The 113671-nt window shown below is 37.9% G+C and overlaps 2 protein-coding genes across 6 annotated transcripts; both read left to right on the top strand.

Moving 5' to 3' along the window:
* Positions 1 to 9080: 9080 nt before the first annotated feature.
* On the top strand, positions 9081 to 42269 carry LOC127640467 (transportin-1-like). 3 transcript variants are annotated; one of them, XM_052123062.1, is made up of 24 exons: positions 9081 to 9642; positions 11457 to 11532; positions 12759 to 12908; positions 14462 to 14568; positions 22549 to 22682; positions 23617 to 23698; positions 23840 to 23962; positions 24293 to 24411; positions 24596 to 24656; positions 24830 to 25001; positions 27153 to 27305; positions 27518 to 27743; positions 27876 to 28047; positions 28204 to 28290; positions 28452 to 28559; positions 28768 to 28926; positions 31379 to 31466; positions 31582 to 31680; positions 32129 to 32224; positions 34293 to 34368; positions 35452 to 35551; positions 35648 to 35722; positions 35832 to 35958; positions 39457 to 42269. In XM_052123062.1, exons 1-23 carry the CDS (start codon positions 9538 to 9540, stop codon positions 35937 to 35939), a joined length of 2676 nt encoding a protein of 891 aa, XP_051979022.1. In that variant the 5' UTR covers positions 9081 to 9537; the 3' UTR covers positions 35940 to 35958; positions 39457 to 42269. The 3 variants fall into 3 exon arrangements, 2 of the variants coding, with proteins under 2 accessions (XP_051979022.1, XP_051979034.1); XR_007970090.1 differs by lacking the exons at positions 34293 to 34368; positions 35832 to 35958; positions 39457 to 42269; XM_052123074.1 differs by lacking the exons at positions 31379 to 31466; positions 31582 to 31680; positions 32129 to 32224; ... (3 more) ...; positions 35832 to 35958; positions 39457 to 42269 and adding an exon at positions 29673 to 30261.
* Positions 42270 to 46045: 3776 nt separating this feature from the next.
* On the top strand, positions 46046 to 106089 carry LOC127640483 (F-BAR domain only protein 2). Of its 3 annotated transcripts, XM_052123086.1 has the most exons (28): positions 46046 to 46246; positions 59971 to 60062; positions 62898 to 62972; positions 64465 to 64606; positions 65860 to 66012; positions 68170 to 68274; positions 68974 to 69072; positions 71637 to 71733; positions 77185 to 77229; positions 77563 to 77632; positions 77924 to 77948; positions 78241 to 78297; positions 78520 to 78579; positions 79403 to 79573; positions 85272 to 85296; positions 86184 to 86228; positions 87241 to 87286; positions 87481 to 87557; positions 92301 to 92416; positions 92535 to 92664; positions 93079 to 93138; positions 93649 to 93760; positions 94273 to 94428; positions 94805 to 94937; positions 98426 to 98625; positions 102662 to 102726; positions 102968 to 103132; positions 103419 to 106089. In XM_052123086.1, exons 1-28 carry the CDS (start codon positions 46214 to 46216, stop codon positions 103439 to 103441), a joined length of 2577 nt encoding a protein of 858 aa, XP_051979046.1. In that variant the 5' UTR covers positions 46046 to 46213; the 3' UTR covers positions 103442 to 106089. The 3 variants fall into 3 exon arrangements, with proteins under 3 accessions (XP_051979046.1, XP_051979056.1, XP_051979051.1); XM_052123096.1 differs by lacking the exon at positions 93079 to 93138; XM_052123091.1 differs by lacking the exon at positions 86184 to 86228 and having other exon boundaries at positions 103419 to 106088.
* Positions 106090 to 113671: the final 7582 nt, after the last annotated feature.

Raw genomic sequence — 113671 nt, 5'->3', positions numbered from 1 at the left:
GGCTACTAGCCATGTGTAATTGCACGTTGACACGAACAACAATGCAGAAAAGATGTGTAGCCTAAGGCGAAGAGCAGGGGTGGGCAAATATTTTGTTAAAGGCGCAACATCGGGCTTTAAGTAGTGCATGGGGGGCCACATTGTATTCCTTTTGAAATACAATGTTCTGCATTGATTTGTTTTTTGTAACTTTTAAGCCCAGAAATAGTTGTGTACTACATTTTCTGAAGTGTATCTGTGACTATTCTTCAATTGCCTAAAGTATTATATTGCTCTACAAAGATCAGGCATTAAAAAACTGAATAAAGGCTGAGCTTATAAATTTATTTTACCATCTCTTCTTCCCTGTTAATGTATTATTACGTTTAACAATTTCTACATCAGGGGTCTGTTTTAATAAAAAAAAAAAGAATGACATTTCTAGAACTTTTAATGTTTGTCGCAAAGCGTCGGAGTTTACTTATTTTTTCAAAAACATTCCCCTTTTCCATGCTAAAAGTGTCATGATGCGGGTCTCCTCGATGGTTTGACTTTCAGCACACAACTGAATAACAGGCTGCATGACTATGATAAATAATTACTGCAAGAGTTAGATTAACATACAAGTGCGAAGGGACTTCGACATTTCTAAATTGCACAAATAAAAAATACATATACATATTCGTCTCTGGCTTGCTTTTACTCGCATATCAATGATGCCGAGATCTACTTTTATATTTAATTTATTCACTGAGAAGGTTTACCTTCTCTTGGCTCTCAACGAAGGCGGTCGCATTTTCTCACCCTCTCCCTACCCTTATCTTCCCTGCTTTGCTCCTCTCGTCATATCTAGTCTACTGTCTTGTACTTGAGAGACTCTCTCAGCACTGCTCTTCGAACTAAGACATCATGGATTTGATCAACTGGTCTCTCAACGCAATTGACACCATCTTCTCGACGAGAAGCTTGGGTTCGGGGGAACCTGTCTGCCCTGACGGAACGTTCGCAGCTGGCTACACGATGGACGCGTGGGAGAGGTGGCGGGTCGTGTGTCTGGCGGCTCTTTCCGTGGAGGATGTTGAAGATATCTACCTATTCGGTACCATGATAACAGGTCTTCTGCTGATTGGATTAGGCATTTCCCTGGTTTATCGAGGAGTTAAGAAGACGGTGACAGCTGTCCAAAGCCCCACAAGGCTGCCCGTCATGATTGAAACAGTGGGCAGAGCTGTCTGCACTCAGACTGGGTCTATGAACCAAAATACGGATAACATCATGGAGAAGCTCACAGCTTTGCAAAGGCAAATGGATCGTTTCAGAGACCAAAATGGACCAGGAGAATAGCCGTGTAAATTAGAATGCGGCTACTCTCCTTAAGACCAAACAATCCCAATCTTATCTGTTTCGGCCGCCCTCAACCAGCACTGGCATTGGCCAAGGCCGCTGTTGGAACAACAACTCCCCCGGAAGAGCACTGCAGTGAGCCACTCTCGCGTTCCTTCCCTGACTCCCCAGACACCTGGTGATTGTTGACTATGTCTGGGACCTGATCAAGGTTGTCTCCATGGCAACTTGCTGTGTATCGCTATGACAACCCTGCGGACTGAGGCACCTAGATTAGATGCTGGCATAGCGACTCTCCAGGCCTACACACACATGAACTCTTACACATATATACAGATATGCAATCATCCGCCCGATACCCTATCCCTCGCCTTCGCCGCTTTGTACCCCCAGTCTGACAGGCGGGTCTGTGACCAGCGCCAAACATGGCTGCAGGTCCGGATGGCTGCTTGCCTGTGCTGGGCCACCTCCACCACCCAATCCCCTCCCCTGTTGCAAGTCTTGTTCATGTTGTAGAGTGTACTGATTATGTGCTAATGTTGCTGAGGTGTTTTTTTCCCTGTTCCCACACTGTACTTCTTAAGGAGCATAGTCTGGGGGCTGCCTTTTTTCTAATCTCCTCTCCTCTCCTCATGTCATGCTGTATTTCTTTCTAAATTCCCTGTCTTCCTGTCCTGTATACCCCCTTGTCATATGGATGTTTGTATGGACAGGTCGATGGCCAATTTCACTGGTTTACTATGTGACAATAAAGGACTACTACTACTACTACTACCTGCAAAGTAGCACCAAATATCCCAAGCAGCCTCAAGAATGGACACACAGTAACTGTGTAACTCTTTTCCTTGAGCAGAATATTGCACTACAGATCACTAAATTTGTTCAAAGGAGAAACCGAGAGATACAAAAAACGCACTCGCGTACATGGTTGCCAGATTGCACAAAATAAGTATAACATTAGGCAGAACATTTACAATTTGGGAAAGTAGAATCTCAAACTTGGGGTGTTGCATCTCTTATCTGGCAACCCTGATCATGTTAAATGCTTGTGGAGATGCGTAGGTACCAATGCAAGTTAACTGAAATATCCAATGAAAAAGGGCAAGCAGGCAGTCCACGGGGGCACAAGGGGCAGCCAGGCAGTCCACGGGGGCCACAAGACGGGGACTGGGTCAGGAGGCCTGGGAGGTGGCCACAGGACAGGGACTGGATCAGGAGGCCTGAGTGTCGGCCACATGGCAGGGACAGGTTCGGGGGGCCTAGGAGTCAGCCACAGGACAAGCTCAGGAGGCCTGGGAGTCAGCAACACAGGGCCACAGCCATTGAGAACTCCAAGGGCGGAGACGTGGTAGGCGGAGCCATTGAAGTTTCAGGTGGTGGAGCCATGGAGGGCGGAGCCGTGGAAGGCTCAGGAGGCAGAGCTGTAGAAGGTTCTGGAGACAGGGCCGTGGTAGGCGGAGTCATGGAGAATTCTGGGGGCCGGGCCATGAAAGGTGGAGTCATGGAAGGCTTGGGAGGCGGCGCCGTGGAAGGCTCGAGAGGCGAGCTGTAGAAGGCGGAGCAGGGGTAGGCTCAGGAGGCTGAGCCGTGAAAGGTGGAGTCATGGAAGGCTCGGGAGGCGGCGCCGCAGAAGGCTCAGGATGCGGAGCCGTGGAAGGCTCGAGAGGCGAGCCATAGAAGGCGGAGCAGGGGTAGGCTCGGGAGGCTGAGCCCTGGAAGGCTCGAGAGGCGGAGCCCTGGGAGCCTCAGGAGGCGGAGCCCTGGGATGGTCGAGGCTACAGGCGCTGGCTCTGGGACGGTCGCCGGTGGCAACAGCTCCTTTAGCGAACTGTGGAGATTTGCCCTGAAGAACACCACCAGGGAGTATTCTGGGAAGTCCACTACATTCGCCAGCTCCAGAAAGTCTCGAATGTGATCCTCCACAGGACAGTCCTCTTGCTTGAGGCAGAGAAGTCTATAGTTCGCCTGTTGAACCGCTAGATCCATCGTGGTCGGTCGTTCTGTTACGAAGGCAGACGAGGAGTGGGGATCTAGATGCAGTTTTATTGAAAAAATAACTAGACAAACAAGACTGGAACAAATAAAACATCCACGATGGGGAAAACAAAACAAAAACACGAAAGACATCCAAGGAGTACACAGGCAGGATTAACATCTACGGAGAGCAAGGATAACATTCACAGGAACATTCAACGACCGACAAAGAATGGAGAAACAACAGGGTTTAAATACACAGGGATAATGAGGACTAAACGACATACAGGTGAGAACAATGACTGAGTGCTGGCAGTGATGAGGGCCGGGAATTATGGGAAGTGTAGTTTTATGACAGTTGACAAGTGAAACACGGGGCAGACAACAGGGGATCGTGACATAACCCCCCCTCTAAGGAGCGGATTCCAGATGCTCCTAAAAAAAAGAAAAAATACCCACAAAAAACAAAATCGGCAGACCAAGGAGTGCACAAAGGGAAAACAGACAGTCCAAGGGGGGCACAAAGGGCAAGCAGGCAGTCCACGGGGGCACAAAGGGGCAGCCAGGCAGTCCAAGAGGGCCACAAGACGGGGACTGGGTCAGGAGGCCTGGGAGGTGGCCACAGGACAGGGACTGGATCAGGAGGCCTGTGTGGTGGCCACAGGACAGGGACTGGATCAGGAGGCCTGGGAGGTGGCCACAGGACAGGGACTGGATCAGGAGGCCTGAGTGTTGGCCACAGGGCAGGGACAGGTTCGGGAGGCCTGGGAGTCGGCCACAGGACATGTTCAGGAGGCCTGGGAGTCGGCCACAGGGCCACAGCCATTGAGAACTCCAAGGGCGGAGCCGTGGTAGGCGGAGCCATGGAGGGCGGAGCCGTGGAAGGCTCAGGAGGCAGAGCCGTAGAAGGTTCCGGAGACAGGGCCGTGGTAGGCGGCGTAATGGAGAATTCTGGGGGCCGAGCCGTGAAAGGTGGAGTCATGGAAGGCTCAGGAGGTGGAACCGTAGAAGGCTCTGGAGATGGAGCCGTGGAAGGCGGACCATGGGAGGTGGAGCCGTGGGAGGCTCAGGAGGCTGAGCCGAGGGAGGCGGCGCCGTAGAAGGCTCTGGAGGCGGAGCCGTGGGAGGCTCGGGAGACGGAGCCCTGGGAGGCTCGGGAGACGGAGCCCTGGGAGGCTTGGGAGGCGGGGGCCTGGGAGGCTCGGGAGGCGGGGGCCTGGGAGGCTCGGGAGGCGGGGGCCTGGGAGGCTCGGGAGGCGGGGGCCTGGGACAGCCGAGGCTAGAGGTGCTGGCTCTGGGATAGTCGCCGTTGGCAACAGCTCCTTTAGCGAACTGTGGAGATTTGCCCTGAAGAACACCACCAGGGAGTATTCTGGGAAGTCCGCTACATTCACCAGCTCCAGAAAGTCGCGAATGTGATCCTCCACAGGACGGTCCTCTTGCTTGAGGCAGAGAAGTCTATAGTTCGCCTGTTGAACCACTAGATCCATCGTGGTCGGTCGTTCTGTTACGAAGGCAGACGAGGAGTGGGGATCTAGATGCAGTTTTATTGAAAAAATAACTAGACAAACAAGACTGGAACAAATAAAACATCCACGATGGGGAAAACAAAACAAAAACACAAAAGACATCCAAGGAGTACACATGCAGGATTAACATCTACGGAGAGCAAGGATAACATTCACAGGAACATTCAACGACCGACAAAGAATGGAGAAACAACAGGGTTTAAATACACAGGGATAATGAGGACTAAACGACATACAGGTGAGAACAATGACTGAGTGCTGGCAGCGATGAGGGCCGGGAATTATGGGAAGTGTAGTTTTATGACAGTTGACAAGTGAAACACGGGGCAGACAACAGGGGATCGTGACAGCTGTGAACGACTGTAGTCAGATTTACAGTAATTTTACAGTGGAATAAAATACAAAAGCTTACTGGCTGTTTGCTGCCAGTAAGTTACTGTTGATTTTACGTTAAATGTTTTACAGTGTACAGAGTGAAATTAATTCAGTTTAACAAAAATTGCTAAAGATATTTCTACCAAGTTTCAACTTTCAGGCAGGCATTATGGGTTGAAATTAGGCGGCTTTTCATGGGAAGTAGACAATAGATCATTTGAGTAGATGAAAATGCATGCCCAATATCAGGGTCAGAAACTAAGGGTGGCTTAGACCACTGAAAGCAGGGCCGGCATTTAGATTTGTGGGGCTCTAGGCAAAATCATGAAAATGGGCCCCCCGGTGTGTAAATATCCATAGAACCACTGCAAACGTGATGAGATGTGACAAATGATAAATGATAGCATAGTAAATATGGCATTAAGTGGAAACACTATTGTTATCATGGTGATTTTAAGGGATATACTTTAAAGTGGACTTTTAAGGGGGAAGGAAAGCCCTATTCGGGCAGGATACATATACTTTAACTTTACATGAACTTCAGTGAACATTTTAGGAAATAACAGCCTAACATGAGTTACAGATAATTGGAAAATCTAATATACAAAATCAGTATTAAAATTTTTCTAAAACTTAATTTTCCGAATGCATAATGCATTTATTAAAAATGGGGAAAAATGTTTCAATGAATAATTTACCAAAGAAAATAATTGCTAAATAAAAAGAAAAGTTGTTTTTTAATTTTCCATTTATTTTTTTATTTTATTTCAAAATGGACATGAAATGAATGGAAGATACGTGGATTTGAACATGTATCTGAAACCCTTGCTTCTGATATTAGGAACAATGATCATGTTTTACAGACTAAAATAACCAAGCTCATTTGGTGGCTGAAACAAATGCTTAAGTTTATAGTTTTGCCTACAATAATAAAAAAAAATTCTGAACATGCACATTTGAATCATTGCAGGATAAACAGCATTCATTACTTTAAAATTTGTGTTGGTGCTGTCGCCAGGAACCACATGTTGAATGAACGAGGGTGACCATTGTTGGTCAAATTACCCATTTCTGAAATAAAGAAAGAATGCTCCCAATGTGGGGATCGAACCCACAACAATGAAAACCTGTACACACATGCAGTGACTTTCAGCGACAAAGCGACCTCGTCTCATTCATTGTCAATGAGCGCTGGCGACTTCCTGCGACACAAGCGAGCCCAGACTGTGTCTCTTGTCATTACAGAAGGAGCTTCATGTTGACAATGAGGATGAAAGGTTTGATCTCAACTCTTCTTTGTTTAGTGCTCAGTTCAACAATGCAGAGATATTGTCAAATCTTGAGTATATTTATTATATCCATGTATAGTGTTGCCACTTTTTAATTTTTAAAGTAAGGGACACTTATACCACATCCTCTCCACAGTTTTAGCAATAAATGCGTTGAGTTAATATGCATAATTTTTTTGAATGTATTTATTTATCTCCTTTTCTCCCAATTTGGAATGCCCAATTCTTACTACTTAGTAGGTCCTCGTGGTAGCATGGTTACTTACCTCAATCTGGGTGGCGGAGGACAAGTCTCAGTTGCCTCCGCTTCTGAGACAGTCAATCTGCACATCTTATTACGTGTATCGTTGTGCATGACACTGCGGAGACTCCCAGAATGTGGAGGCTCATGCTACCCTCTGTGATCCATGCACAACTTACCACACGCCCCATTGAGAGCAAGAACCACTAATCGTGAGGTTACCCCATGTGACTACCCTCCCTAGCAACCGGGACAATTTGGTTGCTTAGGAGACCTGGCTGGAGTCACTCAGCACACCCTGGATTCGAACTCGTGACTCCAAGGGTGGTAGTCAGTATCAATACTTGCTGAGTCTCATATTTTACGGGATGGGTGGCAACCCTCTCCATGTAACCACATACATGGATATAATTAAAAAAATTATGCGTGGAAAAGAAACTGTCGGGAATCTGAGCACGTTTGATTTGTATACTGATAGTTTGTTCATCTTATTATTGATATGATGCAATATGCACTGCTGCAGTTCATTTAAAAACACTCTCCCCTGCAGAATGTTCATTTTTAGGGACAAAAAAAAAAAAATGATTCCATATCAAATTAGAATGAAATCATAGTTTTATTTGCAAAATGCCTCATCTGTGTTCATATTGCAAAAGACCTGGTAAGACGTGCAGTCCACAAATAACGTTAGAGTGACAGTAGAACATCCACTAGCGACTTTATCGCTTGATGTCTAGAGGTCCTCGCTGCACCCTGTAGCACGATGACGTAGCTGGATGGTCCAATACGTACTGTACGCTGTTACGCTTTGTTAAATTAAAACTGTTTCTATATGTGAGTCCTGTTGTGTGTACGTGCGGGGTTCGAGATTAAAGCTGTATTCGCACTGCCAGCTACTTTGTCGCAAGAGGCTGGCGGTTAGGTCGCTTGTGGTGTGTATGGAGAGTCTAAACAGCAGTTTCTTTTAGGGATGTCCCGATACCACTTTTTACACTTCCGATCCGATTCCGATATCGGAAATCTCAGTATTGGCCGATACCGATCCGATACAGTGTTATTTTTTTACATAATCAGTTTATAATATCTTTACAGTATTGTGTGGAAATAATTGGGTGTACTCTTTAATAGGCTATGTAAAGAAAAACAAACTGTTAACTACACATTATTTCAATATAAATGTATAGCTTAAGAAACACTTTATTATTAACTAGCATACTGGCACTCCCTGAGTTCTGATTACACGCACCTGCATATCATTAGTGGCTAATCAATGACTGCATAAATAAATACCCCGCTTTCGCACGCGCTCGCGCACACGCTCTCTCTCTCTCTCACACACACACACACACTCTCTCACTTTCTCACTCTGTGCCTGTTCTCATCGATAGTATTTCTGAGACTCCAGAACTTTCTACTATGTCAATCATTATTGCCTGTATGTATCATAAAATTGTTTTGAGTTATCTCTTTCATCATATCTATACACTGTCTGGATATTACTTACCTGCTGTTTGCCACTCTGCTTAACTGAATTTACTCACAATTTACATCACTGTTTCAATCCTCTGCTCAATAAACCCTGCTACTGAGTTCATATCTCTGCCTCTCCGTGAGTCTCCCGTGACAGCTTTAACTTTTAAACCCTCACCCTTTTTATTCATAGTTTAATTCGCTTCTTAATTAAATTCTGGTTAAATGCACCTCCAGTGCCTTTCTAAGTCCATATTATAAGTGAACCCGAACTGCTGAGCATCTACATCTGAGATGTTCGTTTGTAGCGCACAAAGATTGTGCACGGGTGAAGGCTATAAATAGCCGTGCGCGTGTGTAAAAGCACCATTCACTACCGCGCTGAAGCTGCGCGTGCAAGAACATATATGTTTACTTATTAAACACAGCCTATTGCAATTCACAGAGCTATCACGTGGCTTCAAGCGGCTTTGAATAAAATGCACTAGTCATATGAACCGCTTTAATGGTGTTTTAACAGTTCTTTTATGTCATTTTTTAAGCTTGACAGTAACGAACATGACTAACAGAGTATCGGATTTGGGTCGGGCTCGTCGGACCGATACCCGATCCGTCTAAAAACGTCAGTATCGATGCGATACCGATCTAGGTATCGGATCGGGACATCCCTAGTTTCTTTACAATTAATATTATTATTAAAATATTAGGATCCTGTAAGCTCTACCATCTTCTCTCGTATTGGCTGTCGCTCCCGAAAGTCGCTCTTCATTTGCATAAAGTTAAACATTTATCACATTTGTTGCGTCGCTGACCACGCCCACATCCGGTCACCGTCGCTCGTGTTGCCGGAAGTCGCCAGCTCTCATTGAAAATAAATGAGATGAGGTCGTTTTGTCGCTGGCAGTTTGAACGCAGTGTGAGTCTCACGCTCTACTACCGACTGAGCTAGCCGGACACCGGCGCACTGGACAAATATTAATCGTACCCTTTTCTTGTAACTACTTTCCACCATTGCTTTTACATTTCTGGGCAGGCGCTAGGACCGGGGCGGTGCCACAAAGAGGCTTATCGCTGTGTCGATGTGCGGTGATCTGGACCACTCATAGTCCATGTATGTGAGCTAGCCTAGCGTTACCAGCAGCCCAACGCTCGAGAAACACGCTCATTTTCAGGCGAGTCCATCCAACGGTACATTTCGTCGGGGCAGCTTTCTCTTCTTCCGCTCGATTGCAGTCGGTCTTTAAGTTGAAGGTCAAGGTGGAGGCCGTTATTTGATGTGAAAGGGTGTAGATCTGTGTCTGTGGCGACCGAAGGAGAGAGACTCTTACTATACAAGATGGAGTGTCAATGGAAACCCGACGAGCAGGGACTTCACCAGATCTTACAGCTGCTCAAGGAATCACAGTCCCCTGACACATCCACGCAACGATCCGTCCAACAAGTATCCTTTAGTAGTTCACTACATACACCGTGTTAAAGGATGGAGGCAATTCAGTAGGAATTGGCCTGTGATTAGCGCATACGCTAGTTGTTCTTGAGATTTGTAATGCACACGCTTTAATCAGGGACTGTTTCATTATGGGTTTGTCTGTATTTTACGTGTAGAAAAGTGTGCTGACTGTGTAGTGTACGTACGTGTATCGCTGTCATTTAAGAGAGAGGTTTTTGACTTGTAAGATTTAGATCATATAGCGGGTCAAGATGCTGTCTTGTCAACAGATGAAAGGAGCTTTAACATCTTCCCTGAGATTATTTATAAACCATCAGGTGATCTAATGAGATATGTCACAAAACTAGTGAGCTCCCTACCTAGACAGTGTTTTTGGGGGCAATCATAGGCGTGTTTGAAACATAAAAACGAGCCTTGCCCCTGAATGCTGTCTAGGTAGACAGCTCACTAGGTTTTGAGACACAGCCTGTGATAAGATAAACCTTCGGCTGCAGTGGTGCGAGTGTTGTCACGATGTTTCTCTCGTGTAATCGGAGGCAGCTCAGACAAAGGCATTTGAAATGAGCGATACAACTATGATACCGCTAGGATATTTTATCCAATATCTGTTATCTGTTGTTTTTTGTCATAAATGTAGGTTAAAGGAATGTTCCGGGTTCAATACAAGTTCAGCTCAATCGACAGGACTTGTGGCATAATGCTGTTTACCACAATAAAATTAATAAATACATTGGACTCGTCTCTTTTCTATAAAAACAAAAACAAATATTGAATCGTTGTTACAGTAAATGGAAGTGAATGGGGCAAGTCAAAAAACGTTTTAAAAAAACGCTGCTTAAAAAGTTCAGCCACAAGACGTAAATACATTTGATAATTTATTTTAGTGTAATAAAATCAGAGGTAATTTTATATATTACTATGATTACCAACATTGCGTCTTCAATTGTAAAATTTTATATAACAACATAGATACGGTTAGTAAGAAATGTTATCACTTGTAAAATGTTTATGTCTTGTGACTATTTGAAACAGTGTGGTGCACTCAGTATTTTTTCCTCAAAGTTCTACTCCTAAAGAAATTAATATTCATTTTGAAACGTATGTTTAAAATCATGACTACTCACAGGGGAGGAAGATTTCAGTCATATCAGCCGTTTTATTCTACATGGAGTGGGTCCCCTCATGGGGCTGCCATGTTATGATCACATGACCAGCTGAAAACTACTAATCTCGGTAACCGCCCTGTTATTGGAAACTATCACTCATGGATTAAATTATTCATGGCTGACTGTGAAGAGTGAATTTATACAATGGCACCTGTAACTCAAAACTATTTATATTGAATGATGCTGCATCCACGCCGCTTGTTGTCAAGTCCAAGACGATATATTAAACAAATTACTGAGTGCACATTTAACATTTATGCACTGGCCTCATTCTCTTACAGTGTAAGTGCCTTACTGAAACTGAATTTTTATTTTTGGAAATAAATGATAGAAGAGTCAAAATCATTTTTATATTATGTGACATAATTCCATTTGACAGTTTTTGTTCAAAATAATTGTTGCAATAATTATCTTTTGTTCACATTGTAATTTATCTTTAATCCCATATGAACAGTCAGCTTTCATAATTTATAGATGTGAAATTATGCACATCATTTGCATGATCCCATCAAGTTCTGTTAGGATAAATCGGCTAAGTGACAGTCCATACAATAACATTCATAAATACACATTACCCTTTCTGTTCACATCATACTCCATCTCTTTAGTTTGCATGACTTTCCTTAGTGAGCACCACAGAAACTTGAGCAGCTCAATCAGTACCCAGACTTCAACAACTACTTGATATTTGTGCTCACAAAGCTAAAGACAGAAGGTAAGATGTAACCGTTATGTTATCATACAGTACATTTAATTTTTAGTTTACAGGTCTGATTTGTAGGGATGGATATTTAGAGTAATTTTGTAGTCGGGTACTCTTAACACATAAAAAAATCCCAGAGTAATCGATTACTTGAAATTTAGAATTTAAGTTCAACATTTGAACCTGTGTTTTTTATGAAATAAGTTTGCATTATGCATCGAGGTTCAAATGTTACTCCAAGAAAAACACAGAAATGAAAAATCCAAGTCTTCTTAAGTGGTACAGTCACTTTAAATCATTTAGATGTTCTTTTAGGGCAAACTGTTACTTTAATAACATCATGCATCTGCAGCACCAAAGAATGCGTTGAGTTTGTTACAGCAATATTCAGGTGAAAGAAGCCGTTTCATTGTTGCCCATGGCAAGTGAAGTACAAAAGATAATTGAATTGCAATATTCAAGTATTGTTTTTACTAGTATATTTAAAGCTGAACGTGTACTTGATTAATCGTTTATTCATGCATATCCCTACTGATTTAGCAGGTGATGTATTCTCAATTTTTTGCACAAAAGGGACCCCTGAGCTGATACAAGCATCTTGGTAAATATGGGTCACTAGTTTTAAAGCCTTGATACCACGCCTGTACAGCTGGTACCCTCACACATGAGAGAGCGTGTGTACAAAACCTCCGGGAATATAACCCTGTTGTTTTGACACATTTTGGAAACATCTTGCAATGGGAGGCTACAGGAAATTGCCTGCTGTTGGTCTGCAGTGTGGTTAATTGTTGCTGTTTATGATGTCTGCCATGGCAGTTTGAGAGATAATCTTATAGTACATTTACTGGAAAGGATGGATCTGATATAAGAAAAGGGAGTTGAAACAAACAGACCAAAGTGAAAGCCCTTAGCTCAGTTTTAAGCAGTGTTTAGTCTCACTAGTGACTTCTGAAGCCAGTCCCTTCATTGCTAGGATGACTTCAGGTTAATGGCAACATGTTTAGAAATGGCACTGGTTCATCTACTGAGACTTCTTCCTCTCTTTAAATTAACCTGAGATCCATGTATAATAAAACAGAAGGCCCTTTATGAAGCTTCCACCAAACCAGTTGTTGTTTGTTTGCTTTAATCCTGTTGTGATCTGTTCCCAGGACCCTATTTTCCACACTGTCTGAAATCAATTTCCACACTGTCTGAAATCAATAATGCTTGTCACCCTGTCCCTCCCTTTTTCATAGATGAGCCCACTCGCTCTCTCAGTGGGCTCATTCTGAAGAACAACGTGAAGGCCCATTATCAGAACTTCCCAAATGGTGTCTCTGACTTCATCAAAAATGAATGTCTGCAGAACATTGGAGACTCCTCACCACTCATTAGAGCCACAGTGGGTGAGTATGGACTGGTAATGCATTTAGATTGTGGCTCTTAGCCACAGTTCTGTGGCATCTTAAAAACCCACCATGACGTAAGCTATATTAAGCCTTTTGGGTCTGTGTATGGTTTTGTGTTGTTTTTTAATCAAGATCAATAATTGATTGTATGCCTCTGTAGTATATACACTCACCTAAAGGATTATTAGGAACACCATACTAATACTGTGTTTAACCCCCTTTCGCCTTCAGAACTGCCTTAATTCTACGTGGCATTGATTCAACAAGGTGCTGAAAGCATTCTTTAGAAATGTTGGCCCATATTGATAGGATAGCATCTTGCAGTTGATGGAGATTTGTGGGATGCACATCCAGGGCACGAAGCTCCCGTTCCACCACATCCCAAAGATGCTCTATTGGGTTGAGATCCGGTGACTGTGGGGGCCCTTTAGTACAGTGAACACATTGTCATGTTCAAGAAACCAATTTGAAATGATTCGAGCTTTGTGACATGGTGCATTATCCTGCTGGAAGTAGCCATCAAAGGATGGGTACATGGTGGCCATAAAGGGATGGACATGGTCAGAAACAATGCTCAGGTAGGCCGTGGCATTTAAACGATGCCCAATTGGCACTAAGGGGCCTAAAGTGTGCCAAGAAAACATCCCCCACACCATTACACCACCACCACCAGCCTGCACAGTGGTAACAAGGCATGATGGATCCATGTTCTCATTCTGTTTACGCCAAATTCTGACTCTACCATCTGAATGTCTCAACAGAAATCGAGACTCATCAGACCAGGCAACATTTTTCCAGTCTTCAACTGTCCAATTTTGGTGAGCTCTTGCAAATTGTAGCCCCTTTTTCCTATTTGTAGTGGAGATGAGTGGTACCCGGTGGGGTCTTCTGCTGTTGTAGCCCATCCGCCTCAAGGTTGTGCGTGTTGTGGCTTCACAAATGCTTTGCTGCATACCTCGGTTGTAACGAGTGGTTATTTCAGGCAAAGTTGCTCTTCTATCAGCTTGAATCAGTCGGCCTATTCTCCTTTGACCTCTAGCATCAACAAGGCATTTTCAGCCCTCAGGACTGCCGCGATACTGGATGTTTTTCCCTTTTCACACCATTCTTTGTAAACCCTAGATATGGTTGTGCGTGAAAATCCCAGTAACTGAGCAGATTGTGAAATACTCAGACCGGCCCGTCTGGCACCAACAACCATGCCACGCTCAAAATTGCTTAAATCACCTTTCTTTCCCATTCTGACATTCAGTTTGGAGTTCAGGAGATTGTCTTGACCAGGACCACACCCCTAAATGCATTGAAGCAACTGCCATGTGATTGCATTAATGAGAAATTGAACAGGTGTTCCTAATAATCCTTTAGGTGAGTGTATGTAGTTGCAGTCGTGTCAGTATTCGTGGTGTCTGGATTAGCTGCCGTTTGTGATTGACATTAGACTATGAGTGTGATGAGGTATGCGGTGCTGTTTCTATGGTTACTCAGCCAACATCTTGCAGAAAATGGCATATATTGTATCATTCATACTAATTTTTATATTTTTTCCTCAGGTATTCTGATCACAACTATAGCCTCTAAAGGGGAGTTACAGAACTGGCCAGAGCTTCTGCCTAAACTCTGTTTACTGTTGGACTCGGAGGACTATAACACTTGTGAAGTAAGACACATACACACACTTTCTGAAGCAGCCTTTCTCTCCCTCCTTTGCGAAAGTCTTCTCATAAATCACATATTATCTGACATTTTTCTCATTCCTTGTGTCGCTCGTTTGTAAGCGTGCTGAACTATAAGATGATGAATATTGCTGACTCTTTGTCTAAACCTGTAATGTAATTCGAAGGTTCATCATTTAAGCTCTTAGTAGTTCAGTTGATGTTGAATGATACACACATGCACTGCAGCATACCTCCTCAGCAGTTATCTCTGTTTGGCTTCTACATAATAGAAGAAATGTATGTCATCATTTTGTTGGCTGTTCATATTAGATTATTTACGCTAAAAACGGTCCTGTTTTTTTTTTTTTACACCATTCATTGATATAATTGGTTTATTATTGTTCTGGCTGTTTGGTTGTAATGTTTAGTTCTATATTTCTTTAATGCCTTCTCTACATTAGATTGTGAAAAATCATACCTTTTGTAATTATTAACACAAAGGCCATACATAAAAGGCAAAATTATTCTCTTATATACACCGATCAGCCACAACATTAAAACAACCTGCCTAATATTGTGTAGGTCCCTCTCGTGCCACCAAAACAGTGCCAATCAGCATCTCAAAATAGCATTCAGAACTATTCATTATGAGATGCTAAGCTATTCACAATTGTACTGAGCGGTTATCTGAGTTACCGTAGACTTTGTAAGTTCAAACCAGTCTGGCCATTCTCTGTAGACCTCTCTCATCAACAAAGCATTTCCATCCACAGAACTGCTTCTCTTTGGATGTTTTTTGTTTTTGGCACCATTCTGAGTAAATTCTAGAAACTTTTGTGTGAGAATCCCAGGAGATCAGCAGTTACAGAAATACTCAAACAAGCCCGTCTGGCACCAACAATCATCCATGCGTTTATCTAATCAGCCAATCAGATATGGGTCAGGAGCGTCAGTTAATGTTCACATCAACCATCAGAATGGTTAAAAAATGTGATCTCAGTGATTTGGACCATGGCATGATTGTTCAATCTGACAGAGCAGGAAAACTGTGTGTACATGAGATTTGAATTGATTGGGTAATTCTCTGCTATTGACATCAAAACGTAATTATGTAAACACTTGCGTACATTGGATAACCCAGTAAGAATGCCGGTCAAGTTGTTTACCTACTTGTGTCAATTGGTTTATGCTTAAACTGTTTATGATCTTACCCCGATAAAGGAAAGCTGTTTAAGGCAGTTACGTGACCACACGCTTTTGTTTTAAGCATTATCATGTAAGATTGTGCATGTAATCATGATCATTATGTGTCTGTGCTAATGCTATTTGTAATGTCTTAAAACTGAATATGCACTGCTAATAAGTATTAAGATATACTGACCATTTTAAATACAACCATTGGGACACCAGTGCCATAACATGAACAACCGTTTTGAAAAATGTATTTTGCTGATTCTTGCATGTGAGTGAATCTGCTAGAGCAGGGGTCGGTAACCTATGGCACGTGTGCTAGCACTGGCAAGCGGAGGGGTAATCACTGGCACGCCAGCAGCAGCGAGAGAGTAGACTATTTTATTTTGATGAAATTCCACATCTTCATTCCAATCTACATGATGTAATCCTTCCTCATGATCACACAAAATGTTTTCGTGAGCTGAATGGGAGACTAAACAAAAAGTTAAAATGTGATGAGACTGCAGTATACCCAACAGACTCGTGCCGCATGTGCAAGCCATTCGCACATTATGAGCCGGCAGCGCTTCGGGTTCGGTTAATCATGCGAGTAAACACGCCTGCTTTGCTCCAGTCACGCTGCGTGGATGACAGCCTGCATTCCGTGTATCATTTGTTTCTTTCTGCTTTCAGAACAACACGCGATGTAATAAGGGAAACACTACTATTAATCCTTGAGATTTCCAACCCAGCATCAGGTACATCCTCCTTTAACCAGTCACACTCAAAATTACAATAAAACATTAAAAGAGAGATAAAAATATAAATGAAACCTGGAAATACAATTTTAGGATTTTGTAGGTGCGATTCACAGAAAATGGCTAAATAGTTGATCGGCTTGTGATGTGTGAATGTCTTGTCACACTTTAATAGTGTTTAGTCTCTGATTCAGCTGATGAAAACATGCTGCGTGATCATGAGGAAGGATTACATCAAGATGTAGATTGAAATGCAGGTGTGACAAAACTTCACACAAGTAAAATAGCCATCTCCACTCTCGCTATTAATTGTTTGCTAGTAATTACCCCTCTGTGTGATTTGTAAAATGTAGTATGACATAATATAAGAAATATTTAACATTGCACAAAATATTGTGATCAGTAATCAAATAAGCAAATTTGTGACATTAACTGTAACTCATTTAGTACAAAAGGACAGGGTTTCTTTCATTAAAGATTTTATAAATATTTAAGATGCTCTGTGAAAATTCACATGCATGATCATGATAATATCATAATCATCAGGTTTTCACTCAAACATTTATGCTGATAATATAATTTGTAAAAAAACTAAATAAAAGATTAAATTAGAAAAGTACAAAATAGAAACATTTTCACAAGTGGACTCAAACTTTGGAAAATCATTATAGCATTACAGTATTATATTATATATTAGGGCCGGGACTCGATTAAAAAAATTAATTTAATTAAATAGAGGCTTTGTAATTAATTAATCGAAATTAATCGCATTTTAATTGCATAAAAATTTGACCTGAGAACAGTGAGAAGTAATTTTTTTCACATGGATTTTTAGTATACCATTGAATAATGACTGAATACATAAGCTTAAGCAACAAAATATTGTTTATTTTTGTTCAACCAATTCCAGCAGACCAGTGCAATTTTTGCCATTAAGTGTAGCAATAGCATATTTAGAAATATAGTCCAACTCTCAATAACCTTGGCCAAAACAATAAAGAGTTCAACATGCACCAACAACATAATATTTAAAATAAAATAAAAAAAGTGCCAGTGATTGACCTCAGTCCCTATTCTTCCAATATCCTGATGAAAAATAAATCTCTCCGTTCATTTTTTATAACAAAATTTCCCATCCACGGGGCCAACCAAAGCGGTCTCGTCAGCTTCTTCGTTCATGTTCACTGTGGTTTGTTGTTGTCTGAAGTCATGAACGCTAGTTGGTGCTCCAGTATAATCGGTCCGCTGAAACTCATCCAGTGAGAAACGTTCCGCGGTGCAAAAATAAGTGTGATTAAAATGCGTAAAAAAAATATTGCGTGTTATTTTTTGTGCAATTAATTAATCTTAATTAACGCGTTAAAGTCTGTAATTAATTAATCTTAATTAGAGGAATAGGGAGAACCGGAACTTTTCCCAGTGTGCCGGCCGAGAAAGGGGGCGAACGGGCCGCGATAAGCTGAACGGGTCATGGCAGGTTGAATAGGGCCACAAAACGGCGCAGCGATATTCCATTCCAGTGAATTCCTGCTTGAAACTTTGTGCCAGGAGTGGCATAAAGTCAGCAATGTGAAAGTCTTTTGGAAAGCGTGCAAAGACACATGAAAGCTGGGATTGAAAATCCACCAAATATTGATTTCTGAACTCTTCCTAAGTTAAAACATTAGTATTGTGTTGTTTAAAAATGAATATGAACTTGTGTTCTTTACATCATTCGAAGTCACTGCATCTGACCAGTCATTTTCTGCAAATACATTTTTTTATTTGGAATTTTTTAGAAATCTGTCAGTAGTTTATAGAATAAAACAAAAATGTTAATTTTAATCAAACATATACCAACAGTAAATACAGAGAAACTGAACATTTGGAGTGGTCTCTTAATTTTTTCCAGAGCTGTATATATATATATGTATATATATATAGGTGTTTTCCTAACTGAATTTTTGCCACTTCAGGAAGATTTGTTACAAACAAAAGTAAGAAAGTTAATTTTTTTTCTCAAAAGGCCCTTTTACAAGAATTTTTTGTGATGGCTACAATCAAATTTTAATGCATTGCTTTCTTTAGAGAGCCCACATCAAGACCTTTGTCCTTTGTAGTGAGTAGGGCATAGGGACGATCACTTAAGATTTGAATTCGCCCATATGTTTTTGGCGGGGTTTGGGATGGGCGTCGACACAGCCATTAACTAGGAAAATAAAAAATGGCACTCCATGTCAAAAAGGTTGCCGACCCCTGTGCTAGAGCTTTAAGCATCTGGGCTCAAGGCTAAGAAGGTAAAGGCTTGGCATTAGATCAGCACACACTCTTGGACACAAACTATCTATGCTTTGAAGCCCTCCATAATGCTTTTCGTCTCTAATGTTACATATTTGAGATTTGACTTGTAGTTAGAGCAGTTCTTTGTAAACTCAGGTGCTGCTGGGCTTGCTTGCATGCTGTAGTGGTAGTAGATTCACACACACACACATGAACAAAGAACCAATGAACTACAGCACACAAAGTACAGTGCCGTGCTCTGTGTGACTATGAGACTCTTGCTGAGCAGGCTTGTTAGCAGAGATTGAGGTCAGTTATTTTTTAGTGTGGAAATCAGATGTGGTCACAGCTGATCGCAGACATGATAAAGGCAGTGCACTTTTTCAGACTTTTCTTTCCTTCTATGAGTATTTGTGTCCACCTGTGCTGGCTGTACCTTATATTTTAAGCAAATGTGTATATACTTAGCTAAATATAGTACTTCTGCACCACAAGTGGTAGCAAAAAAGAATAGCAGAAATAATGAATATTTTCAAATCCCCCCCATCTTCCATTGGTTTGCTAACAGTTGGTCTTGCCCCAAACTCATGCTTTTGGTTGAGCCATTATTGCAGTATAAGGTTGGGATGCTCAAACAGAGAGTAATGTTCTGATGGTGTAACAGAATTTACACTTTGTTTCAGAAAGTATTTTAATATCTGAAAATTTACACACTTCAACTTTCTTTGTTTTTATTTTTTTATTGACTTCTTGAAAAAAAAAAAATAAATTCAAATTTTTACATTTCCTTTCTGCTTTGCAAAGGAACCTTGTGTGTGGAATGTCACACCCTCTGCCCTTAATGATTGGCAAATCATCACGCAGCATTCAGTCTGAATATTTTGAATATGCATCTATAAATAGCTATGTGTATACTGCAGTTACATCAAAGTGAGGTGCCATACTGTAGCCAGCTACTTGGGGAAACTCTTACAAACACGCATCAACTTACACTGACTTGCTTAGTAAAAGAATCACAAGCCTGCTCATGTGTCATGAATATCAAAAATAGCAGGCAACCTACAGCCTGGCGTGTTTGTGTGTAAGAGGGAGAATGATTCCAACCACTACTATGCTCGTCTGGTTTGGTTGTAACATATGGCTCCTCAAGTTGCATCATGAAGTCTAAAGCAGTCGTGTAACTCCAGACATTTCCAGAATGTTAGTGATGACTTTATTTGGCTTGGGCGTAGAATGCTTTTAGTCTCTGAAAGGGGTTTCACTTGTAGAGATGTTATCTAGGTGGCATGGTTTAAATATTCCTGACCCTTTATGAGTCATTGTTTATTGGCTAAAAGAAGCAAAGAACGTGATGGTAATTGCTGACATGCTAGTTGTACAGTTGTAGCATAAGCGTGAACTGGAGACTTACGGTTTTTTAGAATATACAATTTTTATTATGCAGTTATTCTTAATATTTAATTATATGCTTTGCTATCATTTATTTAAAAATGTTTTTTCTTGTATCTTAAATGCACCGTATTTAAGCTTTTGAATTAGACTTACGGCCTCCGATACATCAAAAAAAAAAAATCATCGCCTGCAGACATGGAGACTATGTATTTATTATATATTGTAATATACTTTGAATGCTTGTTTAGACCTTGAGAAAACTGGAGGCTTCCTCTTTGTTTCTTTCTCTCAGCTCTCCAGCTCAAAATGTGCCGTGTGCAAGCTGACAATGGAGACGGTTGCCATAGCGACAGTCAGGCCAGGCGGCTTGTTGCCACGGTGCTGCTTGTGCTCGTGACCTGATTAGACTTCTTATAGGTGGAATGTCTGTGAGATCAGGAGGAAGCTTGATGTATTGGGAGGGTGTCTCAGACAAAATTAGGTTTTTGTATGGTTCTCCATCAGATCGTTTTGAATCCGTTTTGAATCTTGAATGGTCACTGATATAAAATGGCTGTATTTAACATTAACTGATTAATTCATGACTTGTTTAAATGTTAGTAAGATGCTTAAGACAAACCTATGATTGCAATGGTACAGGGAATGACTTGGATTTCCAAACCTTAGGATTACCTATCTTCCAAACCATATTAACCATTTGTATTGTTAGTGGCACTGTTACTTTTCTTTGTTCAGTAAAATGGTGACCCTTTTATTCTCATTAACTATCTTTTCTAATTCCAGTTCAGGAGCCATGTTAACTAATTTATTTTGTCTGCAAGAGTCACAATTAAAAAAAAACAAAAAATCCTTGTATTGGGAATTTTGGGGGTTTAAGAGCCAAACAAAGCTTGCAAGTTATGGGTAGAGCACCAAGGTGTTCTGTTCTTATGGAAATTGTTACAGAGCAAGGGCTAGTAGAAATCTGGGGAAAAGCCTACTTTATTCATGCATTTTGAGAAATAAACAGATATAATATAAGCAAAACAAATAATGAACAGTATTTTACATGTTTACATGTACATGTTTTATTAGAAGCTGTGAGATTTCTCTCTGAAATGTTGTGGGAGCATCCGGTGACAGTAGTCAAATCGGCAGGTGTCAGTGTTTTGAACATTGTTCATGAGAACCAACACATTGTCCTCAGTAGACATTTTGAATGATTCTTGGTCCAGGTGGGTGGAAAAATTTTACAGAAACATCACAGTTTTCCACGCTGATGTCCTCAACCAATGGTGTGTCTTTAAGTCATTGAGTTTCTCAGCCAGAGAAACAGAGAATTCATCTCTAGGAAGAACTACAGTGATCATATCTGCTCTCTCAGTCATAACCCACTGCTTAAATTTTATCAGGAAGTGTGTCATCTTTGTCTGACTCTTCAAGCATCTGCAGTAAGGCCTATACCTGGACACTGGTCACACTTGTTGAGCATGCAGTCATAACTGTTTATGTCACAGACTAGAAGTTCGAGCAGGCCTTTGTAGTCCACTTTGTAGGCCACTTTTAGCTTTGCTGACTCTGACATTGTGAGTTCCAGATGCTCTTGGCAGCACACACCATTTTGGCCTTCGTTCACAAAATTTGTATCTCCCTGTCTTTAACTCTGGGTGCTGATTTTTAAACTCCAAATACAGTTCATTAAGGTTTTCTTAAAACTAAATGATTTTGTTTACGAACTTTTTGTATAACCCTGTGATACATTATGCTTCACTGTTGCCCAAATGTTCCGCTTGCACACTATACTTACCTAGGCACCCCCTAAAAAAATGAAGACTCAATCCCGTCACATTATAAATTGACCCTAAAAGTGGAACTTTTAGCAATCTTGAGCATTACATTGGGACTTAAGTTCTCAGTCTAAGGAATAAGAATGTGCAAAATGTTTATATATGTACATGTATCTTGAAATGTGCTCTAGAGATCAGTTTATGTTCCAGGGAGCTAGGACCATACTGAGACGAGATACTGAGGTTTACGTATAACCAAAATGTTTCGTGTGCCATGACACAAAGATGGCTGTCATGTTTAAACTAAGTAAAATAAAAAAACTTGTGGTTTTGCATCTCAAAAAAATTAGGAATATTATAAATGGTCAAGCAACCAACTTTACAATTATTGGACCACTTGAGATTCACTGACCCAGGTTTTCAGAAGATATCATGTTTGGCAGTAGCAAGCATTTCAACCAGGTTGAAGCTGTTCTGAGCATCATAACATCTTTCAGATTCACAACATTCAGCGTGCTTCACTTCTTTGAATGCCCTCTTTCATCTTCTTTTTTAAATAATGTAATGTGCCTTTTTGAATGACAATTGTTCAGTGAGAAGGGGGAATATTCATAGTCTATTTTTTCTATTTTAGGGGGCTTTTGGAGCTCTGCAAAAGATCTGTGAAGACTCTGCCGAGATCCTAGACAGCGACATGCTGGACCGTCCGCTCAATGTTATGATCCCAAAGTTCCTGCAGTACTTCAAGCACAGCAGCCCCAAGATCAGGTAAGACAAACCTACATGCACTGGCGGAGCACAGCTGTTGGAATCCCCTGCTGCTTACAGGAACATCACCGCCCTTAGTGAGACGATGTATCACTCAGATATGACCAGAAAAAGATATCATGTTACTTAAATACAGCAGAAAGTATAGCATATGTTGCACCATAGTTTGGCTGACTGGCTGAACATTTTTAAAGCAACATCGAGCCAGCATCACACGATGTGACGTTTCCCAATTCTAAAGTGCAATGTCGCATCATCAGTGTCTTATAATTTTTAATGAGACTGCGTTGCCTTATCTTATGAGAACGTGCTGTCTCATGATTATTCATTATACCAGGTGACCAGCGCTGCCTTCAAACACTTAAGCACCTCTGTTGAGAGAGTTGAGAGTACTGGGACACTCCCTGGCACGCTGCTGACAGAGGGCTAGGACAGGCTTTGCAATCAATGGCAAAACCTTTTAAATGTTGGCGCAACATGCATTTATTAATGTGAGTTTTTTGAGAAATGACTGGGACTCATTTGAGACACCCCAGAGACAAATGCCATCCATCCATTGGTGCTTACCAATCTAAGCTCCTATATTTGTGAATCAACATCTTAGAATAAGTCTCAGAAGTTATTAAAGTGTAATAAACATTCAAATATATTCAGTACAGAGTACCTGGCTTGGAATTTAATTGTGCATTAAATGACAGATATAAAATGGCCAGTGTGATTCTGTGTAATGTTTTGTGTACTTACAAAACAGTGTATACTTTGTGCATTCTGTTACGAGCAATTGTGAGAATCTTGGATGCTGTTAACTGCATTAGTGAAATAAAGCTGAGTGACTGGATTAGACAGTTGTTGTGTTCTAGTTAGAATACTATGTTTGCTGAGCAATTGTTTAGACTGGTTTTATATGTGCTGTTTTTGTTGTTATTTATTGTAGATCTCATGCAATTGCCTGTGTGAATCAGTTCATCATCAGCAGAACACAAGCCTTGATGCTACACATAGATCCCTTCATTGAGGTACACTGACCAACCTCCTTTTTGTCACTTTTTAACATTTTATTTTTTATTTTTTGCTAGTTTTTGATATTCATTCATTTTGTAGTTATCAGGAATGATGTCATGATTTAATGTATTTCTCTGTCTGTCTGTGTGCCACAGAACCTTTTTGCACTGGCTGCGGATGAGGAGCCAGAAGTGAGGAAGAACGTGTGCAGAGCTTTAGTCATGCTTTTAGAAGTCAGACTAGACCGTCTCCTTCCTCACATGCACAACATCATTGAGGTTAGACCACGCCCCCTGCAACCCCTCATTAAAACCTCATCTATCACACAACCATCAAATACATATTCATGGATTAATCTAATAGGATTCTCTATTAATATGCTCTATGAGAACCTTGACTTCCCTAGTAATGATCTGTTAGCATAAATGATTATCTCTATTAAACAATTGTAAATGTTTTCTAAATGTAACTATTGCACCTATCCTAAACTAGACAGGCAAGTTGAGGCAACAGCAGCCTCTAATGGACTTGCAAACTATACCCATTATCAAAAATGTCTTGAATGGATGTCTTCATGTTTTACTGATCTTAAATCCTTAATTTCTCAGTACATGTTGCAGAGGACGCAGGACCAGGATGAAAATGTTGCTCTGGAGGCCTGTGAGTTTTGGCTTACACTCGCTGAGCAACCTGTGTGTAAGGAGGTTCTGTGTGGACACTTATCCAAGTGAGCACTCTCACAAGCACACACAGTGTTTTTTGGATTTGAGAAACTTGAGCAACTGTAAATGACAAAGATGCATTCCCAAATGTAATAAACACAGTTTTGCAAAGGCAGGACATACCTGCTTATTTGATGCAAATTAAATAATCCGATTACCAGGATTAATCTGTTCCCACCTTTTTTTCAGGCTGACACCAGTTCTTGTCAATGGAATGAAATACTCTGAGATTGACATAATCCTATTGAAGGTCAGTTTCTTTCTCTCTCATTCTCTTCCCTGTCTATTAATTGTGTGCACATATGCTCTCATTCATTTCTATGTTGTCACTGCCATACCAGACAAGCTTTCAAAATAGTTCTGAACTTTAAATGTCAAGAACATTTTGAATGGTATATACAGTATGTTGTTATTGATTTGCAGGGTGATGTTGAGGAGGATGAAGCTATCCCGGACAACGAGCAGGACATTCGTCCAAGGTTCCATCGCTCACGCACAGTTGCTCAACAACACGAGGGTGGAGACTCCATCGCGGAGGATGAGGACGATGATGATGATTTGGATGATGATGAAACCATCTCAGATTGGAATTTAAGTATGAAAGAGTGTAGAACAGTTCCACAGACACAAATGACAAAAGAAAATCCTTGATTGTAGTTCTGCACTGTTAAAAATCCATCCAATACCAGAAGTGTATGAAATAAAATTCTAAATTGAGCTGTTCAGTAATGTCAATTTGTAAGCCATCATAAAAATAATTTTAATGGTGAAAAAAATGTCTAGATTTACACTGCTAACAGGGATTTTTCCTGGCTCAAAATGAGGCAGAGGTGGTAACATCCTGATCGTGTGCACACATACCCTTGTACCATGCCTTCCACTGGTTGAAACTTACAAGCAACATTTTTTAGGTGTTCTAATAATTAGATGATTGAAGAAAATGACAATTAGCAACTTAAAGCATATTTAATTAAAAAAGCTAGCCTGTTCAACATTAAATTAATTAAATACAACATAACAACTAATGTGTTCATTTATAGTTAACAAACAGCAAACTTGATTAACCTCTTTAACCGATAATAAGATCATCTCTGATCTCAGGTATGCGGGTGGGTGGGTATGGTGGGAAGGGTCTATGTGTAGAGACCAATCGGCCATTGTTTTACAGCTTGGATTGGACCGATCGCTTAGATTGACAGGTCTTGATTTACCATGCGCACAACTGAAACAGTGCTGGATATTATTACTAATTACTTATTCTGTGTAGTTATGTTTCTTTGTTATTGTGGTATCTACAAATGTAAGTAGTTCTTAGGTTCAGTAAAACCCTCAGATCATTTGTTTGGGGAGTTTTTTGCGCTTTTGATAAAAAGGCTTCCTTGGTTCCAAATGCCATAACTTGCTTTGAGATTTTGTATAACAATACAACATTTTGCCTAGATACAGTTGACATGATTGTAGTCATCATGTCAAGCATGAACAATTAACAAAATGAATAAATAAACTGTATCACTTTCTCAGCAGTATTGTAACATAAGAGCCTCCAAACATGAGATGTACATAGGGCCGGACAAGCCATCAGGAGAACCGAGACTTTTCCTAATGGGCCAGCCACGAAACGGGGAAAAATGGCTGAAATGGGCCACTGTTATGCAGAACGTGCCACAAAATGGTACTGCGATATGTCAGTATGGGGCAGCGATATGCAGAAATGGATATAGCTTTTCTGCATATAATTTCGGTTCAAGACCGATACGGCAGCAAGCTTATTGTGTATGATTTCTTTATTTACAAACCTACAACATTGTGCTGTTATTGTGAGTGTACGCAAATAAAAGTAAATCCTTTATAGTTTCAAATGATGTCTTACTCTTATCTGTATGACCAAAAATGATGGAGTATTTTTATCTGATGTTATCAGGGAAAAAGTCAGGTGATTGTGGTGGCGCCTTCGGTGACCACAGAGGATTGACTATGTTATGTTATCAATATAGTAAAAACAACTCAAACCAGAGGAATTCAAATATTGAATTTTACGACGCTATTTTGAGCCAACACGTGATTAGCTTGCTTGTTGTTAAGCTTAATGCAGGGCTATTGCCTAAGTTCTCCTGGCTCTATGGAGATTTTTTTTTATAGTGGTTTAATTTCACAGCAGTGGCAAACAATTTTGAAGCTTAGGGAAAACATTATCCTTACCTGGCTGTCACAAATGAAGGCTGGTCAGGTAGACTTCGACGTTCTCCATGCTTTAACTGTGTGGAGGCTGTGACAAAGAATGTCAAAGAGAGGGAGGGGCAGGGACTCGTGTGGTCTTGCAGAATTACAACTAAAATGCAGAAGTCGGGTACACATTTAATTGAGAATTGATGCCAAGGGCCAAATTTAAATGAAAACTAAATTGTAAATTAAAAAATAAGAAATTAATATAAAAAAGTGCTCTTATCTAGTGAAAGAGGGCAGGTGTTTGAGCACCACTTGGGGTCTATCTGTGCATGTGACTGTGCACAGATAGTCGTCAGTCGGAGGCAGCATGAAATTTGACGGAGGCGGCAGCCTCATAATTCTCTGTGCAGGAAAAACCCTGGCTAAATAAGATGGTATTTGTCATCAAGGTCTGTGAAAAGGGTCCATTAATGACTTCGTATTTAGTTTTAGCCGCAGTGGAAAAATTATTAATTGTGACTTCTTTGAAATAAGCAACAGATTTTCATGTATGTCATAATTATTTTTCTCTGGTGCATAGGGAAATGTTCTGCAGCTGCATTGGATATCCTAGCGAATGTTTTCAGAGATGATCTTCTATTGCATACTCTTCCACTACTGAAAGAACTTCTGTTCCATCCAGAGTGGCTTGTCAAAGAGTCTGGCATACTTGTACTGGGAGCCATTGCTGAAGGTGTTCTAAAACCAGACATAAACATAATTATACTGTATATATATATATACTGTGTGTGTGTGTGTGTATGTATGTACGCATACGTATATATATATATATATGTAAACGTACATATAGCTCATATTTTGCCTCATAGCATTAGCATTAAAAGAGTAAAAGCTTGGATGTAACCATGTGTCTTTTACCTTTGACATCTTTGATTTTTCTTTTAGGCTGTATGCAGGGAATGATCCCCTACTTGCCTGAGTTGATTCCTCATCTGGTACAGTGCCTGTCTGATAAGAAGGCGCTGGTTCGTTCCATTACCTGCTGGACTCTAAGCCGTTACGCACATTGGGTTGTGAGCCAGCCCCCCGACACCTACCTCAAACCCCTCATGACTGAACTGCTCAAACGTATACTGGACAGCAATAAGCGCGTCCAAGAGGCTGCCTGCAGGTGAGCATGTGTCAACATATTGTGCCAATAGGAAGCACCTATGGATTTATATTTGTTTCTTGTAATTTGGCACATCCTTTGTCAAATTCTTTGTACTTAATTAATCTCTTATTCTCTCCCTGCTTCACACAGCGCCTTTGCTACCCTTGAGGAAGAGGCATGCACTGAGCTGGTGCCGTATCTTGCATATATTTTGGACACATTGGTCTTTGCTTTCAGTAAATATCAGCACAAAAACCTGCTCATCCTCTATGATGCCATTGGCACTCTGGCTGACTCTGTGGGCCACCACCTCAACAAACCAGTAATTTCACAAACAAACAAATAAACAAACAAAAACATGTGTATATGGCACCTATTCTCCTCTTTCAAATGCATACATAACATCCTGTCCCTCACATGCATGACTTTAGAGTGCTGTTTGTGTATTGCTTTTCACATTGCTTTTCAATGTGTGCAGGAATATATTCAGATGCTGATGCCTCCATTGATTCAAAAATGGAATCAGCTAAAAGATGAAGATAAAGACCTCTTTCCGCTATTGGAGGTAAATAAACAAAATCTGCTGTGATTTTGGGGGGAAATCACAGCAGAAGAATTGTACAGAATTACATATATAAGTGTATGCATCTCATTGTGATTTAAAATTAGATCATCATAGGTAACCTGTAGATAGTGTATGTAATTCTATGTTTATTCCTCTTACAGTGTCTCTCATCTGTAGCCACTGCCCTGCAGAGCGGCTTCCTGCCATACTGTGAACCTGTCTACCAGCGCTGTGTTAACCTGGTCCAGAAAACACTCGCCCAGGCCATGGTGAGAGACCCAATATAATTAACAAAAAAAGCAAACAGTTATTGTTACATTCCAACTTAACACAATCATTTACATATTTTTGGAACCTATAAAAGAAAGCAAGCAAAGAGCAAGAGATATAAGCTGGGCCTTTACTAGAAGACATAATTGTGTCATTTGCAACACAGTCTGGCAGATGGGTTGACATCTCTTTCGCTCTGTCTCACAGCTCCACCAGACTCAGCCTGAGTTCTGTGAAGCTCCTGATAAAGATTTCATGATTGTTGCTCTGGATCTGCTCAGTGGATTAGCAGAGGGTCTTGGTGGGAACATTGAACAGCTGGTTGCCCGCAGCAACATTCTCACTCTCATGTACCAGTGCATGCAGGTAACCGTAAAAATCAACTTAAAGTTGATGGAATTTTTGGACATTAAAATGCTTTCTCCTATCCCAACTTAATATGCAGAGACAACCATAAGTGAGCCATTTGTAGGTTGATTCCTCTGAAAGTGTAAAAACTGTGGTCTTATGTATAGTAGCAAACAATTTTGTTCTGAGCACGCAGAGGACCAGTAGGAGGATAAAAAAATGAGAACCGCTAATCATTGCCCATGATTTTGCAATCCACAGATTTATAAACTGTTCCCTCATTTTAGCAAACCATGCCCATTGTTTTTATTAACCATGCCCTCAATGTACTAATCTGTATTCTCAGATTTGTAAACTGTTCCCACAAATTCATAAACTGTGCCCATGTTTATTCTTGAGTTCGCCAGTGGCAAGAGAAAATATATGAAAAATATATAGATATTATCAAAATTATCAAATAAATACCATTACACAATCACATTCTCTGCCACAAACAATATTTAGTCACAGTTTTTACTATGTAATGTAAAACTGTCTTGTGTAGTTGATTTTCAATCAAATGGCTATAAGAAATATATTACATCTATGTTTCCACATAATAGGCATGTATGGTAGATATGTTATTATTTAATAACTACATAGAATAATAATCAGCCAGAAACTGCTGAAAATAAAGACATAACCTGTGCCATTATTTGTATTGGTTTTACCTTCTTGTGAAAAGTTGACATGGTCACGTCATCTAATTCTCTATCATCTTTTAGAAATGTAAGAAAATTCTCCATTTGGGAGGAGGCACGTGGCGCCATGCGAGGATTGGACGTGTGAACGGCGAGCTCTGCGCAGTTTGTTAGTTTTGAATTATTTTTGTGTCATAAACCAGTGAGATTCGATACACCCTGTTCCATAACTGTTCTATGAAGACAATATGTCAATGAATTCTAAATACTCTGACTCTGGAGACATTAAAAGACACTTACGTGCTCAAGCTGACACCCCTGACAGGGCCACAGACCAGGGTCTCAATTTGGATGGTGCGGCGGGAGAATTTCAGCACCAACTGGCGAACATTTTGGCAATGCTGGCAAAGATCGTTGCTGACTTGAAGGATTTTGCTGTAACGCATCAATTGATCTCTGCCATGGAGACTAAATTCACTGGTTACAAGAGTGTCGGATGTTGAGAAGTGGATCGATTATCTGGAGTCATCAGTGAGGGTATTAGCTGCTAATCCAAGTCCAAGGTGAAATCGAGCAAGGTCAGAGATCCGTGGAAGGAGACCGGCCCAATCAATTCTGGACAAATTTCTGAGATCATCCGATAAAGATATCGTGTTAAGTGAGGCGAGATGTAAAGGAAGGATTTCTTGGAAGAGCTTCAAATTCTCTCAAGAGTTTATGGGAGAATGATTTAAAATTAGTATTTGAGGAGGGAGTGTGGGCTAGGATTCTAAAAAATGTCAAGTCTACATCTAGAGATGCAAGGGGTTCACCTTATGCAATTCAAGAAAAAATCTGTTGGACCACCTCTAGATTGTATAGGCTTGGTATTAAAGACACATCCACCTGCTGGAGATGCCAATCAGAAGATGGAGACACAACCCATGTCTTTTGGGGGTGTATTAAGGTCCAAGAATTTTGGTTGAATGTTCAGAGTTGTATATGTGATGTTTTGGGCACTCAAATTTGACTTTGCCCCAGACTCTGTATTTTGGGTGATATGGCAGTCATAAATTTGGGGTATAAACATATACAAAATTGGGTTCTGACCAGTATCATGATTGGTAGACAAATTATTTTAAGGTGTTGGATGTCGGACGGAGCACCATAATTTCCAGAGTGGTGTGCGGAGATTGGGAGGGTGGCAGCTTTCGAGGAGGTGGCAAGTAGAAAGGTGGGGTTTGTTAGGAAATGGGGTAATTATTTAGCATTTTTGGGGGACTCTCTGGGAGGGGATGGGGAGAGAGAAGTTTAGTTTAAGTATGCATGTTTATTTTCTTTCTTTTCTTTTTTCATGTGTGTGTGTAGTGTGTGTGTGAGTGTGTGTGTGTGTGTGTGTGTGTGTGTGTGTGTACAGTTATATGTGACCACAGCTGTGTTCCTTGGGTGTTTGTGTTTTTCTCTGTTGTGTATTTTTGAATCAATAAAAAATATTCATTGGAAAGAAAATTCTCCATTTTGGAAAATAAAATCTTAAGATTTATAAACGATCAAATATATCCCATCTGCAAATGCATTCAATGTAAACCACAGGTCAAACCTGAACAAACCGGTTGACAAAGATTTCTAGTGAGGGGCTACAAATCCATGGGTACAGTTTGCAAAACCGTGGGTTTATTAATCTGTGGGTACGGATTGCAAAATTGAGGGCACTGATTAGTGATTTTCCCCTGCGGGCTCTGATACCTTGCAGAAAATGCTGCAGCCTTGTATGGTTACAAAAATTTTTTATTCACTTTTAATTTTCTCAGGATAAAATGCCAGAGGTACGGCAGAGTTCATTTGCACTGTTGGGAGATTTGACCAAAGCCTGTTTCCAGCATGTCAAACCTTGCATTGGTATGCGGTACCACATTACTATCACTTCCTCAAATTAGAAAATCTGATCTATTTTTGTTGATTGCATACATTCTGGGACATTAACGTTTGTTTGTTTGTTCTAATTTCTCTCTAGCTAATTTCATGCCTATCTTAGGCACAAACCTGAACCCAGAATTGATATCGGTATGCAACAATGCAACGTGGGCCATTGGAGAAATATCCATTCAAATGGGTGAGCATTTTGTCCTTTCACGTTTTTGCCCATGTCCCATTACACAGGATAAACGTTTAAACGTTTAGAAGGGCAGTGGTGGCTCAGCGGTTAAGGCTCTGGGTTACTGACCAGAAGGTCAGGGGTTCAAGCCCCAACACCACCAAGACACCACTGTTGGGCCCTTGAGCAAGGCCCTTGAACCTATCTGCTCCAGGGGCGCTGTATCATGGCTGACCCTGCGCTCTGACCCCAGCTTAGCTGGGATATGTGAAAAATAAATAATTTCACCATGTATATGCAGAAATGTATGTATAATGTGTGACAATTGATCAATTTATTTTATTTATTTATTAACCTCGTGCTTGTTTTCTGTACCTTCATGCTCCATTCTATGACTTCAGTTATAGAATTGAGCAATTTCAAAATGCTCTCAAGGGTAACATGCTACTTACTCATCTCTGCTCAGGTTCAGAGATGCAGCCATACGTTCCAATAGTTTTACAACAGCTGGTGGAGATTATTAATAGACCCAACACACCCAAGACTCTGCTGGAGAACACAGGTACCATTTGAGGGGTTCTAGACCAGGCTGACCCCCTCACAAGAGGTTTCTGTCTCCTCCTTTTCCCAGACTTCCCCAGTCCCCATTCTGCAGTGCTTATTAATCTCCATACAAACTCCAGGAAGTGGACCTTACCAGGTCTGATAAAGGTTAAAGCAAAATTGATGTATATATTCTACCCTTGGACAATATTCAATTGGGTAAAGCATATGTAAACAAGATCATGAGCAATTCCATGCTCGTGATCTAATAGAAAACTAATTGTTTTCTATATAAAAAGTGTATTCCGTCTGAGCTGAGTTTTCTTGGAATTCCAGACTTCATATATGAATATAACAGACTTTGTAATGGTCCAGCCATGGTATTGACTGAAGTGGATTAATATACATTGAACCCTGTGTTAGCGATTGAAGTTAATAGAGATAAAATCATCACAATGAAGTTTTAAGTGTCAGTCAGTGAGGTACTACAAAAAATAAAAAAAATGTCGTCTGTAAGCTCTATGTCAGACATGAGAGGAGAATTTAGTCTTGCTGTCTTTGATTTGACAGTTTTTTCTTGAAGCTTTTAAGCTTAAATAATCTTTAATTAAAGAAAATTGATAAACTCAGTTTTTAATCTATTTTGTGGTGTTTAGATAAATGAATAGCACCTGTACCTTGCAAATTATTTCTCAGTTACTCTTTACTCTGATTGGACAGCTTTAATTGGAGCTCTAGCTTGAGCCGTAATAACTGCCCACAATGATTTCTATAGAAATCTGAAATGAGGGTACTTGTAGATGTGTTCCTGTTTGTCGATTTCTTTCTGTTGTTTTAGTTTCTTTTCTTTTTCAATGTGAATGCATACCTGCCAATAGATGTTGAATGTTGTTTAGTTAAGGACGGCTAACGTTTAATGCAGGATTGCTGATATCTTGATCATTCACGTTGCAAAGACGAAACCCTCCAAAAAAAAAAAAAAACGTTTGCAAATCCTTACTGACTTACATTTATGCAATTTTTTTGTGAGTCGTTTTCAAATGCGAGTCTACTAATATCTCTTCTTAATGGTGCAGAATTTGCGGGTTTTACTAACATCAACTTTTTTATTAACTTCATTAATGTTAAGATGTTAAAATAGGTGGAGTTTCTAGATAATGTTATTTTTTGTTTGGTCAGGGTGGGGGGTATTTTACCAACTATTTATCTACAACTACTTATAGTTATGTATACCACTTTATATAATAATGGTAGATGCCGTTTAATTCTATTTCTGATTCTATGAATTAGCATATCCTGCAATGAACTGCGTTCTCTAATGAACCAATCATCTGCTTTCTGCATGCTCATTGGACTGTAAATGCCTGTCTTTAATGAGAATGTTGCATAGTTTTGTGTCTCTTAAACTTAGGTCTCCCTCCTCTGTGCCTCTTAAGATCCTGGTGGAATCTAGTCCTCTCCATGTAGTTCGCTTGACGTAATATGCATTTCTCAAAGAAACAAAAGAGACCGAAAGAACGAAAAGACTTTTCTGTTCTACTGAAATACATTTTTGTGAGTTTAAGGGAGAAAATCTTAGGAAACACAAGTGTGTTTTATATGTTAAACATGAGTTTGATCATCCTTTTTTAATAATAAATTCAATATGGAACAAAATAATATTTAATCAGTGCTCATCATGTAATGCAATAACTTTTTTAGATGTGTTACATGAATTGGGTTGATATTTTGTACATGCTTACATTTACTGGACAGCAGAACATAAAAGTCAGAGACAAAAATCAATGAACGCCTACTCTTGACTGAGAATAAATCTCAAAATTTGACCTGGAGAGAAGCTGCTTTCTAAGACTCCTCCCTTAAACAAGATATATGTTTTTTAGTGTCATATTTTACATTCGTCCCTGTAGTCTGGGGCTGTGAAGAGCACTAGTGATATCTTGTGTTTATTCTCATACACAGATTCTGTTGAGTTCTGTTTCTGAGTTGTCTGTTTGTTTGTTTGTTTTTGTTTTCTCCTCCCCCCCTCATTCGCTCATGTCTTGGTTGGCGTTTGGTGCTGTATAACCGTGATTGCGTTACCTTAGCAATAACAATTGGTCGTCTTGGTTACGTTTGTCCTCAAGAGGTGGCACCCATGCTACAGCAGTTTATAAGACCCTGGTGTGTATTATTCAATCTTTTATTTCATTCATTTTCTCTTTCTGTCTATCTTCTCTCTTTTCTTCATATGGTTCTCTTCCTTCTACTCTATCACTTACTTGATCTCTTGAAACCTTGTCCCAGTGTTCTTGAACTGTTCAGGACATTTGAGAGAAGGCATCTCTCTCTACCTTTATCTTTCGCTCACTCTCTCTGTTCTGTATGATTCAGTCTAAATCATTGCCAACCATGTGACTAACCCTATCCCCCCTCTAGGTCTTGTCGTTTAATTTTCCTCAGTAGCACCTTCATGTATTCTCAATTTATTTATTTCAGTTTTCTCTTCTGTTTTCGTCTTTTATTGTCACTATCTAACAACTAAATGAGTGCATGGGATAATAGCAAATGCTTGCTGGTTTTAGGAAAGGAGAGCAATATTTAAATGAATAAGAGAAATGGAAAAGCTTGCATAAATAATTTTTCCTCCCTATTAGATGTAGAATCCTTTAGCTGCATGATGCCTGTCCAAAACTTTGCACTAGCTTAACTTGGCAAATGAAAAGCTGACAGAATATATGGTGCTATATAGACATTGGGTTTGTTATAATAACTTGTCCTATAAAGTAATAATAAAAAATAATAAAAAGTAATGAGGGTGGTTTAGCACAAAAGCAGCTAAAGGTCTTTATAAACATTCATTAAAGCTATGGTGTGAAGTGCTTGCCTGCTGCAATGTACTTGGCAAACACAGGTGACAATTGTCGCCCCTAAAAAAAGCAAGAACATAATAGTACTAACAACGCTAAAATTAGACCTTAAATTTCTGTCAAATTAATAAGCAATTTTGAGGAAATAAACTGAGGTCTTCAGGGAAACACAATTTTCTGAACATGCAGAATTTACTTTCAGCTTTAACAACGAATATTTTGGTATAAAGAAGATAGATTTTAATTCCTCAATTGACAAATCTTTGTGATAAAATACTTGATCACCCTAAGGTGCTCTGAGGAGGTAGTCATGATACTGTGTTGATTATGTTTTAAGTCCAATTGCAAAATAACCACACAGGCTTTTTATTTGAAAATGGGTTCTTCCCTTCACTAGGTGCACCTCTCTACGCAATATAAGAGACAATGAAGAAAAAGACTCTGCCTTTCGAGGAATTTGCACCATGATCACAGTCAACCCTGGTGGTGTGGTGCAGGTAAGGCACATTAATCTCAGTGATGTCTCTTGAGTTCTCTCTGAATTAAAAATTATCCTGTTTGCTTTCTTTACAAACCCCTCCACCACCTTTCAGGACTTCATATTTTTCTGTGATGCTGTAGCATCCTGGATGAACCCAAAAGATGATCTTCGAGAAATGTTCTATAAGGTAGAGCACTATGTTTTGACTTGCCTTTTATCGATGATTTGTGAACTAACTTGGGTAAAGTCTTCAAGATAATTATGGACATATGCTTTATACGTGTGTTCCCTGTTAGATCTTGCATGGGTTTAAGAACCAGGTTGGAGATGAGAATTGGAAACGCTTTTCTGACCAGTTTCCCCTTCCACTCAAAGAAAGACTTACAGCCTTTTATGGGGTGTAGATGTTCCTGGGTTGAAGAGGTAAAATTACATTGGCTAGCTTATAAAATCTCATGTAACCAAATCTCTCATTAAATAAAAATGTAATTGGCTAATCTATTATTGGAGGAGTGTGTCAGCCTGTTTGGTATTTGGCTATGCAGCACTGAAATTTAGCAAATTTTCTTAATCACATGAATGAATATAGAAGAGATTTAATTTTGTAATAAGTATAATCTGCTGTGGTCAATGTCTATGATAATGTACTCACCCTCAGGCCACCCAAGACGTATCCGAGTTTCTTTCTTCATCAAAACAGAATTTAAGAGTTTTAGGATTTTATTTCAGACCTCCTTTAAACAATGCAAGTGAGTGTACTGAAGTGCGTCAGTTTTTCAAGGGAAGGGGAGCTGTATAAAAGTTTAATTGTCTTTGCTGTAGATTGGTATTTGTATAAGTGTATTGTTCAAAATGGTAATTTGGCGTGTGTATCTTAGATGATTCAACCTTCCGAAACCCCAAAGAAAATGCACGCTGGGATTTTTCATAGATTTTCAAACTGAATTCTCTCAAATATTGAAGGGTGTGCAGTGAACATTTTACCCCTGAGGATTTCAGACCATCGAAAGAAACAAAAGGTTGATATCTGAATTCATTGGTTGTGCCTGTGCTGTTTCTCCAGTAAACTCGGGTATGTGTGAAAACATTGTCAATAACTACGTTTCCATCCAAGGATAAAAAATTAAAAATAAAGTTTTAGCGCATCAAAATAAAGCTGATGGAAACACATTATCGCTAAAATGTCACAAATGTCGACATAATATTTTTCCGTTGAACTCAAGTGCATAAACTCTATGTCGATACATCAAATGTCGTGAAATTTGGTTTGTAAACACTTTTTCTTGATAAAATTGACATTAACGCAAAAATGTAGTGTCACATGGCAGAGTTAGCCTGTGTTAATCATGATGACATTATTGAAAGCCAATTTATTGTATGTGATTATGGATTGATCTTTACGGCATATAGAGCCGATCTACAAACACAAATATCATATTATACACATCGACAAGTGCACGGAAAACATATGAATATCCACTCTTTGTGATTCATTTAATCGCAGTATCCATCCATTTATTTATTGAAGTTTCTTTTCCACACCATTCAAAATAATAGACGGCAGTCACGGAATTAGCCCACAAAACATAAAACATAATTTCTGTGCACAAAGATGATTTAAATTAAGAATAAACACACAATACTAGGAGAAAAGCTTCAGTGTTTTTTTTGGAACACTTACTGCCCAATTCTATTAAATTATTGTTTAGTTTACTTTTGAAAAAATGCCGGCAAAATCCCCTGTATTAAATAAAATAAATTACCAAACGATAAAAGCATTAAATTAAAAAAATTAATTACGAAACGAAAAAAGCATTAAATAAAAAAAAAAAAATCAAACTTAAATTAGCTTTAACCTGTTCTGTAGATGAATAAAGTCGGCTGAATGACATTCTCAGAATGTTCTGCAAGACTATAAACTATCAGAACTATTTGTCCAATGCTGAGTTCACTTTCAGAAAATGAGCTTTTGAACATTTTAAATGCTTTAAATCTTTACCTCAGATTTTATTTACTGCTTCTTCAGAAAATATAAATTTGCATTATGAAGCTAAAATAAATTTTAGATGATAATCAAGATTAGTTGCAGTTGTGATGGCAATGCTTTTGATTACTGTAGAAGATTGTACAAAACATTGAATATCAGGAATGTATCATATGTAAACCCTGATATGACACCGCATAATTAATAATTAAAAAAAAATTCTTTAATAGCTGTGCACACAATATATACACAACGATTGATGGACCTTGTACTGAGACAGAAAGTTTCCGCCACTACTTTTGCGTTATGCGCAACATCAGGACCAATATTACAGTCCTATCAGAAGGGTAACTGTTCCCTTTTGATTGCAATTCCTCCTCTTCTGACTGCACTTAATTGTGAAATTAAAATGATAGTAAACTGGCTGATTTTAATGAATCGTCTCAATACTCTCCCCATTTTACCAAAACTTCGGAGGAAAGAAATGAGGGACATCTGAGAGGCGATTAGCGATAAACACAAATTTCTAATTTGAAACAGCTTCAGGGCAGATTTTTTTTGCGCTAAACCAAAACTTATGCGACAGAGTGTTTTTTTTAGGCACGATGTCATCACGCACACCCTTTTTATCACTAAAAGACCATTTCAAATAGCGCAAAAGGTCGATGGAAACAAGGCCATTGTCACGCCTCCCTCTGGCTCTGCACCTCCCTCAGCACTCCGCATCACCCGATTTCTAATTCACTGCACCTTCACTAAATTCACTCGCTCATCACTGCCTGCATAAATAATCACCTTCACGCCACTTCACTCTCAAATCTCACACAAAGGACACTTGGTAACACTAACTACAACTTGTGCTTTCTCTTTAGCAGAAATATATAGGCTATATGACTGTCAGGAATTCAAGCAACACAAGTAGATAACGCAATGGCATTGCTCTGAAATAAATGATGGTTATTTACTGCAGTAATGTTTTTATTATTATTATTTGGAAATAATTGTTTATTTTATATTGTTATGAAATTGTTTTGGTTTGTGAACGGCACTTGGTCTGTGCAAGTTTCTTTTGTAAACAATGACGTGACCTTACCAACAAGCTTGCGTCATCCCTCTCATGAGCACGTGTTACAGAGATGTACGGAAGAGAACATTTGTAGTTAAAAAGTATATAATTATTGTTTTGTTTCTAAAAATAAATAATCGTTTGGGTTCAGAAGAACTTTACTTGTCGACTGGAGTCGTGAGGATTATTTTGACGCACCCTAAATATGCATTTTGGTCTGTCAAAAAATTGAGTACATTCACTTGCATTGTTTAAAGGAGGTCTGAAATGAAATCTTAAATTCTGTTTTGATGAAGAAAGAAACTCAGATTCATCTTGGATGGCCTGGGGGTGAGTAAATTATCAGCAAATTTTCATTTTTGGGTGAACTATTCCTTTAATAAGTAACAAGTCTTGCAGGAAATCTGGGGGTGTAAGAAATATGCATAAAGCTCTGCAGATTTTTGCAGAATTCAAATGGCCATTATTAAATTCTACACATCCCACAAACCCAATCATGTTCTTCTATTAAATATTATAATTCTCCCATTCTTTCTTATACCAATAGGGCAGATTTGATAATATTTAAATACATTTAGCAGCACTCAGTTTTCCCCACGACCAGTGCTAATAATTGCAGATTCCAGCTGGAATAATAACACTACCAATAGTGTAATTTTAATATATATATATATATATATATATATGTATATGTATTTTTTATTTTTTTGCTCCTGTGTACATTCATCCACATTCTGTATAGTCTTACTGTATGTGTGAACTAAGAGTGTTTGATCTGTATATTAACTTTTAGTCTTGTTGCTGATGTGCCTGTAATTATTATTATTGTAATTAATTAATTACTTTAATTTCTTTCTCTTTTGTTCTTCAGCTCATTCACTATGGGAGAGGATGGAAACCTCTAGTACCCAGAGCATTTGTTGTCCTTTACCTGGGGGGGAAGGTTGGTCTAGCAGGGGTGGGAAACATACGGCCCACTGTACCCATCTAGACGGGGTGGGAGGGAGGTTTTAGCTGTGGTGCTAGTTGATGAAACCACACCAAGCCAAACCAAAACAGGGAAGAAAGCTTTTTCATCATGTCATAACAATCAGCCATGAGGGTGAAAACAAAATACATTGTTAGCATTCATTCATCAGGGCACTTAATGTAAGAGGACATCCAGGGGACAAAAGACAACGCAACACAAGTATATGTGTAAACTCTAATTTTGCACTCCTGGGTCTGACAAAGGTGCCTGGAAATAATTATCTGAAAGCTTGAAAACAACAAGTTTTTGTTTATTTTCTGGATTGTACAATAAAGAGGTTTTAGAGGGGTGGGGTGGAACTTAAATTTAAAATGGATGCTAAGCATTAGTCCTACGCATGGGGTGATATAGGTTGTAGCTCGACTGCATGAACATGCAGACAGTGATTTTTGTGCAAGATATGCACAGCAGTAGACGCCAAATATTTAAAGACAGTAAATGCTAAAAAAGTACCATATTTTAGACGCTGTCTAAAAGGTAGCACAACTTCATAACATAACCGTAGAAATGTACGTTGTAAGTCCTCATATCATTGATAGCAAAAGGGTTTTCATATTTGCAAATTTGTAGGCAGTCAGTGAAGCAAAGAAAAACCTGAATGTCTGTATTATTATTATTATTATTATTTGTCTTGGTAATCAAGCATGCATAAAGGAAGGTGGACTTCATTGTAGCACAGCGCAGTGAAGAGGTTCAATCGCACTGTGCATCTCTGTTTAGTGTGAATGAATGATGAGTCTCACTTACTGGGTTATTGTGTGGTTTGACATGGATCCATGGACCACTAGTGAACCCTGAACACAAATTTTGTTAATTTTTATACATAGTACATCATCGACTTCTTTTTGCTTAGTTTGCTCAGAGCATGATTTTGAAACTGCTTGTAATATCTGTTTTGATTGACTGGGTTAATCTGGATATTTATTTGTTTGATTTGTGCATGTTGGTGGCCCAATGAGCAATCTATTTTTCTAACCCCTCATACAAACTATTTTAAGTAGTAATGCAGTTTTCCACCCTTACACAATAGGCAACATTTTCCATCCACATAATCGTTTTTGTGGCTAATTTTATTTAGGGTATTAAAAAAAAAAAAATAATGTTTTTTACCTCCTGCATGACATTCAAAACGTTCCACGTTGTGTTGTGTCAAATCCTGGACAGTCCAGTGCTTGTGGAGGCAGTATTTGTGTCCTTCGTGTGCATAGTAGGAAGCCTTAAAAATGCCTGAATGCATCCCAGAGTGTGAAGATTTTAGAGGCTACTGTTTAGGTATTAAGAACTTTGTGGCTCAAGTCACTGCCACTTCTTTCTCAGACTGAGGAGACATGTTCATACATACTGTATGTGAAACCTCAGAGGTCCTTACAGAAGTAAAACATTTTATCTCAAGTATAAGCTAAGATCTGGATTCAAGCCAATTCTAAGTATCTTGGGAAGCAGAGATTGTCAAATGTGAAATTATATTCTCATTGTACAGATGAAGATCTGCACATTGAATTTGGCTCAGACATGATTCAATTCCAAACTTTGACAAAGGATGTAGGCACAAAAGTGTTTTATTATTTTAGATCTGAACACCATGGGATACTGTTGGGTGTTTGTGAGATTGTGTCAGTGTTGTGCTGGTGTATTGCTGTGAGGTGTTCCCCCTTCCAACTGTTTTACAAAGGAATAAATAAGAGAGGTCAGAGTAATTCCATGATCTTTCTGACGTGTGGAAAATGGTGATTTTGGCAGAAATAATGAATGTGTTAAGTGTGTTGTCTTACACATATGATTGCTGCTATGTGTTGTTATTTTTACTTGAATATTTTATGTTGTAGAGACCTTGGGAGGTATGTTTACTGTTGTTGTTTTTTACTGTTTTTATTCCTTTTGTGTATGCCTTTCCCCTGGTTCAGTCACAAATGTTTAATAATAATAGAGAAATTCACTGTAACCAATTCTGCTGCTGGTGAATATCCTTTCTAATGGTCATATTTTGTCTCCTCGTAAAGGAATATAAAGCATTTTTTATTAATAAGGGGAGATATAATATCAAATACAATAAATAGCTTACTTAAATTGTGTAGTAATGCGCAGCTTCACGTGGTAATAAAATGAAAGGAACTGGCCCCTATGTATGTGAACAGTAGTTACATACATTTAAATGCAGTATTTACTGTAATGCCTTGAAGTTAGACTCGATTTTTTGTTGTGAGGGTGGGGGAATATAGCCATGACACTTTGCACAGTAATGAATATAATGGTTTTATAATTTGTTTCTTTTTTTTCTTTTTGTGAAGTACAAAATGGAAAATGTCAATGTTGTTTCCCACCCCAGACTGCACCAACTGCTGTATAGTTCTGTGTGGCAATTAAAAAAATAATAATGAAGTAAACTTTTGCTCAAAAGTTCCTTTTTGTCTTATCCAAGAGCAATTTTATTTATAATGATTTAGAATTTTTATTTTATAAACTGAATTTCAAGAAAGATAAAAATGTAGAAAGTAATCATTTTTAGGGGCCACCAAATATTTTGGATCATGCAAAGAAAATATATTGTACTGTAGAAATTTTGTAATGATATTTGTATGACATTGTTATGGACTTTTGAGTTTGTTTCACTGCTTGGATATGTACATTGATAAGAATAAACCCTTTTCAAAAATCATTGATTATTTGTCAATTGAATTTCAGAGACATTAAATATACAGTGCTGTGGAAAAGTATTTGTCCCCATCCTTATTTCTTCCATTTTTGTGTTTATCTCATACTAAATTGTTTCAAAAATTCAAACAAAATCTGAGTAAACAAAATACAATTTTAAATGATCATGTTATTTATAGAAGGAAACAATGATCCAATACCAACTGGGCCTGTGTAAAAGTTTTTGCCCTTTGACACTAAATCCCCAAATCTATGAAACTGCTTTAATAATGGGGTTAAGCTGGACTAGACACACCCAGGCCTGATTACTTCCATACCTGTTCAATCAATTCAACACCTAAATAGAAGTTATGCAGCTTGAAGTTCACTAAAAGGTCTCACCTAGCAGCACACTATGCCAAGGTCGAAAGAAATTCCAGAAATTATATGAAATACATTTGAAATACATCAGTCTGGAAAGGATTACAAAGAACCACGTGAGTGCCATTATCTCCAAATGGAGAAAACTTGGCACAGTAGTAAACCTTGCTAGAAGTGGCCAGCCTTCCAAATTCCTCCAAGAGTGTAGCGACAACTCATCCATGAAGTCACAAAAAAGCCAATGACAACATCCAAGGAACTGCAGGTCTCTCTCGCATCAATAAAGGTCACTGTTCATGACTTCACTATCACACTGGTCAAAAATGCCATCCATGGACGAGTAGTGAGGCGAAAACCACTGCTAACCCAGAAGAACATAAAGGCTCATCTGAATTTTGCTGAATCTGTGAACTGGATGAATGCAAGACTGAATTTGCAGTCCGGAGTGGAATTCTTCCTAATGAGTGCATGCATCTAAAGTCTTTGCTCTTCTGCCCTCGAATGGACACCGCATTCATCATTTTGGAGAAGGAGGTTCTATCAGAAATGGTTAAAGCGATTTGATATTTGGGGACGCAAGGAAGCAAAGCTTATTAAACCGCCAAAAAGCAGCTGCTGATGCAGGTGTTCTGTTGAGGTTACTGTTGGAGGGCCTCCTTCTAAAAAGTCCTTTTCAATATATGAGCCAATGATATCACACCACAGCAGACTGGGCAGCAGAATAGCAGCATATGATTCTAAAAAGAATTCCTGGCACTGCCCATGTGCCAAAGCAAGACAGACATGTCTCCATAAAACAATTGCGAAGTGTCTATCTATGCAAACTGACTGGAACTAACTGTGAAGTAAACTGTTTTAATGCACACCACCTTCCAGTCAATCAGAATCCAGTATTTAGACTGACCATGGTATAATACAATGTGATCAACTTTGTATGTATTGTATAATAATTAAATGTGTTGTGTTATTGTTTTATCATATAAACTTTGCAAATAAAATGTATTTGAGAGACCGTGAAGTACAGCTTTTAACTTTGTTGCATGTAAAACATTATTATCAGCAGTAGAATGTCATCATATAATACATTTAAAGTACACTATATACTGTATGTACAATATGGTCTTATTCCACTCTTAATATAACAGGGTGCACCACTTCAGCTTGGAGGGACTGACTATGGGATATTCATGTTGATGGTAAGTGGTCTTATAATTGCTATAACATTGCTGTGTGTGCTAAACACAGCATTTGTTAATATAACATCTGAGTTTTGATTTTGTATTTCAGTATGCCCTGTATGTGACCCTTTGAAAGCCCTTAGATTTTTTAGCAGTGAGTTTTTACCTATTTCTGGTTATTTGTTCAGCAAAAAGGGTTGAAAACACAATTAACATTTTATGCTTAAGATTTTCAATTGCCGTCTTTTATCAGTCTGACATGCCTGTAATGAGGAGGTGGTGGTGCCATCAGTTACTACATTTCCTCTGGCAAGGTATGATGCTGATAACTATACTTTATGTGTGCATTCCCAGTATGCAGGTCATTTGTAATAAATAAAAAATAATGTACACTGGAAGATTTTCCAGTTTTCCAATTTGACTGTTTTGTCACTTTTTCTTCAAAGCCAACAGTCTGTCAACAAGCAAATGGTCCAACCAGCTCTAAAAGTCATGGAGGTCACCCCATCTGTGCCAGACATCATGGAGGTCACCCCATCTACGAGAATCCATGTATGTACAGGGAATATTTATGTATTGTTTGACTATTGTTTGTTAATGTAATAACCTTTCCTGTTTCAAAAAGTGTTTGAGCAGCACTTGACTAATTACATTATTATTGAAATGTCATATCTTTTTGCACGAAGGACTCTGCAGTGATGAAACGGATTCTGCTCGCCTGTCACTGGGTTGTGGAGAACCGAACCCACTTTGCTGGGATAGTTCAATTACCACAGGTCATAAGGATGAATGAGGATGATGCCTTGTTGGCCATAACAATGCGGGACCTGTTTATTGACACTATTTTCTATGAAGGTGAAATGGATGAGGACAAAATCCAGGCTCCCTTCCATTTCACCTTTGAGAGAATTGAGGACATCGAGTCTTTCATGCAGGAAATATATGATATGAAAAGTAATATTTGTGTGTCTTGCCTGCACAATCCTCACCTTTAACAAGTGAACTAATGGGGTAGATCTGGGTAAATATTGTTTTGTAAACTTTGTTTTGTCTTGTAGTTTTATGGTTTGTAAAATGTCTTGTATTTTCAACCAATTAAAGTTTTGTGGGTAAAAAAAGTGTTCTTGAAACTTAATATACTATAATTCAGTTTTGTATCTTCTATCTTATTATACATTTTGTTCCTATTGAAGATTGATTTTTATGTTAGCTGTACATTTAGCTAATAAAGGTTAATGGAAATAAAATGAATACAGCATGTGATTAATAAATTGTAAATTAAGTAACACATCCATTCTACTAATAAATTTTCCTGGAATGGTTGCCTTGCTACTAGTCTCAGAGCACACTTGTCCTCTTGATTTTTTTTCTTTAGTGTGACTTGTGGCTGGTTTCAGACTACTGAACAGTTTACTTATTACCATTTGATTAAGACATTGATTTGATTAAGATGTGGACTGAGTCCATCCAAAATTATATTCCATGTAAATTAAATTCACAACTACATTGTTGTACATGCATTTATTTTAATTTTTGCGGTGGAGATCCTAAGTGTACATATAAAAGGAAAACTCCAGATAAGACAAGCAAATAGGTGATAATTGTATTTTTATATCACACCTAAAGGGCAACTCAGTTCCCAAGTTTAAAAGCAAATAGAATATTAGGAGCATAATTTATTACATTAATTTAATATTATTGAGATAAATTCACAAATAGCCTTAATACCATGGGGAAGAAAAAAACAGGGGTGCACAGATAGTCTAGTCATGCCGTTTGTCACAGAGACAATGCCGAAAAATCATGAAATCATGAAAAATGTTAAAGGAAGGTCAGGCAATATCAGCTATACCAGCATCTCCAGTTCCATTCCAGTCTATGGTTACTTTGACCTAATCTTTGCGCATCAACAATAAAAAAAAAAAATCCTCATTAGGTTAAGTTCGATCTGACGAAGGTCTTGCATTAACGTTAACAGCCTTTAGGTGGCGAAATGAGTGGCGCTTCACTTAGATCCATAGAGGTGGAGCTAGACTAGGTCAAGAGAGGAGGAGCTTATGTGTAGCTCCTCCTCGCTGGACGTCTAGCGAGGAGGAGCTTGCTCTGCAGCGAGCATCACTTTATCACTGTGGGTACCGTGACTTATTCTTGTAGCCACCACTAGTGTCGCTTTTCCTTCATAATAATTACCTCAATGAAATACTGAACAAGTGGAAGGGAATAGCAAGTGAGGAGGTGGAGTCTGGTGTTCAGAGGGTGGACATTGGAAAACCCAGCAGAAGAGGAGGAAAAAAGAGAAAAAACACCAGACACAACAATATCGGGGGAGGACTGTGGATTAACTGCGCAATCTGAGGCAATCAAAATAAAAAATAAAAGAGCCGCTGTGAATAAGGGAGGAAAGCAAGATGATAACGCCCTATTTCCTGGAAAATTTCTGGGTAGGTTGTTTTTGCTGTGTTCTATTTTGGGTTTGCAGTTAAAAGACAACTATTCCACTGTACTTCTCTGTCATTCTTTAAATTGTTATGATATAGTTGATTTCTGTGTCTATTCTTCACGTTTTGATTCGCACTGGACGTTGTAGGGTTCATACCGGTAAAACATGGTAGAGGCAAGCACGGTAGAGCCTACTGGCCTGTTGCCCCCCTCGCTTTTCTCGGAGAATACCGTCCAGCTAGACCGGGGATTGGGCCTCATTACACTCCATCTAACACAGCCAGCCAACTAGATTCCACATCTGTTCAATGTGATTGGCTGTCGGTCAACGTCTTGGAATGTTTATGATCCTATTCTGGAACACTATTGGACGTCATGGCTGTCAATCATAAAGCTTTCCTTCTCGAGTTCTTCCGTAATGAAGTAGAACAGGAGGCCAGCATTTCTATTCCAGTTTTTACTGTGTAGCGTGATGCAATTTGAAGCAGATATATGCGCTATGTCCCGTCCGTTCTCTTTCTTAGTATACGTTTTTGGAGGGTTTTAAATGAGAAAAATGAATCTTATAATTTTATTAAAATATTACATTAATTGTTCTGTTAAAACTTGTGTGTTATTTGAGCTGTATTCAGTTTAAATAGTTTTCTTACTGCCACTGTTATGTTGTCGTTGTAAACTTATATATAACTTACTCAGAAAATGTTAGAAAGTGACACACTAAAATCGTTTTAACACATATAGTTTACTTCTTGTAGCTATACTTCTGAAACAATGAGCATTTTTGGAGTGGTCCCATTGACTTATATTGCAAGTGCCCCTCAGTAACCCAGCTTTTATTTTATTTATTTATTTTTTTTTAAGAAAAGGAGAGAACTTAATATTAATGGCAATCAATGTTATGCTACAAATGCAGTCTATTTAGCTTAACATGTATTAAACCTGGAGTGTTCTTTAAAGTAGGATGAAGAGGTGTTGTGTTTTGGTATGCGGATGCAAGGTGTGTTTGTTATCTCTCTTTTTTTTTTTCCACAAAAAAATCTATTTGAGGTTTCAGGAAGTGTGTCACTTTAAAAATAAAAACTTGTACATTTTACATGTATTAATAATCCTTATGATAATCAAAGCTACTGGTTACATAAGTGAAAGAAGAGGACTAAGTGTTAGGAGTAAGCATGCTGGAAGATACCTCTCGGACAACTGAAGTATAAGATCATGTTTACCATTAAATCAGCAATTTGCAGACCAATGTGTTGAGCCAAGAAGAAAATAAGAAACTGGAAGCTGTCACTGTAAAACCAGTAGATGAAGAAAGATGTGGGAATTGCAAAGCTGTTGAGTCTTTTCTCAATCAAGTCTTTGTGTTGTGGGCTTAGTGGAACTGGGACGCTATGATCAGCTGTGTGCTTGTAATGCAAGGCACAGACATACACACATATACCCCCTCACACAAAGAGCCATACTCCTTCACTATCTTCCATAGAAGCAAAATTTATGCCATTTAGCAATTTTACATTAATTTGACTTCTTTAGAGGTTGTGCATGTATTAGAGGAGCAATTAAATTGTTCTAACAAGAATTGAGTTCCTTTTGCCAAAATTGGGAGCCAGCGTAGAGCAATATTACAATTTCTAAAAGCCCTGGCCATCAATCTAATTTTGAATGGTGACGTAATTGCACCTCAGTGAGCCGTGGTGCTTAGAAAGAGAGACGTGAGCAGTGGTGCTTAGAAAGAGAGACATCTCAGAGCCAGAACACCAAATTATCTTTAAAGGAGTTGAAAGCTGAAATTATCAAGCTTTAGAAATGAAAGCGGGGAAGGGCAGACTGTCAAAATACTTTAGATATGTATCTGCCATGACATCATCTCTTTAAAAGTATCTTGTCTGCCCTTCAGCACATGGGACCCGCAGGTGTGAGGTTCAGAGGCGCAACTTACCCTAAACCTCCCACAACAAAGTAATGCTTGAAGGAAACCTCTTCGTTTTGTTCCCAACAGACAAAAACATGTAACTGCATATTTCCTGATGTGTGCTGTGTCCCATTCTAGCAAGCTTTTGAGTTTTGCTGATGCCTCACATTCTCCTCTGGTGGTTTTGTTGGTGAATGTTAAGACTCGTTACAGTCAGAAGATACCTGCCTATGGAAATGTGTCCTGTTGAGTCATACTGTAGTTATTTCCTTTTAGTTTCAGTCCAGTTCTTGATGAGATCTCATGAAAATGTTTCATTATTTTAGTCATTCGTAAAGTCTCAAATGTTCTTGTTGTCAGCTGGATACAGAGCAAAATGCAAAGTCTCAATCACTCAGTAAGGCCTCTTTTAGCCCAGGTTTGAGTCTTTCAGTTTCTCGAACATTCTTTCCAAAAAGTATTCGGACATTTCTTATTAAATAGCCAAAATTGTATAAATGTTCCAATTACAATATTGACTATTAAGACTAGCCTAATAAAAGTCATTACATGTAATTTGATGTTGAACAGATGTTCTCGTGATGTCAGGAAGCAGATATCTTTTTGTTTGTAAAGTGTTGTATGAGCTGCTACATCATTTGTGTTCAAATTATGGGATAGTATTTTATCTGCTATGTAAGATGGGGCTTTAAGATGTAAAATTATTCTGAAAATTACTACACCAAGGTCATTTTGGATTAGGAGTGTTAATGATTAATCGAAAATCGATTAATTATCATTAATTATTTGATCGATTAAGCTTATCGATAGTCGATTAATTCATTTCGGGACAAATGCGCAGTAATCATGAAAGCAGACGTTGATAAGGCTGTGCATACAGTCACCTTCTGCTAGAGGTCTTGCGCTCTGCAAATCACAGAAAAAGCTACAGCCATACAAATTAGAGATGAAGTGGCTCACTGTAAAATAAATTTTGATTGTTTCTCTATAAATTAACATGAATCTTTAATGTATTAAAGTATAACATGAAAACAAGCACTGTTGATCTCCTCATTTCATCCCAACCTACAATTACGTCAGCGATTGCCAGAAAAGCACGAAGGTGCGTTCAGCTGACATCACACTATTGCCACTTTTCCACTGCACGTTACGGTTCAACTCGAATCTACTCGCTTTACTTTTCTGAGCTTGCTTTTCCACTGCCGCCTCAACGTGGGTGGGATTATCGGCTGATCGTCGTAGTTGTGCCACCTCTACTGCCGTGACATCATTTTAAACAGGACAAAAAAACAATAAACAGTAACACGACCGCTAGCTGTTAGCTACTAGCTCATTTTTCTGCATAATCCAGTTGTTGCGTGATGATTTTACACAAGTGTAACAGTTAAATTGGCCTGGTTGTTTTAGAAGCAAGCTTTCAAGGAGCTGGTCAACTAATAATGTGAAGCTTTCAAGCAGAGTATAGAGTTAAGGTACCATCCTCCATCATGGACTCCGAACAGCGCCTTGGCTGAGTCCAGGACACTCTCCCTCCCATTGCTCACCTGTCTAGTTAGCGTCCACTTCCACTTTTCCTTGATGTTTCTGTAGTTTTTTTTTTTTTTTTTACTTTTCCCTACACTGTTGGTAGGTCTGGTGGTAGCCATTTGCGGACAACAGTTGGGACACTTCCTGAAAGACTTTTTCGTTTCACGTTGTTTTGTTCGTCATATGAACAAATTATACTGCTATGGCTGTAGCTAACTTTAGAACTAGTGTGTTTATGTCCCGTATCGCAAATCCAGTGACGCTGGTAGTGATGATTCTCTGTGACCAATCAGTGATCTGCAGGGTTTTGACATCACATTTAGTATCGGCTCGGATCGCTTGGAACCTCGACCGAGGTGGTACTAAAAAAAGTACCAGGTACTATCCACAGTGGAAAACCCCCAAAAAGCGAGCAGAGTCGTGTCGAGTTGTACCGTGCAGTGGAAAAGCCCCATATCACCAAAGAAGCAGTAGCCTAGGTTATGTACTGTGTTTACGCAGAGTGTTATGATCGGACTTCGTTTCTAATAAAAAATAAGTCCAAAGATCTGAAATATCCCACGATCCACAACGTGAAGTTTTAATGAACTCCAATATGTATACAAATGATATATCTTTCCCATTTATAATTCCCAAAATAGAACTAAACATAGCCTAAATATATTTAAATACACTGAACTAAGAATATATTAAGAGGAAAATGCCAATTCTTGCATTTCTTAACTGCATTAATTTAAATTATATTTAAACAGTAGGCTACATGCACATATTATTTGGAGTCCTCCACAAGCATTTTGCTATATTAAAGTTAATGATTGATTGATCTTTATTGTCCACTACGATCGATTATGAAAATGTCTGAAAATTGACATCCCTATTTTGGGTTGTTTATTATGTAGAATTTATTATTAATTACAGAATGCAAAATCAGTTGGATCTTACTACATGACTTATGTAGTAGGTAGGTGCTGTTTTATTTATGAATAAAGATCAATACATTTTAAAAGCTTTTATACAACAACTTTTTTATTAAACTGGTGCCACAATGCATGTTGAAATATTCGGCCATTGGAAATCTTTTCATTTTAATGCATTTGCATGTGGTACATTTCCATTGATACACAAAGCTGTGCGTCTGTATGACAGATGTCCTGAGCATGGAGGCAAATCACCATTCTAAAACGGGAAGTTCAGAAGGTCATGTGAGCAATTCGTAGTTGTGGTAAATGGGATTCATTCGAACTTTGACACATTTGATGTCTAAACGTTTTTGCAGTGCTCATTGTTGATTTACCAGAGAGAAGTTTGCTCTCATATGGCAGTGTGATTTTCAATTACTTTGGTTCTGTATGTTTTTGTCGATGCATTATTTAATGTGTATTTGACTGAATATCAAGCAGTTACATTAGTGTCATTTTGTGGGGCATGCCAAATCTAATCTAAAATTATATAATTTGTGTATAATTAATTATGCATGTTGTTTTTATGTGCTCACTTATTCATTTGTCATTATTTTTTATTTTTTTTTGGCCAAAAATCTACAAGTTGTTTCAAAATATGAATTAATAAAAAAAATAAAACTTATTAATAAAATTTGATAATAATTAATAAATGTTAAACTTGTACAGTGTTTTTCTGACATTTTACTCATAGCACTTTACATAGAGAACAGGGGCCTCTCCTCAACCACATCCAGTATGCATGATCCACCCGGATGATGTGACGACATCACCACAAACCAGCTATTGGTGGAGAGGAAAGAGTAGAGCGAAAGAACCAATTCATGAATGGGGTTTTTTAGAAGGCCACAATTAATTAGGGCCAATGGGGGTTACACCCCTACTCTTTATGAGAAGTTCCTCTATTTAATGACTCATCCTAATGATGATGCCTTTTCACAGTATAGTGTCCCCATCACTATACTGAGGAGGCATTAGGACTCACACAACCCACAGATGAGCACCTCCTGCTTGAAATATATCTAAATTTAAACATAAATATAATAACCTAAAATCATGTTTTAAAAGACAATGAACATGTTTTTGTCAGCTATTTGATTAGCTGCAAAGTGATCATAATAATCTTCCATGGACATCACAGGAAATTCTATAATGTGCAGAATTAAATTTGTTTTATCTGAAAGGATATTTTATCAGACATTTATATTTGTTATATTGTTATTTCCTGCCCCCAAAAAATATTATTTGTGGATGTTATTTGTTTATGTGGGATTCAGCTTACGGTTTGAGCAAACACTTGCGTGTTTGACTGCCGCTGCTATCCAGACTTTTTTTAGAGTGGATTTTAAAGTTTAAGTTTTTGATATGACTATATGCCCTTTTATTGGTATGAATGCTCAAGCCTAATAAGCTTTGATTTGCTTATGGATTGTGGACTGTTATGCTGTTTGGGTTTGCTGTTGGACTGAACGGTTCTTCCATCTACCAACCCACTTTGGCCGCCCTATTTTACTTGAGTCCGGTAATTGATTTAATTAATTGAATCACCCATCGCAGGCTGTTTGGTGAGATCAGTTATAAGCAGCACTTGGCAGGTTGCTTGAGTTGCTGTGCTGAAGTGTGTGGAATTAAGTTATCTGAATTTCGGGCTTGGAAGAAGCCCAGTAATGATGGATCATTTTTGGTGGCTTGCTCTGGCTTTTTGTATTTATTTATGCTATCTGCAGCTGGATATATGCTGCTCTGCTACGAACTCAGGCTTGGACATTTTTTCCAACATGGTTGTCAGTTATTCATTCCTGGATTTACACCATCTGAATTCCTCATAACGTCTTTCAACTGGAATCTACAATCAGTGTGCTGCTTTGGGAATTATACACTGGCCATGGTATGTTCAGCAAGGTTTGCCTCTTCAGTCACATTAGCAGGTGTTGTTTGTCCCCCCGGGAGTTCCAACATACCGGCAATGTAGTCTTCTTTTTGCCATCCCTCTGTCTTAGGTTACGCAGAAATGACATGTCAATTCTGATAATCTCCGTTTACTGAAGTGTTTTTTTCCTAGCTCTAGCATGGACTCGGAGCCTACTACCGTCAAGATGGCCCTAGTAAATTCAAGATCATTATCGAACAAATATTTTGATCTAAATTACGTACTTATGTCATACTCTTTGGACTTTGTATTTGTGACAGAGGCTTGGCTCAGTCCTAGTGACTTAAGTTCTCTTGGTGAACGTTTTCCCCTGGACTATGTGTTCTTCAGCTCTCCAAGGACATCTAGACACGGAGATGGTGTTGCTACTGTTTTTAAAAATTATTTTAGATGCAAATTGTTGCCAACTGATTTGTTCTCCAGCTTTGAGGTACAACTAAATATTGACATCATACAGTTGAAGACAAAATTATTAGCCCCCTATGAAATATTTAGTTATTTTTCAAACAATCCCCAAGTGCTGTTTAATGGGGCAAAGATTTTTTTTCAACATTGCATATCTAAACATAATGGTTTATTTAGGCAACTTAGAGTGTTTAATACAACTAGAAAATTATAAAATTGTAACCAAGAATAAAAAAATCTACAGGTCAAAATTATTAGCCCTCTGATGTTAATAGTCAATAGTGTCTGGGCTTTGTGCAGGCCAGTCAAGGATGTTCACTTTGCTTGTTTAGAGGTAGTTCTTCACCAGAAGTGAGGTATGCTTTGGGTCGTTATCATGCTGGAAGATGAAATGTCAACCCAAACCAAGTTTTGTTGCAGATTGCCTGAGGTTGTCTTTCAAAATCTTCTCGTAGTCTTCCTTTTTCATGATTCCTTCGACCCTGATGAGATTCCCAGTTCCAGACCCACTGAAACATCCCCACAGCATTATACTCCCACCGCCATGGTTCACTGTGGGAATGGTGTTCTTTGGGTTGAGAACCTCTCCTTTCTTTCTCCAAACATTTCTTTTTCATTTTTCTCTAAGTTGTCCTTGGCAAACTTCAGTATAGCTTGGAGGTGTTTCTTCTTCAAAAGTGGAGTTTTTCTTGGTCTGCAACCTTGCAGTCCATTCCTGTGCAGGGCTCTAGTGACTGTCTTCATTAAGACATCTATCCCAGACTTGGCTAAATCATTCACTAGTGTCTTGGCAGTTGTTCTTGGGTCTTTAGAAACCTCTCTCACCAGTTTTCTTTCCAAGGTTTTTGAAATATTTCGTTTCCTGCCTCTTCCAGTCTTGTTCTCCACTGTGTGGGTCTCTTCAAACTTCTTGCGGCAGTTCTTGACACCTGAAACACTTTGATAAACGTTTCAGGTGTCCTTCTCCTGCTTTGTGAGCATTAACAATAATTTTTCTCAAGTCTAAACAAATTTCTTTTGTCTTTGCCATGATGACAGTTTTATATTACTTCATTAGTTGTTTTGCAAGATACTAATCCTCAGTTTGATGTGCAACTTTCATTGGGGGATTAATTAGTTTAGGTTAGGTTAGGTTAATTAGGCAAGTCATTGGATAATAGTGGTTGATTTTGTAGCCAATCAAACAGATAATTACTTAAGGGGGCTAATAATATTGACCTTTTGCAGTTTTATTTATTTATTTTTTTTCATATTTTTTTTTTTATTCCAGGCAAATTGAAATAAGGCTTTCTCCAGAGGAAAAATATTAAGAAATACTGTGTTAAAAACCTCCTTGCTCTGTTAAACATCACTTGGCAAATATTTGAAAAAGAATTGAAATTTCATAGGGGGGCTAACAATTTTGTCTTCAACTGTCGGTCTTGTGCTATGTGCTTTGGTTTACAGACCTCCTAAATTTAACAAGGATTTCATCCATCAATTTTACAGATTTTCTGCTGATTTTCGGTGACATTAACATCCACCTCTGTTGTCCATCTAAACCTCTGATGAAAGATTTTGTATGCCATTTAGAATCCTTAAATTTTACACAATCAGTCTCTGGTCCTACTCATAATTTGTGTCACACACTTGATCCGGTTTTGTCTTATGGATTTTCTGTAAACAATCTTGAGATTTCTAATATTGGTATTTCTGATAATTTTTCAATTGTATTTGACTGTTGGCTCCCGGCCTATCTATGCTAGTTTGCAGTCTTTATTGTTCTGTAGGGGCATTCATTCCTCTCCTGTTAGTCAATTTGCAAACTACTATCATGCACATTTTCAGACTCTTTTGTCTCTGGTTTGGAAACTGAGGAGCTGGTTGAATTTTTAACAAATCATGTTCTCCTACTTTAGACTTTGCTCTTGTTAAGCCCAGCAGAGCTAAGGGTTAGAGTCCCTCTCAGCCTCAGTTAAATGATACTACCCACTCTCTCAGACAAGAGTGCAGAAAGGCTGAGCATAAGTCGAAGAAAGATAAACTTATGGTCTCATATGAAATGTTAATGGCTTGTTTAACTAACTATCAAAAATGAGTAAAATTGGCCAAATCTACTTTGCTCTCTAAATCAATTAATGAAAATGCAAATAGGCCTAAAGTGCTTTTTAAGACTATTGATACTGTGTTACACCCTGTCTCAGTTGGCTGTAATGACATTTTGGCCCTACCGTGACATCCTCTGCCTTTGAAGCCCAGCTAGGGGTCCAGTAAAGACCTTAAAACTTTGATACATGTGCTTATTACTTCATGGCTGCATTATTGTAACTCTTTGTTTGTTGGTTTGCCTCAGTCTGCTCTATCTCGTTTGCAGATGGTCCAAAAAAAACTAAACAAAAAACAGGATCACATTGCCCCTGTACTGGCTTCGCTTCATTGGCTTCCTCTCAGGTTTAGAATTTACTTTAAAATTCTGATCTATGTGTACTGGGCCCTGTCTAATCATGCTCCACAATAAATTTGTTACCTTTTGCACTCATACTCGCCTCCTAGAACACTGAGTTCTTGTAATCAACTTCTATCGGTTCCCAACTGCCGTTGTAAGTCGAAAGGAGATCAAGTTTTTCTGTTGTTGCCCCCAAAATCTGGAAAATTTTTCCTTCTCACGTGAGGTCTACCCCATCTCGAGAAAGTTTTAAATCTTATCTGTACGCATTATCTGTTGATACCATTTAAGTGATGTTTTTTTATATGGTGCTTACTGATGTTTCCTTTTATGGGATTTTATTTTGATTGTTTTTATATATTTGTGTATACTATTGCACCTTGTTGTGAAATTGTATGGCACTTTGGTTCAACTGTTGTTTTTAAATGTGCCTTAGAAATAAAGATGACTTGAGAGTCTAATTACAAATTATTTAAGTTGTAAAAGACACTGTGCAATGTCTGAGTTTGAAAAAGTAGCCTAAATCTTATGTATCTCTGTGAGGGAAAGTAGAACTGCTCTTTCCTGGTCTTCATCACTTAGTCAAGAGTCACGTAACGCATACTAATGTTACTACAAAACAAAACTCAAGCAGAGTTTCAAGATTCAAGCAAGAAGTCAGACGATGGCAGCTATGCCAATTTTAACACATTGATTTGCATTCTTTGTAATAATTATAAAACCTTAATGTGTTATGCTAATCAGATGGCTGGGGAGTAAACCACTGTAGTTAAGCCCTAGCTGTTTTATCTCACCTGCAAAAAGACATTTGGAAATATCTATTTAAAGGCATTTAGGGAAAATATTATAGTTTAAGGAATTTTTGTAGTGCTGCACTTTAAGAGTGTGTTCACAGTCCTAGTGCGCTTAGCTTTCACACTGGCATTTTTAACACCGAACCTAAAGATAAAAAACAAAAGGCATAAGGATAAGTTCACAACCTGATTGGACAGCTTTTATGATGTATATTTTGTGACGGAACTTGCTGAACATCCAAAATAATGCTGGCTGCTGGGCTAAATGCACTCATTGGATTTATGTATATATGGTGGTATTTTTAACAGCTGAGAACAAACGAAGAGTTAATAAAATGTGTAAAGGAGTCAAAACAGCACCAGAAATTCCTCCGTTGCACACACAAATGAAGATATGCTGCAAGGACAGCTGACGTTGGTTAAGATGCCAGTACCGAATGCTAATGGGCAACATATTTCCTATGATGAGAAGAACCAGGTATGCTTGAGGTCAGTATTAAAGGCAAATTACTTCCTAGTTTGGAAGTGGACCGAGACCCACTATTCAGGGGGTCTCGGTCCGCTTGTTTGGCGTGCACCAAAGTCCGGATGGCAGCGTTCACAATTGTTCAAATGAACCACATTAACAGAGCAATCGCACCAGAGTTCATTTTAATCTAACCAAACCTGCCAAGTGTGAACACACCCTAAGATGCTGTTCAAAGTTTGTTATGCAAATGGAGGGTAGAAAAACCTGAAGGGATCCAGAATTCCTTTCCTTAAGAACAAGACTGTGGGAGTTTATTTTTTTAGTGGAATATTTGCTTTGGCAAATACAACAACCTTGCCAAGTAGGCAATCTTGATAAGAGATTCCAAGAAAGGAGAAGATTGTGTGTGTGTCTGTGTGCTCTGCTAGTTTGATTTTCATTGTAGGCCCAAAATGTCCTCAACTACCAGCATCCTCTAGTTGTGGTTATAGTAGGGCTAGGGATCGATTCATTCTCAATCAACTAGTTCAAAAGCTCATAAATTGGCCAAATCATGTTTTGCTGTTAATCTAATAATGTCGACAGGATTCTGTGAGGGTTTGAGTGTAACAATAATCATTAGCTTGGAATAAAAACTTAGTTTGTTTGTGAGACCAGTCTTCCTAGCTGTTTAAACAAGCAAATAAACACTCTCTGTTCCTTTGTGCATTGTCTTGTGGTGTTTGTTTTGGCTTAAATATGAATTCAGTTTGGTTGGACCCTTGATTCTGATTGTGTATTAAATCCCCATCAGAGATGCACACAAACATACTCCAAGCCATACCATACAACACTGGAGTCAGTAAGCATTTTCTCACATTGAAATGATCAAATTCTATCTATGTGCTAGTGTATGCATCACATTGTCCCTCACCGTATGGTCCTTATTAGATTGTTTACCTGAATTATGATTTGTAACCGGTCACAGATACACACAGATTTGACACTTCTTGTTTCTTTAAAGAACAAGTTTCAGTTTGTGTTTTAGTGTGTGATTTGGATGTCAGTGAGTGCTTTTGTTGCATTTCACACCTTTTTTTTTGCTGTCTCTCACCTTCAATCCACATTCACTGTTATTATAGCACTTTCTCTTTTTTAGCTGTGCTCCGCTCTACTGAGCATGATCTTCAACTCATCTGTCCATTTATCCATTTATTCACCTGAGGATAATACATCACAGGGTGTATTCATGCATGTATTAAACACTAATGTCAGCTGCAGAGACTCTGCATAAGATATCAAAAGACATAAGTAAAAAAATTAAACTGAACAAGTTATAGACTGATAACAGTTTGTCATTGGACATGTGTTGTAAAGGTTATGCACATCAACCAATCATAGACCAACAAGTATGCATTGTGCTGGTGTGCAATGTGGAGACGCCCAAACCAGTTTCCTGAGTTTGTTGTTAGTTCCCTATATTATTTTTATAGATTTATATTCCCTGGCCACTTCTGTAGAACATTGCCCTCCTGTTGCTGTCCAATTTTTAACACAGAGAGAGTGATCCATAATAACACAATCACACATAAATCTTGGTTGTCTATGATCTACCAGAAATACACATACATGCATGATATTTGCTGTGTCCACAAAAGCTGATGTGAATGTCTCAGAAAGACAGTAAAAACTTATCTTTTGTTTATTAAGTAGGTTAATTCATTTTAAGTATGTAGTGCTCACACCAATCTAACAATGGTTTTTGAGTCATTAATTTGATGAACCTTGTATTAAAAGTAATTTATTTGCTTGGGTAAAAAAAAAATATTATGTCTTTTGTGTTTTTATACATTGGTATAGATGCCAGATTTATTAATAGTCACTTAGGGTGGATATGGTTAGCAGGGACTAAAAACAAAATGTTTTTCTTTTTGGTTCGTTCTGAGCAAAAACAGTATTTTTGGGGGGTTCAGAAGTTCTGTAGCCTCCTTTCCAAATGGTTACTGGTTAGAACAAAATAAAAGAACGGTTAATAACATTCTTTTAAAATGACAGTACTATGAGCTAAGGGGTGGGTGAAATACCAATTGCAGTGTGGCCAGATCTCGTAAGAGAAACAAGTGACCTGGTCTGGAAAAACAAGCCCAATGTAAGCCACTTGCCTCAACAAAAAAAGCAAAACAATTATTTCCTGTGTGGTGGTTTTATCGACATAGAAATCGACAATAAATGTATATTTAGTTTTTATTTATAGTTATTAAAAAGGTCTTCATTCACAGAATGTGACATCTTCAACAGGCATTTAGGCAAAGAAATGTGTGATGCAGCAGTTTCCTTTTTTTTCAGGCAACATAAAGTGGTGTAGCTCCAAAAATTTACAGTGATAAACCCTTTGGCCTTTAGTTTCATGAAAAAATTATTAGAACAAAATTAACCAGTTATTACTGGTTACTAGCATTTAAAAATATGTTTTCACTATGGAAAAATTGAAAATCACTTTGTTCCAGTTTTTGGTTACATTCGTATTGATCTTTTTGGGTTTTCGTTCCTTGAACCGTTTTTAGTCCCTAATGCTTAGTAAGCACACAGTTGAATAGGAAGAGACAGAAAATAAAGTTCTGATTTTAGACTTGTCTGTTGTCACAGCTGGTTAAATGCAGTCAGCATAAAGTTTAATCTTAATCGCATCCATTTCTTAAAGGCATCCATTTATGCTGCACCAAGGAGCATGTGCGTGTTTGTGACTGTCTGTGTTTCTGCAGGCTCTTCTTTCTCTAGCTCTGTCTTGATCTGTATCTAAATATGCATGCCCAAAAAAATAATTGGATGCTTTTATTAAAACTAAACCACACTTTTTCAAAAATATAGAGTTTCTGTATATTCAAAAATTAGAGGATGGATTTGGCTTCGCTTCAAATCTGAATAATGCATTAGTTTACCGCTTGCATATTTAAGAAGCTGATATTGGACACTGGTACCATTGTGGTTACTATGGAACCCTTTACACACAGTGCAGACCAAGCTTAAAGCACAGACTTACTCTACTTAAAACTGGCAAAAAAAAAACAAGGAAATTATGTCACGCATGAACATGGTAGACCATTCTGCCTTAAAGAGTCAGCTTGTTGCCATTCAGACCATGACGGCATTGATTGTTGGAAAACCTAAAACGGTATACTAGCACCAGTGCTGGTTTGCAGTTTTGTGGGGCTCTGTTTCTTTGCTTTGTGTTTTTAGCATTTGTTAGAGAACAAATCTGGAGATGCTTTGTTTATCAAGTGCAAAACATTTTTGATTCATTTCATTCTTTTTTCTTTCATTTTTGGCAGGGCGAAAAAAACAATGGATTTGATGTTCTGTACCATAACATGAAACATGGCCAGATATCCAGCAAGGAGTTAGCAGACTTCATCAGAGAAAGGTAATACTGTGTTTTTTCTTAACTATGTAAACTATTTTGGTGAGTGCTCATTTATTAAGAGAGAGCTCTAATGTTATTCTTCATTCATAACAGCCTGTAGACACACACAGGTGGTCATCTTTTAAAAAAAACTATAGATGTAAATTAACTTTTGTCTGGGTTTTTTGTTTGTTGTCCATAATAAAGCAAATTATTATGGTGGTGGTGGGGTATTTAGTCTGTGTTCTGTGACTGCTATCTGGTCCTTGAATAACAAATAACATCCAAGGAAGGGCAGCCAGTGGAGCTTCTGGTGCCCCCCTAGGGAAAGATAGTGCCCCTCTAGGGAGTTGGTGCCATACGCAGACTGTGTAATATGCACATAGGTAGTGGCGGTGCTCTGCCCAGGCCGGTTCACATTTCCATGAGGCAGCAAACTCAAGTATTGTCATGTGTATGGACTTACACTGTTTCAGTTAAATCAGCCTGATTTCATTAGTATGCGTAGCTATTTGTACGTTAATATTTGTAACATTTAAACATACGTGTGTATGTTTGGATAGACACTAAAACGTACAATATAGACTTTTTATGAAAGTATTTACAGCTTTAGAAACGTAAAATATTGATGAATCCATTACAAATATTTTGTATTCAATATATTAATATATATATATTTTACAGCTGCTAATCCCACATCTACTCCTAAACCTAACCATAACAATTTATTAAGCATATCAAATATTTAACAGGCAGATAAATGTAATCACAAATTTTTATTCAGAAAAACTGCAAAATTCTGTACAAAAGTAGTCCAAAGGTTGATGCGCTGCATCAATGTGCTCCCTTATGGAATTCAATTGCATTGTATGAGGTAGAGAGTGAAATTTAAATTATTAATCACTGTAAATCTTTTCCTGATGCACTCCATACGACACTGATACCTCATTCAAACATATACATCGCAGAATACGGCATATGGCAAACAGTCACGAGACCTTCACTTGAGAGTCAATGAGCATTCGACATCACTGCCATAAAACCACTGGTCATAATGTTTTTTGAGGTGAAATTAAGGCTTGAATTTGGGTCTGTTCTTCACAGAAAGCAGTCTGACGATTTTGATTGTTGCTAACAATTTTTATAGTGTGGTGCTTTTTGTGGTTGATTTGGTTTTTTGGCATATTCTGAACTCCTTTTGTGTCCCATGGCAAACAGAAATAAAATGAAATGCTTTAGAAATTATTAAACGATTACAGAGTTTTTATTCATTTTAACATTTTAAAGTTTAGTCTTGTTAAAGTGATATACAGTGATGTGAAAAAGAATTTGCCCCTATCCTGATTCAAATTCAAACTTTCAATCATGAGATATTGTAAGTCAGTGGAGAAATACATCAATTAGTGCCAGTGTAGTACAAGTCTGACTGGGTGATCTTGTGGTGACTAAGTTGCCCCGTGCATAAGAGGTAAGGGTTCTAATCCGCCCATAGGCAATTTTACATTTTAGTTAACCAAGATTGCATCCGCACCTCAGTGATGTATGTCTTGAGTGGAGACACAATTGTTTGCATTTTTCTATGGGACTGGACTGGAAAAGTGTGCAAACTGCGGAACTCGCAGCAACGAGGAATGCTCGCCGCCCATTCTCGATTATTCAAGTAGATCACTACGGCACATATGTTGCTATCTTCTTAATACTGTATAATTAACGCTTATGTTGTTTAAAATGAGCTTGTTGTTGTTATTTTGCTAGCCATCTTGAACTGATTTTTAACTTTGTGTCGTTCTTTTGATAAACGCTGTTAACTCATGAACGTACTTACAGACTATACATAACAGACTACACGTGTGCAGAAGTTGAATAAAAAGAAAGAGGGAGGGATCCCTTCTAGACACGACCACGGTCAACGGACGTAGAAAGGAAGTCCTGTCTTACAGTTATGAGAACCAATCACCTTTTAGATACAGACATCACCTGTCAATCATCTCTAGAATGCGCATGCGCATTTGCTATACAAGTCGTGATTTTTTATTTATTTATTTATTTATTTTTTGTAGCGTATTACGTGGTAAAGTATCACAATTTATGATTTCAGTATTATCAGATTGTATTGCTGATTTGAAATATGTTCTTTGATCGTAATCTTGACCAACCATTTTTGAGATTTAGGTCTTTCTCCATTCAAGTTGATAGGAGCTGCACTATTATGACTGGAAATAGCCTCCCGAGAGCATTCCAAAGATGGCCGACAGTGGACTGACTAGTTAGAAAGACTTTGAACTTTCTGAAGTTATGACTGACAGTGGAATGTTGCAATCGTCACCCCGCCTGGCTGATTCATATCTCCCACATATCTTTTGGACTAGAAATTTTACTGTCGAGTTATGTGGTGGTTCTTTTAGATGCCAATGGTATTTTGAGTTATTAATTTTTTCTTGTTCGTCGGTGATCGATTTTGTGAGATATTTGCTGTAAAATGTCAAATAAATTATAAAAATATAATCACTGAGCCACAAATGGAGCGTATCTGTCTCCCCCTTCTGGATGCAGTGTGACGTTTTATTTGTGATATCTTCCTATTTTAATGGCTTGTAATTGTGCATCCTACAGTATTTAAAACAATATCATAACATGAAACATTTTTAAACCAGCATTTTCAACAAAGCACAACTTATTTTGGAAACAATGTTTTGTATGTGATTCTGTAAATGTTTGTGAGATCAAAAATATTCTGAAGGTTTTAATAAAATCAATTAAGGGGTTTTGGGAAGATTTATGTGTAAGAATAAGCAGGAAGTTCTGATATTTCATTATTAAGGTTTGATTGCTTATTGACACCCAATCTTTTCTCAGAGCCACCATAGAGGAGGCATATTCAAGATCAATGACCAAAATGGCCAAGACTGCCAGCAACTTTTCTCAACTAGGGTGAGTGTGTGTTCATTATGGACCTTTAATAATAATGTATTTATAATGAGCTGGAAAATCCACATAATTTCAATTTCTCTCAAACTCCATCCGTACCATCAAAATTAAATAAATAATAAACAATAAAAAAGCAGCTGTTCCTTGTGCACATTTGAATATAATTTACCTGTTAGAATTTTAAAAAAAGATTTTATTCTATATAAATGTTATTATGGCCAACTTTCCTTGCTTTCACTGTTAATGCAAGACATATTGTCACTGCCAGTCAGGAAGAACTTCATAAGCTAGTTCAAAAAAATCTGCAGTAAGCAAGCAATTAACTCATTGTTTTCATTATTAATAGTATAAGAATAGCCAAAGTTTGTATAATAACTATTTGGGGGTATGTAGGTGCTTTGTGTGAAATAAAAGTACAGTGCTGTGGAAAAGTATTTGCTCCCATCATGATTTCTTCTGTTTTTGTGTTTATCTCATACTAAATAGTTTAAAAAATTCAATCAAAAGTGCAATCTGAGTTTTTTTTTTTTATTGTTATAATGTTATTTATTGAAACAAAAAAGTTATTCAATACCAACTGTGTTCAAAGTCTGGGAAGGACTTCCCCAGTCTGGGAAGGGTTACTATGCTATTTCAAAGGCTCTGGGACTCCAAAGAACCACGGTGAGAGCCACTGACTGCATCTGAAACCAAAGGTAGCTGTCTTGTTGCCTTGCTGCCCTATCAGTCAATTAATCAACAGACAGTGTTCAGGTACCAAGGTACCTCCAGAAACTTCTGGTTTCAGACAGATTACCAAGGCAGCATTACGGCACATCATTGCTAGAATACCAGCAGCTGATTATCGCCATCTAGTGTCCACTAAAGGTAACGTGTCTACTTCATTGTGGTTCGTTTGGACTGAATGGTCTAAAAATCTAGAACAAAATCAGAAGAATTTTGGCGATAAACAAGTGTATATTTAGTAACTACAATATTACTTTCTCACTAGAAATGAAATCAACAGTTGGAAAAAGTGAATAAAAACATAAAATAGTTTTCAAATGTGTGTATATATATATATATATATATATATATATATATATATATATATATATATATTTGAAAATTATTTTGTGTTTGCCTTTGTTTTATGTTATATCTCGTCTGAAGATTTAAAACCATTTAGTATGAAAAAATACACATAAATAGAAGAAATCAAGAGGGGCAGATACTTTTTCATAGCACTGTATGCTTTTCACTGGTATACAGTACTTCATTCCACTAAACATGATTTCCACACCCTCGTCTAGTATATTGTCATTACAGACATTATAGTATCATTAACCTTTTGTATTTGCTAGTATAGAGCCATGTAAAACACACAGGAGCAGAGGATACATTTGATATTGAGAGAATAAACAGACCACGGTGTTAAATCATAAATCATGTTACATGCTACATGCGAGGAGCATTATGTCTTGAGAAGATAATGAAATTAAAATTTCTTCCACAGGACGTTTGCACCGGTGTGGGATGTGTTTAAACAGTCCACGGAGAAACTGGCAGCATGTCACATGGAGCTGGTTCGCAAGCTGCAAGAGCTCATCAAGGAAGTCCAGAAATATGTGGAGGAACAAGCCAAAAATCATAAGAAGGTATGGAGTCTGCCATTATCTTTGGTTTTTGATTAATAATCCATGTTAGTTTGCTCATGGCATGCCACATAGCAAAGTATGAACCCAATTATTCATATTTTCAACTAATTGAGTCAATCTGCAGTACTTAAAAACCCAAAATAAAAAAAAAGGCTCTGGTATGTAAGTACTCTAAGCTAAAACTTTAAAGGCAACTGTTTTCCTTTTGATTGTAGCGCTTTTAAAAACATTGGAAGGACTATCATATAAAGCGGGGAATAGAAGTATTTGGACTGAAATAAAATTAAGTCCCCACTGTATTAGGATTTTAGTATATTATACTTTTTGATTTAGTTATAGTTTTAATGTATTGTTTTCATTTGAAGAAAAGAATGGGTTTTCTTTTATCAGCTGAGAATTGTTCACACAAAGCTTTTGTTTTTTATAAATGAGATCACTGAATCACTTGTTACCCTTTATTTGATCCTCATTTAGATTTGTTTTAATAATTTTTTGCACATTTCTTATTCTTTTAAATGAGCTCTCTGATGTCATGGATTGAACTCAGTGAAGCAAGCGGACTCAAAATAAATTTCTGTGAAAAGGATCTGACTCGTCTGATTCAGTTGTTTGTCTGCTGTTTCTGCCCAGAATAAGGGGGAAGTGGGAGGGCTGACTCTGCAATTTTTTTTATAGAAAGAGAACCCAAGTCTCTGGAGTGACCATGTTTTTGTGCATGTGCAGAGAAACAGTGTTTGGTCTTACAATAACACTAGCTGCTTATATTAAATGCACATGATGACTTAAGCAAATTAATGTGATTAAACATACGATTTTTGATTGTCTTCGGTTTGTGTCTTCAGAGTTTCTCATGTCTTTTTTTGTTTTGTTGTTGTTGCTGTTTGTATGTATGCACACTTCACTGATTCGGTTAGGTTTGTGTTAATGATCTGGGAGTTATAAGTATTAATGTGTGCATTTCACTGAAACCCATAAGGGTCATATTTCACCCTAAAAAATAAAAACAAATCTGTGACCTCCTGCTAACATGTCTTGATGATTTATTGTCTATTCTTTGTGAAGTCATCTTATTTGTTTGAAATCTGACTGAAACATGTTCTGTTACTGGGATATATTATTATTTTATTTGTACTGTAAGTACAGAAGTTTTTTTTTATTAAAGAACAAGCAAATGTGAATGCATGACTTTTGAGTAAATTTTGAACTAGCAAATAATAAAACATTTTTACTCTTCTGGTTTCTGTGGCTTGCAGACAAAGGAGGAGGTTGCATCCACACTGGAGGCTGTACAGAATATCCAGAGTGTGTCACAGGCCTTACAGAAAAGCAAAGAGAACTACACCAACAAGTCCCTTGAGCAAGAGCGCATGCGTAAAGAAGGAGCCGCACAAAGAGACCTGGACAAGGTGCACACGCAGACACATATACGCATGACTGGTTGCCTAATGGTTTATAAACGGAGTACTACAGTCTACTCGCATTACTTCTACTAAAGTTGCAGAATGAATCCCTGTAGGAATCCCTCACCGATCTTATTTGTGCCTTAGACCATTGGTTCTCAACCAGGGGGAGGGGACCCACTTGGGGGCCTCCGCAAACTTCCAAGGGGGTCTTCAAATTTTTATAAATAAGTTATATTGAAATATGATAACTTAATTTAAATGCTGAAATTAGTTAAAATCATGATATAGGTCTACAACATGTAAACTGACCGTTCCTGAAAAGTCTGGAATCACAAAATTAATCATAAGTATTTTAATGTATTGACACTTTTAGATTCACTTTTAGATTTAGCCTCAGAATCAAAAAGGTTGAGAATCACTGCCCTAGACTAAAGTCAAGCACGTTATATGACTTGCAGTTGGTGCCTTGCACACACTTTTGTTTTCAGTTGTGTTGGTGCGTGCACTAAAGGACTTATCGCAAATTCTGTGTATCAACTACACAACCATTCTTTCCCGACTGAAGCTACAATCACGAAATTCTTTTACAACTGCACGCACAAAGCAGGGGGAGAGTTAATTTGTGATTACATGTCAAACAACATGTAAAAAGGGCTTGTGCCCATTATTGCACTGATTTGCACAGAACAGAGAAACAAACATCTGGAAATACACTCACCTAAAGGATTATTAGGAACACCATACTAATACTGTGTTTGACCCCCTTTCGCCTTCAGAACTGCCTTAATTCTACGTGGCATTGATTCAACAAGGTGCTGAAAGCATTCTTTAGAAATGTTGGCCCATATTGATAGGATAGCATCTTGCAGTTGATGGAGATTTGTGGGATGCACATCCAGGGCACGAAGCTCCCGTTCCACCACATCCCAAAGATGCTCTATTGGGTTGAGATGTGGTGACTGTGGGGGCCATTTTAGTACAGTGAACTCATTGTCATGTTCAAGAAACCAATTTGAAATGATTCAAGCTTTGTGACATGGTGCATTATCCTGCTGGAACTAGCCATCAGAGGATGGGCACATGGTGGCCATAAAGGGATGGACATGGTCAGAAACAATGCTCAGGTAGGCCGTGGTATTTAAACGATGCCCAATTGGCACTAAGGGGCCTAATGTGTGCCAAGAAAACATCCCCCACACCATTACACCACCACCACCAGCCTGCACAGTGGTAACAAGGCCTGATGGATCCATGTTCTCATTCTGTTTACGCCAAATTCTGACTCTACCATCTGAGTGTCTCAACAGAAATCGAGACTCATCAGACCAGGCAACATTTTTCCAGTCTTCAACTGTCCAATTTTTGTGAGCTCTTGCAAATTGTGGCCTCTTTTTCCTATTTGTAGTGGAGATGAGTGGTACCCGGTGGGGTCTTCTGCTGTTGTAGCCCATCCGCCTCAAGGTTGTGCGTGTTGTGGCTTCACAAATGCTTTGCTGCATACCTCGGTTGTAACGAGTGGTTATTTCAGGCAAAGTTGCTCTTCTATCAGCTTGAATCAGTCGGCCCATTCTCCTCTGACCTCTAGCATCAACAAGGCATTTTTGCCCACAGGACTGCCGCATACTGGATGTTTTTCCCTTTTCACACCATTCTTTGTAAACCCTAGAAATGGTTGTGCGTGAAAATCCCAGTAACTGAGCAGATTGTGAAATACTCAGACCGGCCCGTCTGGCACCAACAACCATGCCACGCTCATAATTGCTTAAATCACCTTTCTTTCCCATTCTGACATTTAGTTTGGAGTTCAGGAGATTGTCTTGACCAGGACCACACCCCTAAATGCATTGAAGCAACTGCCATGTGATTGGTTGATTAGATAATTGCATTAATGAGAAATTGAACAGGTGTTCCTAATAATCCTTTAGGTGAGTGTATATTGATCACACAGTGGTTTAGGAGATGTGGGTAATGTTTAGTTTATTCTCTAATTATTGTTGTGCTCCTGCTTTCAAAAGCTTTAGTGCTGAGTTCTAAAGGAATTGCATCTGAAATAAATTTATTGTTGACGATAGTTAATTTCTTTTTGAATGGACAATTTAGCAGATATTTTACAAAGTAAAATTCACAAATTCAAGAGCATTTTGCACTGTGTGTTTGTAGGCTGGATTGAAGGTCAAAAAAGCCACTGAGACCTACAAAACATATGTGGAGAAATATGCCACTGCGAAGACAGAATTTGAGCAAAGGATGACAGAAACTGCACAGGTAAGATGGTGTGTTCGCATGCTTGACACATGTCTTGAAGTTGTTGGTTTTGGATAATTTTTGGGTTTAAAATTAGACTGCTTGATTTGTTTAATATTAAATTAGATACTGACACACACACTTTTATATTAGCATCCCTCTCACCCATTCCATCACGTAAACCTTACAAATCCAAACCAGAGCCACTAAATGCTCAAACACACTTAGCTTGAATGCAGCTCTATTGATGCTTCCTTACTTGACCCACAGACACATGCACAAACTTGTTTTTTCCCTGTGGTCACAGATGCTCTTCCTTATGCTGTAATTATCTTGTTTTCACTCATTTCCTCATCTTTTTTTCCACTTCTCCTTAAATCTTCTAAAACACATCTGTCAGTCTGTGAGAAGCATAAAATGTAGATCAGACATACAACCATGCAAAGGCACACATGCATATTCAATATCTCTGTGTTTGTGTGTATTGTGTGTTTCTTAACCACCCAGACCACCCAAAAAGAGACTGATGTAGACATACACATACACACACAAATATAACTGTTGTGGAAAAAGATGCCGTATCTTTTCAAACATCTGCTTCCTTCTGATGCATTTTTTTAATTTTTCCAGATTTTACTAAAAGTAGTCTCCAGTACTAAACTGCTTTTGCACTGTTTCAGAAAGGTAAGTAATTTTAAGGTTGTGTATGTGTGTTTACAGAAATTCCAGGGGGTTGAAGAGGAACATATCCTGCGCATGCAGGAGATTATCCATTCATACTCTCAGTCTGTTGAAGAGACACACATACAGATCGGAGAGGTGAGCGTATGTGTGCACACACGCACACACAAACACGTACACAAAACACATTACTATACACTTTACTACTGCTGGCAGTGATTTTTTTCAAGGTGATGCTTGAACTTTTCATTTGCATTTACACAATCCACAAGGGAATGATCATTAATTTTGTCTTGTACATAATACGCATAAGTAATTTAAAACTAGACAAAACTATTGTTGCTAAGATGCAACTGAGAAAATTCTGAGTATCATTGTTTTCAGAGATACTAATTTCCAGTGAGGTTATCTGGACTGTACAGTTGCCTGAAATTCAGTGATTTTAAGCACAAGTATGAGATCTGGTTGCTGTATCATCTTTTAGCTTTAGAGGGCGCCAGAGACCCTCACATATACAGAGGAAATCAAACCAGCACATTTTAACTTCATTTCATGTGGCTAATTAAATGAGTGCCAAAGGGTATCCGATCAATTGTTCCTTTTCAGTCCTCTCTAAATCAGCGGCAACAGAACTAATTTAGAACATATGCACACCCTGTTATTAATTGAAAGATACTTCCGTGCTGGCAAATGTAACAGTGGGCCTTACGCACACAATATCTCACAGCAAAAAGATCTCTGCTCGGCATTTTACTGGTTATTGACCACAGAACTATTGCATGCTCTGGTTTGGGCTTCCTCCTTATAATCTAACCACACGCACACACTCTGTGTTCTGCTTGTGCCTGAAAGACATAATATTTGAATTTCTAGAAAATATTTCTGTGGTTATTATGTTTATGCTGTTTCTGTGTGCATGTGCAGTATGCAAAATGATCATTTAGCTTGTCGCCACAACCGTTCCTCTCCTGCAACCAAGGAGGCATAATGATCCTTACTTTCTCAGAATGCTAGTGACGTGGCACCTGAATGTATATGCGATTCTGCTACACAACCAGCATCATGAATATTTGGGCAGGTCGGAGATGACAGTCCGATGCTTAGTTCAAACATACTCTTAACCACAAATGCTATCACCCAGCTTCAACCCTCCACAAGCAGTCTAAAAGGACAATGAGACTGAATCAATTGGATAAACTAGTACACACATTTTATGATATGCAATATGCTTATGACACAAGCTGGAAAACATATGCAGAAAATGGCAACTAAAAAAAGAATACATCAACTCAGCGGTGGAGATGTGGAAGACATATCATACTTTGCACCATTCCTTGAGGGCTATAAAAACAAAAGATGGTTAAAGTGGTCTTGTGGGGAAATACTCTCACTAGTAAAATCTGTAGAATTTGCCCTAGCTCTCAACTCTGTGCCACTCCAAACCTTTGATCTTGGATGCATAGGATGCAGCACTAACGTAGTAACGTACATCTCCTATTTTTGTGAGAATGCAAGTAAGAATCTGACATTTAGAAGAGATTTGTGATGATCTATTCTAGTTAGAGACCATGGTTCGTATTAAAGAAACTTCTTATCATAAGTCTAATGTTAAGATCTGACAAGTTCATTCTTCTAAATGAGATCCTAACTGAAATCACCAGAGTTACTAACAGATAAGACAGGACTGTGGAGTTGGGATGTTTCTGTGATACAGCACCAGGTATGGTTTCTGATGAAATTACATCAGTGTTCTGCAGAAGAGGAGATACAGGGAAAGCAGGGCTATAGTCTCACACTGGCCTGGCTGTTTTTTGTTGAGACTAGTGGTTTCTGGACCCATTGTTTACATTATAAAACTTTTTCAGTGTTTAATGGGAACTCAAAACAGCCTCCTGCAAGATATTCATTCTAAGGAGTTGTGTGTTGTGTAATTGTGCACTTATGATGTCTGATTGTTTGTGCCAGGCTGGCTGGTTTGAGTATTTCTGTAACTGCTGATCTCCTGGGATTTTCACACAACAGTCTTTACTCCGAATGGCACCAAAAACAAAAAATGGATGGGCTACAACAACAGAAGACCACGTTGGGTTCCACTTCTGTCAGCCAAGAACAGAAAGCTGAGGCTGCCATCTTTGTTCCTCTGCAGAAATCAAGATTCATCAGACCAAGCTATGTTTTCCAGTCTTTAACTGTCCTGTTTTTGTGAGCTTGTGCCCACTGCAGCCTCAGCTTTCTTGGCTGACAGAATTGGATCCTGACGTGGTCTTGTACTGTTGTAGCCCATCCTCCTCAAGGTTTGAAATTAGATTATTTTCTGCTCACTTCAGTTGTACAGAGGGGTTATTTGAGTTACCTTAGCCTTTCTGTCAGCTCGAACCAGTCTGGCCATTCTCCATTGACCTCTCTCATCAACAAGGCAATTCCGTCCACAGAACTGCCGCTCACTGGATGCTTTTGTTTTTGGCACAATTCTGAGTAAACTCTAGAGACTGTTGTGCGTGATCTTCCCAGGAGATCAGCAGTTCCAGAAATACTCAAACCAGCCTGTCTGGCACCAATAAACATGCCATGGTCGAACATTTTAGAGAATGTTCATGCTTGCATTTAATTTTAAATTATTTGTCCCTAACAAGTAGTTAAATGAATGCAGTGAAGACATGCAAAGGCATGCCATTTTTATACAATGTTTTTATATTGTGTAGGTGCAAAATGAGTTTGTGAACAACATGGAGAACACTTCCATTGAGAGCCTCATACAGAAACTGGCAGAAAGCAAAGGGACAGGCAAAGAGAGACCAGGTAACAACTAAAACACATACATAAGCTCACACAGTCACAACTTTAGCCTCTGGCAATGAACAACTTTGCCATTGCTCTTGATATTATTATCAAGATTGACGTCAGAAGATCATTACCATCTTACTAAATGACAAATTTTTTGTGGCGGATTAGAGATGAATATTACTCTTTGTTGTACACACACTTGGAGTAAGTTTTGACTTGCTCGCTGTAGCATGTTGGAGTTTACACGAGAGGTTTTGTGAAGCTGTGACCCTTGCAAGGGTTTTCAGCCCAGGTCTGTCACATGCTAACACGGCCATCACATGCTAAGTGGAATGTCGAGCTCGCTCCACCTTTACTAGTGATTAAGCCACTTGAGCTTGATAGAGCTTGACACAGCTACACTTTCCCCTGTGCTCTTGCTATTTTTTCTCACTTATCCCTCCGTGGTCTTTGATTTGACCTCCTGCTACTCCCTCCTTCACCGTGTGGAAGTTTTTTCACATAGAGAAGATAATCTTGCTTGAAGCTAAAGGGGTTTGGAGCTCTGAAGTAATAAACCCTATTTAGCCATCAATTATTCTAAAGACCCCATGAAATAAAAATGAGAGATTGTGGCTTTTAGTCCATGTGCATTTGCTCAAATTTACAAAATTTTAAAAAATTTACAACATTGACAAAATTTACTTGGCATACAGTTGAATTCAGAAGTTTACATATACTCATTAAAACTAGTTCTTTAACCACTCCACAGATATAATGTTAGCAAACTCTAGTTTTGGCAAGTTGTTTAGGACATGTACTTTGTGCATGACACAAGTAATTCTTCCAACAATTGTTTACAGACAGATTGTTTCACTATTAATTGACTATATCACAATTCTAGTGGGTCAGACGTTTACATACACTAAGTTAACTTGACTTTAAGCAGCCTGGACATTTCCAGAAAATTATGTCAAGCCTTTAGACAATTGGCCAATTGGCTTCTGATAGGAGATGTACTGAATTGGAGGTGTACCTGTGGATATATTTTAAGGCCTACCTTCAAAATCATTGCCTCTTTGCTTGACATAATGGGAAAATCAAAAGAAATCAGCCAAGACCTCAGAAAAAGCATTGTGGACATCCACAAGCCTGTTTCATCCTTGGGAGTAATTTCTAAACGCCTGAAGGTACCATTTTCATCTGTACAAACAATTGTTACGCAAGTATAAACCCCATGGGACCATGCAGCCATCATACCGCTCAGGAAAAAGTGCATTTCAATCCCAGAACAACAGCAAAGGACCTTATGAAGATGCTGAAGGAAACGGATAGACAAGTATCTATAAAGTATCTATATCCACAGTAAAACAAGTCCTATATCGACATAACCTGAAAGGCTGCTCGGCAAAGAAGAAGCCACTGCTCCAAAACCACCATAAAAAAGTCAGACTACAGTTTGCAAGTGCACATGGGGACAAATAACCTACTTTTTGGAGAAATGGCCTCTGGTCTGATGAAACAAAACTGAACTCTTTGGCTATAATGACCATTGTTATGTTTGGAGAAAAAAGGATGAGGCTTGCAAGCTGAAGAACACCATCCCAACCGTGAAGCATGGGGGTGGCAGCATCATGTAGTGGGGATGCTTTGCTGCAGGAATGGACTGGTGCACTTCACAAAATAGATGGCATCATGAGGAAGGAAAATTATGTGGAAATATTGAAGCAACATCTCAAGACATCAGCCATCACATTCTTAAAATAAAGTATTGATCCTAACTGATCCAAGACAGAGAATGTTTTCAACGATTAAATGTCAGAAATTGTGAAAACCTGAGTTTAAATGTATTTGGCTAAGGTTTATGTAAACTTCTGACTTCAACTGGATATACACATTTCAAATTTGAGTCATTCTCTTCTGAGATAATGGCCCAAAAATATTGATGCTCATGTTGTAGGACACAGATTTTTGTCCAATCAAATGCTCTTGAATTTAAAAAAATGAAATAAAAATAGGAATGAGCCCTTCAAAATGTCCTGGCCCATACTGAACTCATCGAGCTATTTCATGAGGCATAGATCAATAAATATGAAATCCTTGTAGAGTTGTATTCTAGACTTATTGGATTTTGCCCTTGTCTTGACTTTAAACCTATTTTTCTCACTCTTTCATTGAATTACTGTAGGTACGGCATACACAGGTAGCCAGGATAAAATATGTAACATTCAGACTTTTGTTCACCCTCCATTTGTTTTGACAGCAGAATTAATTGAGGTTAAAAACTGTTTCGGTCAACAAAACATTCCTTCCCCTGTATCAAGCTGTTCATTAGGGGTCGTGCCACTGTCAGAGCAATAACCTGTATGGCACATTGATGACTTCAGAGCAGCCCTAACCAGTATAGAGAGAGGGAGAGAAAGAGTGAGGTTGAATAAACTTTGTACCACGGAAACAATCCTAAAGTGACACGCTGAGCTTTGGGGAGTTTGCTAGAGCAGTTCAGTGATATCCAGCTGGGCTGTGAACTGGCCGCCAGCCAGACACGCAAACACTCCTTGCTGCTCCATCCGAGTGCCCATGCTCAGCATATGCAATTTAAAAAAAACATCCTCCGTTAATGCATGACTGCATGCGCTTCTCATATATAAACACACACACATGTGGACCTGTGCTCACAAAAGCATGCACTGCAAACTATTTAAATGAGGACATACTATTTAGACTTGCTTTATTATTTAGACTTCTATTGTTTCTATATAAACCTAATTGTAATTTCTTGCATAGAATAACCAAAATAAATTATGAGTTTAGTTCCTCACCTTATGGTGCTTAATTAGATGATCCTTTTCCCCCAGTACTGAAACTGCTCATAACTATATTATTTTCAAGCTGGTGGGTCTAGATAATTTTGTTTACGTAACATAAAAAAATGACAGTGTTTTGGGTCATTTTTCAACTTGCTGTTTTAATTAACAAAACATGAAATAGTCTGATTCTCTGTGTGTCTAGGTGTTTAACATAAACTGCTGACAAATGTTTCTAGAAGTTAAATTTAGCATAACCTTTTTTTACTGTAAATTCTAATTCTGAAAGTGTTGACGTTTTACGAAAAGTTAGATACATTTTGGAGGATGGTTAGTTTGTAATTATAATTGCTTTATTTAAAAACAAAAGTCTATATATCCCTGTTAAGATGCATATGTGGTTCATGACAGTTCCCATCAAGTAAATTATATGCACAGGGATTTGAGACATTTAAATTAAAGTGTGTGTGTGTGTGTGTGTGTGTGTGTGTGTGTGTGTGTGTGTGTGTGTGTGTGTGTGTGTGTGTGTGTGTGTGTGTGTGTGTGTGTGTGTTGTGTGTGTTAAGAGTATGTGTATTGTGAACTGACAGAGCATGACCTTTAGTTATGATTCGTTGATCGGAGACAATCTTAAATAAACAGTAACTGAGAGATCAGAAAGTGAGCTGATCTGGTACAGTAGAGTGGATCAGTTATACTCTATCTATGTCACTCTGTGTGATGCGAGCCTGTCGTGACTGGGCTGAACAGTGTGGGTGAGTTCCGCTCGCGGCCGCCACTCTCCAGGGAAACTCTATTGAACCGCTTGAGTTAAATATCACACGCTTTTGTTTTTTCAGATCAAGGCATTTTCTGTGCAATGAAAATAGCGGCCGGGGTCTCTTGCTGGGGGGTCTGGTTGTAGTAAAATGCTGTCTTCCATTTTCTTGGACAAGCATTAGCTTTTACGCACATCAACACAAAAGAAAACTGCCTCTAAAGGGCTCTTAGAGCACTGAAGGGCATCTCTCCTCTCTTCACTGCCAGTCACGAATGCACACAATTAATATTTATATGCTGTTCGTGTTATGGAGAGGTTGTTGCTGAAATGAAGTGGGGGTCTGTAATGGTGACTTCAAGTTAATTTAATTTCTAATCCCATTATGCAATACATTAACTTCACTCTGAAACAATAAAAACATGTTGTTAGCTCATGACAAAAAACCCTGAAATGTTTTCAAACAGAGCAGTGAAATAAAGTGAAAATGGGTGAGTGTGTTTGTTTTAATCCCTTCACCTTGGGATAAGAAAATTAATAAAAATTCCTTCACCCATGTGTCAGTGTGAAAATGGGTCATATGAAGAGTGTAAAAGCTTGGAGGTAAATGTGAAAAATTGATGAGCAGGAAATTAAGCGTGTGGTTTGTTGTCTTTTACAGGCGTTTGTGTCTGATTTCAGTGCTACGTGAATTTATATTTTCAGCAGGAGACTTGTATACAGAATTTGACTGAATGCTATACATTCTGCATGTCAATGTGTTGGTCAAATTTGTTTGTTTACTGTCTGGGGCTAGAAGTGCATAAGGGAGTACATGTGCAGGTTTGGGAGGGTTACATTTGAAATGTATTCCACTACAGATGACAGAATACATGCTGTAAAATGTCATTTGTAACGTATTCCGTTAGATTACTCAAGGTCAGTAACATACTCTAAATACTTTGGATTACTTCAGCACTGGTAGATTTTTTTCACTTGTTTTGGCCATAAAATTTTGTCATTACAGTAAGACAAAATACACATGTTAAAAATACATTCTCTGAAAAACCTAAATATATTATGCAGTGTTGTTTCTAAACAAGATAAATCAAATTAATCTTGTTTTAAGGATTTTTTTTTATATATATTTTTAAAGGAAAACAATACAAAAATGATTATCAAGAATAACATTTTTGCCTAATATCAAAGGTCTTACTAGAAAAAGAAATTATGATGTAACCTATTTTCTTGATAAAAAAATATGATTGTGCCTGGTAACATGTGCATGTAAAATGGCTAGAAATAGCATTTTAGCTTGATGTAAAGCTGACAATTTACACAGGTTTATTTCTATTTCTTCTGCTCCAGACTTACTTCAAACTTACTTCTCTGTCTGCTCGTATGAATGTAACGCATCATAAGTGTTTCACCGCTGTTCAAATGCACTTTGGATCGCATCATTTATATGTATAAATGTTTTCCATATGAAAATATTAAATTAAACAAATGACAATAAAATGCAAAGAAATCTCTTCAGTAATCATACATTTTTGAATGCAACTGTATTCTAATTACCAATAAATTAAAAGGTAGTGGAATACAGTTACTAATATTTTGAATTTTAAATATGTAATCCCGTTACATGTATTCTGTTACTCCCCAACCATGTGCGTGTTTGTGTGTGCATTTGTAAGTGCTCTGGGATTGCCACCAGACAATGATGACTCTGTAAATTTGACTCTGTCTCTTGGGCAGAATATCTGATGTACCTGTTTGCATGTGTGACTTCTTTGTGGACTTACTGAGTGGAAGATTCTTTTTGAGATATATATATATATATATATATATATATATATATATATATGATGTATGTTATATTCATTATTATGCATTTCATTGTAATCCTTCAGTCAACAAGTATTTGTTTGTCTTTTTAAATTACAGGGCCCATCGAATTTGAGGAATGTAATATCTCAATTGCCACAGAAGGTCTGCATGTGTTTTTTTTTTCTCTCTTGTTCCTATGATATTCATCATGGTAATATTTAAAAAATAAGAATGCATAATTTATCTTTAATGTACAAGTCTTTAATGTATAAGTGTGTCCACTTATGAAAATTTTACTATTTTGCATTTTTCTAATATAAAGGGTTAGTTCAAAAATGAAAATTCTCTCATCATTTACACACCCTCTTTCCATCTCTTTACATTACATTCTGAGGTTGAATTTACTATTGCAGCCATTTCTTTCAGTTTGGAAATTAAAATACCCATTGTTAGATGTACATTTTGTTTCTGATGCAACTATATTTGTCTGTTTAGGTGCCAAACCCAGAAAAAGGAAGACCTTTGTCATTCCAGGCCGACGAAGAGATAAAGATACAGATTCCACGTAAGTGTTGAGACTTTTTTTTTTTTTTATCCAAGTACTGTACATTTTTTAACAAAATTCTTGGACTCACAGTATCATTTTAAAAGATCTTTATCTTGACATATTTATATGAGAACTATTTAATGGTTTCAGAAAAAGGTTTGTTGGATTTTCTTTGAATGGAGATTTTTTATTTTTTTTTAAACAACAATATTTATTGTGTGTTGAGCAATTTGTAGTTATTTGCATTGTTAATGGTTAAATTAAGCTTTTAGTAATAGAATTAGCTTATTTTTCCTCTTTCTTTAACAGTGAATCGGCTGAAGTAGAAGCTGTTGTGAGTATTTCTATAATATTTTTTTAGCAATTTCATAATTAGATTTGTTTTTATTTACAATATTATACATAGTGTGTTAGAGATTATTATAAAACAGATATAAAAATAGACAGTATGTATAAAAACATTATAGAAGCCACAAAATTCAATGTGTGTTGTTGTACAATAAAGATTTTCCTACATATAGTCATTTGAAACTAATTTTCTTCTGATCAAAGTATGCTCTTACTGGTTCCATTCAATTTGAGTTGAGTCGCAGCCACAAAGCTCCTTTTGTTCGTCCCTCTTTCAGAACGCCTCCAATGGAGCTCCCCCAGGTTTCTATGGTGCTATAGATCTTCATAACGCAGTGAGTGGTGACCTAATGTTGTTGAAGGATTGTCTATAATTCTTACAGTATTAAGGAAAGACTACATCTCCAGTGATTTCTGTTTGGGAACTGTGTAAATATTTCTTGCAATATTGCTAACAATTGCCCGTTTTACCTCAGTCAGACTCTTCTTGTGTTTTGATGTATTGAAGAGTGTGAATAATGGTGTTTTATCAGTGGTGTATTCTGTGTTTGCTCTAGAATGTGCCTCAGTTGGATGAAGAGGGCTTCTGTATCCGGCCTGAAGTCAATGAGAATGATATCCTTACTCCAGACCCTCCTCTTCCATTCCCCACCCCATCCCTCACACATGGTTTCATCTCTGCCACAGAAAGATTAGCCTTTTATCTGTTTTATCACTTCTACTCAGTGTAAACTCTGAACACTTTTTTTATTTTGGCTTGGGAACGTAGTTTGATATCTTTCTTTGCACTTTTATCTGAATCACTGTCAAGACACTCCTTCCCATCACATTTTATATTTTATTTTGTTTACTTTAGCAAAGCTCCGTCATAACTTGGTGTAGACCAGAATACATGTCAACAAATGAAATGGAAAATGTATCTTCTTACACTACAAATTTTATTTTCTTAATCAGTATTTTTGTCTTGTCTCCCAGGATAAATATCTAAATACCCTTATATAAATATCCTAAAACAATATAAATGTACTTGAGAAACAAAATTGTGTAAGATTGCCAAACAAAAGAATATATGTTTTAATTAAGATTTCATAACCTAAATGGCAAATATTTTTTCTTTGTTCTAAGCATGCATTTTATGTTTTTTTTTTTTTTTATGACTTTATGCTTAAAACATAAAGTGTTTCCCAATAGGATAAGAATAATAAACTTCAAAATTCAAGATATGTTCACTGAAATTATACAGTTTTGCTTCTCAAGTAAATGTTTCTGGTTTTAAAGATAGAGATATTTTTAATTGTAAAAAGCAAGACACAAATACTGATTATGAAAATTTAATTTTTGCAGTGTAACCATTTTAAGCTCTTGAAATTGGATGAATTTTCATGCCACTTAACTGAATGCTTTTTTGTAGGCCATTTTCCTTAACGGTTCTAATCACATGCCAAAGAGAACTCATTTTATTCATCCAGCGATTCAGAGGATGAAGATGAGCCAAGAAAGTTCCACGTTAAGATCAAGCCTGTGCAGACCAACAACGGCACACACCAGCACAAAGCCACCATCGACGAGCTGAAGGCCTCTATTGGAAACATCACCCTCTCTCCCACTGCTGTAAGAAACACCTCACATGAACACAGACAATGTGTAAAGATCTCATGACTGTATTCAGCTTGCATACAAAGACATTTGCAAATATACACCAGAGCTTAAATTTGTAGCACACCCATTACTTGCTTTCAGATTCATTTAAACAGAATAATGCACCCTGGTCTCCTATATAAAGGGTGTTTGCTCTGGCTTGACGGCGAAGATAATTCTGATTGGCTGGTGTAATTTACAGTCATAGTACTAGTTCTTCTCACACACTTCATCTCTAGCATCCCCCTAAAGCTCCATTGGCTGGGGGCCTTGATAGCACAGCTAGTATTGACGTTGACTACCACCCCTGGAGCTGTTCGAATTTAGGGCGTACAGAGGTGACCTGGCTGGAGTCTCTAAGCAACCAAATTGGCCCGGTTGCTAGGTAGGGTAGAACCACATGGGGTATGCTCCTCGTGGTATCCTCCTCGTGGTTGCGATTAGTGGTTCTCACTGTCAATGGGGCATATGGTAAATTATGTGTGGATCGTGGAGAGTAGCATGAGCTTCCACATGTGGAGTCTCCGCTGTGTCGTGCACAACGAGCCATGTGGTAAGATGCCTGGATTGACGGTCTCAGAAGCGGAGGCAACTGAGTCTCGTCCTCCGCTACCCGGATTGAGGTGAGTAACCGCGCCACCATGAGTACCTACTAAGTAGTGGGAATTGGGCATTCCAAATGGGGAGTACAATTTAGCACCATTGGCACAGGAGGCACTAGGGGGCACTATTCAATTATGTTATCCACAGAGTGGCAGCCCTTTTCCCTTGAGAGATGTAAATGCATTCATTTGTTTTTTCCCTTTTCTGATTCGTGTGGCTGAGTGCAAACATATCAGTTAGATATCAGATGATCGGAGACAGGTGCTGTTTTGCACAGAGCTAAAATGCTGTTCTGTCATTATTGACGAAGGATACAGTTGTATTACAGCGATTCCTCTTCCACACACTGTGCACTTTACCAATCAGCACATTATGTCAGATGTGTGTTAGGCCTGTGGTCCATCTGTGTGTGTTGTTCTGTTTGTAAACAAACCCATGTAACTTCCTGCCTGGGAATCTCACCACAGGAAACGCGAAGGGACTCGCGTAGGTAGATGAACACACACAGACAGAGAAAGACACATCAAAGCAAGAGCTATACCCATTACAAAATATATTTATTTCAAATAAGGCAGCCTCGGTATTGATAAACTCCGAGCCATCTGGTTAATCATATCATCCCCAAAAAGGGCAGTTTCATTAAAACTAGCACCGTGTCTCTTCATCCTCTGTTTTGTGTGTGTGTGTGTGTGTGTGTGTGTGTGTGTGTGTGTGTGTGTGTGTGTGTGTGTGTGTGTGTGTGTGTGTGTGTGTGTGTGTGTGTGTGTGTGTGTGTGTGTGTGTGTGTGTGTGTAGCTGATAAAGAGTAGATTGACAGAATGACAACAAAATGTAACCTCAGTTAAAAGACTATTACACTGTCTCTCCCTCCCTCTCTCTTTCATTCATCTTTTTATCTGTTTAGTGTGCTTTATTGGCATAACAAAACTGCAGGTTTGTATTGAGAGTGTTTGTATCACAGCAATGTGAAATTGTGCACCATAAAATTACAGTAATGTAAATAATAGCAACACTTTACAATAAGGTTCCATACGTTAACATTAGTTAACGCATTAGGTATCATGAACAAACAATAAACAATCTATTTTTGGTTTGTTAAAATAGTGTATTAATTAATGTTAACATATATACAATTTTTTTATTTAAAAAATGTTTTGGTATATACTATTTATTATATTTAGTCAAAAAATAATAGCAGTGCAGATTTAATTAAGAGCAATTAATGAAACCAAACAAAAATTATCAATTATGGTTTATAAATAAATGAGTTTAGTGATAAGTAATATTAATTAAACAAGTAATTAAGAAAGATAAATTAAGCATGAAGACTAAGACTAAATGTGTCAACAGTCATATATTGCTATAAGGGAAGGGGATGTGTATATACAGGGAAGATGTATTGGATGGGGTATAGAAAGCGGAATTGTTCAATGTTTAGGAGAGTTTGGTGAATTATGTGGGTGAATGTTTTTCATTTTGTAATAAAATGTTTCTTGAATGTGTGCTGTACATTCTGACAGAAAATGTTTTCTGGTGTCTATCAATTTGTATATTATGGTTTAAGTCTACCTGCCCAAAGTGGCTCTTAGTTTTTACCTCATCACTCTGTGTATTGATAGTCTACGACAGTATACTGAAGTTTTGGTTGGGTTTCCCAATCGTGATGTTTTATTTGTGGTGTAATTTTGAATTATTATTGTTCTGGTCCAGAGCCGGATACTAAGAGAGAGAGCTTATGAGAGCTTTTGCCCTTTTGTGTGTGTTTGACTTTGTCTCTCTGCATCCCTCGCTCTTGATCCATTTGTGTTTCTTTGAAAAGTATCTTAAGTACCAGTTTGTGTTTGCAGCATGCACAGCACAGGTTAGACACCGTTGCTGACGACTCTGTTAGCTTTATTTGAGATTAACATACATCTTTTAGGAAAAGAAATTCATTTCAGTATCGTTGCATATGAGCTCAGTAATTACATGGGTTATCCTCTGAAATATTTACACATCTATCAAAAGAGCCATATTCACTTTTCTCAGTGTTGTGGAAGATACTTTGAAACAGTAGCTTCCCTAAGCTACTTGTACTTTGATGTAGTTAAAAAACAGTCAGAATTCCCTTTTAGAAAAATGTTGTTGGTTACAATACTAGTTGCAGTGCATCCAGAAAGTATTCACAGCGCTTCACTTTTTCCACATTTTGTTATGTTACAGCCTTATTCTAAAATGTGTTAAATGCAATATGTTCCTCAAAATTTTACAAAAAATATCCCACAATGACAACGTGAAAGAAGTTTGTTTTAAATCTTTGCAAATTTATTAAAAATAAAAAAAACAACAAAAAAATCACTAAAGTATTCACAGCCTTTGTTCAATACAGATGCACTGTACTCTCCAGAGACGTTCAATCGGGTTCAAGTCTGGGCTCTGGCTGGGCCACTCAAGGACATTCACAGAGTTGTCCGTCACTCCTTTGTTATCTTCGCTGTGTGCTTAGGGTCGTTGTCCTGTTGGAAGATGAACCTTTGCCCCAGTCTGAGGTCCAGAGCACTCTGAAGCAGGTTTTCATCAAGGATGTCTCTGTACATTGCTGCATTCATCATTCCCATGATCCTGACTAGTCTCCCAGTTCCTGCCACTGAAAAACATCCCCACAGCATGATGCTGCTGCCACCACCATGCTTCACTGTAGAGATAGTGTTGGCTAGGTTATGAGCAGTGCCTGGTTTCCTCCAGACATGACGCTTGCCATTCAGGCCAAAGAGTTCAATCTTTCTTTCATCAGACCAGAGAATTTTGTTTCTCATGATCTGAGAGTCCTTCAGGTGCCTTTTGGCAAACTCCAGGTGGGCTGTCATGTGCCTTTTACAGAGGAGTGGCTTCCGTCTGGCCACTCTACCATACATGCCTGATTGGTGGAGTGCTGCAGAGATGGTTGTTCTCCTCTCTCCACAGAGAAACGGTGGAGCTCTGTCAGAGTGACCATCGGGTTCTTGGTCACCTCCCTGACTAAGGCCCTTCTCCCCCGATCGCTCAGTTTGGCCAGGCAGCTAGCTCTAGGAAGAGTCCTGGTGGTTCCAAATTTCCTCCATTTACATTTACCCTTCCCCAGATCTGTGCCTCGATACAATCCTGTCTTGGAGGTCTACAGACAATTCCTTGGACTTCATGGCTTGGCTTGTGCTCTGACATGCACTGTTAACTGTGTAACCTTATATAGACAGGAGGGTGCCTTTCCAAATCATGTCCAATCAACTGAATTTACCACAGGTGGACTCCAATCAAGTTGTAGAAACATCTCAAGGATGATCAGTGGAAACAGGATGCACCTGAGCTCAATTTTGAGTGTCATGGCAAAGGCTGTGAATACTTAAGTACGTGTGATTTTTATTTTTAATAAATAAAAAGATTTCAAACAAACTTCTTTCATGTTGTCATTATGGGGTATTGTTTGTAGAATTGAGGAAAATAATGAATTTAATCAATTTTGGGATAATGCTGTAACATAACAAAATGTGGTAAAAGTGAAGCGCTGTGAATACTTTCCGGATGCACTGTACTATGGGAAAATTAACTTCCTACATTGAAGAGGGAAATATTGTTCTTAAATATATACATCTGATCATTTTATAGATTTTTATTTGTAAAATTAGACTAGCATTTATCTGGTATGAGCAGAACAAATTTTCAGTTAATGTGATCTAATGTATTCGTATACTAAATTAAAGATAAATGAACAATTAATACAACTAATTAAATTAAAAGCCAACGGAATTGTATAAAAACTGTGCATTTGTTAAAAAATAGTGATGAACATGCATTTAACTAAACATTTCGAGATTTTTGAACATATGTCATGCAGAGACTCAAATGAATCAGTGTAATTTTTTTTAATCGGTTCATTGAAATGCTCCATCCGAATGAGCTGATTCACAAACATTATTCAGACTTAATTACTTGAGAGAGAGAAAGAGAGAGGACAGTTTAGGAGACCATGTTTGATTATCGCCTCTGTTCGCCTGGCTGTTGAGCTATATGCGCAATACAATGTGACATAAAATCAAGAGATGTAGCTTTTTGCCATGCTACACTTATTAATTGTAAAAATAAATTAGCGTTTTACTTGTAAAGCTACACTTTTTTTGAAACCAGCTAAGCTCCTAAAAAATGGAGTTAAGATGTTTTTAGTCATTACTTCCCAACATTGTTCACTTTACTGTTTGTCAAAGTTTTCTTTCCCGCTACCTTTCTCTCTCTTCAGGTCAAGTCAGGATAGATAGGTGATGAGGAATGCCTTGCCATCTGTTGTAGATTATTGATATTATTGAGATTTCCATTTACCCTTGTCTTTTGTTGTCTCTCTTTCCCCTCATGTGATCTCTCTCTCGAAGCTCATAGCTGGTGTGTGGCATGGGAGCTGTAATTGAACCCATTTGCCACTCTCTGCCTGTGAGAATAAACTTTATCTTCACTTTTCTCTATGTTGGGTGTATTTGTATGCTTGTGAGTTTCCACTGCATTTTTCCTGTGGATTACCAATTAGCCATGTTTCTGGTCCATAAGTTCGTTTTCTGGTGTTTTTCAATTCATCAAATACTGGATCAGAATGTGTGAGAGGATTTTCTATTCACCAAGTCTCGGGCATAAATGTTTCAAGAGTCACTTTTGAATTCACAGAATTACAGCAAACCAACCCTTCCCATCTTCGTGTCTTTTTGCGTTTGTCAGTGTTTTGCTAGCTGACTATTGTTGACATTTCTCAGCCTCGAAACAATCCCAGTAGTGAATTTGGTTGTATTTACTGTCACTCATTTCCTCATGTTTAGACTGTATGCAAAACACTGTTATTGAACTTATGGTTTGAATATGTAATCTCACAAGTACTGTTCTCTGCTCTTTTGTGTGTGTGTGTGTGTGTGTGTGTGTGTGTGTGTGTGTGTGTGTGTGTGTGTGTGTGTGTGTGTGTCGTCCTGGGAGCCCAATATCCATTGAACAACTGTGGGGATGAAGCACTTCATGTCTGCTGCTGTTTTCATAACTCCTCTCACTCTCATTAATAAAAGCCTGTTTTCATTTCCAGGTTCATATGAAGAGGAACCAATCCAGTGAGTATTCCTTTTTTCTCCCCCCACCCCCTCTCTTTTTAGTTTTTCTTGGCCGTGACGTTTTTCACCAAGCCTCCTTCATGTTGCTCTGGTGACCCCTCCAAACCCAACTCATCCCATGAGAAAATAAATAGCTTCCCCCATTTTTCCCCTTATCCGAATAGAACAGCGTTACCTCCTTAAGCCATGAGCAAGATTAACTGCCTAATTGTGTTTGTTTTTCTATCCATCATAATTTTTACATTTTTCCAGTAAATTGTGCCTTAAACGAACACAGATGCATGCCAGAATGTAGTGTTTACACTGCGGCATGTTCTCACATCAAGAACGACAGTGTCAACCTCCCAGCAAAGTTTTACATTCTTTAAATCCATAAGACATAGAAATTGAGTAAAAACATTCTTCTTTTTTTGTTATTGCACTGGAACAGTAAACATTTCATCAAAGAGCACATTCACCATAATCTCCCGCACGTGCTGAAATCGTTAAGATTTGGCAGATAATTCTATCCGATAAGTCCTTTAATCCAGTACATGTTGTGTTTTGTCTGAAACCACATCATGATTCTATCTCAAAAGTGGCATTAGCATATAAAAATACACTCACTGACCACTTTACTAGGTACACCTGTACACCTACTTATTCATGTGATTTATTTAATCAGCCACTCATGTGGCAACATGGTCTATGATCTTATGGTCAACACCTTTTATTCATCCAATCACTTCTGTCATAAAAAACATGAATTCAGGCAAGAATCTGATGCGTCATTTAAATGATTTTACAGTAAGTAAATCGGACGGGCAAATTGGGCATATAAAATAAACAAAAAAAATATACCAAACTGCATGTTCTGAATTGTAAATGTGCATCTCACACATACCTAGGAATGACACGCCAACACACATACCCTTCTATAAACCCAAAGACGGGTGAGTATTCCTAAGGAAGCCAGCATACACGCACTCATTTTTGGTTAGAGGCCAATTGTGTTGGTGGGTATGAGGGATTCCTGTAACGTTATAAAAAATTATTAACAAAATGCTAAATTAATTGTGAATCATTAGAAGCTGTTTTAACCATCTTTTAACACTCTACTGTCATTTGTGTATAATATTTGTCTATGGGATTTGGTCTCAAATACGTACAATTTCAAATGGGACTGCGCACTTAATCAAAACAATAATCAAGAGAGTTGCAACAATTAACTAATCCTGAAAAGTGTCATTTGCAACATTCTATTTTCAAAATTTATTTTGCAGAGGTTAAATGTTGTAACCAATCACAGATTTCTGTGTATAATTTATTAATTTCTTTATTAGTTGCTAGGAGGATCTTTGTAAAGTTAAGGATTTACCAACAACTAAAACTATATAAATTAATTGAGGGACACAGATCTCTGTTTGTTTTAGATGTGTATCCTACATTCAGACTATGGCATGCAGTTTCCCCATATGAAAGAAGCATTTTAATGTGAATCCTATGAATCAAAATTAATTGCAATTACAATATCAAGGGAAAGAATCAACAATGATGATTTTTCTCATAATCGTGCAGCCCAAATTTAAAATGTATTGTGCAATGACTCTGTGCTGTTAATTGTATCCTGCAAATCACATGCAGATTGCTTGTAAATAGCCCATATTTTGAAATGAGTTTTATGCTTATCTTTGATAAATGGGTTTGAAAAGACATGCGTCTCATGCAGTAAAGAACAAATCGTAATCCTCAACTTATAAAACCGTTTTAAACCACCTGATATAGCACAATCTTTAAAAAAAAACCTTTGCTGCAGTCAAACAATCTAGCCAGGACAATCATTTAAAAATTGACTGATTAAAACATATTTACTGCATGAAATACATGAGCTACAGTTTCCATCTGGGTTAAGTAAGCGAATCATGAGTAAATCCAGAAGTTGTGTATTTCCTCATTGATCTTCAGGTGATGAGCTGGGACGTCCCAAGATATCACAGCCATCATTTAACGAGTAAGAGAAACTGAACCATAAGTTGCCCTTTTTGGTTGGATTACATTTAAAAGCCTTTTTAACTGTTTTGTTTTGTCATTGTTATCATGTATTCCCTTTGTTAAGAATCTTTTGTATGAATTTGTTAATGGATATTAAATGTAATTTTAATAGATGAGTTGCACAACTTTCATAAACTCTGTTATTTTAAACAGTAAATTAGACCTGCTGTCTTTGGATCCATTTGGCCCAACTAGCACTGGCTCCGCCTCCTCTGTACCGCCCTCATCAGGTAACACCCTTTTTACTCCATTTTTCATCACTTGTTGTAGAATAGCAAAGCAAAGCTGACTGTATTAATATTGTCATTACGGTACATATGTGTTTCATTGTTTTTCTGCATTGTCCTATATGTGAAGACACAATGAAGTATAGCAAATCCTCTGCCAAATCCCACAGTAACTAATCAAATTCCCTATATCTCGCATAGTTTCATAAAACGGCATATAACATTCATGTATAATAAGGTACAATCACATTTTGCATTTATATCAGGGTCAGCACCTAAACTAATTTCAAAGACAGAGTTCAGCTTGACAATGATGGAGTCAGAACGCTCTTCAACCACACACACACACACACACACACACACACACACACACACACACACACACACACACACACACACAGAGACTGTACAGGCAGATAGAAGTAACTCATTCAGCCCTCCACCGTCTCCATCCCCCAGCCTCTGGGAGGCTTGTCTTAGGTCTGACCTCCTTTATTATTGATGATGCTTACAGGGTGGTGAAATTGTCTGGGCTTTTCCAGTCCACAACAGTCACCTCTAGAGAGCTTACTCAGGCCGCTGTTGTCATGGAAACCCTCTTAGCCTACAGCAAATTCATACCTCTCTGTCTGTCTTTATTATATACATAAAATATTTCCAATTATATTCACAAAATAAAATATAATTGGAAATATTTTAAGTTATATGTTTTTATTTTTGTATTTTATATTTATATTTTTGTATTTTTTTATCTCTCTTTTTTTATTTCTTTCTGTAGAATGGGCTTTATGAAATAAATATGAAATTTGAAATTAATTGCTGATACGTGAATTTGACTTTATTTGAATTTGATTTACTTCAGTTGTATTTTTGGATCAACAATGTCTCTGATCTAGTCTTCAGTGTCAAGTCTCTTGGTTTGGCCCCACCTCTTTTTTCCTTGACTCTTACACACACACACGTCTTTCCGTGAGTATAGTCAATGGTCTCTGTCTACTCCTTCTTCAGTATGTCCTTAGGGCTTAATACTCTGCTCTTGGCCTTGATTGTTCAAATTAAATGGTATTTTTACTTCAGGGAATTAGGAGCTGTCATTTCATAGTGAATGGTACAGTGACGATATGTAGTATTAGCTTACGCATATAAGAACAAAAACTATTTGCATATGAATGTTCACCTATTTGTAACACGTACCTTGTATGTCCTTTTTAACTTCTCAGTTTTTGGTTTTTCAACCATCCAGCACAATTTTGTCTCATAATTGTGTACTAGCTGTTTAGGAAGAAATGTGAGTGCATTCTTTTATGACTCTGTAATAGTTGAAGGTGACGTTTGCAAACAAATGAGTGCTTTTCTCACAAATAAGACACTCAACATAGTCACTATATGAATGCCAACCTGTCAGTCAAGCTCTTACCCTAGCTGCGAGGGCCAATCATAATCCTGTGTTAATTGGCACCTTCAGAGGTCAGATGGCGGAGTTTGGTGTCCCTGTGTCACAGCCGTTGTCAAACATGATCATGTTATAGTTCTGACCTGGCAAAGAAGAAAAAAAGAGCAGTGCAGGGGATTTTAGTTTTAACTTTTGTTAGTTTAGTTTAACTTTTGAACAAATTTTGAGTAGGTTATTTCTTTAATCTATATTGATATATTTTAATTTAGCCTATTTAGTCTGTATGATTTGTTTTTTATTTCTCATTTTTGGTGTTTGTTCAATGCTCTTTTTCTTAGACCTGGCTTCACTCTTCTTATCACCTTTCTCTCCATTTCCCCCACTTAAGTTAAATGATGAGGTCTTTGAAGACCCAGGTAATGCTTGTCATGCCTGCAGAATAAAAATCTTCTCATAACAGTCTCTGACTTTAATGGCTCAGGATGTGAATGTGTTAGTATGAGTTCAAAAAACATTCCTATATTACAGATTCTTTTAATTTTAAGAAATGGATATCGTCACCTTCCTAAAATAATGTCCTAAGTAATTTTTTCAGACATTTTACCAGAGGTGGCCAGCATCATGAGGAGATGATTTAGGCAAATACATTTTTTTGGTCAAAAAATTACTTTGGACATTATTTTAGGAAGGTGGCGATATGTGAATATGAGTGTTTACAGGCATACAGAAGGAAAAGCACTGAGCCACACTTATGCTTTTTTTTTTTTTTTGCGCCAGTGTTTTTGTTTATGCATGTATTTGCATTAGTTAATGCTGGCCGATTGCATGGAGGTTGGCTGATCTTTGCATCCCTACATTTTGCAATATTATCCTGTCTGGTGCCTATCAAAGGAAGAGTTCATGCCCAAATGAATATTCTGTCATAATTTTTTCTCAATCCTAACATGTATGCTGTACATATACCAAAAAGGACATACAACATGTACACTATATTCCAAGTCTTCAGAAGACATATGATAGCTTTGTGTGAGGAGTGGACAACAATTTTGTCATGTTTCACTGAATTGTATATCGTTGTATGGCAAGTGTTGCATAAAGATTTATTAAAAATGTCACCTTTTGTATTCCAATGAAAATATAACCAGATACAGGTTTGGATCGGGTTTGACAGCTGACAGACTATTCATTTTTTTGATTCATTCTTTGAAGGCATCTTTAAGAATGTTTTAAGAGGATTCTGTGATGTTTAACTTGCATAGAGGTGCTTTAAGTGGGTTTTTTAATGAAATGGTATACAGAAAATACATCCCAATTGCCATTGTCAGATATCAATGAAATAGGTGCCATGAAATATCACACCTGTCCCTGTAACTGTCCTAGGCCCTAGGCATGGTAAAAGCAGGTTAAAAAGTGTCAGCAGGCCATGGTCAGATCCTTTGTTTAGCCAATCAGAATCTGTCATTGTGCGTGTTCACAGGGCAGCCCATATATGCTCATGGCGGTACGGTGTCTGGGTTGTATGGTGAAAGGCTGAGGGGCACCCATCACCCTCCAGCTGATCGAAAGCAAAAGTCTCTAGTCTGTCTGTGTGCACAGGTCTTAGGAGTCTGGACATTCCAGAATGGCTAAAATCACTTACAGCACCTTTAACATGGTTGACACATTAACTTATACTACTTCATTAAAAGGTGTGTTTTCTCTGTTATTTTGCATTAAACCCAATGTAGTGTTTATGTGAAATCTGTTCCGATTTAGTGAAAGAATATATGATAGCACCTACTCGGTTTCTCCATTTCAGCATGGTCATCAGTATGTAATGTATGTTTATACAAGCCTGCATTGCTCTTTTCTCTCTGATGACCCCTGTGACAGAAGTGGATTTGATGTCGGAGCCAACATCTCCTTCAGCAGTCAGTCTTGAGGTTGCTGAGGCTCCTGCTCTTCCCCTTCCCTGTGACATCCCTCCTTTCGGCCTTGCCATCTCTGGCACCCTGCTGTTCCCTTCCCTCCCCTCTCTTCCCTCCACTCCTCCTTGGGAGCTCCCTGATAAGGCTTTTGGCCCCCTCACACCAGCCCCCACTAGAGCTATGAGTGTGCCTCTAGCCCTACAAGCTGCTCCTATGGCCTACACTACCCAAAAGCCCATTCTCAGTGCTCCCGTCACTGGTCCAGATATGCCTTCTTCCTGCACCCAGAGCCAATGGATTGCCTTTAATGATGCCTTTGTGCCATGCCGTGGATTGTCCCATCAGCCAGCAAGGCCTCAGTCAGTGCCAGTGTCTCAACAGCCCAAGCTTTTCTCCAAAGACCCATTTGCGAGCATAAGGAGAGAGGAGAGCGCCCCCACTCTGAAGGAAGCACCAGCCAGACCCATGCAGGATGGTAAATTTGTGGGGAGTTCTAAGCATGTTTAAACACTGTTCATGCTTCATGATAGTGTGGAATATTTACTGTGATTTTAAAAAACCTGATGTTTTTTAATATGAAGAGAACATTTATATAATCTTGATTTAATTCATTTGAATTGATTTTGTTGTTGTTTAATTTTAATATTATTTTTTTTTATTCTTTCAGTTCACTTTTATGCATTTTTCATTGATTTTTAATGTAATTGTTTTGTGTTTTCTGCATTTGATTGATTTGATACAAAATGTTTGATCGGGTTTTCACCTTTAAGCCATCCAAATCTTACAATTACATAATCCAATGACAAATTTAGGCCCAAGTTTGAAATTACTGTTTAAGATACTGTATGTTCTGATTGTTCTTTATGTTTAAGATAACATATGGTAACATTTTTAGATATTTTTTAAATTCATTAGTAATTCATGTCATGTTTTATATACTGTATTTAAGTAAAAGTGTCTACATTCACATCTAATACTGTTTATTTCTTTAGCTGTATCTTTAACATACAATTATTTCAAATGTTTTCTGATAGCAACAGGCTCGGAGCTATGCTGCCTAATGTTTTCCCATTTCAACATTGCAAACTAAGATGGTTTAAAGGAGGAATTACTTCTTTTATGTTACTTGCTTTATATAATAATTTCTTGGAGTGTCCTTGTTTTATGTATTCACCTTCTGTTTGTTCAAAATGTTTTTATAAGTTTGTTTTGACATTGCCCTTAAGCATGTACCTACCTGAAGGTTTTTGCACTCTTTTTTTGCTGACTGTACATCAGGTGTAATAGATGAATTTGACACTCAGCTTGTGACGTTAAGCCCAATATAGCAGTATTTAGATTTTTATTCAGCATTGGTGTTTATAAGAACTATGCTGAGCCATTGCATCCTCTGCTTTTTGTATGCCTTGTGGTTCTAATATCTGTTTTTGTTTTTTGCGTGCACAGTACTACCCCCAAACAGGCCAATTACTCCCCTGGGCACAACGGCCATAGTGCCGCCTCCAAGACCATTATCACGGCCCAAACTGCCTGCAGTAAAGCTGATGGGCATCAATGAGGCTGTGAGTAAAGAACATACACAACGCACGTGTTACTGATTACCCCAAAAGTTTAGAGGGATTCATAGAATTAAATGAGATGAATGCAGTGAATAATTGATTCATTGATTGTTCTCTTCAGGGCCGGCCATTCAGCCCTCCAAAGTTGCTTAACTCCAGCCCTCCTCCAGCTGCTCCACTGGCTCGAGCCGAGAGCTCCTCTTCTCTCAGTTCCAACACCTCGTTGAGTGCCAGCAACACACCTACTGTTGGTAAGCCTTTACGCACTTGGACAAGCTTTTCTTATTGATGCATTCACGTGAACACAAGCTGGACGCAACGTCCATCAAGACTGTTTCACGTCATCAAATCTCAACCACACACATACTCAAAACGCTGTAATGTTGAACTCAAAGGCATTTTTCTATACACGTTTTCAAAAACATTCTTATTTAATGATATGTATATTACAATTCAAGCAGAATTCTGTATATATTTGCTTTTTTGTTGAGGGAATGTGTGTACACATGTATGGAAAGCTAACACACACAGTAATGATTCTACATGTTGCATTTCATAATATGATCATCACTCACCAGACGACTCCATCCTCACCCTTCAACTGTGGGCTCTTGCCCTGTCCCCCCCACCCCTCCCCTTGTGGTTTTCTTTAATTTTCATTTAAGAGGACGAAATGTTCGTGGGGAAACTGCCCACATTTGAGAAGAGATGTGAGACTCCGGCAGGTAAAGTGGAAAGTACCCTAAAGAACAGTTCTAACGTACTAATTGACTCCTGAATGATCATCAACCAATTAAATTACTCCCATCTACTAAAACAACACACCTATTCCTTTCTAAGTATTCTTCTGTTTAGCTCTTCTGTGACTCACCCTATGATTTTGGTGTAATCAAGGATTGTTGATACTTTAGGTTCATAATGAATTGGACTATTTTGTCTGTCTTGCAAACTAATGGGGATGGTTGCTAATTTTGAAACTTGAAACTGTTGCGTTGCTGATTTATTGTTGCTGATGAGGATGCATGGCAGAAATAGTGTGGATCACAATTTCTCAAAAATGTCTTGCCCTCTGTCCTATTGAGTTGTCAGTGTTTTGATTTGTTACTGAGAAGATTGAAAATGTGTGAACTGGTCCAACTTTGTCAGAACTCTTCTGTTATTAAAAAATATTCATACTTAGATGTCTGTTTTCCTTACAGTATATCTCTGGTTTTTTTTCTTCCTTTCCTTCAAAGGGACATCTCGTGGGCCCAGTCCAGTGACACTGGCTTCCCAGGATGCGTTGCCCATTGCTGTGGCATTCACAGAGTCAGTTAATGCCTATTTCAAAGGAGCGGATCCCAGCAAGTGAGTTTCACATGACATATTCTGCTGAGGCTTTACAGACCATATAATGTACACACAGGGTTCCCACAGTCATGGAAAACCTGGAAATATGTGGTAATTTTAAAAATGTGATTCCTAGGGCTGGAAAAGTTCATGAAAATGAATCTTAGAAAGTCATAGACAATTTAAAAGCTGAAATAATTTACTACAGATGCTAAGATATTTCAATAAATAGAAATAGAATCACGAATGATTGGAAAAGTCATGAAAATTCGTTGTTCAAAATTTCTCAGTGATTACCACCAATAGTTGAAGCCACTGTGTGTAGATTATGGAATTCACATTGTGCATCGGGTATCTATTTCATATTCTATAACAAGATTTAAAATCTTTATGAATAAGATGATCATTGTGAATGTACACATATGAGCACATGCTCGTTACATCTGTGTCCTACACTTGGTTAAATGTTGTTTCAGTGTAGATCAGTACAGGGGGGTGCATGTCAGTTCACTACTCTGTGTGTGTTATAGGTGCATTGTGAAGATCACAGGAGACATGACCCTCTCCTTCCCCAGTGGCATCATCAAGATTTTCACCTCAAGTCCATCTCCTGCCGTTCTCAGCTTCAAACTCTCAAATACTAGCAGACTAGATCAAATCATGCCCAATCAGCAACTATTGCACAGGTGAGTTTGGGGTGTTTTTGCAAATATGATATGGGAATGTGATTGGCTGTAAAATAGATAGTATACATTTTATTTGTTACAGCTTTTGTATTTTAGTCTTGATGACTTGTCCCATGCATAAGTGTCTTTGCAGATCATTGTTTATAAGACATGATTGCTGTTTAAGCTGAACTGCACAGCCTCGGCTGCTCTGTCTTTCTCTTACTCACCCCCAACCTTCCTCTTGTCCTCCCAGGCATGACTAATCAAATCAGGAGGGATTTGTGATTTAATAGTTGAGCTGCTGTACGAGGGTTAGTTGTTTCATGCTGCCACAGGGACATGCAGCAATGAATTATTGTGGTCCTAATAAAGTTGTGTGTGTTGTGTTGTGTAGTGACTCCTCCCAGAGCGACACAAACACTAAGGACTTTTGGCTGAACATGCCTGCACTGACAGCGTACCTCAGGAAGAGCTCCGAGCAGAACCCTGCTGCATCCTACTACAATGTGGATGTTCTCAAGTACCAGGTTCATAGCTTTTCTTTCAGATACATTTGGGATAGTACTATATTGTGTATTTGCGTGTAGCTTGTCATCACCAGATTTAGTTGGAATTTTTGAATGAACGCAGGATCGATATTTCAGAAGTACTTGTGCCAAATTTCTGGAAATGTAATCTTTGCATTAGACTTGGTTTAATGCAGTTTTGAAAAATATTTACACTGGCAGCCAAACGTTTGGAATAATGTACAGATTTTGTTGTTTCAGAAGGAAATTGGTACTTTAATCAGAGTGGCATTCAACTGATCACAATGTACAGTCAGGACATTACTGATCGAAAAAACATCACCATCACTATTTGAAAGTCACCTTATCCTACACCTTATCCTTCAATAATCATGCTAAATTGCTAATTTGGTACTAGAAATAACTTGCCATTTATATAAAATACAGCTGAAAGCTATTTGGTTCCTTAAATGAAGCTTAACATTGTCTTTGTGTATGTTTTTTTGTTTCCACAGTATGCACTGGCATGTTTTAAGGTCAATATTAGCAAATATGTCAAATAGGTCAAATATGGCAAACAAAAAAATAATAAGATTTCTACAGAAACTTGTCAGTCAATCATTGTTTTGAGGAATGAAGGCTATACAATGCTTGAAATTGCCAAAAAACTGAAGATTTCATATAAAGGTGTACACTACAGTCTTCAAAGACAAAGGTCAACTGGCACTAACAAAACAGAAAGAGATGTGGAAGGCCAGATGTACAACTAAACAATAGGATAAGAACATCAGAATCTCTAGTTTGAGAAATAGATGCCTCACATGTCCTCAGCTGACAGCTTCATTTAATTCGCCAGCTCAATGCTCAAGACTCAGAGGTGCAGGCCTTATGAGAAGAATTGCATAGAAAAAAGCACTTTTGAAACAGAAAAACTAAAAGAAAAGGTTAGAGTGGGCAAAGAAACACAGACATTGGACTACAGATCATTAGAAAAGAGTGTTATGGATCTTAAACCCATTGAGCTTTTGTGGGATCAGCTAGACTGTTAAGGCCAAGTTATACTTAAATTTGCGAGTTCTGTTCCATTTCGTGCACCGTTGTGTGGGCACAGCTTTGAAAGTATACCTCACGTGGATGAGCGCAAATGGATGCGTTTGCTACATGCGCAGTACAGTTGCTTTGTTATAGGCTACCAGATGTTTGAGAGCAGCACCGTCGTGTCATTTACTGGGCATCCGCTCTGAAGGATAAAGAAGAAAAATGGAGGATCCGCCATTAGAGGAAGCAAGAATGACAACAACAAAATGATAGAGAAGGATATGTTCTTCGACTACTGCTTGACAGTAGAGCCCAACTGTGCATATTGCCACCTAGTAGACTATCTCAAAAGTCAACCTTGCACATGCATGTTTGTCCACGTACAGTCCGTGCAGACGAAAAATCTGGCTGTACGCGGACACTTTGCTCGTGATGACGAAAATTACGTCACTCCGTCGTGGAATCCGGACAGGTGAAGTATATTTTAGGCTTAAGATGTGTAAGAAGTGCCCGACAAGATAGCCATATCTATGGCAAGTGCAAAAGGTGAAATGTCACCCAAGTATAGAGTGCCAAGGATCTGCAATTTGAAGTAATTCTGCAATTCAAATTTTAATTGTAATTTTTCACGTTATTAATGTCCTGACTATACATTGTGATCAGTTGAATGCCACTTTGGTGAATAAAAGTACCAATTTCTTTCCATGAGAGCAAAATCTGTACATTATTCCAAACTTATGGCCACCAGTATATATCATTTTCAAACAAAAGAAAAAAAAATATTTAATGGCAAATGGTGTAGCCATTTTAGTAAAGTATTAAAATACACTGTTGCCAAAAGTGTATGGACATCGCATGTGCATTAAAATGTAATTACAAAACCATAGGCATTGATTCTCGCTTTACTGCAATAACAGTTTCCACTGTTCAGAGAAGACTTTCCACTATATCATATGTAGCAGTGGCAGCCTGTGAATTTTTAGTCTAGGCCTTCAGTGCGATTTCATGCCATTAAGAGAAAAGGTTTCACAATTAATACCTAAATTAATTGTTAAATACAATTAACACCCTATACCTATGGACATCATACATTATGTTGCAGTCAACTAATATTACCAGTTGACATTTTAAAAACACGTCCACACACAAAAGAGAAAACCAAGGAGGTCTAATACAAGGAAAAATCTATCTAATAATATTTGCAATTTAAATGTTGCTTGCAATAAATCTTGTAAGGGTACACTGTTACTTTCCTGTTTACAGCTTGGGTTTTTTAACTCTCTCGATAGCGGCAGTGATGATCTTGCGCTCTACGCTTTCAAATGCAGTATGTACATTACTTAAATATTGATTGTGTCACTCAAGGCCAGCTAGAAGGCCTTAACTGGGACAACCACACCCACCAAGTATAAAGAAATCAATTTGATTGGCTGATAAATCGGACTGAAGATGCCTATTAACGTGAACTGCTGAGGGATTCTGTAGGAATTCAAGCTTTGCTTCGGCATGTGATTTGTGAAACAGCCCAGCTTGTAAGCATCAAGGAATAAATTCTGATTGGATAAACGTTTTGTTTTTTGCTCTTCATTTGTAGATGAATTAGGAGTGGAAAGTGACTGAAAATACATAGGCAAAATGGTGAATGAGAATGAAAGGATGAACAAATATTTATTTATTATGTTTGGCCAGCAGAGAAGGCTTTGCTGGCCCTGAGAATTCGCCACTGGTATTTAGTAACATGGTTGCAGGGATTTGCTTCCATTCTGACACAAGAGCATCAGTGATAAGGCACTGATGTTGGGTGATGGTGCCTGGCCCAAAGATGTTCAGGTCTGACCTTTGTGCAGGCCAGTCAATTTCTTCCACACCAGACACAAACCATTTCTTTATAGACCTATCTTTTAGCACAGGGGCATTGTCATACTGGAATAGAAAAGGGCTCTCCCCAAACTCTTGCCGCAATGTCAGTAGCACATAATGCCACTGGAATTAACTGGAGTAACCAAACTTGTTAATTAGATGGGATGTCTACATGCTTTTGGTCATAAAATGTATACAATTGTTATTTTCAAAAAAGTATTTTAAACATATTTTTGAAGGTAAAAAATATTTGTAACAATTCATTTTATTAATTTTTTTACATTCTTGGACATTTACACCACCTAAATATTTTTTAGTGAAAGCTCTTCAAAAATATAATCAAAATGTATTTTAATTCAGAAATGTAAAATACATTTATTACAGACAAAATTTATTCTGGTAATTTTTATATGATTAGCATTTTGTTATATTTTTGAATAACTTAATCGATCGAAACAAACTAAAAATTAGCATCAAGTCATTGACCCATTCCTGCATTGGTTCACCTGATTAGTGTTGTATAAATCAGGCTGATGATCATGTCAGCTACACCAATAGTTCTGAGATGGTGAGCACTCACCTTTAATGATCTTTTGAATCTTCTTTTTCAGGTATGTTCAAATGGAATTCAGTCGACACCCCTGAACATCGTAGTGTATTGGAAATGCAACCCTAGTACCACAGACCTGCGGGTGGACTACCGATACAACCCAGAAGCCATGCAGCCCCCTGCAGCACTTACCAACATTCAGGTTTTAGTGCCCGTCAATGGTGGAGTTACCAACATGCAGTCGCTTCCCAATGCCATCTGGTGAGTTGGATTGATTAGGCACACGAACACAGAATATCTTGAGGGGAAAAAACCTTTGAGTGTCCTTTATTTCAGTGGCTGGTTATATCACTATAATCAGTATTGTATACATACAGTTGAAGTCAGAAGTTTACATAAACCTTAGCTAAATACATTTAAACTCTGTTTTTCTCAATTCCTGACATTTACTTGTAGAAAACGTTCTCTTAGGTCAGTTAGGATCACTACTTTATTTTAAGAATGTGAAATGTCAGAATAATAGTAGAGAGAATGATTTATTTCAGCTTTTATTTCTTTCATCACATTCCCAGTGGGTCAGAAGTTTACATACACTTTGTTAGTATTTGGTAGCATTGCCTTTAAATTGTTTAACTTGGGCCAAATGTTTTGGGAAGCCTTCCACAAGCTTCTCACTGTAAGTTGCAGGAATTTTGGCCCATTCCTCCAGACAGAACTGGTGTAACTGAGACCGGTTTGTAGGCCTCCTTGCTCACACATGCTTTTTCAGTTCTGCCCACAAATTTTCTGTCAGACTGAGGTCAGAGCTTTGAGATGGCCACTCCAATACCTTGACTTTGTTGTCCTTAAGCCATTTTGCCAAAACTTTGGAGGTACACTTGGGGTCATTGTCCATTTGGAAGACCCATTTGCGATTGAGCTTTAACCCTTTGGCGTCTGAGGGCGTTTTGGGCCCTGGAGAAGTTTTGACATTTGTGCTTTTTTCAGTTGCTTAAAAACATATTAATGGCTAAAGCCTGATAACACTGTATTCAGTACAAACTGGGCTATAATAATATGTGAGCAACATGTTTGTATTTTTGAGAAAATAACGTTTATGCATGGTCATTGAAATAAGGCCAGATAACACATACTAAACATTTGTCCACAAGCCTTTTGAGAATTGGATCTTGTAGCCTAGAGTGTTTGCTACAAAATGATGTGAAAACCATTGAACAATTGAACATTTGTAAGACACTTTTAGTGTTAGAAAGGTCATATGCGAGGATGCGTGAACTATCATGAATATTGATTGTAATTAACACCTGAGGAGACAAAGACCCCTCCCCTGGATCTATCACTGAGGAATGTGACAGAAAGAGAATGAATGTAAGGAGATTTTTAAGTTAAAATAAGTAATCTGACTATAAATTGTCTTTACATAAAGACTTTACTTAATTTTAGACCTACACTACCATTTAAAAGAAGTCTCTTCTGCTTACCAAGGCTGCATTTATTTTATCCAAAACAGAGTAAAAACAGTAATATTGTGAACTCTTTTTTAATTTTTTTATTTAAAAGACAGTTTTCTATTTGAATATATTGTAAAATGCAATTTGTGGTCAAAGCTGAATTTTCAACATCATTACTGCAGTCTTCAGTGTCACATGATCCTTCAGAAAACATTACTATATGCTGATTTTCTAATATGGGCATATTTACATCACATTTGACACATTTACACCAGAACACACATTTCCAAGCACAAGCTACTTTAATGGCAGCATACAAGTTAAAGTTAAAAGCTGCACTAGTTAAAATGTAATCTAAACATTCATATTATTTTTCTATCATATTACATATCATATTTATATCATACAGCATACAATTTAAATACCTGCTTTAGCCGAAACAGCATTTAAATGTAACTAAAACTTGCCTATTAGGACATATTTCAATACTCTGAATCCTGGCTGGCAAGTCTGGAAACAGTCCCACTAGTAAAATATGTACATGTTTATATAAAATAGCATGTCAACTAAGGAGTCCCGCTCTTCTTCTGATGAAAGTTTTAAATCTTCGTCACTATCCAGGAGTTTGCTCGCCTGTGTATCGTGCGATCTTTCAAATGTGCAGAAAAGTTAATTAACTTGTTGTTTTTAAGGCACAGTTGGGGGTGTTTACCATTTGCATTGATCGCCTCAGCACATTACTGTATGAATAGTGCCCTCTGCCCGTTGGTGTGATCACATTAGGGATAATTAGCTGAGGCAGGAGAAACTGTACATCACTTTGTTTCATAATGATTACATTAAAGGAGAATATTTGTTTTAAATTTGAATTGTTTTATTTAAAAGTAGACATTTTAAGCTTTCTTTAGACTATGTTTCATGTTTGTGTGATAAGTATTCACGGAGTTTCAGTTCATTTGTGTGACGCGTTTCAGAGTTATAACACAGAGACTGCTGAAAGCTCACCCTTTTTATTTTCTTGATTTTACAAAATCACAAGGTTTTGTTGTTATTGTGAGTGTGCACAAATAAAAGTAGACCCTTTATAGTCTCTAATGATGTCTTACACTTATCTGTATGCCCCAAAATGACAGAGAATTTTATGTTGTTTCCGCTGTAATGAGGAAAGAATCCAGCAGGATGTGCCGACGTGTCCATCGGCCCCAGAGGGTTAACTTCATGGCTGATGTCTTGAGATGTTGCTTCAATATATCCACATAATTTTCCTTCCTCATGATGCCATCAATTTTGTGAGGTGAACCAATACCTCCTGCAGCACAGCACCCCCACAACATGACGCTGCCACCCTGATGCTTCATGGTTGGGATGGTGTTCTTCGGCTTGCAAGCCTCACCCTTTTTCCTTTTTCCTCTAAATATAACAATGGTCATTATGGCCAAACAGTTACATTTTTGTTTCATCAGATCAGAGGACATTTCTCCAAAAAGTATGATTTTTTTCCCCATGTGCACTTGCAAACTGTAGTCTGGTTTTTTTATGCCGTTTTGGAGCAGTGGCTTCTTCCTCGCTGAGCAGGTTTTCCAGTTATGTCGATATAGGACTCGTTTTTACTGTGGATATAGATTCCGAATCTTCACAAGGTCCTTTGCTGTTGTTTGGGATTGATTTATCCTTTTCGCACCAAACTACGTTCATCTTTAGTAGACAGAATGTGTCTCCTTCCTGAGCAGTATTATGGCTGCGTGGTCCCATGGTGTTTATACTTGCATACTATTGTTTGAACAGGTGAAATTGGTATCTTCAGGCATTTGGAAATTGCTCCCAATAATGAACCAGACTTGTGGAGGCCCACAATCTTTTTTTTCTGAGGTCTTGGCTGCATTATTTTGATTTTCCCATGATGTCAAACAAAGAGACACTGAGTTTGAAAGTAGGCCATAAAATACATACACAGGTACACCTCCAATTGACTCAAATTAGCCTAAATGGCTAATTGCCTAAAGGCTTGACATAATTATTTGGAATTATTTGGAGTTAACTTGGTATATGAAAACTTCTGACCCACTGGAATTGTGAAACATTCAATTAAAAGTGAAACAATCTGTCTGTAAACAATTGTTGGAAAAATGGGTTTAAATTTCTGACTTCAACTGTATACACCAATCAGCCACATCATTAAAGCCACCTGCCTAATATCGTGTAGGTCCCCCTCATGCTGCCAAAATAGCTCTGACCCATCTGAGGTATGGACTCAGGTCCTGTGGTATCTGGCACCAAGGTGTTAGCAGCAGATCCTTTATGACCTGTAAGATGTGAGGTGCACTGTGTGTTCTGAAACTTTTTTTTATCATGGCCAGCATTACGTTTTCCAGCCATTTCTGCTACAATAGCTCTTATGTGGTATCGGACCAGACGGGCTAACCTTCGCTCCCCACGTCCATCAATGATCCTTGGGCACCCATAACCCTGTGCTGGTTCACCGGTTGTCCTTCCTTGGACCACTTTTGATGGGTACTATCCACTGCATACCGGGAACACCCCACAAGATCTGCTGTTTTGAAGATGCTCTGCCCCAGTCTTCTTGCCATCGCAATTCGGTCCATGTCAAAGATTCTCAGATCCTTACGCTTACCCGTTTTCTTTTTTCTGCTTCCAACACATGAAATTCAAGAACTGACTGCTAATTTGCTGTTTAATAAATCCCACCCCTTCACAGGTGCCATTGTAACGATATAATAAATGTTATTCACTTCACCTGTAAGTGGTTTTAATGTTGTGGCTGATCATTGTACAATGCACAACACCTCAATATAATTGTAATACATTTGTATCTGTGTTTGAATTAGGAATGCGGAACAGAATAAGACATTATGGAAACTGACTGACATCTCTGACAAGTCTGAAAATGAAGGTATGAACAAATTGCATCACTATTAAGACAAGTTGGTATGAATCAATGCTGCAAATGATTGTTACAGTAACACTGGCATTTATGTCTACACATGACGGTAATCATCAATGAAATCCATTCTTCCAAATATTCCACAATGCATCTTTTGTATGATGATGTAATAAAAGTTAAAAGGTCAGTTGGTACAAAGTAATTTATAGCATTATGATATGGACTGTGTTTATGTGTTTGTGTGTGACAGGCTCCGGTTCATTAAGGGCAAAGTTTGAGCTGACTGAAGGCCCATCCATCCCTGCCACCCTGGCTGTTCAGTTCTTCAGCGAGGGCAGCACTCTGTCAGGTGTAGACATGGAACTTGTAGGCTCTGGTTACCGACTCTCCCTCAATAAGAAGAGATTTGCAACTGGTAAGCATGACCTTGGGCTTGCACTAGAGCTCATGCTCAAAAAAACTTTGATTAGATTGAATTGAAACAGCCTTGGGTCTATATGCTCTCAACTTATGCCTGTTTTTATTTAAAAAATCTTTTGATTTCAGTATAGATTTGTCATTGAAAATTGCAGAGTTTACAGAAGATAAAATATCAGTACCTCAATGTATGTGTGTGTGTGTGTGTGTGTGTGTGTGTGTGTGTGTGTGTGTGTGTGTGTGTGTGTGTGTGTGTGTGTGTGTGTGTGTGTGTGCGTTGGCAGGCCGCTATATGGCAGACTGTTGAGACCTGAGAAGAGGCCCATCCACTATCAAATGCAGGGAATTTGGAGGTCCATTTCTGTTCATTGATTTATTCTCTCGCTGTTTCTGAATTATATTTATGGAGGATCTTTAGAGGGAATGGAAAAAGAGGGCTGTCTGGGTGAAGGCCACTCATGCATCTGTTTCTTCTTCATGTCCTAAATGATGCAGTTCCAATGAAGCACCTTTCTGGAGACGAGAGATTTTTACACTACAGTAACATAGCACTGAGTATCAAACACTGTGTAAAAATAAAACCGAAAAGTAAAAAGAAGGAATGTGAGGATATTGGTGAATTTAAATCATTAATCTTTGATACTTTTTGATCTATTCAGACTTTTATAAAGTCAGAACGGTAGTGGTTGTCTTTTGAAATGTGTAGTTAACAATTTGTCATATGAATTATATATGTACTGTATAAACTTACATCATATCTCAGTAAAAAAAGGAGAAAAAAAAACCCACTGCATTAACAGTCTTTCTGGATATTTGTAAGGCATTTGTAAAGCTCCTTTGTATTGACCCAAAAGTCAGTTACAATATAAAGATCAAAAGGAGAACATTTTTGGGAAAAAGGAGAGATAGGATTCTGTTTTCCTTTCTACTTATATGTTTTGTTTTTCATTTTGAATGTGCAATGATGGTATAAGCTTTCAAAATTCATGGAATTTTTTTTTGTGCCATTTTCACTTTAACATTTTTAAGAGAGAATCTACAAGTTATTTGTGTTGTCTTGTGTAAGAGCAAAAGGAAACATATTAACCTCAGTGCCTCTTTAGTTAACTGTACAGAAACTTTTACATGTTTAAGTATGAAAGTATCCCTCTTTTCCCCTTTTCTATCTTTTCATGTCTTTTCCTCATACTTTATTTTTTAAGTGCCTGTTCTGTTCTATACTTCCTGATGGGATATTGAAGGGAAATCAAGCTAATACTTTAGCATTTCTTTAGAGTACTGTACCCAAACAGTTCACTTCAAAGGACTGTGTCACATTTAAAGACATTATCCAATTGAAGTCAATAAAATATTTTGGAAAATGCTCAGGCCTTATAGATGTGGAAAAATCTGCATAAATCCTACCAAAAATCCAGCAAATAATTATCACTGTGAGATTATACTAAAAGCACACACTGACCTGGTGTAACAATTCTTGAAATTTTGGAGGGATCCTTGTTGAACAGACCAAAATGTTGTAATCAGCATTTTCGTAAAATGAATTGTAAGCATGCATGCTTTTCGGTATAGTTTGTTAACAATGGACTACCAATTTTCCATTGAGTGTAATTGTAAGGGACACTACGTGTATGTTTTCACCAAATGTGCCGTCACATCTGTGTTGGGGGGTGGGGGGTGGGGGGGCATGGTGTTGTGTTAACAAGAACAAGTTTTGCTTAAGCGTATGGCTCAAATTATCAAATTAATGGCTTTTAATGGATTTGCCAAATACAGATTGAAAAGCACAATATGATGTAATGAGCCAATGGAAGTTACAGAAAACTCTGTGGATTTTAAATTTTTTATGTCTTTTATGTATTTTTTTTGTTTAGTTTCGTACCACTGCAGTTCATCAACTTCTTATTACCATCAAGGTTTATCTGTCTTTATTTCTCATTATGTGCCAGAACCTAGTAGTGAGCATTCAAAGTGCTTTTAAGGGGTCAGTAGAAGACAGTGGTTTCATTGGGGAAACCCTGTCTTTCCCCCATGAAAGGGCTATTTCCCTTGTCCTCTGTGGAGGACCACTTCTCCAAGGGCTACACCAATCTCAAGGATAGCAGGTGCCATTTGTACCTTAAATTGAATAACACTAATAAACATTAAAAGCTAACAATGAAGGAGTTTGATGAATCTGAAAACAATGACATTCTTTAGAAGAATGTCTTGTTTTACCAGGAACTTTTATTCTCTTCAACAGTAGCCTAACAGTTTTTTGAAGTAACAAAGTGAAGATTTTATATTGAGAATCCTCACCCATTTATGTAAAGTTTTTTTTTTTTATTATTATATATATATTTTTAATTGTATTTGGTTTGAATTGTGGTGTAGGTATTAAGAGTGGCAGAAATCAGCTGACGAACATCCCGTATGCAATGTAGCATCCAAATATAGTACATCATTGGCTTCTTACAGTGAATTTGCATGAACTAATTGTGTAAATAGCAAGCTGGTTCTTGCTGCCTTTACAGCCAACACATGAAATTCATGTTGGAGCATTAAAAAAAACAGGTCTATTATTTTTCTTTTTTTTTGTTCACATTCAATGGCACATTAAAAGATTTGTGTAAGTGATTTTTGTGTGTGCGTGTTCTCACACAATGTAAATTTTTACTTATATTTCTGCCATTTTCTCTGCTTTATGATGCTCTGTGTCTGTAATAAATGTGTAATATATAAATCTATACAAATATAAGAAATACTACAGAATGCAGATAATCTTGTCTCTTTATTTATTTATTTATTTTTCTTCAAAACTTAACCATTGGCTTTCCCCTCTGTATGCCAATCTTTCCAAGAAATTGGGAAGGTTGAAAATTCTGAGACCGTGCATAAGCAAACAGAAGCCTAAACTTGTTAGCCTCAAGCACACGGTCGCCATTTATTCAGCATTCCCCCAAAAAACCATTTATGCACTGACCTCTGGATGACCTTGTAATATATGTGTGTGTTTGTTTTGCCTCTATTACTAAAGGAACTGCAGTCTTCTTCTTCAGTTAGCTTCTCAACACAGGGCATGCAGCTTCTCTTATAACTGGGTGCTGCAGATTCAGATTGGGTTCTTATTTGTTCATAACGTATACTGAATATTCAATCTTTTTTCCATGTGTAGTATTTGTTCTCACTGTTTTTCATACACTTGATGGTTGATTTCTAGTCTTAAAAAGTATGGATAGATTAAACGATAAACCAACTCAATGTGCTGATCTGTTCATACATGTGTCACAGTGAGTGATATGCTTTGGTACGCTCTCTGTGCTTTGTGCATGTGTGTGTTTACACAGTCATGCTTCTGAACACATCTGCTGCACTTCCAGTGCTCCTTTAAAAGTGAAATAAAACTCACCCACATATGCTAACCATTCGGGTTTCTTATGCACTTCGTATGTGGGTGACTTTTGTGTGTTTACGTATGTGTCAGGGTTGTAGACCCCTACGTGAACCCTTTCAAAAAAGTCCTCTGCACGCTTCACAGCTTGATCTACAACAGACCTGCTTAATCCTGATTACAGTTCTTGATCTGAATGGCTGTTTATACACCTTTAGCTATTAAAATTAATGTGGTACTCTACCTGATCTGGTGGCTACTGTATTTGTCAGAGACTTGTTCTGCCAAGAGGAAACCCGAACCCTAGATCAATGGCAATCAATGCACTGTCAATGTGGATCATTGTCTCTGTGGATTATAATTAAATATGGTATGATCTATATAGAAGGTGAAAGAGAAGAGGGTCTTTTGACTTTTAGCTAACTGATTTAAAATGTTCTTTGGATGTTGTCACAGACTGTGTTTTCTCAGAGACTCTGTGGGGTAATAGATTTGAGTTATTAAAGAAGAAGTGAGCAGGAGCAGCATCACTTACGTTTATGCTCCATTACAGAATGACATGGCCTTTTGATCCAGCACCCCCCTCTTCAGCATGAGCAAAACCATCTGAACAAACACACTAGTTGGACCTTCATAACTTAAAAATGTGTTTGCTTTTCTCCTTCATCTCACACTGTTCCCCTCATTTACTCCTCTTTAATCCTTTGGCTTCTCTCTATATCTTTCCATGTTTCCACCCTCTCATCAACTGACTATTCTTTATCTTTTCTCGTTCTGAGAACATTTATCGTTTTGTACCGTTTTTCTATTCCTCCTCTCCTTGCCACACCTAATATCATTCTTGATCTCCCGCCATATCTGCCGGCTCCTCCTTCAGGCGTTGCTATAGGTCTCCCAAAACAACAGTGCTGGAAGAGCTTGCTTCATATCATCTAAAATCTGTCAAATTATCCAATCGCTCATATTTCACCCTCTAGAAACCATTTGATGAAAGATGTGTTAATAGAAACCTTGTTTTAGATTCATGTCATCTGTCCAGTGACACCTCTACATCTCTGTTTGCTATCACTTGGTCTTGTTGACTCATCAAGGTGATTATTGAAGCATGGACTTTCGCTGGTGCTGTGATGCTATTTAGGTCTAGTCATGGAAAGAATTCTGTTGAATTTGATGGGGTTTGTGTTTGTTTGTGCAGGTTTAGCAATACTTGTGAAGGCCAAATCTTTGATAGTGTCTAAATATATTTATGTATAGTAAAACATTGAAAACCAAGGACATTTTAAGTGGATAAATTATGCTTTTTTCTTTGAATCTAATAAAGTTTCTGTGGGGGTTAGGTGTAGTGCATAGTAAATATGATTATCTATGTGTGTTGGGTAACAAGGTGTATGGAAATAGCAGAGCACTATTAGAAGGTATAATCAGCTAAACTTTTGGATTGTGAATATTTACTTTATTTATACCAAAGCTTTTTGGCACACATGCCTTCATCAGGGTGAACATGAGTGAAAAGGAACCCTATATGTACTGTATATACAAACCAAATTTAAAATCAACCCCTGAGGTGGTTGGAGTAGACCGGAAAGTGTACTTACATTTAGTCATTTAGCAGATGCTTTTATCCAAAGTGACTTACAAATAAGGAACTTAACAAGCAATTTGACTTGCAGTCAACAATATTTGCAGTATTGCACTGCCAAGTCCTCAAAGTGGCTGGAGTAGTATTGATGCTAGTGCAGAAGAAAGACAGACAAGTATTTTTATTATTGTTATATAGTTAGTGCATTTAGTGTGGATTAGTTAAGTGCTCACAGATCAGATGTGTTTTCAGCTGGTTCTTGAATGTTACAATGGGATCAGCAGATTGTGTGGAGGTTGGAAGCTCATTCCACCACAAAGGAATAGAGAAAATGAATGACCGAGTTCTTTAATTATAGGATTTCTTTTCACGTATGTTCTTTTAAAGAATGTTCCAGGTTTAATACACGTTAAGCTAAATCGACAACAATTTTGATGACCACAAAATATAATTTAGACTTATTTATATAATAATAATAATAATTAAAAAAAACAAGTATACAGTGAGGCACTTTCAAATGAAGTCAGTGGGACCAGTCTTAAAGGGATTGTCAGTGCCGGTCCTCCCTTTAGGCAAACTAAGCAAGTTGCTCTGTTAGGGTGCCCACACCCTGCCAAAGATATTAACTTACGAACATAAGTGTATGTAACAAACATAGTGACGGGGGCCCCCCAAAAGGTTAGGAACGGCACTGGGTATAGTTCACCCTCATCATTTACTCCTGCCATCCCAGATGTGTATGATTTTCTGTCTTCTGCTGAACATAAATAAAGATTTTTAGAAAAATATCATAGCTCTGCATGTCCATACAATGCAAGTGAACAGTGATCAGACCTTTGTAGCTCCAAAAATCCATCAAAGGAAACCATCAAAAGTAATCCATGAGACTCCAGTGGTTACATCCATATCTTCTGAAGTGATATAATAGGTGTGGTTGAGAAATAGAAAATGTTTTAAGTATTTTTTACTCAATCTCCACTTTAACTTTCAGATGTAAAAGTGGATTTAAACAGGGACCACGTGTGACTTTCAGATGTAAAATTGAAAGTGGAGATTTATAGTAAAAAAGAACTTCATTTTGTATGTTTCTCATTCACCAATTACTGTATATCGTTTCTGAAGATGTGAATTTAACCACTGGAGTCTTATGGATTACTTCTATTTTTCCATTTTTGGAGCTACACTGAATCAATGAAGTGAATCACTGATTCACTTACATTGTATGGACCTACAGAGCTGAGATATTCTACTAAAAATCTTAGTTTGTGTTCTACTGAAGAAAAAGTGATACACATCTGTGATGGCTTGAGAATAAACGATGAGAGAATTAAAACTTTTGGGTGACCTATCCCTTTAAACGTTAAAATACACATTGTTTCAAAAGTTTAGCCAAAAGGTGTAAAAATTCAATGTGATACATGATTTTAGTGTGATAAAATAAGAGATTTAATGGTGTTACTATGTTTACCAGATTACAAGGTTTACTGGCATTATGTCACAAAGTTGTAATATTAGATATAACTTTACACAGAAAATGTTTGTAAGCAATTTTATCACACTTAAATCATGTGAACACGTATAATGTGTATTGAAATGTTTATGAACTGGCTAATTCACTTCCATTGTAACTACCTTACTGTAATTGTGATTTTGCCTTTTATTTAATAAATGAAAGACGAGACGAAAAAAGATTTAGTGGTAAAAATGTGCACATTCCATTTCCAGGCTTGAATTGATACAATTGGCCAATTGCTGACTGGCTAGAATTTTACTGTGATCAGACATTGTGATTGGCTGCAACATTTGTCTCTCTGTGTTTCTCTGCTTGTATCTCTCCTTCTTCCTAATCCTACCCCATCTATGCCTCTCTCCGAACTGTTTCGAAAGTTGCAGATTTTTGAACAGAGGCGCAAAACAGTTCCTCCATACTGAGCAAGAGAAAAATAGATAAGCGATCATAGTGGTGATAGATAGAACATACCCTCTATGGTATGGAGTTAAATGTGTGCCACGTGCGTACAAAATTATATTTTGCGCAATATGATATTTTGAGCACTCAAAACTTTAATTTGCATGCGTGTGAACTGTTCTTGCAAAGATTAATTCACTTCGAGGGGGAAAGAAAATCAGATTTGCACTTGAATAAAGTTTATTTGAATGTGAATTTCCACAGAATTCTGAAATGTACATAACTCCACTGTTTATTGCATGTGCAAGATCTCACTTGCGCTCTCCTCATACCCACTCTGCATGAAATATCTATTTTTAGTCTGTACACTGCCAATAGGCTTACTAGCTAGCTACAAATCTGGCTAGCTCTCTTAGAATGGTTCTCTTGGCTAGTATTTGTTTTCTAGGTTACCAAGTTACACTTACGTAGCTATTAGCTTGGCCATGTTAGCTAACACTTTCATCTGAAATTATTTAATTTAATCTCTCCCATGTATAAAACTCTTTTAAGACAAACATAATAGTGTAGGTTTGAGGGACCCACAGGAGATTCTGAGAGATCAGTTTATTAAAATAAATGTGACCAGATTACAGTTTACCATGGATCAGCAACCACTGAACCTTCTTTTTGTTATTATTATCTGAAATATTATTTTCTTTAATAAACATGTTATTTTGTCAAATTTCTTTAGTGTGTCTTCTCCTATTTTTTGACAGCCTTGCAGATTATAAATATTGCTCATATTAACATTCTATTCTTGATAATACATTTGAAAAGATGTTTATGTTTTAATTTCAAAGCTGTGGGGTATCTTGAAATGTTCAGTATGCTGTTTTCATTAAGTTTATGAATTCTACCACAACCCTACTGGCAAAATTGATTAATGAGAGGAAATGGAAGAAAAGAGACTAATTATGTCTACTGTCATAGTTTGTGGTAAATTAAATGTGCAATATATTGAATCTCAATTGTTTGAGACTGCAAAAATAAAACATAAAAAAAATAAAAATAGAAAGAAATCCTCAGCATTGCATGAACCCAGGCTACTATATTTGGAAAAACTTATATTACAGTATGTTAAGCCATACAGTATTCCTGGTATGTCTATAATCCAGGTAAATATATTTTGTAATGATAACCGCACACAATATAAAAACATGCGTACTGAACTTGTGCCTGTTGGCACTTCTGCTACATTTCCATTGAGTTGTTCATGGTTGCTGTAACTACCTCAACTGTCCAATCGCATAGCGCTTTTAAGCAGCTTCTATTAGCCAATCCTGACGTAGGCATTGGGACTCGTCAGAATACGGTTGGAAACGCAAATGAGCTGTCTAAATTTCAGAGTGCATACAGAGGGCATACAAGAAGAGAACTGAGTGATATCTTGCACACATGAAAAATGTATTCATCTTTGCAAGAAGATACATTGCTTTAAAAAACTGAGTTCAAGTGCAAACAAAATAACTTTTTGTGCACTCAAAATATCATCTTGTGCACGCAAAAACATTTTTGTGTGCTCAAAGTACAAATTTGCACGTGCAGAATTTTGGCACATATTTAACTCCGCACTATGACAGCCAGGATAGGAGAAAGGCAGGTTTGAGATGCGAGGGAATGAGAGAACAGGCTTCCGTGCCTGGCGAGCAAAGTCACGTCATGGGCGATTTGTCACAAGGTCGGGGGCCATGATGGAATATGATGGTGACATCTTAACTCCAAAGGAGCAGCCCCCACAGTTCTTACTATACTGTCTGCCTAGCAAATATGATTGGACTTAGACTTTGTCACAGACCACAACAAAAAAGAAAAAACGAATTCAGAGATTAGCCACTGATAAGACATTTATTATTCACATGAAGTTGTTCTGAATTTTCAATTAACGAATGCATGAATGAATGAGAGGAACGTAATCAAAATGACACTGGTGAAAAATATGGGTGGAGTAGTTCTCATTTGATTGGTTGTAGAGGATGAACATGAATATGTAGTGATCCAGCACAGACAGAGGAGATGAGGTAAATTTGAAAGTCAAGACTTGAGATACATTATCCACAGCTGCAAAGATTAAATTAGTCAATTTGTTGGCAAATCATTAAGAGCTGTGAGTGAATGAATCAATGAGATACTGAAGGTCATTAATGTTAGTATACAACTGAGATATCATTGTGTGGAATTACAGCCTAAGCAATCATTAATCCAGAGTGCAGATTCATACGACAGAAAATTACCCAAAAAGGAAAATTCTGTCAACATTTACTCACCATTATGTTGTTCCAAACCCATATGGTTTTCTTGTTTACATGTAACAAAAGATGTTAGACAGAATGACAGCCTCCATTCTCCATGTCACCCTTCACTTATATTGTATAGAAAAACAAAACAAAAAAAACAAGATGCAATGAAAGTGAATGATGACTGAGGCTAACATTCTGCATAATATTTTCTTTTGTGTTCAATGGAGGACAGAAAGTCATTTGAGTTGGGAACAACATGAGGGTGAGAAAATGAAGGCAGAATTATCTTTTTGTCTTTTAATGAACTAAAACATTAAGAAACTTGTCACAGTATACAAAGCATTAAAAGTAAATAAAGAGGACTAGAGAGAAACATAAAAAGAAGATTATAACAAAGATTTACTGTACCTCATCCAAAGCAATGATGCTGACAGTATTTCATCTATTTGAATGCTCAGATGTAAAACAGTCTTCTGATTTAAGCAGACATCGCCTACACATACACATACTAGCACACACATTTGTTATTCACATGCATACTACACACAAAATGATCACAAAGAGAGAGAGAGAGAGAGAGAGAGAGAGAGGAAATGTTCTCCTTGTAAATATTTGGACTCGGCTTAATTGAAAGAGTGTGTCAAGCCCGAAATCCGGGTTGATTTTAAACATTCTTGTGCTGCAATCTATTCACTTCCTAAATGTCTTTCAGGTGTCTCCTCTTGCTTTGTGAAGACAAATCAAACAAAATCTGCAGCACTGGATGGTTCCAACTCACTGCTTGATCCTCAGTTTCATAAAAAGGAATTTATCACTATTTATCTACTTCTTACAATCCTTCATTCATTAAAAAACACATACCTGGGCGTGCATGGGAGTAGGAGAGAAATGCTGAAACATGAAACTGCAATTTAATTTTAGTGTCTTTAGTTCTGGCAAATGAACTCTGTGCAATGTCACTTTTTTATTCGCTATCTCATTTGATTCACTTAGGTATCTAGAGCAACCAGTTCCAGATAGCAAAATAACTCAGGCCCAGATATGTATTGAATTACACCCAAAACATATTTGCCAGAGGTATAGCAGACTTGTGCCAGAAAGCCAAAATTCACCCTCAATTAAGTCTGTTCCCCCAGAAAGCAGCCATAATTGGATCACAACTGTGCCAGAATCCAGATTTCAGCTGCCAAAAATAAATAAATAATTTTATAATAAAAACAACTTAAGAACTGTTTTAAAATACTAATAGAAAACAACTGATGCATGTAGCTGTATGTATAGTTAACAAAAAAGAATAATGAACTGCATAAAATGTACATGAAAATAAAAGCAAAGCAAGAGCAAAGTCTGTAAAAAAATACTGATCCATAGAAATTATTATATTGTCATTAATATGTACTTGT

This window comes from Xyrauchen texanus, chromosome 4, assembly GCF_025860055.1.
Source record: "Xyrauchen texanus isolate HMW12.3.18 chromosome 4, RBS_HiC_50CHRs, whole genome shotgun sequence".
Lineage (NCBI taxonomy): Eukaryota > Metazoa > Chordata > Actinopteri > Cypriniformes > Catostomidae > Xyrauchen > Xyrauchen texanus.
The sequence above is the reverse complement of the archived record's forward strand: the minus strand, read 5'-3'. Positions and strand labels throughout refer to the sequence as shown.

Coding starts and splice junctions, on each gene's coding strand:
- LOC127640467 (XM_052123062.1), top strand. CDS start 9,538: ATGGAGTGTCAATGGAAACCCGACGAGCAGGGACTTCACCAGATCTTA. Junction 22,683..23,616: donor CACAGCAGCCCCAAGATCAG/GTAAGACAAACC, acceptor TATTTATTGTAG/ATCTCATGCAATTGCCTGTG. Junction 28,048..28,203: donor GCCACCACCTCAACAAACCA/GTAATTTCACAA, acceptor CAATGTGTGCAG/GAATATATTCAGATGCTGAT.
- LOC127640483 (XM_052123086.1), top strand. CDS start 46,214: ATGATAACGCCCTATTTCCTGGAAAATTTCTGG. Junction 87,558..92,300: donor CTCTGTACCGCCCTCATCAG/GTAACACCCTTT, acceptor TTGCGTGCACAG/TACTACCCCCAAACAGGCCA. Junction 103,133..103,418: donor TAAGAAGAGATTTGCAACTG/GTAAGCATGACC, acceptor GTGCGTTGGCAG/GCCGCTATATGGCAGACTGT.